The sequence below is a fragment of the Bufo bufo genome, chromosome 5, assembly GCF_905171765.1.
Source record: "Bufo bufo chromosome 5, aBufBuf1.1, whole genome shotgun sequence".
Lineage (NCBI taxonomy): Eukaryota > Metazoa > Chordata > Amphibia > Anura > Bufonidae > Bufo > Bufo bufo.
In genome coordinates, this window is record NC_053393.1 from 227368622 (window position 1) to 227512800 (window position 144179).

General features: G+C 45.7%; 1 protein-coding gene across 1 annotated transcript; it reads right to left on the reverse strand.

The window, feature by feature from the left end:
* Nucleotides 1-17966: 17966 nt before the first annotated feature.
* Nucleotides 17967-96740, reverse strand: CDK13 (cyclin dependent kinase 13). The gene is made up of 14 exons (XM_040431317.1): nucleotides 95428-96740; nucleotides 82979-83554; nucleotides 80647-80811; nucleotides 77604-77743; nucleotides 49207-49377; nucleotides 48052-48241; nucleotides 41195-41251; nucleotides 39943-40044; nucleotides 38895-38972; nucleotides 37857-37973; nucleotides 32799-32930; nucleotides 29127-29329; nucleotides 22089-22538; nucleotides 17967-19523 (listed from the first exon to the last, which is right to left on the reverse strand). The coding sequence occupies exons 1-14, from the start codon at nucleotides 96405-96407 to the stop codon at nucleotides 18706-18708; spliced, it is 4179 nt and encodes a 1392-aa protein (XP_040287251.1). The 5' UTR covers nucleotides 96408-96740; the 3' UTR covers nucleotides 17967-18705.
* Nucleotides 96741-144179: the final 47439 nt, after the last annotated feature.

The window sequence follows — 144179 nt, forward strand, 5'->3', positions numbered from 1 at the left end:
AAGGACTTACCCGCCACTCCCTGAGTACGGAGGAGAGCGATAAGAGGAGCCAGGACCTTTGTGAAGACCCTCGGGCGGACGCTAAACCGGAGGGTAGAGCCACGAACTGGAAATGCAGAGTACCCACCGCGAAGCGACGAAACCTCTGATGGGCCAAAGCAATGGGGATGTGAATATATGCATCCTGTATGTCGATGGACGACAGAAACTCGCCCTCCTCCAGGGAGGCAATTACTGACCAGAGCGATTCCATGCGGAAGTGTCGGGTCTGGACAAGGCGGTTGAGCGCCTTCAGATACAGGATAGGGCGGAGGGAACCGTTCTTGGGAACAGTGAAGAGATTGGAGTAAAATCCCTGGAAGCGTTCCGAGTCGGGGACTGGAACGATTACTCTGAGTAATTGAAGGGAATTAATGGCCTGAAAAAAATCTGTAATGTTAGGAGTGCGGGTTACAGATGGTGTCAGTGTGAGGGATTTCACAGTAGACAGTCACCCACCGCTAAGTGAAGACTGGAGGGGAAGGGGAGAGTGAGTGCCACTCCAATAAAGAGTACGACTAACTTAAATTGACAGTGGTCCAGTTAGGCAGGTCCATATAGATGAGATAAAAATTGAAATTTAACTGAAATCCAATATACAAGGATGTGGTATAACGTGGAAAAACAATTACTAATTTAAGTCACTCGGTGCCAAGGAGTAGAAATGGTAGAAGGGGTCGTGTTGATATTGGCATATATATATAGATTAAATTAAAAAGACATATACAATCATAAAGTATTAAAATGTTAAATTAATAAAATGTTAGATAATTAAAATATTCATGCACTCACTTCACTAGGGGGGTGGTCATCAGGATAAGCACATGACACCTGCGACCTAAAAACCCCCGGCCAGGATCGCATGTAGAGTAGCGGTGACAGGTGGCAGCACTTTAGGGAATAACATCCCTAAAGTCCCCAACTTGATCTTTAGGAGGGCTAAAACACTAAAAGAGACCCTAGCACCATCTTGCCCAAAATTAGAGGGAATACGGGACAAACTGCAATCTTCAAAAGGCCTCAAAACCAATTGCAAAATGGGATCCTATAGGTGCAGAAAATCAAGATGCAAGTGTTGCACCATGATTTCCCACACTAAAGAAGTGACTGTGACCACCCTTAAAGACCCTATCCACTCACGACATGACATGAATTGTAACACCTCATATGTGGTATACCTTTTACACTGCTCTTGCAATATATACTGTGGGACGCACTATCCAAACGTTGCGTGAACGCATGAATGAGCATAGGTCCAACATAAACAGAAAAGTCACTACCCATAGTGTCTCCCACCATTTCTTTACGCAACATGACGTGGATCCCAGCTCTCTGAGTAACCCCTTGGAATGGGTGCCTCATTCATACCAGACACTGTGCCGTAAAGAAATGTTTTGGATCTACAAACTCAATACTCTGGTTCCCTTTGTTTAATGAGTCGCTAGAGTATGTAAACTATTAAAATAAGACCTTGAGAGGAACACACAAAATTTATTTCAGATGAGGCCTCAGAGATGTATCACTTTTAATGCATTCTAAGGCCCTCTTTTCTCCCTCCATCGAATTTTATTAGGATGACGTTTTCACCCTAATTGAGCTCAGACCCACAAGCATCTCTATACATCAGTTCAGGTGGAGTTACCCAACATACCCACCACACATGAATATACAGTGAACATATAGTGCCTCTAATTTGGTGGGATGGTCGTATGTATCCCACACCGACCACTTTATAAATTAAGCTGCATGACTATTAATATACAGTACAGACCAAAAGTTTGGACACACCTTCTCATTCAAAGAGTTTTCTTTATTCTCATGACTATGAAAATTGTAGATTCACACTGAAGGCATCAAAACTATGAATTAACACATGTGGAATTATATACATAACAAACAAGTGTGAAACAACTGAAAATATGTCATATTCTAGGTTCTTCAAAGTAGCCACCTTTTGCTTTGATTACTGCTTTGCACACTCTTGGCGTTCTCTTGATGAGCTTCAAGAGGTAGTCCCCTGAAATGGTTTTCACTTCACAGGTGTGCCCTGTCAGGTTTAATAAGTGGGATTTCTTGCCTTATAAATGGGGTTGGGACCATCAGTTGTGTTGAGGAGAAGTCAGGTGGATACACAGCTGATAGTCCTACTGAATAGACTGTTAGAATTTGTATTATGGCAAGAAAAAAGCAGCTAAGTAAAGAAAAACGAGTGGCCATCATTACTGTAAGAAATGAAGGTCAGTCAGTCAGCCGAAAAATTGGGAAAACTTTGAAAGTAAGGGCTATTTGACCATAAGGGAGAGTGATGGGGTGCTGCGCCAGATGACCTGGCCTCCACAGTCACCGGACCTGAACCCAATCAAGATGGTTTGGGGTGAGCTGGACCGCAGAGTGAAGGCAAAAGGGCCAACAATTGCTAAGCATCTCTGGGAACTCCTTCAAGACTGTTGGAAGACCATTTCAGGGGACTGCCTCTTGAAGCTCATCAAGAGAATGCCAAGAGTGTGCAAAGCAGTAATCAAAGCAAAAGGTGGCTACTTTGAAGAACCTAGAATATGACATATTTTCAGTTGTTTCACACTTGTTTGTTATGTATATAATTCCACATGTGTTAATTCATAGTTTTGATGCCTTCATAGTCATGAAAATAAAGAAAACTCTTTGAATGAGAAGGTGTGTCCAAACTTTTGGTCTGTACTGTATATATTATGCTATTATGACTCCTATCTAGATATGGCCCCTCTTTTACTATGGTCATGACCCTATATCTTTTTTTATCATGCTTGTTATATAGACGCTATTGGTCTGTCGATAGTTTGGTGTGTTTCTTTATCCACATTAGTTAGGGTAAGACCCCGTACCAAATCCAAATATGTGCATTGATACATGTGTATATATGTAAATTCCCTTATCACATGGATATGGATACAATTGTAGGCATGGAGATATCCTGCCTCCAATCCTGTGCTCTGACCCTTTCTTACTTCATTTTATTTTATCGAATGTGATAGTATGACAACTAGACCTTGATATATACCAGGGGTAGGCAACCTCCGGCACTCCAGATGTTGTAAAACTACAACTCCCAGCATGTATACTTCCTCTGCTCTTCTCAGAACTCTCACAGAAATGAATGGAGCATGCTGGGAATTGTAGTTTCGCAACAGCTGGAGTGCCGGAGGTTGCTGACCCCTGATATATACGAATAGATTCCACTATTGATGTTATAATAACATAATTGATATTATTGATAGTATGGAAATATTGTGGATATTATATCACGACTCTGTACCACAAGCTCAGTTTTATCCTTTTCTCCCCCTAATGGTATATCTTATATTGTACATTCTGACCCGTGTCAAATATGCCCTGGTATTTTTACAAATAGATTCCATCATTGCCTCATTTTTCCCTTTTCTATTGAAGGGAGCTATCCTCATTTGCGTTCCAGCCTAATTCCGCTACGCCAATCCCGGCTGGTGAAGCTCATCCTTGCGTTCCACCCAGGGCCGGAACCACCTGTAAGGCGACCTGTAAGGATCGCCGGCCCCATGCGGTTTAAAAAAAAAAGCGTTGTTAAGTGGCGGCCGGGCCGGTCCTGCCGCAAGTTTTTTACTTAGTGTGCACTTCCTTTCAGTCCGGCCGGGTACAGGAAACAAATGCTCCTGTACCGCGGACCGAACAGAGCTCGGCCACGCTACACTAAAGGTGGGAGGGGGGGGGGGGGAGAGGAATGAGAGTAACAAGGGAGGGGGGGGGGAGAGGAAATGAGAGTGACAAGGGGGGGAGAGGAAATGAGAGTGACAAGGGAGGGGGGGAGGAAATGAGAGTGACAAGGGAGGGGGGGGAGGAAATGAGAGTGACAAGGGGGGAATGAGAGTGACAAGGGGGGGAGGGGGGGGGGAGTGACAAGGGGGGGAGAGTGACAAGGGGGGGAGGGGGGGGGGGGGAGAGTGACAAGGGGGGGAGGGGGGGGAGAGTGACAAGGGAGTCGCCAGAGACCAGATCATCTTATTGTCCTGGTGGTAAGTAGACAATGCAATATGTTTATTATTTAATTGTTTAGTTATTAATACTACATTGGAAACTAATTTACCTCACATTTAGGGTCCATTCACACATCCGTGTGTGTTTTGCGGATCCGCAAAACACGGACAGCGGCATTGTGCGTTCCGCATTTTCAGACCGCACATTGCCGGCACGAAGAGAATATGTCTATTCTTGTCCGCTATTGCGGACAAGAATAGAATATGTTCTATTTTTTTCAGGATCGGAATTGCAGACCCGGAAGTGCGGGTCCGCAATTCCGGATCGGAGCCGCACGTCGTGCGGCCCCATAGAAATGTATAGGTCTGCAATTCCGTTCCGCAAAAAGAGACAGCTACAAGAAGCTTGATTAACCCTAAGGGAAACATAGCAGTTCTTTTAATTTAAATGCTGAGAAAGGGGTGGAACATATGTGATGTCATGATATGGGCAGATCATCTGATAAGGGGGGGGGGGGGGCAATTTTTATCTTGCCTAGGGCGGCAAAAATCCTTGCACCGGCCCTGGTTCAACCGTCTGGCTGGGTTGGCACGCATACTCCAACCCTCCACTTCCGGTCCAGATGAGCGCTCATGCGTTCCACCCGGAACGGAAGTGACATATCGTGTTAACGGGGAGACGGCCTCCCGGCCGTTCCGCTTTCATCTGCTAAGTAACAGCATCGCCCATAACGGGTTATGGATGGTGTCCCTTTGAAATATGTAATTCGTTTTTGACGCCTTTCGATCCAAACCTTGGTGGGGAAGCTTTTGTGTTCCACCATGGACGTCACTTCCGGTTCCGGGTTGAGAGGCGTGAAAAACGCCATCTTTTTACTGATTGGTATATGTATAAAAATGTATGTATCTGGAAGGGGAATCTCTGTCCCAGAAACGCATTGAGCCACATATCTTTGCCGAATAAAGTGATTGATCTTAAGCCTCCACGTTGTGCTGCCATCTGTCACCGTTACTCTACATGCGATCCTGGCCAGGGGAAGTTATAGGTCACAGGTGTCATGTGCTTATCCTGATGACCACCTTCCCTAGTGAAGTGAGTGCATGAATATTTTAATAATCTAACATTTTAATACTTTATGATTGTATGTCTTTCTCATTTAATCTATATATATATATATATATATATATTCCAATATTAACACGACCCCTGATGTCCAGTACCATTTCTACTCCTTGGCACCGAGTGACTTAAATTAGTAATTGTTTTTCCACGTTATACCGCATCCTTGTATATTGGATTTCGGTTTAATTTCAATTTTTATCTCATCTATATGGACCTGCCTACCTGGACCACTGTCAATTTAAGTTTGTCGTACTCTTTATTGGAGTGGCACTCACTCTTCCCTTCCCCTCCAGTCTTCACTTAACGGTGGGTGACTGTCTACTGTGAAATCCCTTACACTGACACCATCCGTAACCCGCACTCCTAACATTACTAACTGAGAGTGTTTTTGATCCTTCATAACACTTCCTATTGAGCCGCCTTCCTACACTCTCCCTTTTTCCACCCTCTCACTTCTTAGTCCCCATTCCTGTCGGCTCCCCAGTTTAGTTCATTATTTTGTGATCCCTCTAAGTTTTAAGTAACTTCCTCCCTTTTTTATTTCTATTCCTACTAAAAAAATATGCCGCCTTTGTGGGAGACGCGACATGAAAAACCGACCCGAAGGAAGGGTGGAAAACTATCTTTTATCCGGAGGAAACGACCTCCAGAACCCATGCATCGTCCACACTGGCGCAGCAAAACTCCTGAAAGGCGCCCCCACCCGCGGCAAAGCGCAGTCATGCAGAAGAGATTTTTGCAGACTGGGGTTTTGAAAGCTTAGGGCGAGAATTTTTGGACCGCGAAGCCGCCAAGGGAAGACGAGGGCGGCTTTGGGGGAGGAGAGAGCTTTTTTTCTCCCGTGGCTTCGAAAATAAGTTTTCCAAAAATTTTCGCCCTGAAAAGGGAGAGAAATGAGCGCCTTCTTGGAGGCAGCATCTGCCGCCCATGTACGGAGCCAGACTGTATGGCGGATAGCAACAGAATTCGCAGCCGCCCTGCGAGCCGATTCCAGGGAGGCATCACATAGGTACCGGGATGCCTGGAGAAGCTGAGAGGCAAGAATGACTTGGGACAGTGAGGCGGCCCAATCAGGAGGGACAGACACCGCAGAGGGGGCCAGGGCGTCAGGAGGGGGCATGGGGTCAAGGCACTGCACACAGAGCGAGTTGGGTTGCGGGGAAGGCAAAGCATTATTGCATCGGGAGCACGCATAATGAATGGTTACCCCAATAGGAACCTGGGTTTGGGGGTCCTCAGTGGCCTAGGACATGCTGGCAAAAGAAAAACTTCAGAAAATAAAAGGTTAGCCAGGAAAGGCTATCCTACCAGGACCCAGGTGCTGTGTTCGAAGATGCGCTGCAGGAGCTAAGGAAGACACAGGAACGCTCCAGATGGCGACATCAAGATGGAGAGTCTCTTCTTTAGAAGCAGCAGAAGGCTCCGCCCCTCTACAGAAAAAAAACATGCTTAGCCGGGATAGGAGCTACGGCAGAAGGCCCCTCCCGCTGAGAGGAGGAGTCAGGCTGAAGTATGGGAAGGAAGAGGGGCGGGACTTAAAAGCCGGGGACTAAGTTATATATAAAAAAAAAAAACGGCCGGGCCAAGCCGAGCTCCAGCAGCCGCGATTGGGAACGGAAAGGAGCGCTCGCGCCCCCCAACGGGTAAAATGTTGCCGACCACAGCGGCAGAGACGCGACGCCCCAGGAAACAGAAACGGGGGCCCTAAAAGGCCATGGGTCTGGACGGCAGGCTGGGGAAAATCAGGGCCTATTCCCAGCATAAGCCGGAGACTAAAGTATTTGCGGTCGATATGGGATAGACCCTATAAAGTGCCCCCACTTATAAATAGACGCCCTGGCCAAACCGGGAAGGGGGGAGAGATTAGAGTACTTACCCTCTGACATCTTCAGGCGCCGCAGGGTCACCCCATCAGCAGACTCAACACGGAGCCCATGGGAATAATGGCAAGCCACTGCAGAGGCAGTAATGGGGGCTGAGTAACCGGCGAGGTACCAAAGTAGCACGCCTGCAGGGGGTGAAACTAAAGTGGCAGCCCACGATGGAGCACCCACCTGCAGCAGGTGAAAAACCTGCATAAAAGGAAGAAAAAAGCAAGATGAAAAAAAATAAAATAGTAGCAAGACCTGCATAAAAAAAGGTAGGTCGTGTCTGCCTCCTATGGACACTAGAAAAAAAACGAGATTTTTGTATAACTTACCAGTAAAATCTCTTTCTCGCTCTTCCTTGGGGGACACAGGAAACCTTGGGTATAGCTCAACTCCCTAGGAGGCGTGACACTAATTGAAAACGGTTAGGCCCCTCCTCCAGCAGCTATACCCTCAGCCTGGAGAGAGAGACTACCAGTTGCGTGTCCAAGTAGTGAAAGAAAGGCAATGACCAACCATATAAAACCAAACAAGTCAACTACCTGACAGGGGCAACTAAACCGTAACGTAACCAGAACAATGGGTGGGTGCTGTGTCCCCCAAGGAAGAGCGAGAAAAAGATTTTACTGGTAAGTTATACAAAAATCTCGTTTTCTCGCCCAATTCCTTGGGGGACACAGGAAACCTTGGGACGTTCAAAAGCAGTGCAAGAAGGGGGGGGGACCACAGTTCCAAGGCGAAGCACCCGAAGGCATCAAGGAACCGCCGCCTGCAAAACCCAGGAGGCCCAAGCAGCATCTGTTGAAGCCCGAGCATGCGCCCTGTAGAACATGGTAAGGCGTGCAAGGAAGACCAGTGGCCGCCTCTCACAATTGCGCGGCCGAAGTTCAATATCTCCGCCAGGAGACAGCGACCACTCTGGTGGAATGAACGGCGACACCGAAGGCGGAACCCTGCCCTTGGCGCGGTAACCTCAGCAATAACCATTCCGATGAAGCGGGCGAAAGCCACCGTGGAGGTCGTCAGCCGTTGTGCGGACCTCCTAGAACCACCAGAGTCCGAGCGCCGACAAGAGCCGGTGATCTCCAAGCAAAAAACTGCAAGGCCCGAACAACATCCAATCGGTGAAGTGTCCGTTCCCGGGTGGGAAGGGGAGGACGATGGCCTCGTTGAGATGAAAGGCAGATACCACCTTCAGAAGGAAGGGACGGGATGGAGAACGGCCCTGTCCTGGGGAAGGACAGGAGGCCCGGAACAATAAGGGCCGCCATTCAGACACCAGTCTGAGAGACACAATAGCTACAGAAACAGTATAGGACAGAAGAAGTAGAGAGAACTTCTGTAACGGCTCCAAAGGAAAACCTGGAGTGCCGAGAGCTCAGAATGTAGTTCCCAGGGCGGTACCGGGGACGGTACAGAGGAACCAATGAGCCACTCCGTGGAAGAATGTCTTGACAGGCCCAAGAGGGGCCAGGAACGCTGGATGATGATGGACAGCGCTGACACTTGACCCTTCAAGGAACAGAGTCCCAGTCCCAGGTCCAGGCCGGACTGGAGAAGGACAGAACCATGGGGAAAGAAAAGCAGAGTGGGGAAAAGCTCAGCTTCCCACAGAAACTCAGGTAAGAACTCAAAGTCAGATAACAGATCCTGGATGAAGCATGGCCGGGAGCGAACAGTAGCGTGCCAGCCGGAATCGCCTGGGCAAGCGGGGAGAAACCAAATGTGATCAGGCGCAGACCTGAAACACGGGCAGAAGAGACCAACAAAAACTGGTCCCGCCGTCCCCCGAGCAACGTCGTCCCGTACCCCCCAATGGGGGGAGCAAAGGACAGACGGAAGGAACCGAAAGGGTCCTCCCAGCATCCGACAGATGCCAGGACAAGACAGGCCAAAGTCCACGTCGATGTTGCCATCAGAGGAAGGGATTCTATAGTCCCGGTGTGGGAGATCTAAGAACCATCTGGCCCGAAGGGTAGTTCTCCCAAGTTACCGAGAAGGTAAGTCTACAGCAGAACCATCGCCTAGAATGGAAAACGCAATCTGCACCCAGCGGGAGGACAAAATGCGGTAGACCCGGTAAATGTGCGCACAGCTAGTACAGCCAGTGTGAACGAGAGAGACGGCACGAGGCCACAAGGAACACCGGAACCATCCAAGTGAACAACCATGCTCTCCCCAGAGCAGAGGGCAGTGAAGGAACAGGCTCTGAAGCCTGGCCGGGCAGACGCCATATCGGAGAGATATGCCCCGAGAGAAAGCCAAAACAGAGCCGGCGAGGAGAAAAACAAACAAAAAAACAAAAACAAAAAAAAAAACTGTTGAGACAGAGGCCGGCATAACAGCCTCCAACCAAAGGGAGGAGTGGGCAACAGGGAAGTCCTAGTAGAACAGCTCAAAAGGTAGAACACCCGCTACACTGAGACGCCCAGCTCACCGTCTCGCAGAAGGCGAATACCCTGAAGAACCCAAAGTGGAGGTCCCCCGGACCTGAACAACCGAGCACCCAAGAGAAGTTGGGTGACCTTCCTGAGAAGAGCGGCCCGAACCTGGTAGCAGAGCATAACTGAAGTGCAGAGGGCGCCACTAGAAAGGACTCATACCACACTGCGTCCGAAGAGGAGGTAATGGTAGTAGGCGAGGGAACCCTAGTCCTGCCAGAGCCAATGTAGAATTCGAGGGGCGCTGCAGAGAGCACTCTCGTCCCTGTGACCGCTTGCGCAGGAAAGCAATGACGCGGGAGGACGAATAGGTAGGCATCTAGGAATCACGAACACTCCCCAAGTGGAAGGACCAACAAACATGGCAGATACCGTCGCAACGGAACCGCAATATACAATCCAAGCCCGAAAAAGAGTACCGCCTAGCTCGGTGCAGTAGAGCCCATCCGGGTAAGGTGGAAGCAGAATGATCTCTTCAGAGAAGAATGCAAGGCTTGCGGTCAGCATAGTATCCCAAGAGAAACAAGTATGTCACAGGAGGAAGGGAGGCCTATGTATGAGCAGCCCCGAAGCAGTGAGAAGGCCAACCCACCTACGGGAGGAGAAGGCATACACGGCCCAAACAACGCACAGAGCGCACAAAAAGACTTACATTACTCTTACCGGTAATCGTTTTTTCCCTTTAGCCTCCACAACGGCAGTAAACATGGAGATTATCCCGCCTTCTCAGGGACAGGAAACAGCTTTGTGGATCAGCCCATATAAGGCCCCCTCCCTCTTACCTCTCCAGTTAGTAACCTAGTACTCAGAGATAAATGCAAGGAAGGTTTAATAAAGATCAAAAGTAACAAATATCAGAGCCAGTCTGCTCTAACTTAGAAGAACATATATTTCATCAATAGAATATACACATAAGTATTTATACGTATAAAATAATGTATATCTATATATAGTAGTTTTTTTTTTTTTTTGGGGTGGAATTCCTCCTGCCGTTGTGGAGGCTAAAGGGAAAAAACGATTACCGGTAAGAGTAATGTAAGTCTTTTCCCTACGCCTCCACAACGGCAGTAAACATGGAGGAAGTAACATAGGATAACAGCCTAGGGTGGGACAACTGCAGATAGGACCCTCCGCCCAAAGGCTAAATCCCTATTTGCAGAAACATCTAATCTGTAATGTCTAAAAAAAGTACATGGATTGGACCATGTGGCTGCACGGCAAATGTCCTCTAAGGAAGCTGAAGCACCCTCGGCCCAGGATGTGGCTAGGGCCCTGGTAGAGTGAGCTTTGAGAAACGGTGGAGGAGGAACACCTTCTGTCTGGTAGGCTAGATAGATACAGGACTTGATCCATCTTGATATTGAAGTCTTGCTGGCCGCTTTTCCCTTCAACATGCCCAGGTATTGAATTAGAAGTTGATTAGTCTTCCTAATCTCCTTAGTGGCTTCCAGGTATTGGAGGACACATCTCCTGACGTCCAGGTTATGAAGAAATCTCTCTTTTTCGTTCTTTGCCTGAGAACAAAAGGAGGGAAGGATAATTTCCTGTTGGCAGTGAAATTTTGAGACTACCTTCGGAAGGAATTCTGGAGCATGTTTTAGCGTGATCCTGTCGTCTGAAATGGAAAGGTATGGAGGCAGGATAGAAAAGGCTTGTATTTCGCCTACTCTTCTGGCCGTAGTGATGGCTAGCAGGAATGATGTCTTAAGAGTAAGAATTCTTAAGGGTATATCTGTAATTGGCTCAAATGGAGGGTACATAAGCTTGGACAGTACCAAGTTTAAGTCCCAAGGAGGCACTAGGGATCTTAACCTAGGGCGAATCCTGACGGCCGCCTTAAAAAACCTTTTTATTATTTCCATGTTAGCCAGTTTACAGTCCATAAATACACTCAAGGCTGCTATCTGAACTTTTAGTGTACTTACTGCGAGGCCTTTATCCAACCCTGCTTGGAGAAAGTCCAGTATGAGGGACATCTGAGGTTCTCCTGACGGGTCGTATTTATCCTTCCCGAAGAGCAGAAAGGATTTCCAGGCCCTTAGATATATTTTCGAGGTGACCGGTTTCCTACTAAGAAGTAAGGTGGAGATCACTTTCCCGGAGAAACCCACTATGTCTGCTGACGCGTCTGCCATAAAATTAGCGGCCTGTTTTAGCATAGGTATAGAAGCTAGGATTTCATCTCGTGGAGTGCCTGACTCTAGATGTTCCTCCAACTGTCCCAACCAAAGGCCCAGGGTTCTCGCCGTATAAGTTGCAGAGATCCCTGGTCTTAGAGTGGCCGTAGAGGATTCCCACATCTTTTTAAGGAGGTTTTCACATCTTTTGTCCATCGGATCTTTAAGAAGGCCGAGGTCTTCAAATGGAAGGGCAGTTTTTTTGGAGATTCTTGCTACTGGGGCATCTACTTTAGGGGTCTTATCCCAGGCCACAGAATCTTCTTCCGCGAAAGGGTATTTTCTCTTTAACCACTTAGAGGCGGATTGTTTTTTCTCAGGGTCTCTCCATTCTGAGTGTATTAAAGCTCGGATGTTAGGGTGGACGGGAAAGACTCGTTTTTTCTTGTCCCCTAATCCAGCAAACAATTGGTCCTGAACTAAAAGGGGTTCTCTGGGCTCTTCCAGGCTTATTGTAGCCCTAATGGTTTTCAGTAGGGAATTCGTTTCCTCAACTGAACAGAGAGGTTTACCGCCTGCTTGATCTGAAATATCAGAGTCAGACCCAGAGGAAATTTCACCTTCATCCAGGTCAGAGTCCTGCACATTAGGGACTATGGCTCCTGAGGAAGATGGTCTGGGAGACAATGTAGATAACTTAGCTTCTACAGCTGCACCCACTTCTTCTCTGATTATGGTTTTCAGACTCTCAATTAAAGATGGGGTCTCATCTGACACAACCTTGTCACAACACTTTTGGCACAATGATTTCTTGTATGTACCAGACAGCGATTTCTTGCACATTACGCATTTTTTCTTCAAAGGTGGATCCTTTTTTGAGGATTCTTTACCCTGAGAGACACAAAATTGGAGAGGAAAGTTTTATCCTTAGTCTCTAAAGAGAAGGGTAAAGAACCACCACCAAGGAGACCCCCATACAGGATAAGGCACCCTGTTATTTAGTAATGGGAGGAGGCTTACCGGGCTAGAGGGCCTGGAGGAATCTGTGGGCCGCCTGGGCGAATCGTCAGCTTGCTGGGACATTCTCAGGAGAAGAGCGCAGGAGCTGCATGGAACGCCGGCAGCCGCGCTCTTTTACTTCCTGGTTCCCACCGATGACGACATTATGCTCCGCCCCCCCTCGCGTCACGCGCCGGCCTCCGACGTCACATAGAATTCAACTGCCGGCGCGCGCGCATAGGGGAAATGTGTGGGGAGCGCTCCCAGGCCCAGGAACGCTCCCCCGGCTCGCAGAAACAGGGCCGGTCCGCACTGGACGCGGGTCCAAAAGCCCGGGGTGGCCAGCAACGCTGGGCTTAAACCACAGGGAAGGAGGAACTTCTTGCAGAGTTCCGCGACCCTATCCCCTGCCTCAGCCCTCCGGCCAGAGCCGGGATAACAAACCGAAAAGGCTGGGCGCGTGACTGATCCATCCGGCAAGTCCTGACCTTCTGAGGGACAGGAAAACAACTGGAGAGGTAAGAGGGAGGGGGCCTTATATGGGCTGATCCACAAAGCTGTTTCCTGTCCCTGAGAAGGCGGGATAATCTCCATGTTTACTGCCGTTGTGGAGGCGTAGGGAAAAAACGTACGCTCACTGCAAAATAGTCACTCAGCGAAGGGGGCCAGCCACAGAGTCCCACAGTATCTACGGGAGCGCAAAGACTAGTACGGCATGCGATGGAACGCAGGCAGTGTGGCCTCCTCCCCCAAATGTACCTGGCAAACACCGCAGTCGGTAAGAATGCAAAGGCCCGCCCCAAAGGGCGGTGATGCCCAAGGCCAGTACCAACTTCAGAGAAGTAGAACATACCGTATTTTGCCCAGAAGGGGACCATGCACATGGCCGCACAGTACCCAGCAGGAACGCAGGAGGTCCGCCTAGTGAAAGGGGGACATGGACGGGGTTATCCTAGCATTAAGTGATTGTGCAATAATCCACCTAACACCGAATTCCGTGAGAGTGCAACTACTCCGCAATGAAGGGGGAACATCTACGAGTCCAGTACAGCATATACAAGGACAGCCATGAGTCTCGTGAGCGTGCAAATACCCGCCCATGGAATGAGGAGGGCAATGTTCATGGCCCGCAACGTATCCGGCAAGAGTGCAGTATTCCGTCACGCACCTGGCCAGCATCGCATTCAGTGAAAGTGCAAGCACACCGCCATGGATGAGGGACATGCACATGGCTAGCATCGTACTGGCGAGAGAACAACCACAGTCAGTGGCGTTTCATGCATATGGCCGGCAGTGAATCCAGAGAGAGTGCAGCATTCCACCTATGGAAGGAGGTCATGCATATGGCCGGCTCATGCATACGGCCGGCAGCGAATCCAGCGAGAGCGCAGCGTTCCGCCTTTGGAAGGGGGTCGTGCACATGGCCTGCACCGTAACCGGTGAGAGTGCAGTATTCCGCCTAAGAAGGGGGTCATGCACAAGGCCAGCTGACTGCACCTGGCCAGTGCCGCGGCCGGGGAGCGCGACATGCCACCTATGGAATGGGGGAGCCATACGGCCAGCGCTACTAAAGTCAGGCTGCAGGATCCTGCGCAGCCAACAAAAAAATTCTGTTATTTCTCTCTATTTTATATTTTTTAAATTTATTTAATACACAGCATCACTGAGGCAGGAAAGGGGCCACCATATAGGGGCACAGCCTCTCTGAGAGGCTAGCCATCTCAGGGTCTCCTCCAGATGGGAGCCGGCCGGTACGCAAGAGGTTAATAGGGATCCGGCCTGGGGGCGGCGCAGCGATCCCCTGGGGGTGGGGGAACCTCCAGGCGGGAAGAATTTGCGGCTGGAGAAGTTCCCGCCCCTCCAATCGAGGCCGGAATTTTGCGGCCTAGTAGGCCGCGAACCCAGGGCCTAAATTTTTGCGGTGCCCGGGAGGTACCGGCCGGGAGCTGGAGGGAGCGGAGTCGCGCATGCACGATACCGGCCGCGGGTGCCCACCCCGCAGGCCGGAAGAGTTAGGGGGCCCGGGAAGGAGCGCCGGAATCACGGCTCAGCAGGCCTAAGCCTGGGACAAAATTTTGCGGCGCCCGGCCGACCGGAATGCATCTGCGGTCGGCCGGGGTATGCTGGAACACCGCACAAATCCATGCCGGCTGCGGGTGCCCACCCCGCGAGCCAGAAGCAAGGGCCCTGCGCCTCGGCCGTCAGAAGCGGTCCCCTGGCCCTGAGCAGAGCAGCGCACCGGGAGGGGGGGGGCATAGAGGAAGGATAGAGGCAGCTCCCTAGGCGGCGTGACAGGGATGCCAGGATTAACCCCTCCGTCATGTCCTGCAGCTAAGTGCGGCCCTCTGGGGCCTGTCCTGCACACGGATGATGACCATGATGCGATGGGAATGTCAGTACACTATATGTTACAGAGTGGCCCTCAGAGGGCGTGTATCCCTGTGTAGCGGGCCCCACATCTCATGAGAAGTGGAATGGGGATCATTAAGTACACAGTGGATCGGGCACAAGCAGTGCACCGGACACACGCCATGAGGTCTCTAGAGGGCGCCAGGTCCACCTCTCCTGGAAGCGGCCATCACTCGTTCAGGAGGGGAGGAGAGGGAACTAATAAAAGGTTAATATGATTATAGTGGGCAACGGCTAGGATATGAGAGACAGCCCTGGAGTGTATGATTCCAGAAAAATGGCTGTTCACCTACGGCACCCCAGGGGCCAGCCTAAGTCCAGCAGGGACCAGTATGGGGTCCGGCACGCAGGAGACCCGGGGGGGGGGAACGTAGGGCTGGAGAAGCCACTCTCTCACCATCAGCCGTCTTCACCCTCGGTCCGTTCCAGCAGGGTCGCCCCTTCAGCTTCTGGCACCGTAGTGGCAGGATGCTGGAAGAGGGACTTGGCGTATGGGCGACCCTTGCGCTGGCGGGATGCAGGGGAGCTGGGCTGCCCTGGTCCACCTTGTCTTCTGTGGGGGAGGCAGCAGTGCTGTTGACCGGCACTGGCGCAGCTCAACCCCGGGAGAAACAGAGAGGTCTAGTGCGTCTCTGTTGTCCCTGATGTCTGGAAGAAAAAAGAAAAAAAAGTAAAACAACAAGGAGAAACAGCTCTGCAGAGCAGGGAGTGTCTTGCCTCCTTGGACACTAAGCAAAAAACTGGTAGTCTCTCTCTCCAGGCTGAGGGTATAGCTGCTGGAGGAGGGGCTTAACAGTTTTCACATAGTGTCACGCCTCCTAGGGAGCTGAGCTGTACCCAAGGTTTCCTGTGTCCCCCAAGGAATTGGGCGAGAAAACTGGTTTGCTCCTGAATGTGCAGTGAGTTTAGCCCAGATAGGAGGAGCCAACACTTTTTACTTCGTGTCAGCTGGGCATATACCCATGGTGCTGTGTCCCCCAATGCCATTCACGAGAAAGAGCATCTCATATTCTTGTCCGCAGTAGGCATTTCTATCATAGGGCAGGCCGTGTGCGGCCGGTATCAGTGTTTTGCAGATCTGAAATTTGCAGACCGCAAAACACATATGGTTGTGTGAATGTACCCTAATAGTATGAAAAATATGGCAATTCAGTTTCAAAGACCTATGTTAGGCTTGAAGGAAGCTATGAGGGCTTATTTATTTCCCACTGCTTATATAGCACCAACAGAAGATGCTACAGAGATTGTTATTTCCTTCAGTTCCTGTCCTCAATGGGCTCACAATGACTTGTTTTTGGAGCCTGTGAAGAACATACAAACAAATCCTTTGTGAATTATAAAAACATGCTCCATAACAATATTCAGTCTCGATGTAGTAATGGGTTATTACCATCTCAGCTATTCATGACTGAGATCAGAATATCCTCTCCTACGTTGTGGCCAGAAATGGGTGGGGTTAGGGAAACAGCAAAGCTTGCTGTTGTACTCCCATTGCTCGATTCTTTCCCTAACCCAATGCACCCCTGGCCACAGCCCAAGCTAGGTATGCTGATCTCAGTCAAAACTGACCGAGAAGGACGTACTCCTTAGGGTACTTTCACACTAGCGTTTAAGTATTGAGTTCCGTCATAGGGGCTCAATACCGGAAAAAAACTCTTCAGTTTTGTCCCCATTCATTGTTTCCCTGTATCTCTATGTACCTCTACTATAGGCTACTCCTACTAAAGCTGGCCCAGTATTCCTTTGGGGAAAAAAAACTGTTTTCTGACTCTTCCACAGATGCCAAGATCAGTTGAGCTGCGCACTACATCATGAACCACTTATCTCTCAGGCAGGATCATGCATGTTAACATCCAAAATTCTTGCTCCCCCCAGCAGACTTTGGGAGACAAACAGGTTGGCTTCATATATAATTGATATAAGTGGGATATAATGTGGCCTTATGGCTAGCCTGAGTGTACCTACATTTTCAGGTGGGTTTTCCAGAATAAACGGTTGTGTGCAGCACCATAAAAGGACAAGTATAGAGAAGTACGGAACAGTATTGATGTGCATAAAACCCTTGAGATAGAAAACTTACTAGTAGCTGCAACAGCCTTTATGTGCGTCTCTGCTTCTCTCTCTCACTTGGCTCCACTTCCTCCTCCACACTCCATAGACAGTATGTAATTCGAACCGTCAGTGAGCTAACAATATGTCTGGGGAGGCCAAGACTTCCACTGAACAAAATACGAGCCTGATAAGTGAAGAGGCATTTTTCTCCGCTAAGACAAATTATAATGTCTTATACCATTGATTTATGCAAAGTTTGTTTAAAGTATAGTGACCATTTAAATAGTTTAGGCTACTTTCACATCTGCGCTTTCCCTTTGAGATATTGAGATCCGTCATAGGATCTCAATAGAAGAAGAAAACGCTTCAGTTTTGTCCCAATTCATTGTCAATGGGGACAAAACTGAAATGAAGGCATCGGAGTGCACCAGAATGCATTCCATTCTGTTCCTATGTCACACACAAATGCACTGCAAGCAGTGTTTTTGAGTGCGTCCAGGGATGCGGAGCAAAACGGATTCTCACAATGTAAGACACAAAAGAAAACGGATCCATCCCCTATTGACTTACAATGGTTTTAGAGACGGATCCGTCTTGGCTATTTTAGAGACAATACAACCGTATCTGTTCACAACGGATGCAGACGGTTGCATTATCATGACGGAAGCGTTTTTGCTGCTTCATGACGGATCCAGCAAAAGCGCAGATGTGAAAGTAGCCTTATTCACTTTGAGTAATCTTTTTGTTAGAGGAGCCTCTGACAATAAGCTGCTCATAAATTAGCATACATGTACATGTGAAGCAATCATTCTATTGTTGCAAAGCAATGGTAGCTGATGTTCTGTGTCCCACAGCAATGTACAGAGTATGTAATCCTGCTAAGATGTCCTTGTGAATTTCCAATTCAATGCTTTATTAAAATTGATAAATTATATATACACATATATGCATCTTGTAATGTGCTATAACTGCTACTGTGCTATCATAAAAATGGATCACAGTTAAAAAGTGTGAGTGCAATAAAACACTATGTAAGATCAGACTTCAGAATCAGGGGCGTTTTAATCAACGTTTATTTCCTTACTTGATAGAAGAAAACAGTTGATAAAACGTTTGCATTACAAGAAAAAAATGTGTTTTTTTTGTCTGAAATGAGCACAAGTTTCACAATGACACAGAAAGCTGTGAAAGAACTGACAGTGACCTTTGACTAAAGGACTAAAGATAGTTTTGTACAAAGAAAACAGATAAAGGAATTAAAGCACTGCCCTGGCGTTACCAAACATTGGTCCAAATGTACAAAAAATAAGCACAAGTGTGCTGGATTCTTCAAAATTTCTGCAAGTGCGAGGGGACAAAACTAAAGAAGATGTCCTTAAAATTAATATCTAACTAAAAATGAAAGTACAAAATAAAGATTTCTGCTAATATTTGTCAAGGTGTAAATTACTTGCTTTCAAACGCAGAATCAATTGCAGTTATCCCCTTTCAGTACCTCCCACTGTTGGCTGTTGTATTGCAAGACCATTTTTTTATTTTATTTTTTTACATAAAAATAAAGCTGTTGTCCAATCAGTTATCAAGTCTAGTATACAGCTGCTGTAAAACGCAGCCATGCTGAAAAGTAAAAAGTCATTCCAGATAGAAATATTTTGCCTGAGGGAACAGAAATTAGAATGGTAAACCCCTCCCCCGTCCTCTGATATAGGTACCCATATGTCCTCCATGTCCTTGAGAGAAGGGTGGACCATGGTGAGGAGATGCCCACGCAGGTCGGTGCATTATAGCAGGTAAACCAAGATGCTCTGGTACATTAGTGCTGAAACCAAAGTTAGGCATTTTTGTTGGCAAATTTTGACTGTCCAACCCTGCAGAGAGATTGTTTCCCAGAAGGATTGTAGGGCTTTGACTGTACTCAAATCGGTGGTCTTTGTCACCACTGAACAACATAGAGCCAGCACTGAGGTAGCTGTCCCTGTAAGTGGTGGCAGAGTTACAAAAGGGCTCAGGAAAAGCCGTATGTACTGGGAGCTGGTTACTAATCTGAGATGAAGAAGTACTGTAATTGTCGACAGGTTGATTTTCAAGATGTCCTTCCAAAACAGCAACACCAGGCACATTAGCAGCCAAGTCATTACTGTACGTGGCTGGCAGGAAAGTTTGTCCAAAATTTTCAGTGCAGTCTGGTGCCTTCAGAAAAGATGCTCCCCCAGTGTAATCTGTACCAATTGTGTCCTGTTCCTGAGCGTGGTGCTGAGCAATAATCTGCAATAGTGCTGCTTTCACTTCTGCATGAGGGTCACCAGCAGGATTGCTAGTGTTCTGCACCTGCTGCCTCTCTGTCCGGTAATCAAGGTCTTCTTCTCCTACAGGAGGTGGTTCTGGTGGCTCAGGGGGCCGCTGATCTGGAGGCAAGATGTGAGTAAAGTTTTGTTCATTTGGTAGATCTTCGAGAGTCGGCTGAAGGCTGGCCTCACTGGCATCTTCAACTAAATAAGGAAAAAAAAAAAATGACATTTTGTACACAATATTGTACAACTTAGGGCTCTTTCACACTTGCGTTGTTCTTTTCCGGCATAGAGTTCCGTCGTCGGGGCTCTATGCCGGAAAAATCCTGATCAGGATTATCCCAATGCATTCTGAATGGAGAGAAATCCGTTCAGGATGCATCAGGATGTCTTCAGTTCCGGACCGGAACGTTTTTTGGCCGGAGAAAATACCGCAGCATGCTGCGCTTTTTGCTCCGGCCAAAAATCCTGAACACTTGCCGCAAGGCCGGATCCGGAATTAATGCCCATTGAAAGGCATTAATCCGGATCCGGCCTTAAGCTAAACGTCGTTTCGGCGCATTACCGGATCCGACGTTTAGCTTTTTCTGAATGGTTACCATGGCTGCCAGGACGCTAAAGTCCTGTTTGCCATGGTAAAGTGCAGTGGGGAGCGGGGGAGCAGTATACTTACCGTCCGTGCGGCTCCCGGGCGCTCCAGAGTGACGTCAGGGCGCCCCACGCGCATGGATGACGTGATCACATGGATCACGTCATCCATGCGCATGGGGCGCACTGACGTCATTCTGGAGCGCCCCGGGAGCCGCACGGACGGCAAGTATACTGCTCCCCCGCTCCCCACTACTACTATGGCAACCAGGACTTTAATAGCGTCCTGGCTGCCATAGTAACACTGATCGCATTTTGAAGACGGATCAGTCTTCAAATGCTTTCAGTTCACTTGCGGTGTTACGGATCCGGCGGGCACTTCCGTCAAATGGAGTACACAACGGATCCGGACAACGCACGTGTGAAAGCAGCCTTAGGCTACTTTCACACTAGCGTTGCTATTTTCCAGTTCTGAGGTCCGTTTTAGCGTCTCAATACCGGAAAAAAACGCTTATGTTTTGTCCCCATTCATTGTCAATGGGGAAAAAACGTAACTGAACAGAATGGAATGCATTCCGTTCCGTTTAGTTCTCATACCGGAGAGGAAACCACAGCATGCAGCGGTTTTCTTTCCGTCATGGGATGCAGAGCAAGACGGATCCGTCACAATGCAAGTCAATGGGGGACAGATCCGTTTTCTATTGTGTCAGAGTTAAAAGAGGACATTTCATGTTTTTTTTGTTTAGATAAATACCTTTCCTTGCGGGGTACCGCCGGCTGATGCTGCCACCCTGCCTGTTTTTTCTTTTAAATATCGCTCTTATGCCCCCCTGCAGTTTTCCCCGCTCAGTATGTTAATACTGATCATCAGTACAGGGAGGAGGAGACACCAAGGTTTCTCAATGTGCCGCGATCCAATCACAGCGGAGAATAAAAAGCAATCTAACACAATAGAAAACTGATCTGTCCCCCATTGACTTTCAATAGAATTAATGACGGATCCGTCTTGGCAATGTTAAAGATAATACAAGCGGATCCGCCAATAACGGATGCAGATGGTTGTATTATCAGTAACGGAAGGGTTTTTGCTGAATCCTGCCAGATCCAGCAAAAACGCTAGTGTGAAATGTAGCCCAAGCCACATTCAGACTTGGTGGAATTGCTGCAGATTTTACACACCAAAACCACAGCAATTTACAGTACAATACATGTGGATGTGGGAAAAACTTACTAATCTGCAGAATGCTCATTATTTGGCAGAAAAGCCATGGGTTTTCCCTGGAGATTTCACCTTTTGCAATGAATAAAGTGAACTCTGTGACAACATTTGCATGCAACGTCAATTAGAGCTCATTCAAATGGGACAGATGCTGGCCCATGTGCTTTCCGCATTTTGCGGACTGCACATGGCCGGCACTATGATAGAAAATGCATATTCTTGTCTGGACAAGAATAGGACATGCTCTATATTTTTTGCGGGGCCGCAGAAAGGAACAACGAATGCGGGCAGCACACCGTGTGCTGTCCGCATCTTTTGCTGCCCCATTGAAATTAATGGGTCTGCACCTGTTCCGCAAAATTGTGAAACGGATGCGGACCCATTCATACGTTCATGTGAATGAGCCCTTAGGTGCCAACTGACCCAATCTTCAGAACCTGTGCAAAAAAAAATAAAAAAATCCTCGGTCACACCCCATTCTGGTCCCCGCTGGAACATAAGTTGCTTGGTCCTGTGCACTGCAGTCAATTAATGGACTTAGCAGTCACATGCTAGAATAGTACATTGTTAACATGTCACAAGCAGTGATTCGCCACAGTCGTCATTGGACGCGAAGCGACACACAAGTCGCGGTTGGGGAATGGCGGGACTGCGGATAGCTGTTTTTGTTTAGCACTTTTTTAAAAATTGGGCACAGATTCTGAGAATTGGCTCGGTCAGCTCTTCTAACTGCGCCTCAATTTTATAGTTCATCTTCTAAACTGCTTAACTGTAGAAACTAACTCCAGACAAAAATGTAGTTCAATAACAGCAATATTCTAGTCCATATAATGTGCATTTTTTTTGCAGGACACAATAAAGTAATAGACTATTCTATTCTAACGTACACAGATGGAACCAGCTTGCCTCACTGAAGTGAAACTCATTGGACAGCTGAAATGAGATGCCACAATACATACCAATGGGTGCAGGGCTGGGCGGTCGCCTGGGCTTTAGGGGCTCCTCATTTGCATTATTTTCAGGAGCCACTTGTGCTACCTCATCAGTGCTTTGCTGTTCCTGTTCTTTTAACAGCTGAGACAATAAGACTCCAAAGGGGCTTTGAATAGTAGTTTGAGCCGCCTCTGCCGTTGTCTTAGGTAAAGTCAATGATGGGATAGAAGGCAGCTCAGGAACAGGTACTGCAGCTGGAACACAAGGCTCTTCTTTAGGTTCTGGTGGTTTATTGGTAGACGCTAGAATACCAGCTGGAAGATTCAGATTACTCAGCTGCTGCTGAGTTTCAGGATTCACCTTAATGTTCATACCCTGGGCAAACTGTGCCATGCTGACACTGTTCTGAGACTGCAGTAAATTCAGCAATATAGCCATTTGATTCTGGTTCAGCTGCTGTCCAGTACTGGAGTGACCTTAGGAAATACACAGAAAATTATATAAAATTATTGTGTGTACGGGTATTTGAATGTTTGGTGGGAACAAAGCTTCTACTCCTTTCATTTAACTGGTAAATCAACTTTGTAAAAATGGGGTCGTATATAAGAAAAGCAGAGCAGTAAGTGTCCTCTTCAACTGAGGCTTATAAAACTTAGAAATAACATTTACTTTTAGACGTTTTTCGATCTTGTTATATTAATACCATAATAATAATAATAATCATCATCTTTATTTATATAGCGCCAACATATTCCGCAGCACTTTACAATCAGGGGGTTCAAGTACAAACACAGTTATAAATAATTGGATTTTTTGGACTCACCGTAAAATCCTTTTCTCGTAGTAGGCATTGGGGGACACAGCACCATGGGTATATGTCCAACTACCACTAGGAGGCGACACTAGACATAAAAAGTGTTGGCTCCTCCCCGTTGGGCTATACCCTCTCCACAGGCACTAGGCTAACCAGTTTGTACCAAAAGCAGTAGGAGAGAAGAAAGGCAAGGAACCAACAACCCCGTACCGGGAAAGATCAAGAGACCAGCCCGGAGAAGCGGAAGTAAAAAACATAGGGTGGGATCTGTGTCCCCCAATGCCTACTACGAGAAAAGGATTTTACGGTGAGTACAAAAAAATCAAATTTCTCGTGCATGGCATTGGGGGACACAGCACCATGGGACGTCCCAAAGCAGTCCCAGAGGGTGGGAAAAAGGACAGCCATGCCACCGATTGGGCATACAGGTGCGGGAGAACCATGTGACCCAAACAGGAGGAAAGCACAGAATAGGCAAGAAGCCTCATAATAAGGGAGAAACCCCAATGAAGCAACAGCGAAGACTGCCCGCACCACAGGACAAATGCCTGGGAGAAGGACCCAAAAGCAAGAAGGTGGCAAAAGAGAAACACCCAGCTCACCCAAAGGCTGGAGAGAAAGTAGGACAGCACCACGTATTGGAGCTACCCAACATTCTAATTGACTCAGGCAAAAGCACAAACACCCTGAGGTCAACCCCTGACAGGCCAGGGGAACAAGGGAACATGGACTCACTGAAGGCCAAACGAGTGAGGGAAGCCATAGCAAGGCTCACTTGAGAAGGGAGCAGGACTCCCCTCAGCGCAACACAGGTGATGAAGATAAGCGCCCTATTGAAAGGAGAAAACCCCAAAGACGCTAAGGGAAATCGCCAACCCTTGGAAAGGGAAGGGGTTGTAAGTAAATGCCAGGAAAAGAGAAAAGATAAGACCTGCATCCCAAAACCAGGAGACGAGGAACGAGCCTCTGAAAACAAAATATAGCTGAGAAGCGCAAGACCGGAGAAACTCTGCCCAAATGAAGTATCAGGGAGATGCAGGCCCAGGAAATCTCAGCAGGGACACACTGGACTGAGAGACATGGGAGGAGAAGCACAGTACTCCCAACAATCTAAGGAGGAAGATTCTACAAACAGGAGGAAGTCCCTCCTGAAGGAGACCATAAGGTGGAAATGCAAAGCGTAGCACAAAACCACTCAATACCAGGTACTTGACGTGGGAGGATGGGAAGATAGACACGAATACCAAGAGGTCCACAAGGCTATTGGAACCCACAAGGGGAACAATCAACCCAGGTCCCCCCAAACAAACAACGATCATACAGAATCTGCGTGGTCCATGAACGGGGACAGGGACTCCAGAAAGGAGTACCCGGTATGGGCTCACAAGGAACCAGGAACTGAACCACCAGAGGACAACGAAAGCCAGAATATCCAAGAAAAAAATGAAAAGAACCGCCATATGGGAAGGGATTGGTCATGGACAACTAGCCATTCTAAGAATAGTGGCTAGCAATCTGTATACATTGTCCCGGGGAGGGCAAGTACAGCGGCTTGGGTTGTACCACTAAATCGACAGACACCCATACGCATAAGGAATGGCGAAGTCGCTATAAAGAAACTGGGAGCGACTACACGAAATGTAGAAACCAGCTGCGACCGACACACAGAAGACTCCCAGGGGGAGAAAGTACCAGACAGGCGCAGACAATAGCAAGGTCCAAGGGAACTGCCCTCTGTCATATAGTACAACTAAGCAGAGAATATAAGGGAACACCCGGACCGAGAAGGAACTACGGAACCCTGTCCGTTGCCTGAGCAATCAGCAGAAAATTCACCTACCAGGCAGGTGTGTGGCGCTCAGTGTTTCTGTCCCTGACTCATCAGGAAGGACGTCTAACGAGGAAAAAACGCTGACCCCAGAAGGATTCCGTGTGGCGGAGGACATCCAGTGATGGCCGAAAACCGCTGCAGCGGCCGGTGCTCAGCAAGCTACGTACCTCAACAAGGAAAAAGATCCAGTGGAGATCACTGTACTCCACCAGGAGTAGTCCGCCCTGTAACAGAAAACAACGCGGGTAATCCTTTATAATATGGGGTAACGCGGAGTGCCGCAGACAGAAGTACATTACAGGGATGGCAAGAGCAACCCTAGCACAAAAGCCAACAACCACCTGGCCATGGTGTAGGGAGCGTGGTTGTATGTGGACCACCCACCAGATCAGAACAGATCAGCCATATACTGGGTACACCCGAAGTAGCAGTAGACCGACAAGGTGGAGATGGGGGTTGGGCTGGCCCACCCCTGCCAGATATGGTTACCATGTACATGCTGAACCAGGATGGCCTGTTGTAGACAGTGCCTTGAGAAAGTACAAGACGACCATAGAGCACGACAGTAACGGAGTGGCAGATGTATGGAAGAACCAAAAAAGAAGAGCAGTAACCATATCTGGAGCATAGAATAGAGTCCGGGGAAGGAAGCACCCCGTAATACAGAAACTGTATGGGCCACAGATTGCACCATAGGGCCCAGCCTGTGGGCTAAAAATACACGCCCAAAACCGAGCTAAAGTGGCAGCATGTTGCACACTAAGGAGAGTGGAAACAAAGCCACAGCATCCGGGAATGCAACCGCATTTGGAGGGTACAGGTCCACAACCTGTTAAAGTAGCAATACGGCTGTGTAGTGTGGAGATACGACCAGACAGGTGCAATGGGTACAGCATCTGGAGATGGTAGAGGCACTAGATTTAAGATTAGAGCGATGTGGCCGCACGGTGCACCCTAGGACCAGAGAAGTGCAGCAGCTACCGCGTTAGCAATGCTACCTATATTCCGCTCGGGAGGGGGAAAATAGGGCCACACGGTACCACAAAGAACAACAGGTGCACACCACAATTAAGTAAGTGCAATGGCAACTGAAGGAGGCCCTCTATTTCACCAGAGGGAAACAGGGCCACATAGTACTCCATAGAGCCAGACAGGTGTAACGGTTGCAGATCGGAGACGGTGCAGGAATCTACCTAAGAAGAGAGTAAGATGGCTGTTTGGTGCACAGTATGATGAGGTAGGTGCAATGACCACGGCAATTGGAGGAGGCCTCAATATCTCGTCCGTTAAGGGAGAGAAAATGCCACATGGTACACCATAAAGCCAGACAGGAGTAACGGCTACAGCATCCGGAGATGGTGCAGGTACTCTACCTATGAAGGGATCAAGGTGGCAACTTGGTGCCCACTAGAACCAGAGAGGGGCAATTCTATGGCAATTGAAAGTGGCCTCTATATCTCGCCCGTAGGGAGAAATGTTGCCGCATGGAACACAAAAGAGCCCGCCAGGGGTATTGGCTACAGCATCTGGAGATGGTGTAGGAACTCTACCTATGAAGGGAGCAAGGTGGCTGGAAACAGACAGGGGCAATTGCTACGGCAATTGAAGGTGGCCTGTATATCTCACCCGGCAGGGGGAAATAGTGCCACGTGGAACACCATAGAGCCAGCCAGAGGTAATGGCTACAGCATCTGGAGTAAGTGTAGGAACTAATCGCCACGGCAATAAAAGCCGGCCTGTATTCTCTGATACAGGCTACTACAAAAGAACCTTTAGAGGCCGAGAAGGGTTACCAACCCTACAAGAGGCGTTTGCCTGAATTATCAGCTTGCCTGGAACATAGCCCCAGGATAGGGGAACCAGGAAGGTCTGTCGTGTACAGCCTACGAGGGCGTACGTACCAGAGACATCGCGTAGGTGTCCCAGTTGCTAAGCACGGAGACGGCTGCCTTACCAGTGCGGTAATTACCTGTGCAGGCAGGAGAGCGCCATCCGAAAGTCCACTAGAGGGGCACCAAAACCTGGGTAGGGTAGGTTCCTCCGTGCACGCTTGTCTTGACCTCACAGAGGGATTCTATATGGTGGAAGACCGCCTGATGCTCTGTTCCGAGGGAATCGGTGCAGAGGTGTCCCCAGAGGCAACTGACAGAGAAGGCTTCGTCACCAGCCTCAGGCCTGTCCTGGGACGACCCAAGGATGCCGAGGAGGGGTGGAAGCTAGTTAAGACCACAAGAGGTTGGTCCGTGGGCTACTCCTTGCGTGACCCTGGGGGGGGGGGGGGGGGGGTCAGGCAAAGTTCCCATGGTACGACAGGGAGGGAGCCCATTCAGGGGGGGACCTACACAAAAGGGTGGAAAGGGGGGGAAACAAGCCGACCACATGGAAACCTCCTTCCTCCGTAGACAACGGACGCACGTGAAATACGTGGCGATCCGATAAGGAGGCTGGGAGAGGAGGCCCTCATAGAGCAGCAGGGCTGACCTAACTGTCCCCGGAGCCACTGTTCCCAAGAGGTGCTGCAGCAGCAATAGATCAGGTGGCAGGGCTGCAGGAGAATGCGGCAATTGAGAGGAAGGAAGGGGGGGGGGGGGAGCCTGCAGAGCAAATCAGCCAAAGGCTGCCTACCAGACCCCAGGAGCTGTGTCAGCGCGCCCCATGCAGGAGAAGATGGCGACCCGGCGTAGAGAAAGAAGCCGGCAGCCGGAGGAAGAACCGCCCCTCTCAGGGCACCTGGAGCTGGATTGGGCAAGGAGGAAAGGCCCCGGAGGGAGGATGAATGAGAGAGCCCGGGAAGCCAGGAGTGGGCGGAGAGAAGGCTCTGCGGCCTAGTCGGCTGAAAAACTGGGGCCTAGATTAGGAAAATGCAGCCGGAAACAGACGCCCGCGTTCGCGGAGGTGCTCGGAAGCAACCGCGGAGCGGGAGGAACACAGGGCCGAGGGGAATTGAGGAGGCCCTCTCAGGAAAACACCCGAAAATGACCCCCATTAATGCGGGAATGCTGCAACTTCCGTGGAAGTGCCGGACCCAGAGGAGACATGGGCCTCCCTGCAGGTATCCTGGCCCCAAAATAACCCCCTTCATGGGGATAGTGGAGATAAAGTGGGTGGACCACCCAGCAAAGTGCCTCAGACCCTAAGAGGCCATGGGAGGGGTTGGGGAGGGGGAAGGAGGGAGGGAGAAGGGGACTACAGGGCCCCCACAATGGATCCGGATCCCTACTTACCTTCCGATGTCTTCAGGCGCAGCAGTGACCACCCCCTCGGCGGACTCAACACGGGAGCCGTGGGTCTACCGGAATTCCACTGCGGAAGCAGTTTCAAGTGGGGACTGGGTGGCTGCCAGGTACCCGATTAGTTTCCCCCCTGCGGGCGCGTAAAGTGGAACACGATAGAGCCGAGCCACCCCTGCCGCAGGCCGAAATCTGCAGAGAAAGAAAAAATGATTGAAGAAAAAATAAAATAAAAAAGTAGCAGGATGACCTGCACAAAAAAGCAGGTCAGGTCTGCCTCCTATGGACACTAGAACAAGACTGGTTAGCCTAGTGCCTGTGGAGAGGGTATAGCCCAACGGGGAGGAGCCAACACTTATGTCTAGAGTCGCCTCCTAGTGGTAGTTGGACATATACCCATGGTGCTGTGTCCCCCAATGCCATGCACGAGAAAACCTAGCAGCAAATCAACTTTTAAAACAAGAGGAATGAGGGCCTTGCTTGAAAAGCTTAAAATTTTTGAGAAGATAGGGGTGACAAAGTGCATGTTTGGTACAATGGTCTGCCATCTTAAGATAGATATGTTGTGAATTATCCTAATTGCTTGGGGTAGGGCATTCCAGAGAACTGGTGCAGCACCCGAGAAGTCTTGAAGACTGGAGTGAGAGGTTTGCAAATTATTTACAACTATCCTCCATAATCCAGAGCGTAGTGGTGGGTAGTGTGGTAGACAGAGATGAGAGAGGAGATGTGGGGGTGCAGCACTGTGGAGAGCTTTGTGGGTGAGAATAAGGACTTTACATTGAATTCTGTACTGTTTGGGTAACCAGTGCAATGACTGGCACAGGGCTGAGGCATCGGAGTAGTGGTTAGAGAGATTGGAGAGGGGAGAGTTTAATGAGGGGAGGCAAATTAGTAATGAGTTACAGTAATCAAGAGGGGAATGGATCAGGGTAACAATGAGAGTTTTGGTTGTTTCCACAGTAAGAAAGGGGCGGATTCTAGACATGTTTTTTGAGGCAGGCTGCATGAGCGGGCTTGAATACAGGGGGAAAAGGAAAGATCAGTGCCAAACATAACAGCAAGACAGTGGGTGTGCTGCCTAGGCATGATGGTAGTGCCGAAAAACTGAGATGGATATATCAGGCTTAAGTAGGCTAGTAGATGGAGGGGGGGGAACAAACAAAAAACAGTAAAAACACATTCTCACCTAATCCAACACCAGGAAATCCCTGAGTTTTTTGAGAAGATGCCTGTACGCCTTGGGGTGTGCTATTTCTGCTATCATCCAGGCCCACAGACAAGTCTTTCCTTGGTAATTTTGGTGCTGTTACATCATCGACCATACCCATTTGTTTCTGCCTTCTACGTTTCTTACTCCACAATTCATGGCAATCTTGCCAAAGAGGAAGGCTGTAAAAAACAAATTTGCATTACATATGAACTAAAATTCCAAAAGTTTAAAATGCTCAAGAATGGGGACATTTTATCAATCATGATGGCCCGATTGGAAAACAAAGGTATAAAAAGTTAAAGTAACTTGCAGACAGGGTCCTCTCTTCTTCTGTACAAGTTTGTAATTCGTCTTGTTCATGATTAGTGCGATTGTCTGTATTAGGTATGTATACCCCTTCTCATACAATAAATAATTATAAAGTAATATATCATTAAAAAAGCTTGAAAACAAAAGAGGGAGATTATCTCCCTGCACCTGATTTCTGGTGTCAAAAAGTAGCAAACCTTGTGTTTGCAACTCTCCATGCACCATGCACCAGTGCCGTTTTTACACCACTTTTCTGAAAGGGGGCATTGCCAGGAGCCTCGACAAATATATCTTAACCATTTCACATCTGGGCCATTTACCCCCTTCCTGACAGCCTAATTTTGCAAATCTGACATGTGTCACTTTATGTGGTAATAACTTTGGAACGCTTTTACTTATCCAAACCATTCTGAGACTGTTTTCTCGTGACACATTGTACTTCATGACAGTGGTAAATTTGAATCGATATATTTCAACTTTATTCATAAAATAATCAAAAATTTACCAACAATTATGAAACATTCGCAATTTTCAAAATTTTAATTTCTCTGCTTTTAAAACAGAAAGTGATACCTCATAAAATATTTAATACTTAACATTCCCCTTATGTCTACTTTGGCACCATTTTGTAAATGTCATTTTATTTTTTTAAGGAACCAGTCCAAAACCCACTTTTTAAAGGACCAGTTCAGGTCTGAAGTCACTTTGTGGGGCTTAGTGGAAACCCCTCATAAATTAGAGTGTAGTTTCTACAATTGGGTAAACAGATTTTACAAACTTTGTTAACCCTTTAGGTGTTCCACAAGAATTAAAAGGAAAATGACATTCCTAAATTTTACTTTTTGGGCATATTTTCCATTTTAATCCATATTTTTCTTTAACACATCGAGGGTTAACAGCCAAACCAAAACTTTATATTTATTACCCTGATTCTGCGGTTTACAGAAACACCCCACATGTGATCGTAAACTGATGTAAGGGCACACAGAAGTTTTTGGAAGGAAGATTTTGCTGATCTGGTTTTTAGATGCCATGTCCCATTTGAAGCCCTCCTGATGCACCCTTAACAGTAGAAACTCCCAAAAAATTGACCGTTGGAAACTAAGTGATAAGGTGCCAGTTTTATTGGTACTATTTTGGGGTACATATGATTTTTAATTGCTCTATGTTAAGTTTTTTGATTACCATGTTCTGAGGTAACCCAAAAAAATTGCTGTTTTGGCACGGTTTTAATTTTTTATAACATTCATCTGACAGGGTAGATCATATGCTATTTTTATCCAGCAGGTTGTTACGGACGCAATGATATCAAATATGTCTACTTTCTTTGTTTCAGTTTTACATAATAAAGCGTTTTTGAAAAAAAAAAAATGTTTTTGTGTCTCCATTTTCTGAACGTCATACTTTTTAATTTTTTCTGCCGATCGTCTTGTGCAGGGGTTCGTTTTTTGCAGGAAGAGTTGACGTTTTTATTGGTACCATTTTTGGGTACATATTTTTTGATCATTCATTATTACACTTTATGGGGCAAGATGACCAAAAAATTGGTTGTTTTAGCACAGTTTTTTTATTTTTTTTTACAGCGTTCACCTGAGGAGTTAGGTTATGTGACATTTTTATAAAGCAGATCGTTACGGATGTGGCAATACCGAATATGTATACTTATTTTTTTACACAATAATAGTATTTTTGAAACAACAAAAATTGATGTTTTAACGTCTCCATAGTCTGAGAGCCATAGCTTTTTTTATTTTTTGACTGATTGTCTTAGTTAGGGTCGAGGGACTAGAACAAGGGGATACTAGTATAAAAGTTATCCACGTACAGGTGGTAACCCTTATCTAGCAGTGGGTGCATAAGGTCCCACACAAGTTTCCCGCTAACACCCAGAGTGGGGGGACATTCTGGGGGTTCAATACGGGAATCTCGCCCCTCGTACACACAAAACTTGTAAGTGTACCCTGAGGTACTAATTTTTTGCAGGATGAGGTGACTGAGTCGTACTTTTTTGGGGAGCATACGCCTTTTTGATCGCTTGGTGTTGCACTTTGTGATGTTAGGTGACAAAATATGGCTTTTTTGGCACAGTTTTTATTTTCTTCTCTTTACGGTGTTCACCTGAGGGGTTAGGTCACGTGATATTTTTATACAGCAGGTTGTTACGGACACGGCGATACTTAATATGTATACTTATTATACTATATTGTCGGACATACGCCTTTTTGATCACTTGGAGTTGCACTTTTTGTGATGTAAGGTGACAAAAATGACTTTTTGACAAAGTTTTTTTTTTAATGGTGTTTATTGGACGGGGTGGATCATGTGATATTATAGAGCTGGTCGTTACGGACGCGGCAATACCAAATATGTCTTTATTTTTTTCTATTTTTAACATTTTTTTATCACTTTATCAGGGCATTTTTTTTTTTTTTTACATGTGAAACTTTTTTTTTTCTAAGTTTCACATAGCCCCAGTTACAGTGGAAATACAGCCCCCAAAGAGGCTGTACAGCATAATACAGTGCTGTAAGCCTCAATGCAGTGCTGATCGAGGTCTGTGGAAGACCCGACAGCTCCTGCACTCTACCGGCCCCGGCGGAAGCGCATAGCGATATAGAAGGCAGGGACAGTTCCCACAGTTCTTTGACAGCGGGCCCCCCGCTCGGCAGCTGCACGATTAGCGTGCAGCTTCCATCTCTGAATGGATGTTCCAAAAAGTCCATTCAGAGTTAAACATCCACCCATAGGACGTTTATATCCTATGGGCGGATGTGAAGTGATTAAAGTTCACCATTTGTCTGTAACAAAAGGAGACAGAAATCTACGTTAATTCTGAGCTGCTGTAGATATCTGCTTAGGCACACAGACTGCCGGAGGATGTGCCCAATATATGAGGAGGAGAGCACCATGTCATAAATTAGGCACATCTTTAGGCAGAGCAGTGGACCGGCACAGAAAGCACTGCTCGTGATAAATCTTCCCCTAAGTGGGAAAACATGGCAGTTATGTTCCTGTTCTAAAATGTGTCATAACTCTGGCACAACTTGCATCTAAAACTGGTGTACGTTTGTCTGACAAGGGGGTGTGTGGCAAAGCTATGGTGCACAATTCTGCCATAAAAATAAAAAAAATAAAAAAAGTCAACTGATAGTTGTTATAAACTTAGACTTGACTGTCTAAAAATGTGGCAGATTTATCATCCCGCATCAGTCACTGCGATAGATCTGGTGCATTTTCAGACACTAATCGTAAATCTGCCCCAATGTTATTGCTCTCAAAAGTTACAAGATTTAAACTGGAGATAATCAAAACAATTGGAGAGCGGTAAATATTACTTACTCAGGTGGCGCCATTTTTGTCGGATCAACTTCCCGAAGGAACTCACACTGCAGAGCCTGTTCCGCTGTACAACGTTTGCTGGGATCCAATGCTAGCATATGATCAAACAAATCTAACGCTGGAATGGGTATGCTGTAAAATAAATCAATAGGATTTACTCTTTATATTATTATGGTCTGTATTTTCACTGTATAATAAATCAGTCTCAGGGCGCTATTACACATGCAAGGTGAAGCCACAGATACTGCTCCATTGTTACCACTAATTGCCATGTGTTAAGGGAAATATGGCTTTCAGCCAGAACCTCATCCTGATGACCACACAAATATGCCTAATAATTGGACCGAGTGGTATTAATGGCTAGGGGGGTGGGGGAGGTATTTGGGTGGTCACAGGGTGGAGTCTATGGCGGGGGGCTGGTACACAGGAACATATAGGTGAAAGTTGGGAGTCAGGCTGGCCCTGCTCTTCCTGGACACCCTTGGATGAACAGCATTTCAGGAGCAAGCTAAGTTATGTTTGTGCTTATGTGGGTATGTATATAGGTATAATATCCCAGTAGACTTTATATGTGTACATATAGATATTTGTAGTCTGCAATTGTATTACCAATAGACTATATATGCTGTTTATGCACGAGTCTCTATATGTACATGTACTAATGGTCAGGTACTGGATGTGAGTTGGTTAGAAGTGTATATCCAGTAGACTAAATTGGTGGACTCTGGATATACTGTATATACATACACATTATTAACAACATTTGCTTAGCATCCAAGGAGGGCAGGAACGGAGGCGGCTGTGTGTGGTGGTGTCCTCTATGTATTGTGTTATCTGTATCTTTATGTATAATGTCCATTGCTTTGTTATCTCCATGTTATCAGTAAACTATTTTTATATATAAGTATCTGCGAGGGTTGTGTGTTGCTCCTGAGGTATATGAAGGACTGTAAGAGGTGTAATAATACACAGAATAAATTGGGTTATATGGGAAACAAGGGCAACATGCTAGTAATAGAATAGAAGGGATGGAAAACAGATCTACATAAATCTCCAATAAGCTAAATTCCCCTCATCACCATGGTTCCAAGATTCTAGCAGAGGTGCAGTAACTGTGGTGCAATACCGCTGGCTAAGCCACATGTGTAATGGTAATGCAATAAAAAAGAAGAAAAATGAGTCGCTGGGTTTCAATGGTACTTGCGCTGCTGGTCTCCTTGGATGAAGTTGGTTCTTCACAGTTATAAAATGTCAATATGGTGGGACCGCGCCGCTCCTCATTCACACAGAGCTTTTTCCCCCGAATGCAGGTATTCACCTAATCCGGCTCAAGACAGACGCCTCTAGATTAAATCGCAGTATACTTCCACGCAGATTGGAAAGCTCAGCATGTCATCTCTGTATGGTTCAGAACCGTCCACACCTCTATGCTGAGCCGTCGTGGGCTACTGTAAGATGTCATAAATCGCACAATAGTGAGTGCCACCAGCACAGTTAAAATCCCCTGCTTTATTATACTCACAGAAAGAAAGAAATTTTTCAGCATGTCATTACAAAAATGGTCTTTGGCACAGCCCGACCCGGGTTTCACATGTAGTTTCGTCAGGGGCGAGAATCTAACACACCTACCTTATTTAACCTCCTCCCCTCATGTTATACAGCTGTTGATTACAAATTGCATTATCCATCCCATTGCAGGTAAAAAAAAAAAGTTTCTCCAAAAATAATTACATTACAAATAAAATCGCATTACACTCTTATACCAAAATCCACATAAAATATTTATCACTTTTAAAACCTTCTCATACTAGCTTCCCACATTGGGACTTATATTCCAGGCACGTACTGGTCTACCAATAACATCCTTACAACTCCTCTTCATTCATAAAAAACCGCACATCCGTATTACTCCCCTCCCCATACCAGGCAATCTCTTGCTCCACACTAAAACTGTTCAAGCGCACTACAATGCCAATGATTCGGGATGTTCAAACTAAACAGGGCTCGAGGACGAATTCGATATTCATCCCCCTAGGTTGGAGGGTGTTCAGTTTGTATATCCATTCGATATCTCTTCTATTTATTTGCATGACCGGATCCCCACCCCGCCAGTGGGGCTTAACTATTTCCACTCCCATAAATTTCAAACCCCTCAGATTTTTTTCATGGTGTTCCTTAAAGTGCATTGAAACACTACCGGTATGTGTAGGCAAACCTTTTTTGATATTCCGTATGTGTTCCTGTACCCCAACTTCCAAATTTCTGAGGGTTCTTCCCACGTACTGGGGGCCACAAGGGCACTCCAGTGCGTAAATCACCCCTTCATTTTTACAGGACATACCCCCCTTCACTTTAAACTCCTGTCCATTTGCTGTTGACTTCACTGCTCCCGCATGTTGCATTCTCTCTTTCAGAATCCTATTTTTGCAACCTATGCAGAAGCCGCACCATGTGAATGTCTGCATATTGCTCTTTTTAGAGGCAATTGCAGTTGCACTATGTACTAAACGTGTTTTTAGATTAGGAGCCTTCTTGTATATGATTTCAGGCCTCCTAGGTATCTCTTTCCCTAGGATGGGGACATTCTTCAAAGTTGCCCAATTTCTTTTAATCGCGATTTTTAAAAACCCTACATTGGCACTGTACTGAGTCATTAACAAAGCGATAGTCCCTATCTTTCTTCCTTGCTTTTCCACAGTCACCTTCTATTTCACAAACTTCCAAGTTTTTCTGATTCTTCTCCAAATCTTCCCCCTCATACCCTTTTTCCAGAAACCTTTCCTTAATCACTTGACTCTGTGTTCTTTAATCCTCAACCTTCGTACAGTTACGTGCTATTCTTTTGAACTGCTCTTTCGGAATATTATTTAGCTATACATCATGATGGCAACTGGTCTTCTCAATATACGTATTCACATCTGTTTCTTTAAAGTACATTCTCGTAAACAACCTTCCATTTTCCACAGAAATACATAGATCTAGGAAATTGATCTCAACACTGCTAATACTGCTGGTAAAGAGTAAGTTGCAGTTATTCTCACTTAATTTCTGAATGAGTCTTTCCAACCCCCCTTTCTCTCCCACCCAGATTAGAAGGCAGTCATCAATGAATCTTCTCCATACCCGAAATTCACCGCCATAGATTTTCTTTCCCAATATCGGGCCGATGGGATGGATAATGCAATTTGTAATCAACAGCTGTGTAACATGGGGGGGAGGAGGTTAAATAAGGTAGGTGTGTTAGATTCTCGCCCCTGACGAAGCTACATGTGAAACCCGGGTCGGGCTGTGCGAAAGACCATTTTTGTAATGACATGCTGAAATTTTTTTCGTTCTGTGAGTATAATAAAGCAGGGGATTTTAACTGTGCTGGTGGTACGCACTATTGTGCGGTTTATGACATCTTGCAGATAGCCCACGACGGCTCAGCATAGAGGTGTGGACGGTTTTGAACCGTACAGAGATGACATGCTGAGCTTTCCAATCTGCGTGGAAGTATACTGCGATTTAATCTAGGTGTCTGTCTTGAGCCGGATTAAGTGAATACCTGCATTCGGGGAAAAAGCTCTGTGTGAATGAGGAGCAGCGCGATCCCACCATATTGACATGTGTAATGGTGACTTTAGTGTTGCAAAATCTATAAGCCATCAAATATCAAGTTTTCTTTATATAATTAAAGTATTTAAAGGGGTATTCTCATCTTAATGATCACTGTTAAATCTGTTAATGATTTGACAGTGATCATTTTTCTAAATACATTTTATTACCCAATTCCCACCCTTTTTTAGAAAATAAGTCCCCTCTTACTTGATGTTGTCTTTGGTCTCCCCTGGCCACCTCTCCTGTCGAATCCCGCCGGGCCGCGCTTGCGCAAAAGACTTAAGATTTTCTCCCGGCCAGGCCGCGCAATGTTCTGAATGCGCACGCCGCCGCGCATGCGCCATGATGACTTCTTCCTGGCCAGTATAATACAGAGCCGCAAACGGGCACGTTGGCTCTGTACTATACAGGCCAGAAATAAGTCACCATGGCACATGCGCGGCGGCGTGCGCGTTCAGGACATTGCGCGGCCCGGCCGGGAGAAAATCCTCAGTCTTCTGCGCAAGCGCGGGCCGGCCGGGAGAAGAATCCAGGAAGTGAACGTCGCGCTCAAGGAAGGCAAGTATGAAAAGGGAAGATGAGAATACCCCTTTAAAGGGGTTGTCCAAGTTATATTTATTGATTACTTATCCTCAGGATAGGTCATCAATATCAGATTGGCGGGGTTCCGACACCCTAGTCGATCAGCTGTTTGAGGAGAAGGCGCGTGCCGTGCCAGCGCCGCCTCCTCTGCAGCGGTGAGCAGGTGGAATTACACCCCATTCATTTCAATGGTACGGATCATTCCCATACACTTGTATAGGAGCGATCCATCCCATTGAAATGAATGTTAGGTTAGGTGTAATTCCACCTGCTCACCACTGCAGATACAACGGCGAGAAGGTAAACAGTGAAGAGGAGGCGGCGCAGGCACGGCACGCACCTTCTCTTCAAACAGCTGACCGGCGGGGGTGCCGGGTGTATGACCCCAGCCGATCTGATATTGATTACCTATCCTGAGGATAGGTCATCAATAACTATAACTTGGACAACCCCTTTAAGGGGGATTTCTGAGACTTACTTATCCTCAGTATCTGATTGGTGGGGGCCTGACACCCAGGACCCCTGCCGATCAGCTGTTTGAGAAGGCATCAGCGCTTGCAGTAGCACCACAGGCTTCTCTATAACTCACCAAGCTCACCTCCTTCCATTTGATAGTGCCTGTGCCTAGTATCCCAGCTCAGCCCCATTCACTATAAAATGGAGCGGAGGTGCACCCATGTGACCAATGAACGTGATGCCACATGGCCTAGGCTAAGCTGTGAGAAGGCTGTAGCACTACTCCGAGCGCCAGTGCTAATTAATGGGGGCCTCAGGAGTCGGACCCATACTGATGAGCTATTCAAATGATAGGTCATAAGTAGAAAAGTCTCGGAAAACCCCTATAACAAAGTTTAAAATCTATCAAGCTGTGCTTACAAAGCAAACTCTTCTCTGAGTTTTCGGCGATATTGCTTCTTTGGTTTCATGGTGTTGAAATAGGGTAACTTTATCACATCAGGCCACACAGCAGGACAGGGACTTCCACACATGCGGCTTAATGAAAGAAGCAGAGAAATACAAAAAGGTAAGGGTTCATACAAATTCAATTTTGGATACAGAAAGAAATGTACACTGTAACCCTATTTTTTCCCAACTATAATTAATCTAATTACAGGTTGAATGTGTTAATAATTCTAGTTCATTTTATTTCCACCTAGGACAGTTATGGAATATACCCCGGATAGATGCAGATCCCATACCATCTCCATCCAACGCATCCAGCTGCTGGAGAATGAATAGAGAGGTGGCTGCACATGAGACTGTCTCTTTGTTAACTGCCATGGGAGTTACAGAAACAGCTAAGCAAGGCTGCAAATGACTAGTGAATACTTCAACTAAGGGTACTTTCACACTTGCGTTGTTTGATTCCGGCAGGCAGTTCCATTGCCTGAACTGCCTGCCTGATCAGGATCCTGATCAGTCTGAAAAATGTCTGGTCAGATAAATGCATTGCAATACCGGATCTGTTTTTCCGGTGTCATCATTTAAAAATGATCCGGTATTTTTATTTTTTAACATTTTTAAAGGTCTGCGCATGCGCAGACTGGAATACCAGATCCATCAATGCGGCAATTTGAATGACGGATCCGGCATTCAGGCAAGTGTTCAATTTTTTTTTGTGGTTTTATCTCCGTCCCGAAAAGTCTAAAAGACTGAACTGAAGACATCCTGATGCATCCTGAACGGATTCCTCTCCATTCAGAATGCATGGGGATAAAACTGATCAGTTCTTTTCCCTAGGACGGAACTCTATGCCGGAAAAGAAAAACACTATTGTGAAAGTACACTTATAATGCAATACTGATGTGCGGAGATGCCATTTGGACAGTTTTGCAGAAGGGAATATGTTAATTATGACATAAAAAGGGCCTTTTACTTTATATATAACTATATTCTAGGATATCCCGCCCTCACCTTATCAGTTCAAGTTGTGCTAATTCTTGATTTGCTTGGAAGATCGGCTTCTTTGTAAACAGCTCTCCAAGAATACACCTGAAAAAGTAAAAAGGGGGCATATTCCAGTGTTAACCACGTTACGCATTCAGTAAAATTATCCCGACAATGAGATTTCTACAAGTCAAATGTCTTACAACTGACAAAAAAAAAATAATTGGCCAAACTCTAAAGAAGGACTAAATTCTGATTTATCCTACATTATTTCATATATATTTCAGACAGACTAGCCACATGTAATAAATACACTTTAATGAGCTTAGGTCCTTAGAATAGGCCATCAATATCAGATTAGTGGGGGGTCTGACTCCCGGGACCCCTACAGAACAGCTGTTTGCAGGAGCAATGCTGCTGAAACCAGGTATCGGAACTATGCAGCTCTGTCCGTCCACTTTTGTAGCGCCGTGCCTGGTTCCTGCAGCGCTGCTTTAATTCACTTGAAAACAGATGATCATAAGATTGGAGGGAGTCAGACCCCCAACGATCTGATATTGATCCTAAGGATAGGTCAACAATACTTAAAGAGGACCTGTCACCACTCCTGACCTGCCTGTTTTAATAGCTTCATGCATTTCCCATGTAATAACAATTCTGGAACATCTATTCCTTAATTATTCCTGCTACAAGTCATTTATAAATTGCTAGCAGTCTGCAGTAAGGGTACAGAGGGGTGTGTCCCTGCACAGTCTCACTCAATCCAGTCAGTGCTGCCACTGTCAGACTGTGCAGGTACACCCCCCAACTGATTACCGCCCCTCTGTACCCTTACTGCAGAATGCTAGCAATTTATTAATAGTTTGTAGCAGGAATAATGAAGGAATGGTACAACATAGAGCCATAAGAATAGATGTTCCAGAATTGTTATTATACGGGGAATGCATGAACCCCTTTAAGCCTCTGTGCAGGTCTGCATGAATGCTATGAGGATGCTGAAAGAGTCAAACATCTTATTAACCCTGCACACAATGGTAATATGGGGTCCATATTCATAATGGATGCTTCTACTCACCCACAGCTCCAGACATCAATAGCTGGTGTATAACGTTCTTCTCCAAGCAATAACTCAGGAGGGCGATACCATAACGTAATAACCTTATTTGTGTAAGGTCGACTAAACGTGAAAATGGATGGGGGAAAAAAAAAAAGAAAAAAAGATTTAGAATTCCAGCACTTACAAACCTTTGACTCAGCACTGTGTAAAGTAATGCTTCAGATTAGATACATTATCATTAACAGTAGGTTACCAGCAGCCTAGCATTTAATGGACTACATTTTCACGTTAACATTTTTTAGATTGCACCTGCATCAGTTGGACATGGTTGCTTGTTAGTTTCTGAAAGCAAACTAATATTTCTTTTCTCCGACAGCAAGGAAATGAAACAAAGCATAATGCCACTTTCACCCTTCCATATTTTGGTCACAATTTTTTTTATTAGTATTTGGGAGCAAATTATATGCAGGAAAAAAGAATTGTACCTCTTCCGGAACCAGGCCGAAATATAAATGCATTACATTTTTGAAATCTTAAGGAAATTTTATTTTTTAGCAGACATAATTCTAAACTGGTGCCTGGCCTAAGTGTGTGGAGGTCACTGTCAATGGGGGTGGGGTGCTGTGGAACTCACTGTTAAAGGGGCAGGCTGGTGTGAAGGTCAAAGTTAAGGGGATGGGCTGCTGTGGAGATCCAATTTTAAAGGAGGCGGGGCACTGTGAGGGGGTCACTGTTAAGGGTTGGGGGGCTGTGGAGGCTACATTCACACGTCCGTGGTGTGTTGCGGACCCGCAAATTGCGGGTCCGCAACACACCAGCCCGTCACCCCCATAGAAATGCCTATTCTTGTCCGCAAGCTGCGGACAAGAATAGGACATGCTCTATCTTTTTACGGAGCTGCGGACCCAAAATTGGGGCAGCGCTCCCAATTGCGGCTGCAGACAGCACACTGTGTGCTGTCCGCATCCATTCCGTCCCCATAGAGAATGAATGGGTCCACACCCGTTCCGCAAAATTGCGGAACGGATGGGACACATTTTGCGGACGTGTGAATGGAGCCTTAAGGGGGCGGGTACTGTAGATGTCACTGTTATAGGGGATACTGTCTATATATTTTAACGAGACACACAAACAAGAAATGAAATACATGAAATATACCCGTGCGAAGCCGGGTCCTTCTGCTAGTACATAATTTATGGTAGAACAGAAAATCTGTCACAGGGAATGTAGCCTGGATAAGGCTTCACTATAGTTCTGTTCAAGAGCTCACCTTTCTTCTGAACTGTATAGTCTTGCAAGTCCAAAATCTGCCAGCTTGATCTGCCCCCTTGTGGAAATAAAAAACACTCATGAGAATACAGATTATAGGCAAGTACCAACACAACAAACACATAGCTATTAGACCCCATCCTGTTCAACCATTTCAAGACCCTGGGATTTTCAGTTTTTTTACTCCCAGCATTCCTGAAGCCATATGGTTTTTTTTTTTTACCTGTTCACATAGCCGTATGAGGGCTTGTTTTTTGTGGGCCAAGTTCCACTTTCTAATAGCACCATTTAATATAGCATACGGTGTAGTGGGAAGCTGGAAAAAATTCCAAATGGGGTGAAGCAGTAAAAAAAAAATGTAAAAAAAAATTGCAATTCCAGTATAGCTTTAGAAATTTTATTTTTAGGATGTTCCCTATGCAGCAAAACTGACCTGTTCACTTCATTCTCCAGGTCAGTATGATTACAACGATACCAAATTTGTATAGTTTTTCTTGTTTTAAATACTTATAAAAAAAATAAAAACTCTGGAAAAAATGTTTTTTTATATTTACATCTGTGGAGCTCTGTGCGGGCTCATTTTTTGCAGGGCGATTTTTAGTTATAGCATTTAGGAGTGTGTATGCCTTTGTGATCACTTTTTCTTCAATCTTTGTTGGGGAGGTGAAGCGCCGGGAAAAAAAATAATTTCTGAATCGGCCATTTTTTTTTTTCGTTATGGTGGTCACTGTATTGGATAAAGATTATGATTACTCTTACCAGTAATTGGAATTTCCATATAGCCTCCACAATGGTACCTGCTGGAGGGTTATCCCATCTCCCAGGGCCAGGAAACAACATGGAGACCAATAATTTAACACGCCACCCCCCATGTATCCCACCAGAAAAACAGCAAAAAAAGAAAAAAAGTGGGAAATACCAATGTCGTTGTGGAGGCTATATGGAAAATCCAATTACCAGCAAGAGTAATCTTCATCTTTTCTATACGCCTCCCAAACGGCACCACATTTTTACACTTTAGGGTGGGACAGCAGTGGACAAGACTTTCCATCCATACGATCAGAAAGATCTGAAGAAAGTAGAAGAACTAGGTTACTAACTGAAGCAGAAAAGGGGAGGAAGATTTTAAACTGGTGCCGTTGGGGAGGCGTATTGAAAATACATTTATAGTCTAATAGTTTGGTGGTTTTGAGACGCAGTGGTGCAACTGATCTTAATTTTATTTTATTTTTTATTTTATTCGGGTGCATTCACACGACTGTATTTTGTGGTCTGCAAAATACATATGACATCCGTGTTGCATTGATTTTTTTTTCTTACCGTGGACACTGACTTTAATGGGTCCGTGGTCCACATTTGCGGCCAAGAATAGGACATGCTCTATCTGTTGCTAAATGGACATACGGATGCGGAAAGCAGACCTCCACCGATCTGATACTGACCTAGGCCTCATGCACACTAACGTATGTTCTTTCCACGTCCGTTCAGTTTTTTTTGTAGACCGTATACGGAACCATTTTAACGGGTTAGCAAAAAAAAAAAAAAACGGAAGTTACTCCGGGTGCATTCCGTTTCTTTATGTCCGTCTTTCCGTTCTGCCAAAAATTAGAATATGTCCTATTACTGTCCGCATAACGGACAAGGATAAGGAGATTTTTTGTGAAACTCACCGGTAAGGCCTCTTTCACACTTGCGTTGTCCGGATCCGGCGTGTACTCCACTTGCCGGAATTACACTCCGGATCCGGAAAAATGCAAGTGTACTGAAAGCATTTGAAGACGGAACCGTCTTCCAAATGCGTTCAGTGTTACTATGGCACCCAGGACGCTATTAAAGTCCTGGTTGCCATAGTAGGAGCGGGGAGCGGTATACTTACCGTCCGTGCGGCTCCCGGGGCGCTCCAGAATGACGTCAGGGCGCCCCACGCGCATGGATGACGTGATCCATGCGATCACATGATCCATGCGCTTGGGGCGCCCTGACGTCACTCTGGAGCGCCCGGGGAGCCGCACGGACGGTAAGTATACTGCTCCCCCGCTCCCCACTACACTTTACCATGGCTGCCAGGACTTTAGCGTCCCGGCAGCCATGGTAACCACTCTGAAAAAGCTAAATGTCGGGTGCGGCAATGCGCCGAAACGACGTTTAGCTTAAGGCCGGATCCGGATCAATGCCTTCCAATGGGCATTAATTCCGGATCCGGCCTTGCGGCAAGTGTTCCGGATTTTTGTCCGGAGCAAAAAGCGCAGCATGCTGCGGTATTTTCTCTGGCCAAAAAACGTTCCGTTCCGGAACTGAAGACATCCTGATGCATCCTGAACAGATTTCTCTCCATTCAGAATGCATTAGGATAATCCTGATCAGGATTCTTCCGGCATAGAGCCCCGACGACGGAACTCTATGCCGGAAGACAAGAACGCAAGTGTGAAAGAGCCCTAAAATCTTTTTCTCGACTTTTCCATTGGGGGACACAGACCATGGTATTAGTAGGAGGGACACTATGCAAATACAAAAGAGCTCCTCCTCCTCGGGCTATACCCCCCGACTCCACCAGGAGGAACTCAGGTGTTGCACAAGCAGTAGGAGAAGGAGCAAGAAAAAATTATGGAAACCATCGGACCAAGCCATTAAGTCCAACCACCAACAGAAATTGAACTGAAGACCCCTCCTGCAACAGGCAGAATAGGTGGGAGCTGTGTCCCCAATGGAAAAGTCGAGAAAAAGATTTTACAGGTGAGTTTCACAAAAAAACTCCTTTTCTCAGACTTTTTTCCATTGGAGGACACAGACCATGGGACGTCCTAAAGCAGTCCATGGGGTGGAAAACAATACCAGCACCGCCTGGATGAGCGTCCAACGGTCAAACAGGAACCACAGCCTGCAAAACCCTGCAGCCAAAGACAGCATCAGCCGAAGCCAGTGAATGCCACTGATAAAACTTCTTAAAAGGTATGTAAGGACGACCAAGTGGCCGCCTTACACAGCTGAGACGCAGAGGCACGATTGCGTCTTGCCCAGGAGGCCCCCACCGCCCTAGTGGAGTGAGCGGTAATCCTAGCCGGGGGAACTCTACCACGGGCTCGATAAGCCGCGGAAATAGCCGAGAGGATCCATCGCGCCACAGTGACCTTGGAGGCCGCCAGACCCTTACGAGGTTCCTCGGGAATCACAAAGAGGGAATCTGAACGGCGGACCGAAGCAGTAGCCGCGAGATACACCTTCAGGGCCCGTACGACATCCAGAGAATGCAGAGCGCGTTCCTTGGGGTTTGCCGGAGAAGGACAAAAAGGTAGGAAGGACAAGATCCTCATTAAGGTGGAAGGGAGAGATCACCTTGGGCAAAAAGGAAGGGACCAGACGAAGCAGAACCTTATCCTGGTGAAAAACCAGAAAAGGCTCCTGGCAGCAAAGAGCAGCCAGCTCCGACACCAGTCTGATGGAAGTTATGGCCACAAGGAAGACCACCTTCCAGGTGAGAAAAGTCAGGGAAACCTCTCTCAGAGGCTCGAAGGGGGCCGCCTGCAGAGCGCGCAAGACCAAATTGAGATCCCATGGAGGCAAAGGGGGAACATACGGGGGAACCGAATGTGCTACCCCCTGAAGAAAAGTCTTCACAGGACCCAAAAGAGCAAGGGACTTCTGGAAAAAGATGGCCAGCGCCGAAACCTGACCTTTCAGGGAACTCAGCGACAGTCCCAACTCAAGCCCGGACTGAAGAAAGGACAGCACCATAGGGATGGAAAAACGAAGGGGAGGGAGCCTTCCAGGTACGATAGTAAATCCGGAAGGAAGCCGACTTCCTTGCCCTAATCATGGTTCTAATTACTGAGTCCGAGAACCCCCTCGACCTCAGGATGGCGGTTTCAACAGCCACGCCGTTAAACAAAGAGACCGTAAATTCTGGTGGAAGAGCGGGCCCTGAGACAGTAGGTCCTGTCTGTCGGGAAGAGGCCATGGGGCGTCCGCCAGCATCCGAGCCACGTCTGAAAACCACGCGCAGCGAGGCCACTCTGGGGCAAATGAGAACGGTCGGGATCCCTTCCGCCTCGATCTTGCGTAGAACCTTCGGTAGTAGAGGAAACGGAGGGAAGACAGAGGAGACTGAAGTCCTGCCACTGAGACACCAGCGCGTCCACCCCGTACGCCTTCGGATGCCGGGCGCGAGCCAGGAACACTGGGAGCTTGTTGTTGAGCCTGGACGCCATCAAGTCCCCATCCGGACGGCCCAATCTGTGGCAAATTTCTTCGAACACTTCTGGATGCAGAGACCACTCGCCTGGATCCACCTTGTTGCGGTTTAGAAAGTCCGCTGTCCAGTTGTCCACTCCTGGAATGTAAACTGCTGACAACACCGGAACGTGCGACTCCGCCCATGTCAGAATTCTCGTCACCTCCTGCATCACCATCCGGCTGCGGGTCCCGCCCTGATGGTTGATGTAGGCCACGGCCGTGGCATTGTCCGACTGAATCCTCACCAGGAGGCCCGCGAGGAGTCCAATGGGAGAGAGAGTGGAAAATCGCCCTCAGTTCCAGAATGTTGATCGGAAGGCGAGACTCTGCCGCCGACCAAATCCCTTGAACCATGCGAGACTGGAGAACGCCGCCTCAACCCAGGAGGCTGGCATCGGTGGTGACTATTGTCCAGGAGAAAGGGTCTCCCCGAACCTGCTGAGACAAGCGGATGCGATCCTCTAGACCCCGAGAGGTTTGGTCCCAGAGAGAAAGAATCTCCTGTTGCAACAAGCGAGTATGAAACTGGGCATATGGAATGGCCTCGAAAGAAGCCACCATAAGACCCAGAACCCGCATGCATTCCCGTATGGAGAGGAACTGGGAGCGCAATAGATGCAACACTGCCTCCTGGATCTGGGAGGACTTGGAGAGTGGCAGGAACACTCTGGAGGATGCAGTGTCCAAAACCATCCCCAGGAAGGAGAGCTTCTGGGATGGGAGGAGCGAGGACTTTGGGACATTGATTATCCAGCCGAACTGTTCCAGAGTCTGAACAGTGATCCGGACGCTGTCTTCGGCCTGCGGAAGCGAGGGGGCTTTGATCAGGATATCGTCCAGATAGGGCAGTAAAGGAATGCCCTGGTACGAAGAAGCGCCATGATCGGTGCCAGGACCTTGGTAAAGACCCGAGGGGCGGTTGCCAACCCGAAAGGAAAGGCGACAAACTGATAGTGATGACCCCCAATGGTGAAGCGCAGGAATCGTTGGTGAGATTCTGCGATCAGAACATGCAGATAAGAGTCCTGGATGTCCACGGACGCGAGGAACTCCCCTGGAAGAAGAGAAGCAATAACGGAGCAGAGGGATTCCACTCGAAACCTCCGCACCCGTAGAGATTTGTTGAGCAGTTTTAGGTCCAGGATCGGACGCACCGACCCCTCCTTCTTAGGGACCACGAACAGGTTTGAATAAAAACCCGTGCCCTGTTCCTCTGGGGGAACAGGGGTAATAACCCCCTGGTCCAGAAGGGAAGAAACTGCCAGTAAGAGGTCCAAAGCTCTGGTCGGATGCCCCGGAACACGAGAGGGGAAAAAACGTTCCGGCGGTCTGGACGTGAACTCTATCTTGTAACCAGACGTTACAATCTCTAGAGCCCATGCGTCCTGAACATGAGCCCTCCAAACCCGCTGATAAGAGAGCAGGCAGCCCCCCACCACGAGGGGTGGGGGCGCCCCTTCATGCAAAAGATTGCTTGGGAGCGGCAGGGCGGGTCGACTGTGCCCTCTGGCGCCAGGCAGGCTGGGGTTTGAAGGAGGGTTTCTTGCAGGAGTCCTGTGACCCTCCTGAAGAGGAAGCAGGTGACGACCTGTTCGAAGAGAAGCGGCGAAAGGACTGGACAGAGGTGCAGCTTCATATTTATCTGCTCCTGCAGATCTTCTCCCTCGACTCCAGGACCAGCAGGGATGCACCTCTTCAGACCTCTGACTCCTTGCCCAGGAGTGCAGTGCTCTGGTGGAGGGTGGCAGCAGGTGACCCAGGAGCTGGTGGGATGCCGGAGCTGACAGGTCAAGCCCCGATCCACTTGCCTTCTTGGGGGGATAATGGAGGCAGCCTGGCAACGTCCAACAGACGGCGGCGGGCACTCCATGGGGGACCAGGAAGGCGTCATGCCGACCTGCTTCCCCAGTTAGAAGAAAAAAAATAACAAAAGGGAGACGAATCAAAAGGTGTCAACCTCCTTCACCAGACACTAAGCAAAGACTGAGTTCCTCCTGGTGGAGTCGGGGGGGGGGGGGGGGAAGGGGGGGTGTGGGTATAGCCCGAGGAGGAGCTCTTTTGTATTTGCATAGTGTCCCTCCTACTACTACTATGGTCTGTGTCCCCCAATGGAAAAAAGTCAGAGAAAGTACTTTTCTATCAGGGGCCAGCTGTTCCATTCCGCAAAATACGGAATGCACACGGACGTCATCCGTATTTTTTGCGGATCGCAAAATACATACGGTCGTGTGCATAAGGCTTTATCCTGAGGACAACATCAATATCTGTAGCCCGAACAACCCCTTTAAAACAGCTTGACCATAACCACTTTCACACCCACATGCAGCCAACAGAATGCTGGTATTGATGCCAGCAGACCCATTATAATGAATGGAATTCATCTGCACCAGCGGTGACAGTCATATTCCAGATATGCCAGAACAGAATACTGGAATTAGGAAAGCAGATGTGGACTCAGCCTTAAAGAGGAAGTAAGCACTACAAAATCGGATTATGAACTCCACAAATTTCTTTGGTCATCCATTCAAAACATTCTGTTAGTAAAAAGAAAATCACAATGTGCTCTGTACACAACGTTAATGCCAAGGAATATAGCAAAACACAGCAACAAGGTTCAACATGCAATACCTGTTGTTTAGTAGAATATTTGAGCATTTAATGTCTCTGTGCAAAAAATTCTTCTTGTGACAGTAGTCCAAACCTTCCATAAGTTGCCTCATGAAAGACTTAATGTGAACTTCATTGAAATGCACTAGTCCTGATTCCAGCAGACCCATCAGGTCGTGGTCCATATATTCAAATACCAGGTAGAATGCACCTGCAGCAATCGAAAAGGAGTTTACAGTTATATGGAGACTTATAATACAGCTGGCACTCACAAGCAATGGCACGGAGCATTAAAAGGGGTTGTCCGAGTTATGTAAAAAAAATAAAAAACACTGTAAATCTGATGCTCTGCAATATATACATAAGCTAAGCAAGTTTTAGGCAAAAATAAAAATACTTATGTTATATATGTGGGACTACAAGTCCCAGCTGTACAATGACATTGCTGATACACACAGGATCTTTCCCCATCTGTTCTTGTGCAGTGCTCTGCAGACACGTCCTCACAGCCAGCAGAAGAGTAGAAGAGGAGAGAACTCCCCCAGTCTATGTCTGTTCTGTGTTTTCAGGAGGAGGGGGGAGGATCCTGTGCACAGCATTTGTCTCTTCAGTGCCTGGAGAAGTGGAAAACCTGCGGCTGCTCAGTATCTGAGGCAGAGGCTCCAGTCTTTGCTGCTGATGGTAGAAGGGGTTAAACTGTACCGAAGAATCCAGTGGGAGGAGACACAGGGCAGGCAGTTCAGCCAGCACATGTGCAGTGCAGGGGCTGTGGCTTATGTCTCCAACCAGCACAGCCTTCACAGTGACGTTCCGTGCACAGAGCCAGACCTGCTCCTCCTGCTCCCTCAGGCTTGTGCACGGAACCTCATCAGAGCAGAGAAAGATGACATTACAGGTCATGTGACCCTCAACTAACTAGGAGAACGGGGCCACTGTAGATGAAGGAAGTGAATACAAAATCCCTTACATTTGATTAGTTAGAAACATACAAAAAGAACAAAAAATAAATAACTTGGACAACCCCTTTAACTCTCTGTGTTCCATGACATCAGGGAGGAAAAATTGTATTTTGCAAAAAAATAAGTTTTCTGAACACTCAATTTTATTATTCTACCAAGTCATTATTAACTATAACACTTTTTGGTACTAAAAGCAATAATTTCAGAGAACTCAAACCTTTATCTTTCTTAAAGTCCACAGCGTCCTCTTTGTCTGTGACAATCTCCTTCATGTTAATAATGCTCTGGTGGGTGAGCTGTCGGAGAATCTTAATTTCACGTATAGCTGTGATAGGGAAACCTTCTTTCTCATTGTCCAAACGTACTTTCTTTAAAGCCACCATTTCTCCTGCAAAGAAAAGACACTTCAGGGAGACGGCCGTGGGCAGAAAAAAAAAAAAAATCCTTCATACAAAATAACTGCCCATTGCAAGACAGGCATTACTAAGCAGAGGACACAAATGCACAAGGGCATGAATGATATCACTGGATATTTGCTGAGCTCCCTTTTTTGAAGGTCACCATGGCAAGTCTCTTAGGGCTCTTTCACACGAGTGGGTTTTCCGTCCAGATGCGATGTGTGTAGTGAATGCATAGCACCCAGACTGAATCCTGACATTCATTTCTGCGTTCAGTAAAAATCGCAGCATGTTGTATATTGTGTTTTTCACGCAGCTCCGGCTCCATAGAAGTGAATGGGGCTTGCGTGAAAAATGGAAGTAAGGCATCTGGATACAATGTGTGTTTTACAGATGTATTCTAGGAATAGTTTGCAATTCTTTTTTTTTTTTTCTTTCCCCAAAACGCAAGCAATCTGGATACAACGCAAAAATGCAGAATGCAATCGCATACAAAACCAACCGTTTTTTCCTGAACAGATCCTGACACAATCTGTATCGCTTGTGTGAGAGGCCTTAGGGACAGGCCTTCAATATCAGATAAGCGTGGGTTCCAACTCTCACTTGAATGGGACAAAGCTGCAATACCCAGAATCATCACTACTAAAAGTACAGCATGGGGTCCGAACAGTGCCCTCTAACATCTCAGTTTTAGTTGTAAAATTACAGCTGAGCAGGCACACCGACAACAAGCTTCAGTTTTGACAGAACAGAAGCTACAAATCAGCTGTTCCACGCTGTTATATGTGTTCATGTTCCATGTTCTAAAACAGCCTTGCCCAACCAGTGGCTCAGCAAGCTATTTCATCACAAATAGAGAATCTGCTCTCCTGTCCGTCTTTTTAGATCACAGGCATGGCTCAAGGAAGAGGGAAACATTCCTTATGACTTTCCATTTCGCACCCTGATCCCCCTCAGAATCTAAATTGATGTATAATACAACAGATCCTACATATGAGATGTAAAAGAAGCCAAACTCCCTGGTTAAAAGCTGTAGCTCTGTGAAGCATTGAGACACCTGGGACAGTCTATTGATCTGACCCTGGTGGCACATCACTTGTACCAGGATCACTGACACTTTACCCATCACTACAAATCTAAACTTCCCTCTAACATAAACATAACTCACACATGGTATGTCCACACTGACTTTTGGCTCTATTTATTTATTTCTATTCGTATTTGGTTACACATTATTAACCCTTTCCGGACAGAGCCAGTTTTCACCTTCCTGACAGCCTAATTTTACAAACCCGACATGTATCACTTAAGGCTACTTTCACACTTGCGGCAGGACGGATCCGACAGGCTGTTCACCATGTCGGATCCGTTCAGCAGCTATTTCGCCGTGCCGCCGCTCTGTCCCCATTGACTATAATGGGGACGGGGGCGGAGCTCCGGCGGTGCACGGCGAAAGCCGCCGGACTAAAAAGCCTGACATGCAGTAATTTTAGTCCGGTGGCCTTTTGCCGTGCACCGCCGGAGCTCTGCCCCCATTATAGTCAATGGGGACGGAGCGGTGGTCCGGCGGCACGGCGAAATAGCCACAGGACGGATCCGACAGGGTGAACAGCCTGTCGGATCCGTCCTGCCGCAAGTGTGAAAGTAGCCTTATTTGGTGGTAACTTTGGAATGCATTTACTTATCCAAACGATTCGGAGATTGTTTTTTGTGACACTTTGTACTTCATGTTAGTGGTATTTGGGTTGATATGTATTGTGTGGTTATTTAAAAAAATATATATATTTACAGAAGATTTGGAATAATTAGCAATTTTCAATATTAGAATTTCTCTGCTTTTAAGACAGACAGTGATACCTCACAAATGGTTAACATTCACCAAGTTGGCATCATTTTGTGTCTATTTTTTTAGGACGTTAGAAGACTTAGAATTTTAGAAGCAATCTTTCAAATTTTCAAGAAAATTTCCAAAACCAACTTTAAGGACCAATTTAGGTCTTGATGGGGGACTTACATAAATAGAAACCACACAACCCCCTTTTCAAAACTGCATCTCTTACTTAAATTATTCAAAACAGATTATTTTAGAAATAAAAATGAGGCAAAATAAAGATGAAATTTAATTTTTTTGCAGATTTTCCATTTTAATACATTTTTCATGCAACCCGGCAAGGTTACAGAATTTAGAAAAATTTTGCTGTGAAAATGAAAAATGTCATTTCTTTGACTAAAAAAGTTTCCTTAAGCCCCAAATTTTAGAATTTTTTTTATTTTCACAAGGGGCAAGAGGAGAAAGTGTAAAACCCCATATAAGTACCAAACTATAGGTGCAGTAATTCACATGACCCCTAAGGTGTTTCATTGAATTGTTTTAAAAGAGGACCTTTCATGGTTTTATATTAATTGAGATAAATACCTTTACTTGCGGGGTACCCCCTGCTGATGCTGCCACCCTGCCCGATTTTTTACAATACCGTCACAGCCAGGGAAAATATCGTCACAGCAAAACAGCCAGGGAGAAGCTTATTAAATATAATATAACCTTGAATCTACTGAGGTTGCGAGTATGGAAATAATACATTCTATTGCTGATAAGAGTAGCTTACAATTTACGTTTAAGCCTAGTGAACAGTTAGATCTGCAAAAGATATGGTTTGGTTTATATGCAGAATGTGAACAGGATATTAAGAAGATAGACTGTAAATGTATTTTAGTCAATAAAGAGAAAATAAGGAATATTGTCCATATGGTGAAGGTCTTTCAGAGTAGTGTCAGATAGATCCATAGATAATTGTTCTAGTGAAGTTCCAACCACAGATGCTGCTATCTGTAAAGATGCATCTACTGTAGAGTTGTTAATATACAAAATTTTTGATTCGATTTCGATAGCATAAAAAAGTATTGCGATACTCGATACCATTCAATACCACACAAAAAAAAAAAAAAAAAAGCCACGTGCATTCCGCATTTTAAAAAAAACTGGCGAATCGCGCAGGTTTATTTATTTTTTATGTTCTGGCGTTCACCGCATAGATTTTTTTAAAATATTTTAATAGTTTGGACTTTTTTGACGTGGCAATATGTTTATTTATTTATTGTTTATATATGAAATTGGGAAAGTGGGTGATTTATACTTTAAAAAACACACCAAATTATTAACTTTTTTTTTACACTTTTTATTTAAGAACTATTTCCCCCCTTAGGGGCCAGAACCTGGGATCTTTTCATCCCTTGTTCTATTCACCCTAATAGAGCTCTATCAGGGTGAATAGGACTTTGCACAAAGCACAGGGCAGCAGGGAGCCGACTATGGCAGCCAGGACTTCAGTAGCGTCCTGGCTGCCATGGTAACTGATCGGAGCCCCAGGCTTACACTGCCACCAATGAGAAGGGGAGGGGACCCTGTGGCCACTGCCACCAATGATTTTAATACTGAGGGGGGTTGAGCGCACTGTGCCAAAGATTTTAATGGGGTGGGCGAACTGCGCCACCAATGATTCTAATTACTGACCCCCCCCCCCCCCCCCATGTCCGCGATCGCAGCAAACCGCAGGTCAATTCAGACCTGTGGTTTCGTAAATTTCTGATCCCCGCGGCAGAGAGGGCAGGCATTGCTTGGAGAGGGGGGGGGGGGGGGGGGCGGGCGGGCGATCATCTGCCCGCCCCCTCTTTCAGGATAGCCAAGCGGTTTGCAGTGTGTCAGCACATTGCTGACACTCTGCTTGAAACGCCTGACATCTGTGCTGGCACAGATTCCATGCGTTTAACCCCATCCATGCCGCGGTCCGTAGGGACCGCTGTATGGAAAAGGTTAAGAGGGAGGGAGCTCCCTCGCCTATCGGGGGCTGCTGGGCCCCCCTCCCTCCCCATCACCCACAGCTCTGCTGTGGCAGCGAGTGATGGTTACCATGGCAACTGATCAGAGGCTGTCCATGGTGCTGATTAGACTTCTGCTAAAGGCAGAAGTCTAATCAGACTTTGTAAAGTGAAAATACAGTACAGTATATAGTGTACTGTACTGTATTATACAGACATCAGACCCACTGAATCTTCAAGAACCAAGTGGGTCTGGGTAAAAAAAAAAAAAAAGTAAAAATAAAAAAATACATTTATCACTGATTAAAAATGAAAAAAAAAAAATCCCTACACATGTTTGATATCACCGCGTCCGTAACGACCTGATCTAAAAAAAAAAAAAAAAAGGTCATGTTACTTTACCCGCACGGTGAACGCCATAAAAAATATAAATAAAAAACTATGATCAAATTGAAATTTTACCCACCTTACTTCCCAAAAAAGGTAAAAAAAAAGTGATCAAAAAAGTCGTATGTACGCCAAAATAGTACCAATTAAACAGTCACCTCATCCCGCAAAAAATGAGACCGTACCTAAGATGATCGTCCAAAAACTGAAAAAACTATGGCTCTCAGAATATGGAGACACTAAAACATGATTATACATTTTTTGGTTCAAAAATGAAATAATTGTGTAAAACTTACATAAATAAAAAAAAAGTATACATATTAAGTATCGCCGCATCTGTAATAAACTGCTCTATAAAAATATCACATGACCTAACCCCTCAGGTGAATACCGTAAAAAAAAATTTTTTTTAAATAAGGTGTAAAAAAAAAAAAGCTATTTTTTTGTCACCTTACATCACAAAAAGTGTAATAGCAAGCGATCAAAAAGTCATACGCACCCCAAAATAGTGCCAGTCATCTCACCTCGCAAAAATCATACCCTACCCAAGATATTTGCCCAAAAACTGAAAAAACTATGGCTCTCAGACTATGGAGACATTGAAACATGATTCTTTTTTGTTTAAAAAATGAAATCATTGTGTAAAACTTACATAAATAAAAAAAATTGTAGACATATTTGGTATCGCCACGTTCGTGACAACCTGCTCTATAAAAAGTATCACATAATCTAACCTGTCAGATGAATGTTGTAAATAACAAAAAATAAAAACGGTGCCAAAAACTGCCCTTTCTTGTTACCTTGCCTCACAAAAAGTGTAATATAGAGCAACCAAAAATCATATGTACCCTAAACTAGTACCAACAATACTGCCACCCTATCCCGTAGTTTCTAAAATGGGTCACTTTTTTGGAGTTTCTACTCTAGGGGTGCATCAGGGGGGCTTCAAATGGGACATGGTGTAAATAAACCAGTCCAGCAAAATCTGCCTTCCAAAAACCATACGGCGCACCTTTCCCTCTACGCCCTGCTGTGTGCCCGTACAGTAGTTTACGGCCACATATGGGGTGTTTCTGCAAACTACAGAATCGGGGCAATAAATATAGCATTTTGTTTGGCTGTTAACCCTTGCTTTGTTACTGGAAAAAAATGGATTCAAATGGAAAATTTGGCAAAAAAAAAAAATCTAAATTCTGAAATTTTATCACCATTAACTCTTGTAGAATACCTAAAGGGTTAACGACGTTTGTAAAATCAGTTTTGAATACCTTGAGGGGTGCAGTTTCTAGAATGGGAGGTTTCTATTATGTAAGCCTCACAAAGTGACTTCAGACCTGAACTGGTCCCTAAAAAGTGGGTTTTTTAAAATTTCTGAAGATTTGCTTCTAAACCTTGTAACAACCCCCCAAAATAAAATATCATTCTCAAATTGATCCAGACATGAAGTAGACATATGGGGGAATGTAAAGTAAAAACTATTTTTGTAGGTATTACTATGTATTATGGAGGTAGAGAAATTGAAACTTGGAAATTTGCAATTTTTTTTTACAAATTTTTGGTAAATTTGGTATTTTTTTTTATAATTAAAAATGTTTTTGTTTTTTTTTACTTCATTGTACCAGTGTCATGAAGTACAATATGTGACGAAAAAAAACTATCTCAGAATGGCCTGGATAAGTCAAAGTGTTTTAAAGTGATCACCACTTAAAGTGACACTGGTCAGATTTCCAAAAAATGGCCTGGCCCTTAAGGTGAAATAAGGCTGTGTCCTTAAGAGGTTAATACAGAAGGCGCGTACTGGCTGCAGATCAGCGGCAGTTAACCCCTCAGGTGCCGCACCTGAGGGGTTAACTTCCGCTAATCGCAGCTCCCTGTCAAGAGGCAGGGTGCCGACTATGCGATTCTGCTGCCGGCACCTGCCTCCTGTATTATGTGTTAAAGACTACCTTATATGGGTCCGGACTTAGTTAAGTATTAGGCTACACAGAGAGGCGCCCAGAGATGTCCCTGCACCTATTATTCCTGGGCGCCGCTCCGTTCGCCCGTTGTACCCCCATTACTGTCTCCTGCTCCGTATGCTAATTACTATCGGTGCAATGGGGCGGAGACAGTATTGGCGAGAAATAAGTCTATCGAGGACAGACATATTGGTAATGGTTTTGACCTGGATAAGAATAAGATTTTTTTTTTCCATTAAAGTTAGCTAAATAAAAGTTCTGATTAATTATAAGACAATGTATGGTATAATATAAGAATATAGAGAGACGTGATACTTATTGTAAGATCATTATATTGTAGGATAAACCATGTATTTAGATTAGTTTGAGCATGCCTGGTATAGGAGACAGAAGCTATAATTGTAAAAGTAACAGGATCCTATTCTCATGTGTCTTGAGTCTAGAGACATTTCTCTCTAAACCATAGGAGATCAGAGAATAAAAATACGATTTTTGTATATTCTTTATTCAGACAATATTGCTAGGAAATATTTGTTGTATTTAATATTTTCTATTTTGTCCAGTAGAAATTTTCTTAAGCAGCATTTGACAGAAATGAGCAAAAATCTTCCTTCCATAGCAATTTTCTCCACACTACTAATTAAGTTTCATAATTGCATGGAATGTCAAGTAATCAAACTGTTAATCTATGTAACAATGTTTGACTAACGGAATAATACTAAATATAATAAAATAAAATGTTTGAACTTACTTGAGCATGATTTTCCTTGTGATTAAAGTGTGTGGTCAGTTAATTGACAGGGGCACATGATGACATTTGAGATTTTTTGTGTAAAAATAGGTTAATGGTATGGAAAGACCAAAATTATAGAAATTCCAAGTTCTTGAGTTTATTCAAAATACCAAATTATTGTTTATTTGTGGTTCACAAATGAAGTATTTCAGGTTTATAACTGAAATTTCTTTTATAATGCGCATTACAAAATATACACACGTATGGGTTCTATTACATTATTTTATTAATTGAAGTTAATTGGCTATATGTGATGATGTAAGAGTGATGCGAGCAGCTGCTGTGTTATGAGAGTATGCGCCATGTGAGTAGGTGCATGTGATTATGTATGAATGCTATTCTAAGACTGAGCATAAAATATGAGTTAGAAATGAATATACAATTATTAGTTAAAAGATGGTCATTATTTATAATGACTTGTCAGATCTATTGTAGGATTATACAACATATTTTATTATTTGTGTTTTATATATCTAACATTTATACTGGAAATAGGATAAAGAAAATGGTCTAAATTGTGTTAAGAATAAGGATAATTTTGAGGCCTTATAATAGTAATGCGACACACATATGTCCAAAAAGACACTTGATCTTAGTGTTAAAGGTTCTATAACATTATAGGTTATATTAAAGTTGAATATTTGATGATCCAGTATATAGAATCATAAAGATCCACAGGCAAATGTTTCAATTTAATTTACAAATATTTCATGGTAATATTTTATGGGATTTACTTGCTATAAGATTGTTTTACAAAAGTGGATTTATTTATAGTGATGATTTATTATTACCACACACACACACACACACACACACACACACACACACAGAACTATATCCTCATATATAGGAAGATATATATTTTATACATGATAGTAATATATTGGTCTCAATGTGAATGATTGAAATTTTATATATAATTATATATATATATATATATATATATATAATCACATTAAGACCAATATATTACTCTTGAGAGACATGGGTCTGCCTTGACCATCTGTGAATATCACTCCTGCAGAAACAAAACATGAGTGCTTTACCATAAAGTAGGAAATCTTGAAAACCTTACAAATGTTCAGTTTTAGTATATACATACACACATATACACACACACAAAAACCGAACATTTGTAAGGTTTTCAAGATATCTACTTTATGGTAAAGCACTCATGTTTTGTTCATACAGGAGTGATGTTCACAGATGGTCAAGGCAGACCCATGTCTCAAGAGTTAAAGTCTAAGAATAATAGTCAAATTTAGTTAATTTGAGCCAATAAGTATTGGTATATGGAAGAAAGTATGCAAATACAAGGGTATAACAAAATATTATGTAGTTATCTATTACGTAATTGTATGAATCATATAATCAGGATAAGTGAGTATGACATACATGAACTAAATGGTGATCATGGAGTTACTGTAATTGTTATTTGGGATATTGTATTCCAGAGAGGTTCCAAATATGGAGGGAGTTAATCCTGGTTCAGTGATAGGAATTGAAACTCATTAATGGTCATTTAAATATAAAGGTCAACTATATTGGAAAGCATATCCATCTATAGCAGCGGTTCTCAACCTAGGGGTCGATCGGCCCTTTCTGGGGGGTCGCCGATGCTTGTTTTGCGGCTGAGTAACTCAGAAGATCCGATGGTATATTCTAACCCCCAGGCGTTCCCATGGTGACGGGGACGCTTGCCTGGGGGTTAGAATATACCATCGGATCTGAGTTTTACGAGCTCAGTGAGATCGTAAAAACTCAAATCTGATGGTATATTCTAACCCCCAGGCGTTCCCATGGTCACAGGGACGCTTGCCTGGGGGTTAGAATATACAGGGCCACGCCGCTCACAGCAGTATATTTATAAACTAATCAGTAACTACTTTAACTTTAATCATTGCTCATTGCTGAGCTCTTTACTTGGATTATAATTTATTTGGATATGGGATATCTTACTTTGTCTTAGCTCCGGTAATAGCAGGCAGTGCTGGGGGCGGCGCTCACTCACTGATGTCACGCGCCTGCTCCTCCCACTAGGCGGCGCAGGCGCGTGACGTCAATGAGTGAGCACCGCCCCCCGCACTGCCTGCTATTACCGGAGCTAAGACAAAGTAAGATATCCCATATCCAAATAAATTATAATCCAAGTAAAGAGCTCAGCAATGAGCAATGATTAAAGTTAAAGTAGTTACTGATTAGTTTATAAATATACTGCTGTGAGCGTCGGGGAGGGGGATCTGTGGATGGCACTGTAGGGGGGATCTGTGGATGGCAGTGCCATTCACAGATCAGCCTACAGGGCCATCCACAGATCCCCCCCCCCCCTAAACAGTGCCATCCACAGATCCCCCCCCCCTAAACAGTGCCATCCACAGATCCCCCCCCCCCTAAACAGTGCCATCCACAGATCCCCCCCCCCTAAACAGTGCCATCCACAGATCCCCCCCCCCTAAACAGTGCCATCCACAGATCCCCCCCCCCTAAACAGTGCCATGATGGCACTGTTTAGGGGAGGGGGGATCTGTGGATGGCACTGTTTAGGGGAGGGGGGATCTGTGGATGGCACTGTTTAGGGGAGGGGGGGATCTGTGGATGGCACTGTTTAGGGGAGGGGGGGATCTGTGGATGGCACTGTTTAGGGGGGGGGGATCTGTGGATGGCACTGTTTAGGGGGGGGGGGGGGGGATCTGTGGATGGCACTGTTTAGGGGGGGGGGGGGATCTGTGGATGGCACTGTTTAGGGGGGAGATCTGTGGATGTCTTTGTGATTAATTACTCTGCTTTAATTATGTTCAATTTGTAGCAATAAAAATACATCCTGCATATCAGATATTTACATTACAATTCATAACAGTAGCAAAATTAGTTATAACCTAGCAAGGAAAAAAATTTAATGGTTGGGGGTCACCACAACATGAGGAACTGTATTAAGGGGTCACGGCTTTAGAAAGGTTGAGAACCACTGATCTATAGGGATTATGGTAATACATATTTGTTGCTTTTCTAAACAAAGGTTTAAATTTACAGTTATATTTTAAAGAAGAATACAATGATATTTAAGTAATATATCATATCTCATGCAGAATATTACTTTATTTAAAAAAAAAAAAAAAAGTATAAAAAATAAATATTTTGTGTGGTCAATTAAATTAATCAATATAATTTTTATTTATAAAAATTCCACAAAGATACATGACTAAAGGAATAAAGATAAAAAGGCTACACCTACATAAAAGGATTTTGTATTAGGATAATATTTTCAATAATATATAAACATCTATATTATGTGGAAATATAATATGGTAATAAATGAATGGTATGGTATACTGTGATATTATAGGTTAGCTATAATCACCAATTTTGGTGTAGTAATAGGAAAGAAGAAGATCTTCAATCAAGACTAAAGTCAACAGGAAATGTAATGTTTTCTAGAGACTGCGATATTCATGAAGTCTAAAAACAAAGACTGATGTACACAGAGTCCCAGGAAAAGATTTGAAGGTAAAGAAATCTGTGTTATATTCTGGGAAAGGAGTGAAGATAGAGGGCATTGGAGAGTGACCCAAGACAAGGTTAAGAGCACCTGAAGCACACCTGTCTATAGACAACTCCAGAGGTAAAGTTCATAGAAAAAGTTCTGTCCACACAGAAAGGAGGTCCTGTGACAGAAGGACTGGCATCCAAAATGGAGAATTGAGCTCAAGAAGAGCGAGTGCTGAAGAGCTTCAGTAAGTGATTTAGAGTTAGAATAGTTAGGCCTCTTTCACACGGGCGTTGTGGAAAAATGTCCGGGTGCGTTGCGGGAACACCTGCGATTTTTCCGCGCGAGTGCAAAACCTTGTAATGCGTTTCGCACTCGCGTGAGAAAAATCGCGCGTGTTTGGTACCCAAACCCGAACTTCTTCACAGAAGTTCGGGCTTGGGATCGGTGTTCTGTAAATAGTATTATTTTCCCTTATAACATGGTTATAAGGGAAAATAATAGCATTCTGAATACAGAATGCTAAGTAAAACAGGGCTGGAGGGGGTTAAAAAAAATAAAAAATCATTTAACTCACCTTAATCCACTTTTTTGCAATGCCGGGCATCTCCGTCTGACTCTTTTACTGTCTAGGACCTGTGGAGAGCATTAACTATAGTTTAAGGACCTGGGATGACGTCACTCTGGTCATCACATGGTACGTCACATGATCTTTTACCATGGTGAATCACCATGGTAAAAGATCATGTGACGTACCATGTGATGACCGGAGTGACGTCATCCCAGGTCCTTAAACTATAGTTAATGCTCTCCACAGGTCCTAGACAGTAAAAGAGTCAGACGGAGATGCCGGCTACGCGAGCAAGTGGATAAAGGTGAGTTAAATGACTTTTTATTTTTTTTTAACCCCTCCAGCCCTGTTTTACTATGCATTCTGTATTCAGAATGCTATTATTTTCCCTTATAACCATGTTATAAGGGAAAAAATTAAGGTTCGGGTCTCCATCCCGATCGTCTCCTAGCAACCGTGCGTGAAAATCGCACCGCATCCGCACTTGCTTGCGGATGCTTGCGATTTTCACGCAACCCCATTCATTTCTATGGGGCCTGCGTTACGTGAAAAACGCACAAAGAGGAGCATGCTGCGATTTTCACGCAACGCAAAAGTGATGCGTGAAAATCACCGCTCGTGTGCACAGCCCCATAGAAATGAATGGGTCAGTATTCAGTGCGGGTGCAATGCGTTCACCTCCCGCATCGCATCCGCGCGGAATACTCGCTCGTGTGAAAGGGGCCTTAGGGTTCCAGAAGTGAGATATTTACAGCCTATGTACGACCTTTGTTAAAGGACTACATTCATTTTACTCGATTGTCAACAATCATGCCAAGAGCGTGAAATTCGTCATATAAATGGACAGTTACTTATAATTTGATAGAACTTTATCAGGAATTTTTACTGACGAGAAAGAAGGGAAATGACAAAGAAGAAGTGACAGCTGTTCACAGACTCTTCTGAAGACAAAGGAATTCCTGATATGCAAGTAAAAATCTGTGCACAGGAAAGCGGTGTCACCACAAATAGTAAACGGTGATCTCGTACATGAACATCATTGGAAAATATGATACAATTCAATTGAAGGACTGCACATCATCCACATACAGTTCTATCAATCTTATCAGACTTTATGCGAGTCAAATTTAAGATGAGTAAGTGAAATTACAGTATCAAGATCATGACGAGACCAAAAGGAAGATGGAGAAAAAGATGCCCAATAGATATTCGATTACCGTAGTTCTTAAATTGATTTCATTAGTATTCAATCACAGTTTACCATATGTTCAGCAAATATTGTTATTGGGTTGTCAAATAAATAATTGATGGACAATTAATTAATTTATAAAGAAGAAAAGAAGAATGAAGAGTTCAAGATAATTGTAAAATTTGATGTTGAAGGTTCAAAAAGATTCTCACCCTCAAGAGGGGGAAGGGTTAAATATGTGATATATTAATTGGTATTTAATATAAAGGCTTTATTACACTACACACTGACACCATCTATAGTAATACACAAGGGTGATGGGATGTCTATGAGAACGTCAAGAGTATATGTGAAGTCTCCATATATGACAATGTTTAAGCCATACATTACCAAGACATGCCTGTATCTATGGTATAAATGACTGACAGAGACAGACAAGGGGGTCATCTTCTTACACTCACCAGGGCTCCAGATGGCGACCAAAATGGTTGCCAATGCGACTTAGAATTTACAAATGGCGACAAGACTTTAGTCTTGTCGCCATTTGCGACTAAACCCACAGCCGCAGCTCTGCAGTTTAATACAGCGGCGGGGCACAGGCAATGGTTCTCTGCCCCGCCGCCAATGTTTTTCTCAGCAGCGCAGTAGAGAAGGAGTCTCTCCCTCCCCTCTGTGCTGCTGCCGCCGCCAATAAGAGGAGAGAGAGGAGGAGGGGAGGGGCTGTGGCCACTGCGCCACCAATGAAGATAACTGACCTGTTAATACAAATACAGGAGGCGGGTGCCGGAATCAAATAGCCGGCACCGACCTCTATGACAGGGAGCTGCGATCCGCTGCAGGTACTGATCCTCCTGTATTTGTATTATCAGGTCAGTTATCCTCATTGGTGGCGCAATGCGCCCCCCCCAACACCCCAGTATAATAAAACATTGGTTTCGCAGTGCCAATGAGGTTTAAAAAATAAAAATAAAATTAATTCTCCTCCTCCAATTGATCGCGTAGCTGCCGGTCTCCAATTCTTTCTTCAGGACCTGCGGTGAGGTCACTGAGCTCATCACATGGTCCATTACTATGGTGATGGATCATGTGATGGACCATGTGATGAGCGCAGTGACGTCACCACAGGTCCTTTTCCTCACAGATGAAGACAGAAGAGATGCCGGCTGCACGAACAAGTGGACAAGAGTTAAATTTTTTATTTTTAACCCCTCCAGCCCATGTTATAAGGGAAAATAATTACATCTACACAACCTTGAACCCAAACCTGAACTTCAGTGAAGAAGTTCGGGTCTGGGTACCAGAGTCAGTTTTTTTTTATCACGCACGTGCAAAACACATTGCACCCACGCGATAAAAACTGAACAACGGAACGCAATCGCAGTCAAAACTGACTGCAATTGCGTACCTACCTGCGCGGGTTTGCGGCAATGCACCCGGGACGCATCCGGAGCCAAAACGTGACGCCCGTCTGAAAGAGGCCTAAGGCTACTTTCACACTTGCGGCAGTGTGATCCGGCGGGCAGTTCCATCGTCGGAACTGCCTGCCGGATCCGCCGATCTGAATGCGACAAAGCATTTGTGAGACGCATCCGGATCCAACTCACAAATGTATTGCAAGACCGAATCCATCTCTCCACTTGTCATGCGGACAGACGGATCAGTCTTGTATCTTTTTACACATTTTTACCGAAGGAAGGATCTGGCATTCCGGTATTTTGAATGCTGGATCCGGCACTAATACATTCCTATGGGGAAAAATGCAGGATCCAGCATGTCTTCAGTTTTTGTTCGCCAGAGATAAAACCACAGCATGCTACGGTTTTTTCTTTTGCCTGATCAGTCAAAATGACTGAACTGAAGACATCCTGAACTGATTACTCTCCATTCAGAATGCATGGGGATATGCCTGATCAGTTATTTTCCGGTATACAGCCCCTGTGACGGAACTCAATGCCGGAAAAGAAAAACGCTAGTGTGAAAGTACCCTAAAATATTAAGTTTAAATCCCTCCCCTTTCCTAATTTTACATATAAAATATATAAACAAATAAATAAACATCTTACATAGCGCTGCGTCCGAAAAGTCCAAACTATTAAATTATTAAAAAATATCTCCTATGCGGTGAGCGCCGCAACAGAAATAAATGAATAAAAACCATGCGATTTGCCATTTTTTTGTCATCTTGTTACCCCAAAAAATAGGATAGGACTGTTCTATTATGGGCTGAACGTTTCATAAAATGCTAAATGCATACAGGACTTTAGGGAGTATTATCATTTTAGTTAAAGGGGTATTTCCATCTCAGACAATGGGGGCATATCGCTAGGACACCTTGGGGTGTCTTCTTTCCAAAATGGGGTCACTTGTGGGGTAGTTATACTGCCCTGGCATTCTAGGGGCCCTAATGTGTGGCAAGTAGGTAAATGACCTGTGAAATCCGAAAGGTGCTCTTTGGAATGTGGGCCCCTTTGCCCACCTAGGCTGCAAAAAAGTGTCACACATGTGGTATCGCCGTATTCAGGAGAAGTTGGGCAATGTGTTTTGGGGTGTCTTTTTACATATACTCATGCTGGGTGAGAGAAATATCTCGGCAAAAGACAACTTTTCCCATTTTTTATACAAAGTTGGCATTTGACCAAGATATTTATCTCACCCAGCATGGGTATATGTAAAATGACACCCCAAAACACATTGCCCAACTTCTCCTGAGTACGGCAATACCAGATGTGTGACACTTTTTTGCAGCCTAGATGCGCAAAGGGGCCCACATTCCTTTTATGAGGGCATTTTTAGACATTTGGATCCCAGACTTCTCACACTTTAGGGCCCCTAGAATGCCAGGGCAGTATAAATACCCCACATGTGACCCCATTTTGGAAAGAAGACACCCCAAGGTATTTAATGAGGGGCATGGCGAGTTCATAGAAATTTTATTTATTTTTTTGCACAAGTTAGCGGAAATTGATATATATTTTTTTCTCATAAAGTCTCCCTTTCCGCTAACTTGGGACAAAAATTTCAATCTTTCATGGACTCAATATGCCCCTCACGGAATACCTTGGGGTGTCTTCTTTCCGAAATGGGGTCACATGTGGGGTATTTATACTGCCCTGGCATTCTAGGGGCCCTAAAGCGTGAGAAGAAGTCTGGAATATAAATGTCTAAAAATTTTTACGCATTTGGATTCCGTGAGAGGTATGGTGAGTTCATGTGAGATTTTATGTTTTGACACAAGTTAGTGGACTATGAGACTTTGTAAGAAAAAAAATAATAATTTCCGCTAACTTGGGCCAAAAAAAATGTCTGAATGGAGCCTTACAGGGGGGTGATCAATGACAGGGGGGTGATCAATGACAGGGGGGTCTATATTGGGTGATCACCCCCATCATTGATCACCCCCCTGTAAGGCTGCATTCAGATGTCCGTATGAGTTTTGCGGATCCGATCCATGTATCAGTGGATCCGTAAAAATCATACGGACGTCTGAATGGAGCCTTAAAGGGGGGTGATCAATGACAGGGGGGTGATGACAGGGGGGTGATCAGGAAGTCTATATGGGGTGATCAGGGGTTAATAAGGGACAGGGGGGAGGGGGGGGGGTGTAGTGTAGTGTGGTGCTACTTATTACTGAGCTACCTGTGTCATCTGGTGGTCGATCCAAACAAAAGGGACCACCAGAGGACCAGGTAGCAGGTATATTAGACGCTGTTATCAAAACAGCGTCTAATATACCTGTTAGGGGTTAAAAAAAAATAAAAAATCGCATCTCCAGCCTGCCAGCGAACGATCGCCGCTGGCAGGCTGGAGATCCACTCGCTTACCTTCCGATCCTGTGAACGCGCGCCCCTGTGTGCGCGCGTTCACAGGAAATCTCGCGTCTCGCGAGATGACGCACGGATGCGTCCAGGAGGAATGAATCAACCACCTTCCGGACGCATCCGTGCGTTAGGCGGTCCGGAGGTGGTTAAGTTGATGCGCCCTGCCACTGATATGGGTAGCGTTTTCCAACTTTTAAAATTTGTTCCGTATATGATCAATTAAGGGGCAAATATTGAGCGATATAGCCAGAGTATTGTTTAGTGATCTTGACTCCTAAGTATTTAAATGTGTCCACTACTTTTAATTAGGAAACATGGGATGGTCCTTTCCAATCTGACTTAGGCCTCATGCACACGACAGTTTTTTTTTTTGCGGTTCGCAAAAACGGGTTCCGTTTTTCTGTGACCGTTTTTTCGTCCGTGGGTCTTCCTTGATTTTTAGAGGATCCACGGACATGAAAAAAAAGTCGTTTTGATGTCCGCCTGGCCGTGCGGAGCCAAACGGATCCGTCCTGAATTACAATGCAAGTCAATGGGGACGGATCCGTTTCACGTTGACACAATATGGTGCAATTTCAAACGGATCCGTCCCCCATTGACTTTCAATGTAAAGTCAGGAGTTAATATACCATAGGATCCGAGTTTTCTCCAATCCGATGGTATATTTTAAACTTGAAGCGTCCCCATCACCATGGGAACGCCTCTATGTTAGAATATACCATCGGATTTGAGTTGCATCGTGAAACTCAGATCCGACAGTATATTCTAACACAGAGGCCTTCCCATAGTGATGGGGACGCTTCTAGTTAGACTATACTACGAACTGTGTAGATGACGCACCTGAAGGGGTTAATTGTGTGTATCATAGCCCCCTGTAAGAGATCAGGGGCTGCCAGGCAGCAGGGGGCAGACCCCCCTCCCTCCCCAGTTTGAATATAATTGGTGGCCAGTGTGCGGGCCCCCCCCCTCCCTCTATTGTAATATCATTGGTGGCCAGTGTGCGGCGCCCCCCCCTCCCTCTATTGTAATATCATTGGTGGCCAGTGTGCGGCGCCCCCCCCCCCCCCCCCCCCCCCTCCCTCCATTGTGACATTGACTTGAATGGGTCTGTGAACCGTACGGACAGGAAACACGGATCACGGATGCGGCTGCAAAGCGGTGCATTTTCCGATTTTTCCACGGACCCATTGAAAGTCAATGGGTCCGCGAAAAAAAACGGAAAACGGCCACGGATGCACACAACGGTCGTGTGCATGAGGCCTTATCCAGAGGCATGTAAACAGATTTTTCCCAGTTGATTCTCAGACCTGAATAGTCCCCAAACTCAATCAATCAGGGACAACGCACCTCTGAGAGACGGATCATTTCATCTGCATATAGTCCAATCCGGACTTCCCTCTCTCCCATGGTCACTCCATGTATAGTGTTACTATTTCTCACTCTAAATGGCCAGAGTCTCAACTGCCAGGGCAAATAAGAGTGGTGACAGGGGACATCCCCGTCTTGTCCCTCTATAGAGAGGGAAGCTTTCTGACAATTCTGTTAATTAGTAGTCTGCTTACCGGATTGCTATAAAGAATACTAATCCACCTAAGGAATTGTGGGCCGAATTCAAATCCCCGTAGGCATCCAATCAAATATGGCCAATCTATTGAGTTGAATGCCTTAGCAGCATCAAGTGATGCCAAAGCCCAATCTGCATTCAGGGAGTAACCAATCTGTGTCACCACCTGGACCCTCCTTATATTCTCGGTGGTGGATTTTCACAGCATAAAACCTGTTTGGTTTTGATGAACTAATGACAGGATTTGGTTAAGGCAAGTCGCTAATATTCTGGTCAGGATTTTATAATCCACTTTTAAACAGAGCTATGGGCCTATAAGATGCACACTCAATAATAGAATTATAGTGGCCTCCATAAAAGAGTCTGGGAGTTTTCCCGTCCCCAGGGAAGAATGATATGTGCCCAACAATTGGGGAGCCAATACCTCTGCATATCTGGCATAAGCCTCCTTGGGAAGCCCGTCTGGGCCTGGAGATTTCCTGTTAAGGTCGGTTATGGCTTCTGAGCCAATAGGATGATCTAGTTGGTCGCTTTGTGTTGTAGTATGTTTAGGGAATGGGATGCCATCTAAGTATGAATCCATCTCTGATTCAGATACTGTTATGCTGGATCTGTATAGATTTTGGTAGAAACGTGTGAAGATTCGAACAATTGCCTCCTGGGTATTGGATTTGTGCCCCATATGGTCTCTAATTGCTAGAATCGCTGAGAAGGGCGAGTCATGTCTAATCAGTTGAGCAAGTAGCTTAGCCGATTGGTTGCCTAACTCAAAAGCTGTTTGTTTCAGGAAAAAAAAATTCTGGTCAGCTTTGTCTTGAAGCACCGCAAGATTTGTCTGCCCGCCTTGAGACAAGCTGTCCTATTGGCATCAGTCGGTTGACTAATGTATTGTTGTTCCAACGCGGTGCACTGAGATTCTAGCTCCATTTCATATCACTTAGTGTCTTTTTTAATGTATGTTATGTTAGAGAGTGTAAAGCCCCACGCAGAAACGTGCCTTTAGAGTATCCCACACCAAAGCTAGATTGGATTCAAGAATTCCTGCAGTTGGTATGAGGTCCCATCTGTTAAACCCATAAGGCTCAGCCAGAACAGGTGTATATTCATCCTGTACATTGATGGAGCTCTGCCCATTAACATGCCTAGTATTTGGGAGTGATCTGATATTCCCCGGGGTAGGTAGGTTATGGATCTCATATTTAACAATGCTAGTCCATTGCCTAGCATGTAATCTATCCTGGTTAAGAAGTCGCAACCACCACCATGAATACACCCTAGATTCTGGATGTTTAGTTCTCCATAGATCAAACCATCTGAATTCAGCTAAAAATCTATTGAGATTCGAGATATTTCCTGTATTTTACCACAAATAGTCGGTCCAACGAGAGGTCTAACAGAATGTTTAATTCTCCCATACATATTACTTTGGCTTGGGGGTATGTTGCCGCAAAGGTAGCTGCTAGGTGTAGGACCTGCATAGAACCTGGGGGAGGATTATAAATACCTAGTAAGACGTACTGTTCATTATCACTAAGAGCATGAACAAAGACATATCTGCCTTCTGTATCTGCGACTAGTTCTTTTACCTCCCAGTGTAGTTGTTTATGTATTAGAAGGGACACCCCCCCTTGAAGAGGAGGTATGATACGAGTGTGCGGCCCATTGTACCCATGGCCTCTTTAGGGCCAGAGAGGTGTTAGGTAGTAGATGTGTCTCCTGGAGGCACAGAATTTGCGGGCTGGAATGTCTGATGAAAGCGAACACCATTGATCTTTTTTGTGGGGTACCCAATCCTCTGACATGCCATGATAGGATTTTCAAGTCTGCCTTGGTATCCGGGGTAAGCCTATAATATCATGGGTTGCACTTACTGCAATGGCTGTAGTCGCATATATTGTAGTGTGGTTAACAGTAGGTAACCGAAAAAACTGAACAAATTGAACAAACCATGTTTGCAAACAGTTAAAATCATGTAAACATATACTACATCCGGTATAACCTGCCTCTAACCAGACTATAGGCCAATGAAACTGGGATGCCTCTGTCTTTGATGTTTTGACATTGGCATGCTGGCTGCGGCCACTACTATGATAAACTGAATAAGTATGTATGGTGTCTCAACAATGTTTGCTTATGTGTATATAGGTGCAAACTGTAATTAACTATAGCTGAAACAGTTCAACTTATACTAGCCAGTCGATTGGCGCCAATCGATGTTCTACCCTTAGGCTCTGTCAGGCGTCTTAGCGTCTCGGTGATCTTCGCCTCATAGCTAGCCATTCAGTGACTTCTCCAGGGGAGGTAAAAAATATAGCTCGGTCGCCATCCTCCATTCGTAGTTTTGCAGGATAGCCCATGGAGTATGGTATGCTGGCTTCTCTCAGGCGTCGCTTGACATCCATAAAAAGGTGGCTTGTTGTTTCTGCAGTTCCATAGAAAAAGCCAAGAATATGAATACTCTGGTGTTGTCATATTTGATTTCTTGTTTTCTCCTGGCAAGAGCAAATATCTTATCTCTGTCTTTGCAATTGAGGAATCCTGCGAGCATGGGTCTAGGAGGGGATCCAGGTGGAGGTGGTTTTTCCGGTACTCTATGAGCTCTTTCCACTGGAAAAGCTGACGAGAAATTAGCATCTGGAAAAATTTATTTCATCCAGGTTTGAATAAATTTGTCAGGTTTGCGGCCTTCCACTCTTTCAGGCAAGCCAATGATCCTGATGTTATTTCTGCGGAGCATATTTTCTAGGTCATCTGCTTTCTGTTTCCAGAGCTCCGCTTTAGTGTTAAGGTCAGAAATAGATCTGGCGGTAGCGTCTTCTATGCCCGATATACACTCTTCAGTGTGTTGAACTCTTTCTCGTAAATTGTGCATGTCTTGACACAGGAGGGCCAGGTCGATCTTGACTTCATCCAATTTCCCTGTGAGAGATTTTTTACATGCAGTAATAGCTTCTAGAACCTGAGCTGTTACTTGCTTAAAGAGGACCTTTCACTACTCTACAAACTAAAAACTAACTATATCAGTGGGCAGAGCGGTGCCCAGGGGTCCCCGTGCACATTGCCTGGCTATGAGCTGTGCGCTGCGATTGGCCAGCGCTCCAGCAAGGGTCACGCCTCATACAAGAAATCACTCCAGTACAGCAGAGGGAGCGCAGACACCGGAGCCTATACCGGGCGAACGGAGCGGCGCCCAGACATACTAGTAAGTGCAGGGGGACCCCTGGGCGCCGCTCTGCCCACTGATAGTTTTTAGTTTGTAGAGTAGTGAAAATTGGATTTCTTGTACTCACCGTAAAATCCTTTTCTCGTAGTAGGCATTGGGGGACACAGCACCATGGACACAGCACCATGGGTATATGCCCAGCTGCCACTAGGAGGCTGACACTAGAAACAAAAAAAGTGTTGGCTCCGCCCAGGTGGGCTATACCCCTCTGCAAGAGCCGAGATACACCAGTCGGTATAAAAGCAGTAGGAACGCCACACCTGAATAAACAGAAACTGAACGCCAACAAGTCTTCAACTAGGGAGACCCAACGACCACAAATCGCCGGGACCACAAACGAGAAGAAAACAATAACAATGGGCGGGACCTGTGTCCCCCAATGTCTACTACGAGAAAAGGATTTTACGGTGAGTACAAAAAATCCAATTTTCTCGTGCATGGCATTGGGGGACACAGCACCATGGGACGTCCCAAAGCAGTCCCTGAGGGAGGGAAGAAGAACGCCATGTCGCCAGTCTAAAGCACAGCTGCTTGCAGAACCTTGCGCCCCAGGCTAGCGTCAGCGGAAGCCAGGGAATCAATATGGTAAAACTTAGAAAAAGTGTGAACTGACGACCAGGTGGCGGCCCGGCAGACCTGGGAAGCAGAAGCCTGATGACGCACCGCCCAGGAAGCCCCAACTGCCCTAGTAGAATGAGCGGTCAACCTGGAAGGGGGAGCACGGCCCTTTGCGATATAGGCCTTCTTGACAGCCGACCGAACCCAGCGAGAGATGGTGGCCTTGGAGGCAGGCAAACCCTTACGAGGACCCGCCGGGACCACGAAAAGGGAATCCGAACGACGGAAAGGTTCCGTGAGACGAAGGTACAGGCGAAGAGCCCGAACAACGTCAAGGCGATGGAGGGATCTCTCCCTAGGGTGAGAAGGATTAGGGCAGAAAGAGGGAAGGACGATCTCTTCATTGATATGAAAAGAGGAAACCACCTTTGGAAGGAAAGAGGGAACGGGCCGCAACACCACCTTGTCCTGATGAAAAACCAGGAAAGGTGAACGGCAAGAAAGCGCCGCCAGTTCGGAAACCCGGCGGATGGAGGTGACCGCCACTAAGAAGGCCACCTTGAACGAGAGAAACGACAGAGAAACCTCTGCCAGAGGCTCGAAGGGAGAAGACTGAAGGGCGTCAAGGACGAGATTCAGGTCCCACGGCTCCACCGGAAAACGAAAGGGAGGGGCTCGGCGAGCGATACCCTGGAGAAAAGTCCTAACCTGAGCCCGTGAAGCCACGGAACGCTGGAAAAGGACAGAGCCGAAATATGTCCTCAGAGAGGCCAGGCGAAGGCCCTTCTCAAAACCGGCCTGAAGGAAGGCCAGAACATTAGGTACAGAGAAACGGAGAGGGCGGAAACGCCCAGACTCGCACCAGGCAAAATACGCTCTCCAGGTCCGGTAGTAAATACGGGCTGACTTGGGTTTGCGAGCGTGAAGCATAGTCTGAATGACAGAATCAGAGAGGCCACGGGACTTCAAGACCGCGGTCTCAACGGCCACGCCGTCAAACAAAGTTGAGGTAAATTCGGGTGGGACAGAGGGCCCTGTGAAAGGAGATCGTGGCGCAGGGGAAGCCGCCACGGAACGTCGGCGAGCAGAAACACCAGATCTGCGTACCACGCCCTGCGGGGCCAATCCGGAGCCACCAGGATTGCCGGAACCCGGGCTGCCTTGAGACGCTTGAGCACTCGGGGCAGGAGAGGAATGGGGGGAAACAGGTACGGGAGGCTGAACTGAGACCAAGGCAGAACTAGGGCGTCTACCGCGAAAGCCTGGGGGTCCCTGGACCGCGCGACATAGCGCGGAACCTTGTGGTTGAGACGTGACGCGAAAAGATCCACGTCCGGAGTTCCCCATCGGTGACACAGTTGGAGGAACACCTCTGGGTGTAGAGACCATTCGCCCGGGTCGACTAGCTGACGACTGAGGAAGTCTGCCGCCCAATTGTCGACCCCGGGAATGTGCACTGCGTAGAGGACGGGAACGTGGCACTCCGCCCAGCGCAGAATGTGGGAGGCCTCCTGCAAGGCCATCACGCTCCTGGTGCCTCCCTGGTGGTTCAGATAAGCCACGGCGGTGGAATTGTCCGTTTGAACCCGGACAGGGAGACCGCGAAGACATGGGGTCCAGTGAGACAGTGCCAGGAAAATCGCCCTGAGCTCGAGCACATTTATCTGCAGGGAGGACTCCTGAGCAGACCAAAGACCCTGGACTGAGAGGGAGTCGAGGACCGCTCCCCAACCCGAGAGGCTGGCGTCCGTCGTGACCACCTGCCAACTGGGGGGAAGGAAGGAACGGCCCAGGGACACCGTCCGAGGAAGCAGCCACCAGGCAAGGTCCTGGCGAAGCTGAAGAGGGAGACGAACCAGGCGATCGAGGCCAGCTTGGGACTTGTCCCACCTGGATAGGAGGAACAACTGAAGGTCCCGGGAGTGGAATTGGGAATGGCCTCGAAGGAAGCCACCATCCTCCCCAGGACGCGTATACACGTCCTGATAGTCAGAGAAGACGGGCCGCGGAGAAGTGTCACCCCCGCCTGAAGGGAGGCGATCTTCTCTGGGGGGAGAAACACCCGCCCGAGGAGAGTGTCGAAAATCATGCCCAGGAAGGGCATCCTCTGGCATGGGACGAGGGAGGACTTGGAGTGGTTGACAAGCCACCCGAACTGAGCAAGAGCTGAGAGGGTGATGTGCAGGCTGGACAGGTTGTCCTCCAATGACGGGGCCCGAATCAGAAGGTCGTCCAGGTAAGGTATCAAGGCGACCCCCTGGCACGAAGAAGGGCCATGAGGGGCGCTAACACCTTGGTGAAAACCCTCGGAGCAGAGGCCAGGCCGAAGGGCAGGGCCACGAATTGGAAATGAAGAAAACCTACCGCGAAGCGAAGGAATCTTTGGTGGGAGGGGGCAATGGGGACGTGGAGATAGGCGTCCTGAATGTCGATGGACGACAGGAACTCGTCCGACTCCAAGGAGGCGATCACCGACCGGAGGGATTCCATACGAAAATGACAGACCCGGACAAAGCGGTTAATGCCTTTAGGTCCAGGATAGGACGGAGAGAACCGTCCTTCTTGGGGACCGTAAACAGATTCGAATAGAACCCCCGGAAGCGTTCCGACTCTGGAACCGGAACGATGACCCCTAGAGAGTGAAGGGAACGAATGGCCTGAAAAAAAAATTCTGCCCCGGAGGGGGACCTGGGAGGCGACGTCATGAAGAACCGACCTGGCGGAAGATCGGAGAATTCGATCCTGTAACCGGAGGAAACTACCTCCAGAACCCAAGCGTCTTCCACACTTGCTCGCCAGACGTTCTGAAAGGCGAGCAGACGCCCTCCCACCTTGACAGAGTCATGCAGAAGGGGGCTTAGTGGACTGGGGGCGAGCAGGCTTGGGCTTGGCATGCCAGGAGGGCTTGGCCTTAAAGGAAGGCCCAGAGGCCTTCTTGTCAGATCGGGCAGGGGGGGCCCGAAAGGACTGCGCCCGAGAGGACGACCCAGAGAAACGACGGCGGCGACTGATTCAGTGGCCTCCGAGAGGAGTTCTTCCAGACGCTTACCAAAGAGCTTCCCACCAAGAAAGGGAAGGGAAATCAGAGCCTTCTTGGAGACGGAGTCTGCCGCCCAAGAACGGAGCCAGATGGTGCGGCGGATGGCCACAGAGTTAGCGGCCGCACGGCCCGAGCGCCGGGCCGATTCCATAGAGGCATAGCAAAGAAATTTGGACGCCTGGTAAATTTGAGAGGCAAGCACCGCCAGTTCCCCCTGGTCCGAGTCTGGGGGAAGAGCGCGGACAAGTTGTTTTGCCCAGATAGCGCAGGCCTTAGCCACCCAGGAGGCGGCAAACGCAGGGCGGAGCGCGGCGCCCGCTGCAACGAAAACGGACTTGGCTAAGGAGTCGACCCGTTTGTCAGCGGGGTCCGACAAGGAAGCCGCGTCAGCCAGGGGAAGGGTAGTAGCCTTAGCCAGGCGAGCAACCTGAGGATCTACCTGAGGAGGAACCGTCCAGGTATTTACAGATTCCTCAGAAAAAGGATAGGGGACGTCAGAAGCCTTAGTAAGATGAAGGCGCCGATCAGGATGACGCCACTCCTTAGCCAGAAGCGCGTCCAGATCCTCGTGATTCGGGAAGACCACAGTGGAGCGCCTAGACCGGCGGAAGGACACCGACTCCAGGGAGGAGGAAGAAGGAACGTCCTGCACATGGAGCGCATCACGGACGGCCTTGATGAGGTCCTGAACGGCCGCAGACATCGCCGAACACCGCTCTGATTCTGAATCAGAAGCGGAGGAGTCCCCAGGAACGGCGGAAGCGGCTGAAGAAGAAATTTCGCCCGACTCAGACCTAACCGGGGAGTGATCCGGGGTAGCTGAGGAAGAGTGGGACCCGGCCGAGGCAGCGCGAGGTCGCTTGCTGGACTTCGTACCAGAGCGGGAACGGACATCCCCGGCGGGGGGGTCCCTGCCCGAGGCGGCCACAATCTGAGAGGGCAGACGGTCCAAGGACTGCGCTAGGGATTGGGAGAGGCTGGCAAGGTTACCTATGGCCTGGGATAGGGTGGCAGCCCATTCTGGAAGGACCGACAGAGAGGGGGCCGCAGGGGCGGGCCTGGAGGGAAGGCACTGCACGCAGAGAGAGGAAAACTGACCGCATGGAAACTTCCTATTACACACTGAACAGGCGTAATGAGTGGAAATGGCGGCAGGGGGAGAGGGGGCCCGACCAGAAGAAGACATGAGGGCGATGGAGGAGCCTGCAAAGCAAAGAAGGAGTCAGCCAGAGGCCGCCTACCAGACCCAAGGTGCTGTGTCCCACAGAAACACGTCCAGAGAGCCGAGACGCAGGAGAAGCGGCAGAAGCGATAGCTGCAGGCAGGACAGGAGCCGGTAGTGGAGGAAGACACACCCCCCCAGCAGCCCGCGCTGGCGCTGGATTGGAAGGAAAAAACGCGCCTCCCAGGGCGCCACCCACAGAGGGGAGGGAGAAGCGAAAAACCCGGGAAGGCAGAAGGCGGAGACAGAGCTCCGCCCCACGTGACCTGCGGCCTAGGCTGGGGATAAAAGCCGGGGCCTCGAGTAGAGAAACGCCGCCGGAGACGGACGCCCGCGATCGCGGTAACGCCCGGAGGCAGCAGCAGAAGCGGGGACGCAGTGAAGGCTGGGCAGGAGCAGGATGAAACCCGTAAGTACGGGAAGGAGCCGACGGAAAGAATCGGCCGTCTTAAAGGGCCAGGCCCTAGAAAAAAGGGGAGCCCCAAAAGAAAAATATTTTCACGAAAAAAGTATGCCCAGCAAGCATGCAGTGCCCCCTGCTAACTAAAAGGGGGACCAGAACAAGAGGGAACACAGGGGTCACCTGAACATGGGGGGGGGAGAGTACAGGATACTGCCATACTCACCTTCCGACGTTTTCAGGCGCAGCAATGACCACCCCCTCGGCGGACTCAACACGGAAGCCGTGGGTCCGCCGGAATTCCACTGCGGAAGCAGATAAGTGGGGACTGGGTGGTTGCCGGGTACTTGAGTACGCGCCCGCAGGGGGGCAACTAAAGTGGATCACGATGGAGCCACCCCTGCATCAGGAAGAAACCTGTAGAAAAAAAGAGAAAAAATAAAAAATAAAATTAGCAGGATGACCTGCAAAAACAGGTCATGTCTGCCTCCTACGGACACTAGAACTAGACTGGTGTATCTCGGCTCTTGCAGAGGGGTATAGCCCACCTGGGTGGAGCCAACACTTTTTTTGTTTCTAGTGTCAGCCTCCTAGTGGCAGCTGGGCATATACCCATGGTGCTGTGTCCATGGTGCTGTGTCCCCCAATGCCATGCACGAGAAAGGTCCTCTTTAAGAGTAGGTTCATCTTGGACTTCGTCAGAAGCATTTACAGGAGCTGTTATATCTGATGTAGTGCTGGCTCTGGTATGCATATTCCTCTGCGGTAGAGGTGACCGTGAATTCTCATCAGGTTGTCTGGCAAATTCTTTTAATTTGTCTGCAGCACTTGGTGCTTTTTGTGGCCCCATTGTTACGATCGATGATGGAGTAATAGACAGCGAGTATAGTTGTGTCTGGGGCTGATATATTGCAGTGTGTTTTCTTGTGAGTTCTAAAGCTGCCAGTGGATCTGGCAAGTCCTTCCCATGGAGCAGACTTCTGCTTCTATGGGTATATCTCGTCCAGGAAGTCTGGGGTTAACTTTTATTCTTTGTGTGAGGGAGCTTAGCTGTACTGTGTAGCACAGGATTATCAGTGGCCTTCACTGTGGGTAGGCTCTGCGCTGACCGGGGTTCCTTCTTTCTCCCAGTACCAAGGTGGAGCTCCCAATATGGTCGTTTGGCGGGAAAACTATTGAAGGTATGCAGCTTCAAGCGTGCCCTGTTCTCGACCACAGCGGCGCTCTGAATAGTGTTCGCTTCGCGATCCCCACTCTCTCTCCTCCTTATCTGTGCTCCTTCTGCCTTTTCCCGCTCCTCTCACTTTGTCTCGTGCACCGCAGCGCTCTGTATGGCCGCAACTCAGCTTCCTCCTTCACCCTTGTCTCACTGGTCCCAGCTCTGCACGCTCCAGCGCCCGCTCAGGATGTTTCTCGGGGAGTCTTGCTGGCAGGTCAGTATATTACACCCTCAGAAGTCGCAATAGACTGTTGGAGACTTAAAATTTCTTGAGGTCTGCAGGATTTATCCCGGTAGTGCCGCGCCAGCCTCGGAGCACTGCTCAGATGCGTCTAGCCATCTTGGCTGCTGGCCACTCCCCCCCGAATGCATTTTATAAATATCTTAATTCATACTTTGGGTCTAAAAACCACAAGCAGCTTTCACGTAGTGCTAAAACCATTTACTGTATAAGAAATCTCAGTACTTCGTTATCAAGATAGATACTGAAGACCTATCCTCCAGACAGATCATCAATAATAGATCTGTATGGGGTCGGACAACCGATTCCCCATTAGTAAACTGTTTTGGCAGCCACCAGCACAGAATTAAAGATGAGCCGGGAAGCAGAAGACTCTTTTCACTGTGTGTCAGCTCTGCTGGCATATTGTTGCTCAGCGCCCATTCAAGAGAATAGGAGCTGAGCCGACACATCCACAACAGTGGACAGTCTTCGGCTTCTGGCCCCATCCATTATTGTGTTTCCAACACTAGACACAAACTGCTGACCATGGGGGTTTCAAAGCCCAATCAATCTGATATTGATGACCTACCCAGCTGGATAACCCTTTACACAGGCACAATGGCTTGTCCATATAGGTGGCTGGACCTGGTACTACAGCCCCTTTATTCAGCAGGGATCCTAAGGAAAGATCATCAATAACCAAGTCCTGGAAAACTCCATTTAAAATAAATTTGATAGATTTGTTTCTTACCGGTGTCTTTATCTCTGGCTTTATACACTTGTCCATAGGTACCTTCCCCAATGATTCCAATAATGTCAAATTTGTCCACACAACGCTTGCCCCAGTCTATTTCATTCTCATGGATTTCACCACAGCGAGGACCACAGATCCTTTAAGATAGTTGGAAGCAGAAACAATGAAGACCATGAACCTTCACTTACTAAAATTAAGCACAAATCTAACAAACAGTCTTATTTGAAGGGCAAACTCTGTACTGTAATATAACGATCTGAAAATGCATGCTCTAAGGGCTCACCCAGACGACTGTAGGTTTGTGTCCGCATCCATTCTGCAATTTTGCAGAACAGATACGGACCCGTTCATTTCAACGGGCTGTGAAAGATGCAGACAGCACTCCGTGTGCTATCTGCATCTGTACTTCCGTTCCACAGCCCCGCAAAAAAGATAGAACATGTCCTATTCTTGTCCGCCTTTGCAGGCAAGAATAGGCATTTCTATCATAGGGCTGGCTGTTCTTTTCTATTGGATTTGTGAACCGCAGAAATGGATATGGTCGTCTGAATGAGCCCTAACATTTAGAAACGCATTCCTTTTAATTCTCCGGCTGCCAGTACAATTTTCACAGGTTTGACAAACACAAAATCTGATTTTTTTTTTTTTTTAAAGTACCGTAGTTTTGCATCAATGCAGAATGTTTTGTACAAAATGCATAAAAAGTCAAGTTTGTGGCTAAAGTCTGACAACACCGTCTGCAAATAAGAGTACAAGATGTGCAGAGTTGTCTACATGCTGAACAAACAGAAAAATCTCTATGATTCAGATGCCGGTAGTCAAAGTCGACATATGCCCTTTTTTAAGGGAACCTGTCACAAAGAAAATGCAGTGCACTCTGCTGGCAGCATGTTATAGAGCAGGAGGAGCTGAGCAGATTGATATATAGTTGTCCTGGGAGAAGTTCCAGAGAGATTTATTCAGTTAAATCTCTGCTCATTCTGGTCTTAGGAGTCCAGTGGGCAGTCCTATCAGTGATTGACAGCTCTCTCTGTAAGAAAAGTCATACAGGGCAGACTGCCGAGCACTGATCAACCTGCCTACATGACTACTAGGATCAAACTGAGCAGGGATTTTGGCCTGACCTAACATTACAACAATGTGTAGTGCTACAGATGGATTTGAACTATCAAGCTGCAGTCCAATGGAATAGATTGGGTTGTTTCCAATCTTGTGGACTGCAGCCATTGCGCGAGAAACTTAAAATCAATTGTGCTACAAAAAGTCTCAGCATTAAGGTCCTTTACAAAAATGTTCGTTCCCGATAATTGTTGGCGATCACCTAATGAACGAGCAAGCGCTGGTTAATCAGAGATTGTGTCTTTCAGCCAGCAGATCGGACTGTCTAAACAGATCAGTTGCCCAGGAACAATGATCCCAGCAAGGAGTTTGCTGCACGTAAATGAAGTGCTCATCTCCGCCAACAACGAGGCAATTATTGGGAATGTTTGGTTTTGTCCTGATAACTGCCCAATTTTCAGTCTGTGTACATGGACCTCTAGCCCAAGCCTAAATTCTGCAAAAAAATTAAAACTTATAACTTATACATTAGCATATATTTTTATTTTTACAATGGAACTCTATGGTGATGGATACCACAGTATGGCATCTGTCTGAGGCGTCCGTTAACATACAGGCTTTTTTTTATATATGTTGAACATATGACAAAAATCCAACACTTCCATTATTTTCATTGTTCTGCTTATCTAACGGAGCAGAACAACAGTATATAATAAATAGTGGTGGTGTGAAAGTGGCCTAAGAGGTGGGTTTGCAGGGAACCATTACTGGTCTAAATAACATGAAGCAATTATAGCGAAGTGATAAAGTCCAGTCCAATATGGCAGATCTTCCCTGTACTTTATCACTTGGCTATAATAGCCTGCTGTGCACTTGCTACACAATCACACACCCTGCCCTACATACATCAGTGTGAGATGTGTGTGATGTATGTGGTTCAGTGTGTAGATCACACACACTGCACTACATACATTACACATATGGATACATTGCTGCACTTTCACCTTGTGGTGCAGGTCAGACTGGAAGTCCGGGCTCCCCTGCAGTGGTTCAGCACTCCATTCCTCTTCAGCTCCATGTTTGCCGGCACAGCGCTGCCCCTGCTGTCATCATACATTGGGACTCCGGAGCTGGCCCCTCCTCCTTTCAGCTCCCGCCGGCTTCCCCTGCTGTAGGGCGCTATATCGCTCCGGTGCCCGCCCAAACTAACCAACAGCAAAGCTCCTTACTGTATGGACCTTTGCTATTGGTTATTACAGGCAGGGGCAGCATCGTTGCGCTGTCTGTGCCGTTCCCTGTGCTGCTGAATGTAGAGGTGAAACAGCCTGAACATCCGCCTATGACGCTTGTACAAGCGTTATTGCGATCTCTGATGCCCTCTATTATTCTCGGCCTGTACCAGGGCGAGCTGCTCCTCTGGTATGTGTGTATTGTACAGGATCCTGAAGAAGCCCCTGTCATCATAGAAAGTGATATACAGCATCCATATGTAAAGACTTGCTTTTATTTTTTTTATATCTTCATTTTCTCTTATCTTGGGATGGCATTTTGGAGCTTTGGAACCAATTACCAGTTAATTATTATTGTAACTTGAGGGACCGCTTGTATTGACTTTTTCAGACATGCCATGCAAACCTGGGAGTGCCAGCCATCTCACTGGTACATAAGCATAGCTTCAGATTGAGTGGTGAAAACTCCAGGGAACTGAAGCTCCCTGACATCCTTGAATAAAATGTATGAGTCTAGGGTCCGAGCCAAAAATTAAAGCACTATTTAAACTAAGAAGAGCTGGTCAAACAAGTCACTTGAATCTAGCATGGGAACAGTTCGCTATAAAATTGCAAAGCTTATCCATGGAAATCATGAACTGACAGAGTGGTATAGCTAAGTAACTAAACAGAGAACAAGAAAACTTTTAAAAACCTGCTTTTACATAAAACAGTTATCACTAGGATGATTCAATCTGATAACTTTCTCATACTTAGGCCTCCTTCGGTTCTTCGATTGTGTCTTCTTCCCCTCTGGGCTACAAGACAAGTCCCCGATTCCAGTATGGACAGGTGGGAGGGGTAAGTCAGACAGCAAGTGCCGAAGTTTTCTCTCCATTTCCTTCTTGATAGATTTTCCTGGGATACAGCCTCGGAAACTAGGAGACAATGGTAAAAAGGGGGAGAATTAAATGGGTTTCAACTCAAAAATATATGTATATGATGTATATGACTATTTGCCACAGAATGCTGCTCATGTGACGCAGCAACACAACCTGCAAGCCATGCGTAGCGCCAATGGCCCCATTAAAGGGAGTCTATCACCTAATCTGAGCGTTTAGACCGCTCAGATCAGGTTATAGACTCTTTGACCCTCATTACAATGGTGCCTTTCTTTTCTGTGTCCCTCGTCGAGATCATGAAAAATACACTTTTTAAACGTATGAAAATGAGCTTCTGCAAGTGCCCAGGGGCGGCGTAACTGCCGCAAGTACCCAGGTCCCTTGGTGATGTGCCCAGAAAAACACACCTCTTTCAGCCCTCTAGCCCGCCCTTGTTTCCTATTATTGCCTCCTCCTCAGCCTTCAAGCGGGTGGAAGTCTTGAGCGGCACCAGAGGACGGCAAGTCTCAGCGCAGCTGTCTTTAGTTGGCCAGCACATGTGCAATATGAAAAGCTGTTCCTCTGCCCATAATGGGCAGAGCAGTGCACAGGTGCGGGCTAACTGCGCTGAGACTTGCTGGCCCGCCGGCCTTTGGTGCCGCTCGAGACTTCCGCCGGCTAGAGGCAGGACGTCTATTCTATATAGGAGATCGGGAATGGAGCTTTTTAACAGAAAACAAAGCTATGATCACAATAAAGATATTACACAGAGTAGAGGAATCGCGGGTATGGGATAAATTCTATTCACACCTTCAGGGTTTCATAAGGAATTGTAGCGATGTTTTGTCCTTCTTCAGACTAGTTGCAGAGGCTCGGTGGCCAAATTGCCCCCATCCCAATAATCTGTCGGGATGTTATGAGATGCAGCAATGTGACTGCATCCTGACAAGTAGCTCAGTACGGATAACAGAACGGATCAGTCTGGGTGCTTCTAGAGGAGAATCCAGCCGCTGGGACAGAGGTAGGGGACGCTTGTGACTAGACTGGATTACATTTTATTTGTTGCTTATAATTACATATGTCAAATAAGTAAAGATTATCTTTAATAATTGAATAAACACAAAATGCAGGGAACGATATGGTTCACCTAGTGGCTAAGATGAACTGATGTGTCTGCGTCTAGAATACGTACATAAGGTGGAGCCAATTGGCGCAACTAGACTTTCTACAACTTATTTCAACTTGCTCGAAAAGGGGCAGGGCACCTAAAATTCTGTATCAAAGTAAGGCTACTTTCACACTGGCGTTTCTGAGTCCGCTTGTGAGATCCGTTTCAGGGCTCTCACAAGCGGTCCAAAACGGATCCGTTCAGCCCCAATGGATTCTGAATGGATAAGGATCCGTTCAGAATGCATCAGTTTGGCTCCGTTGCGCATGTAGTCCGCTCTGGAGGCAGACACCAAAACGCTGCTTGCAGCGTTTTGGTGTCCGCCTGGCGATGCAGAGCCAAATGGATCCGTCCTGACTTACAATGTAAGTCAATGGGGTCGGATCCATTTTTCACTGACAATATGGTGCAATTGAAAACTGATCCATCCCCATTGACTTTCAATGTAAGTCAGGACGGATCCATTTTGACTTAGACTTTTTTTTTTTATGAATAATGCAAACGGATCCGTTATGAACGGATACAAGCGTTTGCATTATCCGTGCGAATCCGTCTGTGCAGATCCAAGACGGATCCGCACCAAACGCGAGTGTGAAAGTAGCCTAAGCCAACCAATAGTCTATCAACACATTTACCATCCAACTTGTGAATCCATTAGACCATCTATAGGATTGTAAATGGGCCCCAGCGTTTCCGTGGTGAAAGCTGCCTCATTGGTTCTATTACAGAACAGAGGATAACACTTATCTCCACGCGTTTCCACATGACTTTTTCATCCACATCTAACATATAGCCATAGCACTTGCTATGGGGCCCACAAGTTGAGGGACCCTGTCAGGTGCAAGAACATTATTGTGGCTTTTTGCTCAGTGTGGGTTTTTGGATATATAGCGCTATTATACATATCTTTAATTATTGCCACTTATGCTGCTGTTCTAATTTTCTTACAGTAGGTGTTGGGGGCCCGTTCTTATTTTGCTCTGGGGCCCTAAGAATTATAATTACAACTCTGCAGAATGCACTGCCCATCCTCTAATTATCCACAATGTCACATACCTGTGAGCATCATTGGAGAGGACAATGGGAAGAGGTAGTGCTGAAAAAGTTGCTGGTGACGAGCCCGAACTTTTAGCCTTCTCAGCATTTGCAGATGCCGCCTTCTGGACCTTGCTTTTCTCTTTCTGACTAGACGCCTCCTCTTTGACAGTGTCCGTCTTACTTGGCTTTCCACTGGTCTTGGCTGCTTTGTCTACATTTGAGCTATCCGCAGCGGACATCTGGACCGACGCCTTGACTCTAACTTTGTCGCTTTTTGCAGTTGGAGATGGTGCAGCGTCCGCTTTTGTTTTCTTTTGCTCCTTGGCTTGATTTGCTTGTTGGGCATTACTGGCAGCATCTGAATGCCCTTTGGTGGGAGTGGAAGTGCTGGAAGCCTTTGCTAGGGCTCTGGCAGCCTCAGCTTCTCTAGCTTTTTTGTTCTTGTTCAGTTCTGCAGCTAGACTACTCTTCAGGGTGAGAGTACTTGGTGAAATGCTGGACTGTCTGCTTCTAGACCTGGAAACTCTATGACGGCTTCGAGAACGAGAGCGCCGTGACTTGTAAGGACTTCTGCTCCGTGATCTTGCATTTCGCCTGAGGAAGAGTAAAGAAATAATAAATTACTAATCCAAAATACATAACCGCAATGCTCTAACAAGATGTACGTTTCATTCTGTTATTTTCTGAGTCAAGTAACATGAATCTCAGCTTGTACATCAGGTAACTATTCCAGCACTTCTCTTACAGGGTATTTACAGCTCTGTGCACATCTCTTTTTACTCTTGTGACGAGTCATTGATGCATCACTGGGCGCCGGGAATTATTAGAATGAAGGCACATGCACCTTACATGGAGAACATGTCGCAGCACAGAAGAACCCATCGTTTCCAATATCTAATAGGACATTGTGACTCAGGTGACTCCCTAGCCCAAGGTTTCTTTTTATTCACTACCTAATGTGAGATGGTTTAGCACCTCAACAATGGAGAAATTTAGTAGGCCCAGCGTTTAGTACATGTTGCTACTGTGCTGGTGGGAGATGACAAGTAAGAGATGCATGCCTATTAATAATTGTGAAATATCTCAGGCCGCCCCTGCGCCAGAACTGAAATCACAGCAGCTGGGAATGTAATGGCAGTTTTCTGTCTTGTTGCGATGGTCCCGTCTACAGCAACCCCCCCCCCCCGCAAGAGTATTTAAAGTGGGAAAGAAGTCACACGTTAGGGAGAAAACCAGAACTTGAAGACAATTAATCCTGCAAATGGCATGTGATGTAAAGGCAATATTCATTAACAGGCACTCCTAACAACCAGTATAACCAGCTACATTTTTTACCTGGCATCTCTCTGACCCAGATCATTCCAGAATAATGCTCACCGAGTGGCCATTATGCAAGGACGCTACATCCTATAGCTAATTGCCGAGTACCTGGCTTGTCCTATACATCACACATTCCATTGGTACAATGACATTTGCTGCTATATCTATTTCTCTCTTGGCTCCAAATGAACACGTGTACAACTAGATCACTGAGGGCACCTCATTTTCCACTCTATTGACTGGTGATATCCGGTCACATACTGAAGCAGCTGTCACAAGGTCATTGGTCTTTGACCGCTGAATTTAGCAGCTGGCTTAGAAGTTGTTCACTAATTTAAAATACAGCAACTACACTCCACATATACAAGTGGACAGAGACCTAGCAGGAACCTGCACTGTAATCTGAAAAAATAAGTGTAACGTCTACTAGAACGTGAATCATCCAAGAGCATGCCACCCCAGGATCCTACAAAAAGCAGGGCTCCCTAGAAAAAGATAGGAACGTTTTTCACCTTCTTTGCCTTCCCCATGGATCTATACAGTGCTCAATGAGTGACCTGTGCGAGCTGCTGGGTCTTATCACACCCAGATTATCTCTGCAGTGATCTTGTACAGTCCTGTACAACCTCTCTTGGGGCTTTATTCCCCATATAACTGAGGATACTACGTAATTTCTTGTTGAAATCAGCAAAAAAAAGTTGTAAAGTTAAATGTCCCCCAAAGGTCCTGTATGACCTTATGAAGGCACAAAGTGTAAAATAAAAATAAAATAAAAGGGGGAATGCCCACCACACGCTGCATCACAGCTTCTAGCTCCACCCCCAGTCACCCTAAGGCTGGGTTCAGACTTGGTCGTTTTACAGCGCGTTCCTACGCGCTGTAAAACGTTCAACAGGCAAAAAACAATGTTTCCCTATGGACATGGTTCTCACCTGAGCGTTTTACAGTGCGTATGAACGCGCTGTAAAACGCCCTACGCCTCAAGAAGTACAGGAGCTTCTTTGGGGCGCGTTCCCGCCCTTAGACTTCAGCGGGAACGCGCCTAAATAGGTGTATGCTTGTTTCCGCCCATTAAAAACGCCCGATAAAAACGCATATCGAATACGCCCAGGTCTGAACGCAGCCTAACCCATACAAGTAAAAAAAAACAAAAACAAAAAAAAAACACAACCGTTATGGAACGGGGACATGATTAAAAAAAAAATTATAATTCAGTTGCAATGTGAAAAACTGACCATTTCCCCCTTTCTTGTTACAATTTGACAGTTATTAAAAAAAAATACTAAAATAAAATCACAAAAACAAAGTCCCATTTTTCACCATAAAAAGGTGCATGTACAGAAAAAAACCGAAAATGTGCCTGGTCAGGAAAGGGAAGTACGGTAAATATGCCCGATCTTGAACTGGTTAAAATACAGAATGTGACTTGTTCCATCTACGCCTACCTCTGTACTGCATTTGTCAATTTTTATGCTCCATGAGCTCAGATTTTTCAGACACCTCACATACCCAGCTACAAAATAAAAGAAATAAGGCTGTAAATGTTTTCAGCCTCCATGTAAAAATGTCACGGATGTAAAACGGACGCTAAAACGCTGTCCGGTTACGGGCACGTGCGCCCACACATAGAAAATACTCTGTGGATCTGCATCAAAATCCACATGCGTTCCTTGCAGATTTTGCTTTGAATTCCAGCCTCTGCATTGCCATGGGTGAAATCTGCTATGGAATTTCGCAGTGTAAATTGACAAACCATTTTAAACCCAAACTGCAGGTCAATTTCCGCTGCAGGTTTTTTTCCAGCTTACACAGATGTGATTTCTTAAACTCTCACCCACTTTGCTGGTTCTGTAGAATCCACAGTGTTTAGGCTAAGTGTGAACATACCCTTAGGGCTCATGTACATGACCGTTGTTGTTTTGCGGTCCGCAGCGGCGTGTGCCTTCCATATTTTGTGGAATGAAAAGTCCGGGCCCTAACAGGACAGTACTATCCTTGTCTGGGAGGCGGACAATAATAGGACATGTTCTATTTTTTTTGTGGAACGGTCATGCAAACATACAGAAATGGAATGCACATGAAGTCTTCACAAAAAAAAAAAGAAATGGAACGTGAAAAATATATGTTGGTGTGCATGAGCACTAACTGTATGTATGTGACAGGGAAAGGGGGCTGGGGTGGGTGGGTAAACTGCGCATGGAATATGTGTTGGTGCTATAAAAGCCACATGAAACAGTAAACTGTCCAAAAACTACAACATGCGAGGAAAATAAACATAACTTTAACAGTTATAAAAAAGTTATGTTTGAAAGAAATGTTACAATTATCGAGCTCCGTATCCCCCCCCACAGGGCTGCCAGAAAGGTTTCTTAAACAGTTCAGCAAACCCTACTGCGTATGGGGGCTCGGAGGCAGACGGACGGTCACTGCACCTCTGCTAAAGAAATTGCATCGGAAGAAAAGGCTTCAATTTTTATAGTAGTGACAGAACTGGACCTCCGCTGATTGGAGAAGGCAACCCTTTGCCAATTAGTTACATGTTCTGCTTTATCGAATGGATGGACATTGGCGTGTCAGGTGAGAAACATCCTGCAACCACCGCTGGAAGAACACAAGCTGGTGATGGCAGCTTTATGATCCCGGGAATATCTTTTCTGGCATTCTCTGAGCCCAATCATCCCTGAGGGAGGCATTCTCAACTGATCTGGGTATGAAACCAGATCATGTACACCCATACTTGCTGATTGTCTTCCCTGGGGAGGGGATGGGATCTTCCAGCAAGACAATGAGACATGTTGGACATTTCCAACCATGTGACACTGGTTGGAAGAGCATGACAAAGACTTCCAAGTACTGGAATTACCCTGGCCCCCTAATTCCCAGACTGGAACCCAATTGAGCATTTCTAGCACCACCTTGATAGTCATGTTCGCTGTATGGATCTTCGCACATGCACCCTCCAGCAGCTGTGGGATGTACTGCAGTCAGTATAGCCCCCGATATCTGGGACAACCTACCGGCTCCAGACTACACACGGCGGTTACTCTGGATATCAGCGTCTGTGCATTTCCAAGGCAAGCTTAGCTGGAATATTGTAAGGCTGTCACCCAGGAAATCGGGTCAATATGCTGGAGGTGGTGGCAGCAATGTTCTATTCTGGCTTCTTAAAGGGAACCCGTCATCAGGTCGATCTACATGACATCCCGATAGGCTGCCTCACCACAGAGCTCGGTGCTGGTTCAGCAATGGTGAGGTTTTACCATGAAACTGTTCAGCATTCTCAGGGGGAATTTACCAAGACTGGCGGACTCGTATTCCCAACTCATTTTTAAACTACCTTTCGGGGGAAGCATAGCTCTGTGTTATCAGGGACCATTCGGGGATTTCGGAAACCACAGGCAGCATGAACCTGATGACAGACTCAGTCTGGTTCTTGAAGAAGCAGTTGTGGTGAAACCAAACTCCTTAGGCCCCTTTCACACGGGTGAGTTTTCCACGCGGTGCAATGCGTGAGGTGAACGCATTGCACCCGCACTGAATCCGGACCCATTCACTTCAATAGAGGTGTGCAGATAAGCAGTGATTTTCACACATGACTTGTGCGCTGCGTAAAAAAATCGCAGCAGGTTGGTTCTATATTCTGCGTTTTTCACGCAATGCAGGCCCCATAGAAATGAATGGGGATGCGTGAAAATCGCAAAAATCTGCAAGCAAGTGTGGATGCGGTGTGATTTTCACGCATGGTTGCTGGGAGATGATGTTAGTAACTAGGGATGAGCAACCCCGGACCCCATTAAAGTCAATTTACTGTATTATTTTCCCTTATAACATGGTTATAAGGGAAAATAATACATTCTTTATACAGAAAGCTTAGTAAAAATGTGGCTGCCAAAGGACCTTTGATGACGTCACCACGCTCACGTGGAGACATCAGCGCAGGTCCTGCAGAATGAAGATAGAAGATTTCTATCTTCATTCTGCAGGACCTGCGCTGACATCACCACGTGGTGAGCGCTATTACGTCAAAGGTCCTTTTGCAGGTCTTGAAAGAAGAAAAAAAGAGATGCCGCCTGCACGATCAAGTGGATGAGGTGAGTTATGTTTTCATAATTTTTTAACCCTCAATTCAGGGCTCCAGATGGCGACCAAAATGGTCGCCAATGCGACTTAGAATTTACAAATGGCGACAAGACTTTTTAGTCTTGTCGCCATTTGCGACTAGACCCGCCGCCGCAGCTCTGCCGTTGAATACAGCGGCGGGCACAGGAGATGATAGTTCTCTGCCCCGCCGCCGATGTTCTTCTCAGCAGCGCAGTGGAGAAGGAGTCTTTCCCTCCCCTCTGTGCTGCTGCCGCCGCCAATAAGAAGAGAGAGGGGAGGAGGAGGGGAGGGGCTGTGGCCACTGCGCCACCAATGAAGATAACTGACCTGTTAATACAAATACAGGAGGCGGGTGCCAGAATCAAATAGCCGGCACCCGACCTCCATGACAGGGGGCTGCGATCAGCGGCAGTTAACCCTTCAGGTTTACCCTTCATTGGTGGCGCAGTGCGCCCCCCCAACACCCCGGTATAATAAACATTGAGTGCGGCCCCCCCCCCCAGTATAATAAACATTGAGTGCGGCCCCCCCCCCCCCCCTTCCAGTATAATAAACATTGAGTGCGGGCCCCCCCCCCCCCTCCCAGTATAATAAACATTGAGTGCGGGCCCCCCCCCCCTCCCAGTATAATAAACATTGAGTGCGGGCCCCCCCCCCCCCCCCCTCCCAGTATAATAAACATTGAGTGCGGCCCCCCCCCCCCCCCAGTATAATAAACATTGAGTGCGGGCCCCCCCCCCCCCCAGTATAATAAACATTGAGTGCGGGCCCCCCCCCCCCCCAGTATAATAAACATTGAGTGCGGGCCCCCCCCCCCAGTATAATAAACATTGAGTGCGGCCCCGCCCCAGTATAATAAACATTGAGTGCGGCCCCGCCCCAGTATAATAAACATTGGTGGCGCAGTGGGAAGTGCCAATGAGGGTTAAAAAAATAATAATTTAACTCACCTCCCTCCAATTGATCGCGTAGCTGCCGGTCTCCTGTTCTTTCTTCAGGACCTGTGGTGACGTCACTGAGCTAAATCACATGGTCCATTACCATGGTGATGGATCATATGATGTACCATGTGATGAGCACAGTGAGGTCACCACAGGTCCTGAAGAAAGAACAGGAGACCGGCATCTACGCGATCAATTGGATGAGGTGAGTTAATTTATTATTATTTTTTTAACCCTCATTGGCACTGCCCACTGCGCCACCAATGTTTATTATACTGGGGGGGCGCACTCAATGTTTATTATACTGGGGGGGCGCACTCAATGTTTATTATACTGGGGGGGCCCACTGCGCCACCAATGTTTATTATACTGGGGGGGCCCACTGCGCTACCAATGGTTATTATACTGGGGGGGCCCACTGCGCTACCAATGTTTATTATACTGGGGGGGCGCACTGCGCCACCAATGTTTATTATACTGGGGGGGCCCACTGCGCCACCAATGTTTATTATACTGGGGGGGGCGCACTCAATGTTTATTATACTGGGGGGGCGCCCTGCGCTACCAATGTTTATTATACTGGGGGGCACACTACGCTACCAATGGTTATTATACTGGGGGGGCGCACTGCGCTACCAATGGTTATTATACTGGGGGGGGCGCACTGCGCCACCAATGTTTATTATACTGGGGTGTTGTGGGGCGCACTGCGCCACCAATGTTTATTATATTGACCTTCTACTAAGCATTCTGTATTAAAGAATGCTATTATTTTCCTTATAACCATGTTATAAGGGAAAAATAACACAGTGAATAGACTTTCATCTTAGCAACCATGTATCGGAACTGCCTGCCGGATCCGCCGATCTGGATGTGACTGAAAGCATTTGTGAGACGCATCCGGATGCGGATCCATCTCACAAATGCATTTGAAGGACAGACCCGTCTCTCCGCTTGTCATGCGGACAGACGGATCCGTCTTGTATCTTTTTACACATTTTTACCGGTCTGCGAAGGACGGATCCTGCATTCCGGTATTTTGAATGCCGGATCTGGCACTAATACATTCCTATGGGGAAAAATGCCGGATCCGGCATTCAGGCAAGTCTTCAGTTTTTTTCGCCGGAGATAAAACCGTAGCATGCTGCGGTTTTATCTTTTGATTGATCAGTCAAAAGACTGAACTGAAGACATCCTGATGCATCCTGAACGGATTACTCTCCATTCAGAATGCATGGGGATATACCTGATCAGTTCTTTTCCGGTATAGAGCCCCTGTGACTGAACTCTATGCTGGAAAAGAAAAACGCTAGTGTGAAAGTACCCTAAAATATTAAGTTTAAATCCCCCCTTTCCCAATTTTACATATAAAATATATAAACAATAAATAAATAAATAAAACATCTTACATAGCGCTGCGTCCGAAAAGTCCAAACTATTAAATTATTAAAAAATATCTCCTATGCGGTGAGCATTCGCCATTTTTTAGTCACTTTGTCACCCCAAAAAATAGGATAGGACTGTTCTATTATGGGCCAAACGTTTCATAAAATGCGAAATGCACGTGGCTTTTTTGAGTGTTTTTTTTTTGCGCGGTATTGAGTATCGCAATACTTTTTTATGGCAACGAAAGCGAATCAAAATTTTGGTATTGAAAAAAATCATTGTCACGATACCAAAATTTTGATTCGCTACAGAACGCCAGTGGTCCTGAAAAAAATGGGATATAGGGACAATGACCTCTGCCCAAGGTGTGACATGTCCAGTGCAGACTTAATTATCTCATGTGGAACTGTCCAAGACTGAGGCGGTATTGGACAGAGGTCATAGAACTAATAAACACTGTTTTTGAGGTAAGCCTTGACGCTGCACCTTTAACATGCGTATTAGGGTATTTTGAGATATTGCCGGGCATGGCAAAAAAGAAGCTGGCTATTGGACGGGTCTTATATCAAGCTAGGAAAAATATTGCATTCCACTGGATAGATATATTGCCGCCGACGGTACGGGAGCTGGAGGCTATGGTACACATTCTGGTTCAAATGGAGAAATATGTCTATCATAAGAGAGGGTCCATAAAAATTTTTTGAGACAGTGTGGAGCATTACAGTGGTATATTTAGCCCATAGACCAACCATAATATGTTGTCTTGATATTTCTAGATATTGAGAGCAGGGAGGGTATGAATGTGGAGTGATTGGATGTCAAGTGCTGTCGGGATGAATGCGAGTATGAGATAGGCATGTGATATATGACTTGGGATATAGGACACGATGTATGCATGGGGAGTTACTGCCGGACTCACTACTAGATCCGTGGACTTTGGACTCTATTGGTCACATGGGAGGGAGGGAGTTTGGGGGGGGGGGGGGGGGGGTCACCTCTGTTCTTAATATGCTTTTGAAAATCAAATAAAAATATCTGATTTAAAAATTATATATATATATATTTTGATTCGCTTTCGATTTGGCGACTAAAAATTTAATTTGGCTCCTAAATTTTTCAGTTCAGGAGCCAATGGCTACAAGGTATTTTTTTTAGTCTGGAGCACTGCAATTGACATTTTAGTTACCATTCTGTATTCAGAATGCTATTATTTTCCTTTATAACCATGTTATAAGAGAAAATAATAAAATCTGCAGAACACCGAACCCAAACCAGAACTTCAGTGAAGAAGTCCGGGTTCGGGGACCACATTCATTTTTTTTCCCACGCGTGTGCAAAACACATTGCACTGGCGCAAGAAAAAAAACTGAACATTGGAACACAATCGCAGACGAAACTGATTGCAATTGTGTGCCTACTCGCGCGGGTTTCGCGCAATGCACCCTGAACACATCCGGCCCTCACCCGCGATGCCCGTGTGAAGGGGGGCTTAGGGTTTGTTCACATCACCGTTCAGCCTTTCCGTTCTCTTGCCCCATTTAGGGGCAGGAAAACGGACAGGACGGATTCGGCACATAACAGAGCCCAACGGAGCCCACGGACCCCATAGACCAGTCATCCTCAAACTGCGGCCCTCCAGCTGTTGTAAAATTACAATTCCCCCGCTGTAGGCCGATACCTGTAGGCTGTTCAGGCATGCTGGGAGTTGTAGTTTTGCTGGAGGGCCGCAGTTTGAGGATGCCTGCCATAGACTGTAATGGGGTCTGTTAGGTTTCCGCTCGGAGGAACATTTTTGAAGCGGAGACAAAAAGTCCTGCATGCACAACTTCTGTCTCCGCTCAAAAATCTTCTTCTGCGAGGAAACCTAACAGACCCCATTATAGTCTATGGGCCCCGTGGGCTCTGTTCGGCTCAGTTATGTACCAAATCAGTCCTTTCCGTTTTCCTGCCCAGTTTGCGGAAAGGCTGAACGGTAATGTGAACGAAGGTACATTCTCCTTTAGGGGCTCCTAAGTACAGCAGATCCAATGCCATCTCTGCTATACACTAGAGGTCCGTGTACAAGGCTGTAGGGATCAGTAATTCAGCGCGCAGACAGCAAAGGAGGGGGCAGGGGGTTTTACAATGGGAAGACCCCCGCTGATGGCTGTCACGTTCATTCTATTCAGCCATCTCTTTCTGGGAAAGCTAGGTGGTAAGTATTGGGACGCTTTCACACGAGCGAGTATTCCGCGCGGGTGCAATGCGTGACGTGAACGCATTGCACCCGCACTGAATCCGGACCCATTCATTTCTATGGGGCTGTGCACATGAGCGGTGATTTTCACGCATCACTTGTGCCTTGCGAGAAAATCGCAGCATGTTCTATATTCTGCATTTTTCACGCAACGCAGGCCCCATAGAAGTGAATGGGGCTGCGTGAAAATCGCAAGCATCCGCAAGCAAGTGCGGATGCGGTGCAATTTTCACGCACGGTTACAAGGAGACGATCGGGATGGGGACCCGATCATTATTATTTTCCCTTATAACATGGTTATAAGGGAAAATAATAGCATTCTGAATACAGAATGCATAGTACAATAGGGCTGGAGGGGCTAAAAAAAAATAATAATATTGAACTCGCCTTAATCCACTTGTTCGCGCAGCCGCCATATCTTCTGTCTTCTTCTTTGAGGAATAGGACCTTTGATGACATCACTACGCTCATCACATGGTCCGTCACATGATCTTTTACCATGGTGATGGATCATGTGATGAGCGCCGTGACGTCATCAAAGGTTCTATTCCTCACAAAAGAAGACAGAAGAGATGCCGGCTGCGCGAACAAGTGGATTAAGGGGAGTTAAATTATAATTTTTTTTAACCCCTCCAGCCCTATTGTACTATGCATTCTGTATTCAGAATGCTATTACTTTCCCTTATAACCATGTTATAAGGGGAAATAATACAATCTACACAACCTTGAACCCAAACCTGAACTTCTGTAAAGAAGTTCGAGTCTGGGTACCACATTCAGTTTTTTATCACGCGCGTGCAAAACGCATTGCACCCGCGCGATAAAAACTGAACAACGGAACACAATCGCAGTCAAAACTGACTGCAATTGCGTACCTACTCACGCGGGTTTGCCACAACGCATCCGGACCTTTTCCAGACCCGCTCGTGTGAAAGAGGCCTTAGGGTACAGTATGTCCACAGCAGCAAACTGTGTACCACATGATTGGGGAAAACACAACGGAAAGGCTACATTGCACACGACCGCGCCATGTTTTGTAGGTCACAAATTGCGGAAAGGAACAGGCCGCCCATAATGGAAATGCCTCTTCTTGTCCACAAAATGGACAAAAATAGGACATGTTCTATCTTTTTTGCTGGACCACGGAACAGAGTAACAAAGTGATGTCCGCATGTTTAGCGGCCCTATTGAAGTGAATGGGTCCGCATCCTAGCCGCAAAAATGTGGCTCGGATGCGAACCCAAACAACGTTTCTGTGCATGAGGCCAAATGTGGATTTGCCAGAGTCGCCCTTGCCAAGGGCGAGACCTGCAGCATAAAGTGACAGTGTGGATTTAAAGGGGTATTCCGGTTGTAAGAAGTTATCCCTCATTCACAGGACAGGAGACAGTGGGGTCCTACCACTGGGACAACCACCGGTCCCTCCTGGGGCCCCCCAAAATGAATGGAGTGGGAGGTCAGGCATGTGTACTGCCAGAGAGTTCTAAAAGAGCTGAGCACTGTAGTCCACCTACCTCTTCATTCATTTTGGGAGGCCCCAAGGGGTATGGGTCCCCCCCAAACTGAAGGTGCATTCAGTGTTGCGGATACGCAAAACACGGATACCGGCTGTGGTGCGTTCCGCAATTTGCGAACCACACATGGCCAGCGCTATATAGAGAATGCCTAAGCTTGTCTAAGGACAAAAATAGGACATGCTCTGACTATCTTTTATTTACGGGGCCACGAAACTGAACTACGGATGCGGACATCACACGGTGTGCTATCCGCAACTTTTGCGGCCCCATTGAAATGAAAGGGTCCGCACATGTTCTGCAAAATTGCGGAACGGACGCGGATCCATTTATATGGTCGTGTGAATGAACCCTAATAGTTATCCCCTATTCTGTGACTAGGGGATAACTTGTCACAACCGGAATACGCCTATAAAAAAAAACCTGCACCACAGGTCGAGTCAGGGGGTGGTTTAATCGGGGGAAATTCTGTCTGCGACAAAACCTGCTGCGTATCCCTCGTCCGCACTGAATGAAGCTAAACCGCGAGAAGGCTTCCGCAGCGGATTCGCAAGGGGTCCATGCGGTAACCACACTAATAATGGACCTGTAACTCCTTGGCGTATTAAACCTCAAACCGCGAGGCAAAAGTCCTCTATCGGCGCAGCCGCCCACTGGAAACATTGGGTTTCGGCCTGGTTTTCGGGACAGACTCAGTCCTGAAACCCGCGCCCCAAATCCTCCGTCCGAACACAACTAGTGTTGAGCGAACTTGTGTTTTAATTCGGTGTCTAAAGTTCGGGCTATCGAAGAATCGCGTTATGGATTCCGCTACCAAGGACCGTAACGGAATTTGGAATCCAGAACGCGATTCTTCGATAACCGAACTTTAGACACAAGTTGGCTGGACTCTAAACACGACCTACGTATTCTCACTTTGCGGTAAACAATGTGTAGTGTGGTGCCATCACTCAGCTTTCCCACACTCACCTGGTGACCGGGCTGTAAGGGCTGCGGGACCGGCGCCGGGCGGGGGGCGACGAGTTGTCCGTCCTGTCAAAGCCGCCATAGTTGGGGGAGCGGCGGCTCGCTCGGTGCCCGCTGTAGCCCGGGCTGGGGGAGCTCCGGGCTGGGCTGAGGGACTTCTTGCGGTGGTTGCCGGGGGAGGACGCCCTGTGAGCCCGGTCCCCTCTGTAGGCCTTGGGCGCCTGCTTGCTGTGCACCGAGGCCTCCTCTCGCTTAGGCCTGTACGAGGCCCCGGCCCTGAGTTCCGTTCTCTTCGCCGGCTCCTCCTGAGGCCTCCAGGTCGGGGCGAGCAGCAGAGGCTCCGGCAGCAACAGGTTCCCTACCCCGAGTCTACTCCTTCTGTTGTCGGCGCGGCCCCGAGCGCTTCGTGCTTCGTCCCTCCGCCGGTGGCCCGACTCCTGCCTGCGGGCGCCCCTCTTCCTCCTACTGTTCCTGTCAGCGTCCACGGCCTGGCGTAGAAGCGATAACGGGGCCGGGTGCACTCCGGGAGGGGAAGGACATCTATCCGAGGCTGGGGACGGGATGAGGCCTAGTCCGGGCACCGGAGGAAACGGATTGCCCGGGCCCTGCTCGCCCTCTGACAGCGCTCCTTCCGACAGGGAGCTGACGTCGTCGTACTCCACGGTGCTGGCCGCCAGAGCCCCGACCCTCCGCAGCATGTCCCTCCGGCGCTGTTTCTGCCGCTTCTTCCTGGCCCGGTGGTGTCTCCCCGCCCGGGGAACAGCCGGGACCTCGCCTTCCTCCACTAGGCCCATGCCGGGGGGCAGCGTGTCCTGCTCCTGCAGCCTGCGCCTCTTTCGCTTGTGCCGCTCCTTCCTCCGACTTGCCCCTGAAGAGTCCCTGGGCCCCTGCTGGTGGCCGGACACTGACGAGGCGGCTGAGGAGGAGGTGGAGAGGGCTGGGCCAGGCTGCTGAGTGATCGGGGGGCACAGGGGAGAGAACATCCCGCTCTCTGACGTCGTGCGCTCAGTAAGTTCCTCAGTGAATCCCGGCTATAAAGTCATCTAATCGCCTCTCCATAGGCAGGAAATCAGCGGGTGCCCTTTAAGAGCGGAGTGGCAGTGCCCTTGTCAGCCCATGATCAGCCCACAGACAACACACGACAATCCAGCGCCACACTTCCCCAACTTCCTATGTGAGGTGAACCAGGAGGCAAAGTCTCTTCATGGTGCAGGACTGGAGATTGGCAGCTGCCCAGGAAGCGAAGTCACCCAGGCCTGAAACAAGGAAGTAACACCGGCTCCATGGTCCTCATCCCATCCACACCTCCCACCTCAGCACATGGCAGGGAGGGGACTGCTCCCGGAGGTGGCACTACACAGTGCCACACTCTGGGGGCCCTCTATGTGGCCCCTCATGTATAACCTTCTTCACTGGGGTTCTGTCTACTTAGGACAATCTCTTTTTGTTTGAAGGACCTCCAGTGGTCAACTGTAATCTGGGGGGGCAACTGTTTAATATCCCCAGAGCGCCTCCACAGGGGAAAATAAGTATTACACACCACTTCTTATTGAAATCAATGGGCTCTCTGACATCTGGAGTCATCCACCAAGGATGCCTTCACACATGGCGGGAAAATCTGCCAGAAAATATGCAGGTGTTACAGATGTTTACATCCCTCCTTGATGAATGGGGGCAATCTGCTCCAGAAAAGCCGCAGCACAAGGCCAGGATTGTCACTTTTCAACTTGTATGATAATGGGTGAAATCTTTCTGCATGGAATGTTCTGGCAGATATTTCCGCCACTGTGAGAGACATACCCTGAATGGAGTAATCCGCTATTATCTTATATAGTTTTTACCGACTTTGCACCATCCATGTGATAATATGTATTACGTGTCCATGTCCAGATACTGAATATGTTGGCTATTTACACATTTGTATCCATATGTATGTGACACTGTATATATTTATATTTACAGTGCTGCTCATAATTATTCATACCCCTGGCAAATTTTGACTTAAAGTTACTTTTATTCAACCATCAAGTAATTTTTTGACGGTAAATGACATAGGTGTCTCCCAAAAGATAATTATCCGCTTTTATTTACATTTGATCAAAAAAGTGTCCAGTCCCAAATTATTCATACCCTTCACAAACTGTCACAGTCTGTGGGGAAAATCAAAAGTTCTATACCAGGGATCAGCAACCTCCGGCACTCCAGATGTTCTGAAACTACAACTCCCACAATGCTCTATTCACTTCTATGTGAGTTTTGAGAACAGCCGAGCATGTTTGCATGCTGGGAGTTGTAGTTTCACAGGAGCTGGAGTGCCGAAGGTTGCTGATCCCTGTTCTATACCATTCCAAATAGTCCAAGCTGTTCTAAAGCATCCTAATTACCCAGATTAATTGGGAACAGCTGTTTTAATCAACTCAACAGGGGAAAAACAGCAGCTCTCAGCAGTTGGTTTGTGGACAGTCAAGGCTAAGACAAAGGAGCTCAGTGAGGACCTGCGGCTGCGCATTGTGACTGCTCACAAGTCAGGAAAGGGCTACAAGGCCATTTCTAAATGTTTTCAAGTTCCAGTGGCTACAGTGCAAAGTATTATAAAAAAAATACAAGATGTTCCGCACTATGGAAAATCTCAGAGGACGTGGTCGGAAGCCAAAAATAAAAGTGACACCTGTGCTGGCCAGGAGGATAGTTAGAGTTAGAATCTGGGCTCTGTTGGTGGCAATGTCTCAAGGCAGACAATCTAACAGACACTGCACACTGCTGGGTTCCACGGATGCAGACCAAGGAAGACGCCACTTCTCCAGATAAGGCACACAAAAGCTTGCTTGGCCTTTGCAAAAGCTCATCTGGACAAAGAAGAAGACTTCTGGTCTTCTGTGTTATGGTCAGATGAAACAAAAATTGAATTGTTTGGTCACAATGATGTTTCCTTCATTTGGCGTAAAAAAGGAGAAGCCTTCAACCCAAAGAACACCATCCCCACTGTCAAACATGGTGGTGGGAACCTAATGCTTTGGGGGTGTTTTTCAGCCAATGGACCAGGGAACCTAATCACAGTAAACGGCACCATGAAAAAAGTTCAATACATGAGGATTCTCAACGACAACATCAGGCAGTCTGCAGAGAAACTTGGCCTTGGGCACCAGTGGACATTTCAGCATGACAATGACTGAAAACACACAGCAAAAGTGGTGAAGAAATAGTTAGCGAACAACATTAACGTTTTGGAGTGGCCCAGCCAGAGCCCAAACTTGAATCCAATTGAGAATCTGTGGAGAGAGCTAAAGATCAGGGTGATTGCAAGAAGACCGTCCAACCTGAAAGATTTGTAGCCCATTGCTAAAGATGAATGGGCAAAAATACTTGTGGAGACATGCAAAAAGCTGGTCTGCAATTATAGGAAGTGACAAAAAATGGAAAACAACGACTCCACCTATCGGCCGAATGGATCAGGGTGCTCACCTCCCGCTCCACCCAGACCGTCTGGAAGAAAATAATAAATCGCAATAGATAATGAGGGGCACTCCAACTTTAAGAATATGGCAGCCAGTACTATATGAATTTTATATTTCATATGATAAGCCAGTTGCTATATCAGCAGCAATAAAAACATACATCCAATAAAACAATATTTCCAATAAATCTGGACCTTAGAAGAATGTAGTCCCAGTAAATCTGGACCCTAGAAGAATATAGTCCCAGTACACTTCTGCTTCCAAATAATCGCAGGAAATATCGGCAATCTGTGAAAAGCAGTCCTTGTCTATAGCCCAGCAATGGGCTTTGATGGCGCCAGATGGACGGACAAACTCTTCACAAAAATATAAGCACTACACAATGTCCAGTATAGATCCTGCTAACCCAGTCGATAACCAGATAGTAGTAATAATGGAGGGTATCCCTTACCACCTTCCGTACCCTGCTGGATCCTCCGCTCGTTTCTACTGCCGTTCTTACCCAACGCGGCGTCCCACGTGGTATGGAGTCTCGAACGTGACGTCTCACCTGACTCCTCGGCTTAGCAGCGGTGTGATGTCAGATCCTCCCTGCGAACTTGCCTCCTCTCAGAGGATCGGACCCAATTCCAGGCAATATAGATAGTCCATCAGGGAGTGATCCTCACAAACATAAATGTATCCTGTCGATGGATCCTTTTAAAATGGGGAAAGGCTCACTGTCCCAACAGAACCAAACGCGTTTCAGTGGTGGTGACAGTGAGAATTTGGCAGCCTTTTATACCTCTCCAGAGGCAAACTGTGGGTGGGACTGGACTAACTGAAACCTTGGAAAGTCTGATCTGGAATCCTGTTCCCATTCTCATTCACATAGGAAAATTTAACCAGTGTCCCATAATTTAAAACTCATCCTCCAATCCTTGGGTCAAACAATCCTCCCATGGAGAACTCTATCAATAAATGACTGTCCATCATGTTATAAATTAAAACACATGGGAAAACAAATATAAAATATCTGGCTCTACATAAAAAAGCATAAGAACATCTAAAACATATAAAACACACAGAAAACGCACATGCGGTTGGATGCGTTTTTCATTGTAATTCTCCAGACAGCACCTGGGAAGTATAAGCATCAAGTACAGAGTTTCGCCATGTCACAACTTCACTCAGAATTTCACTCAGAATGTTAGGGGAGGAGAGCCGGGCAGGGAGGAAGGAACAGAATGGGAGTTATCTGAATGCCGAATGGGAGTTATTTGGATTTCTTTGAGGGGTGGGAGGCGAGCCGGGTGGTGATGCAGGACCAGAGTCCAGCTGTTTATCAGCACTCTGTTCCTTCCTCCCTGCCCGGCTCTCCTCCCCTAGGCTATCCAAGGTTTTAATTAGTCCAGTCCCACCCACAGTTTGGCTCTGGAGAGGTATAAAAGGCTGCCAAATGCTCACTGTCACCACCACTGAGGAAGGGGTGTATACCCTGAAATGCGTCTGGTTCTGTTGGGACAGTGAGCCTTTCCCCATTTTAAAAGGATCCATCGACAGGATACATTTATTTTTGTGAGGATCACTCCCTGATGAACTATCTACACTCACCTAAAGAATTATTAGGAACACCATACTAATACGGTGTTTGGACCCCCTTTTGCCTTCAGAACTGCCTTAATTCTATGTGGCATTGATTCAACAAGGTGCTGATAGCATTCTTTAGAAATGTTGGCCCATATTGATAGGATAGCATCTTGCAGTTGATGGAGATTTGAGGGATGCACATCCAGGGCACGAAGCTCCCGTTCCACCACATCCCAAAGATGCTCTATTGGGTTGAGATCTGGTGACTGTGTGGGCCATTTTAGTACAGTGAACCCATTGTCATGTTCAAGAAACCAATTTGAAATGATTCGAGCTTTGTTAAATGGGCATTATCCTGCTGGAAGTAGCCATCAGAGGATGGATACATGTTATCATTCTGTTTACGCCAAATTCGGACTCTACCATTTGAATGTCTCAACAGAAATCGAGACTCATCAGACCAGGCAACATTTTTCCAGTCTTCAATAGTCCAATTTTGGTGAGCCCGTGCAAATTGTAGCCTATTTTTCCTATTTGTAGTGGAGATGTGTGGTACCCGGTGGGGTCTTCTGCTGTTGTAGCCCATCCGCCTCAAGGTTGTGCGTGTTGTGGCTTCACAAATGCTTTGCATACCTCGGTTGTAACGAGTGGTTATTTCAGTCAACGTTGCTCTTCTATCAGCTTGAATCAGTCGGCCCATTCTCCTCTGACCTCTAGCATTCACAAGGCATTTTTGCCCACAGGACTGCCGCATACTGGATGTTTTTCCCTTTTCACACCATTCTTTGTAAACCCTAGAAATGCTTGTGCGTGAAAATCCCAGTAACTGAGCAGATTGTGAAATACTCAGACCGTTCCATCTGGCACCAACAACCATGCCACGCTCAAAATTGCTTAAATCACCTTTCTTTCCTATTCTGACATTCAGTTTGGAGTTCAGGAGATTGTCTTGACCAGAACCACACCCCTAAATGCATTGATGCAACTGCCATGTGATTGGTTGACTAGATAATTGCATTATTGAGAAATAGAACAGGTGTTCCTAATAATTCTTTAGGTGAGTGTATATTGCCTGGAATTGTGTCCGATCCTCTGAGAGGAGGCAAGTTCGCAGGGAGGATCTGACATCACACCGCTGCTAAGCCGAGGAGTCACGTTCGAGACTCCATACCACGTGGGACGCCGCGTTGGGTAAGAACGGCAGTAGAACCGAGCGGAGGATCCAGCAGGGAACGGAAGGTGGTAAGGGATATCCTCCATTATTACTACTATCTGGTTATCCAGCGGGGTTAGCGGGACCTATCCTGGAGATTGGTAGTGCTTATATTTCTGTGAAGAGTTTGTCCGTCCATCTGGCGCCATCAAAGCCCATTGCTGGGCTATAGACAAGGACTGCTTTTTACAAATTGCAGATATTTCCTGCGATTATTTGGAAGCAGAAGTGTACTGGGACTACATTCTTCCCTGGTCCAGATTTACTGGGACTACATTCTTCTAAGGTCCAGAAATTTTTGGAAATATTGTTTTATTGGATGTATGTTTTTATTGCTGCTAATATATCAACTGGCTTATCATATGAAATATTAAATATTTAATTCATATAGTACTGGCTGCCATATTCCTAAAGTTGGAGTGCCCCTCATTATCTATTGCGAATTATAGGAAGCGTTTAATTGCTGTAATAGCCAATAAAGGCTTTTCTATTGATTATTGAGAAGGGTATGAATCATTTTGGACTGGACACTTTTTGCTCAAATGTAAATAAAAGCTGACAAATAAAAAACAGAAAATAGATACTCGCACTGCCGTCTGTATTGGGGAGAAAGGAAATTGAGCTGACAAATGTTTTTTTTGTTCCACAATAATGCCTCTTGTACATCGTCTTATTAACTTTTGGGAGACACCTATGTCATTTCCCGTCAAAAAATTACTTGCTGGTTGAATAAAAGTTAAGTCAAAATTTGCCAGGGGTTTGAATAATTATGGGCAGCACTATAGGTCTGGGAGGGACCGAAACGTCGGCCATTTTCACTGTGTGGACCTTTTCTTTATGTTCCTTTCCTGGATCATCGATAAAAAGCATCTCTATAAATGCATTAGTTTCGGAGTGCCATGGTTTTTCAATATCAGGACTTAAGGCAGTGCTACCCTACCACAGTGCACCTATTACATTCCAGAGTGCCAGGCAAACCGACTGGTATCGCTTTTTTACAGAAGACACAACAAAACGGCATGTGTGAATACAGCCATATAGCACCAACATACAGTATTCCACAGTGATGTACACAGAATGTAATGACATCAATTCTGTCCCCAATGGACAACCTTTCAGAGTTGTGACCTGGGCCTGTATCACATAGGTCATGCCTCTTTCCCTGACGCTTCACGACCCCTCAATGCATGTTTGCTTGCTGGGGCTGAATCTGATGATGCAGGATCCTTGCGCCACATACAGTGGGGAAAATAAGCATTTGATACAATGGCGATTTTGCAAGTTTTCCCACCTACAAAGAATGGAGAGGTCTGTGATTTTTGTCAAAGGTACACTTCAACTGTGAGAGACAGAATCTAAATAAAAACCAGAAAATCACATTGTATGATTTTTAAATAATGACTTTGCATTTTATTGCATTAAATAAGTATTTGATACAATAGAAAAACAGAACTTAAAGGGCTTCTGTCACCCCCAAAACACATATATTTTTTTTGGGCTTGTTAAAATCCTTATTTAACGACTATTCCCTACATAGGGCTCTTACCTTTGGCTGTGGCTTCTTTTCCTTAAAAATCGATCTTTTAAAATATGCAAATCACTTCACTACCAGCAAGTAGGGCGTCTACTTGCTGGTAGCCGCCGCAAAAAACCATCCCCTCCTCCTGTTGATTGACAGGGCCAGCGAGCGCTCTCCTCCTCCTGCTGGCCCTGTCAGCATTTCAAATCGCGCGCCTGTCCTCATTCGGCACAGGCGCTCTGAGAGAAGGAGGCTCGCCTCCTCAGCACTACCTCAGTGCGCCTGCGCCGATGACTTCTCTTTCGGTGACGTCATCGGTGCAGGCGCACTGAGGGAGTCCTGAGGAGGCGAGCCTCCTTCTCTCAGAGCGCCTGCGCCGAATGAAGACATGCGCAGGATTTGAAATGCTGACATGGCCAGCCGGAGGAGGAGAGCGCTCGCTGGCCCTGTCAACCAACAGGAGGAGGGGGAGGTTTTTTGCGGCGGCTACCAGCAAGTAGACACCCTACTTGCTGGTAGTGAAGGGATTTGCATATTTTAAAAGATCGATTTTTAAGGAAAAGAAGCCACAGCCAAAGGTAAGAGCCCTATATAGGGAATAGTCGTTAAATAAGGATTTTAACAAGCCCAAAAAAAAAAATATGTGTTTTGAGGGTGACAGAAGCCCTTTAATATTTAGTACAGAAACCTTAGTTTGCAATTACAGAGGTCAGGTGTTTCCTGTAGTTCTTGACCAAGTTTGCACACACTGCAGCAGGGATTTTGGCCCACTCCTCCATACAGATCTTCTCCAGATCTTTCAGGTTTCGGGGATGTTGCTGGGATACATTGAGTTTCAGCTTCCTCCAAAGATTTTCGATTGAGTTCAGGTCTGGAGACTGGCTAGGCCACTCCAGGACCTTGAAATGCTTCTTATAGAGCCACTCCTCCTTAGTTGCCCTGGCTGTGTGTTTCGGGTCATTGTCATGCTGGAAGACCCAGCCACGACCCATCTTCAATGCTCTTACTGAGGGAAGGAGGTTGTTGGCCAGAATCCCACGATACATGGCCCCATCCATCCTCTATTCAATACGGTGCAGTCGTCCTGTCTCCTTTGCAGAAAAGCACCCCCAAAGTGTGATGTTTCCACCCCCATGCTTCACGTTTGGGACGGTGTTCTTGGGGTTGTAGTGATTCTTCTTCTTCCTCCAAACAGAGCGAGTGGAGTTGATACCAAAAAGTTCTATTTTGGTCTCATCTGACCACATGGCCTTCTCTGGATCATCCAGATGGTCATTGGTGAACTTCAAACGGGCCTGGACATGTGCTGGGGTGAGCAGGAGGACCTTATATGCCCTGCAGGATTTTAATCCATGATGGTGTACTGTGTTACTAACGGTAATCTTTGAGACTTCGGTCCCAGCTCTATTCAGATCATTGCCCAGGTCCTTCTTTTTAGTTCTGGGCTGATTCCTGACCTTTCTCAGAATCATCCTTACCCCACAAGGCAAAATCTTACATGGAGCCCCAGACCGCGGAAGATTGACAGTCATCTTTTGTTTCTTCCATTTTCTAATAATTGCGCCAACAGTTGTTGCCTTCTCACAAAGCTGCTTGCCCAATGTACTGTAACCCATTCCAGCCGTGTGCAGGTCTACAATTGTGTTTCTCTTGGCCATGGTGGAGAGGTTGGAGTGTGATTGATTGAGTGTGTGGACAGGTGTCTTTTATACAGATAACGAGTTCAAGCAGGTGCAGTTAATACAGGTAATGAGTGCAGAGTAGAAGGGCTACTTGAAGAAAAACTAACAGGTCTGTGAGAGCCAGAATTCTTGCTTGTTGGTAGGTGATCAAATACTTATTTCATGCAATAAAATGTAAATTATATATTTAAAAATCATGCAATGTGATTTTCTGGATTTTTTTTTTTTTTAGATTCTTACGATAAAAAATTACAGACCTCCCTATTCTTTGTAGGTGGGAAAACTTGCAAAATCGCCATTGTATGAGATACTTATTTTCCCCACTGTACAGTTAAAGGGTTTCTCTCATCAGAAATGTTGTTATGTAGCTGACTGACATTAGCGATATGCAGTACATAACAGTGTTCTTTATACTTTTGTCCCTGCCGCCGTTCTCCTAAAAAACACACTTTTACAATATGCTAATGAGCCTCTAGGTGCTATAAGGGTGTTTATTCAGCACCTAGAGGCTCAGTCTACTGACTACGTCACATTGAGGAAGCCAGCACCAGGAGCGCGTCCTTCATTCACTGCGCCTGCGCCGAATACATAAGTGGATGGCGCAGGCGCAGGATTTCTTCAGCGATCCAGCTAATTCGGACGTCACTCAAGAGGAGCGGGGCGAGCTAAACGTAGGACCTGGGCGGGATAAATGGTTAGTAGACCGAGCCTCTAGGTGCTGAATCAACGCCCACATAGCACCTAGAGACTCATTAGCATATTATAAAAGTGTGTTTTTTAGGAGAACGGTGGCAGGGACAAAAGTATAAAGAACACTGTTATGTACTGCATATCGCTAATGTCAATCAGCTACATAACAAAATTTCTGATGACAGAAACTCTTTAAAGTTCATAGAGGGCTGTTTTCTTGGAGAAAGCAGCCCTCCATGCAGCGCCAGGGGGATTTGCCAGCTCCTTCTTAAAGGGAACCTGTCACTGGGATTTTGGGCATAGAGCTGAGGACATGGGTTGCTAGATAGCCGCTAGCACATCCGCAATATCCAGTCCTCATAGCTCTGTGTGCTTTTATTGTGTTAAAAAAAACTATTTGATACATATGCAAATTAACATAAAAGAGTCATATCTTACTTGTGTGACCAGAGAAGAGTCATATTTTCAAGCTCTGACTCATCTCAGGTTAATTTGCATATTTATCAAATTGTTTTTTTTACACAATAAAAGCACACAGAGCTATAGGGACTGGGTATTGCGGATGTGCTAGCGGCCATCTAGCAACCCATGTCCTCAGCTCTATACACAAAATCCCGGTGACAGGTTCCCTTTAAGGTCTCCCCTTTTCCAGGATTCTCCTGGACATTCCAGTAGAGTTGGCAAGTATGCTAATGGGTCTTACACTTTAACCACCTCAGCTCCCCTAGCTTAAACACCCTGAAAGACCAGGCCACTTTTTACAATTCTGCACTACACTACTTTCACCGTTTATTGCTCGGTCCTACAACTTACCACCCAAATGAATTTTACCTCCTTTTCTTCTCACTAATAGAGCTTTCATTTGGTGGTATTTCATTGCTGCTGAAATTTTTACTTTTTTTGTTATTCGAAATTGACCGAAATTTTTGCAAAAAAATGTCATTTTTCACTTTCTGTTGTAAAATTTTTCAAACAAAACTACATTTCTATATACATTTTTCTCTAAATTTAAATTGATAAAAAAAAAAATGCAATAAGTGTATATTTATTGGTTTGCACAATAGTTATAGCGTTTACAAACTATGGTACAAAAATGTGAATTTCCGCATTTTGAAGCAGCTCTGACTTTCTGAGCACCTGTCATGTTTCCTGAGGTTCTACAATGCCCAGACAGTAGAAACACCCCACAAATGACCCCATTTCGGAAAGTAGACACCCTAAGGTATTCGCTGATGGGCATAGTGAGTTCATGGAAGTTTTTATTTTTTGTCACAAGTTAGCGGAAAATGATTATTTTTTATTTTTTTTCTTACAAAGTCTCATATTCCACTAACTTGTGACAAAAAATAAAATTTTACATGAACTCACCATACCCCTCACGGAATACCTTGGGGTGTCTTCTTTCCAAAATGGGGTCACTTGTGGGGTATTTATACTGCCCTGGCATTTTAGGGGACCTAAAGCGTGAGAAGTAGTTTGGAATCCAAATGCGTAAAAAATGCCCTGTGAAATCGTAAAGATACTCTTTGGAATTTGGGCCCCTTTGCGCACTTAGGCTGCAAAAAAGTGTCACACATGTGGTATCGCCGTACTCAGGAGAAGTAGGGCAATGTGTTTTGGGGTGTCTTTTTACATATACCCATGCTGGGTGAGATAAATATCTCTGTAAAAGACAACTTTTCCCATTTTTTATACAAAGTTGTCATTTTACAGAGATATTTCTCTCACCCAGCATGGGTATATGTAAAAAGACACCCCAAAACACATTGCCCTACTTCTCCTGAGTACGGCGATACCACATGTGTGACACTTTATTGCAGCCTAGGTGCGCAAAGCGGCCCAAATTCCAATGAGTACCTTTTAGGAGGGCATTTTTAGGCATTTGGATTCCAGACTTCTTCTCACGCTTTAGGGCCCCTAAAATGCCAGGGCAGTATAAATACCCCAGAAGTGACCCCATTTTGGAAAGAAGACACCCCAAGGTATTCCGTGAGGGGCATGGCGAGTTCATAGAAGTTAGTTTTTTTTGGCACAAGTTAGCGGAAATTATTTTTTTTCTCTCACAAAGTCTCCCTTTCCGCTAACTTGTGACAAAAAGTTCAATCTTTCATGGACTCAATATGCCCCTCAGCGAATACCTTGGGGTGTCTACTTTCCGAAATGGGGTCATTTGTGGGGTGTGTTTACTGTTCTGGCATTTTGGGCGGGGCTAAATTGTGAGCAACCCTGTAAAGCCTAAAGGTACTCGTTGGACTTTCGGCCCCTTTACGCACCTAGGCTGTAAAAAAAGTGTCACATGTGGTATCGCCGTACTGAGGAGAAGTAGGGCAATGTGTTTTGGGGTGTATTTTTACATATACCCATGCTGGGTGAGAGAAATATCTCTGTAAATTGACAACTTTGTATAAAAAAATTAAAAAGTTGTCATTTACAGAGATATTTCTCACATACAGTATGGGTATATGTAAAAATACACCCCAAAACACATTTTCCTACTTCTCCTGAGTACGGAGATACCACATGTGTGACACTTTTTTGCAGCCTAGGTGCGCAAAGGGGCCCAAATTCCAATGAGAATCTTTACGATTTCACAGGGCATTTTTTACGCATTTAGATTCCAAACTACTTCTCACGCTTTAGGTCCCCTAAAATGCCAGGGCAGTATAAATACCCCACAAGTGTCCCCATTTTGGAAAGAAGACACCCCAAGGTATTCCGTGAGGGGCATGGCGAGTTCCTAGAATATATATTTTTTTTGGCACAAGTTAGCGGAAAATGATTTTTTATTTATTTATTTTTTCTTACAAAGTCTCATATTCCACTAACTTGTGACAAAAAATAAAATTTTACATGAACTCGCCATGCCCCTCACGAAATACCTTGGGGTGTCTTCTTTCCAAAATGGGGTCACATGGGGGGTATTTATACTGCCCTGGCATTTTAGGGGCCCTAAAGTGTGAGAAGAAGTCTGGAATATAAATGTCTAAAAAATTTTACGCATTTGGATTCCGTGAGGGTATGGTGAGTTCATGTGAGATTTTATTTTTTGTCACAAGTTAGTGGAATATGAGACTTTGTAAGAAAAAATAAATAAATCAATTTCCGCTAACTTGTGCCAAAAAAAAATAATATCTTCTATGAACTCGCCATGCCCCTCAAAAGTGATCTTTATAGCGCCGCAGCGATTTTACGGTGTTTTTGCAGTGATCAGAAAAAAATAAATATTCTGTCACTGCGGTGGGGCAGACTGAACGCAAGTGAGCGCACGAGATCAGGCCTGATCGGGCGAACACTGCATTTTTTCTAGAGCCTATAGAACATGTCCTATTCTTGTCCGCAATTGCGGACAAGAAAAGGCATTTTCTATATAGTTCTGGCAATGTGCGGATCCGCAAAATGCGGAAAGCACATTGCCGGTGTCCGTGTTTTGCGGATCCGCGGTGTCCGTGTTTTGCGGATCCGTAAAACACATACGGACGTCTGAATGGAGCCTTACAGGGGGGTGATCAATGACAGGGGGGTGATCAGGGAGTCTATATGGGGTGATCACCCCCCTGTAAGGCTCCATTCAGACGTCCGTATGTGTTTTGTGGATCCGCAAAACACATACGGACGTCTGAATGGAGCCTTACAGGGGGGTGATAAGGGAGTCTAATATGGGGTGATCAGGGGTTAATAAGTGACGGGATGGTGTAGTGTAGTGGTGTTTGGTGCTACTTACAGAGCTGCCTGTGTCCTCTGGTGGTCTATCCAAGCAAAAGGTACCACCAGAGGACCAGGTAGCAGGTATATTAGACGCTGTTAACAAAACAGCGTCTAATATACCTTTTTGGGGTTAAAAAAATCGCATCTACAGCCTGCCAGCGAATGATCGCCGCTGGCAGGCTGTAGATCCACTCGTTTACCTCCCGATCCTGTGAACGCGCGCTCTTGTGTGCACGCGTTCACAGGAAATCTCGTGTCTCGCGAGATGACGCGCCGATGCGTGAAGGAGGAACAAATCGACCGCCGCCAGAACGCATCCCTGCGTTAGGCGGTCCGGAGGCGGTTAAACAGGTTATGTTTGGAAAACACTTTATATACTCAGTTATCTAATTCTCACTTAAAGGGCATCTGTCAGCAGATTTGTACCTATGAAACTGGCTGACCTGTTACATGTGCACTTGGCAGCTGAAGGCATCTGTGTTGGTCCCATGTTCATATGTGTCCGCATTGTTGAGAAACATAATGTTTTAATTTATGCAAATAAGCCTCTAGGAGCAACGGGGGCGTTGCCGTTACAGCTATAGGCTCTGCTCTCTCTGCAATACCCACTCCCTTTGCACATTGATTGCCAGGGCCAGGCAATGAAAACATCCCTGTCAATCAAAGTGAAGAGGGCACGGCCATTGGAGGGATTTCCAAATTTCAAACAGTTGATTTCAATGGGAACTATGTAATACTCAGTTTCCACTGATGTGGCGCAACAAGGAAATTAAACATTAAGGACTCATGCACACAACCATGTTCGTATTGAGGTCCACAAATCTGCAAAATAGACACCTTCTGTGTGCAATACACATTTTTCTCTCATCGCTAGATATGACTCTTCTTGTCTTCAATACATACAAGATTAGAACATGTTCAGAACGGACATACAGCTGCAGACAGCACCCATATAAATGAATAAGTCCAAGTGCAATCCATAAAAATAAGTGGATCGGACATGGATGCAAAATTCGGACGTGTGCATAATTCCTAATGGACAGATTTCCTCCCAGATGACATTGCTGTATGGAAAGCGTGATATTGTGTGATCTGCTCATTGCCAAGGAACCCCACACAAGGCAGAAAGCAGCAGGTTCGCTGCCATGGACTTGCATGTGGCATATCTGCAGCAGCTTTGTACAGTACCAGCCAAGTGGATGTGGATTTAAGGAAGACTCATCCACATGCTGTGGACAGAATATCTGCAGCGCCTTACATCTCTGTCAAGCAGATCTGGCAGAGAGCAGCCTGCTGGATTTTCTAGTTGATCATCGGATCCCCATTGACTGTAATGAGGTCCAGTGGTGATCCGGTCACTTTCCGGCATAATTGCTGGGTTTCAGCCGGCAACGTTTTTTTGTACGGCTAACAGATAGCATTTGTGCCGCATCTGGAAATGTGAATGAGGCCTAAATTGACCTGTGAGGCAGATTTTAAATCAGCAGAATGTTAATTTATGCTGTGGATTTCCATCCCACATTTCACCTTTTGTGACGTGCTTCGTTTGCCTGCAGTGATGATGTGTCATACAAGCCTGTGACTGATATAGCCAGTCACTGGCATTAGGCTCCTTTCAGACGAGCAAGTTCCACGCTCCGGACTCACAGCGTGAGTATGCGGCAGCTCCAGTCCTGACCTCCCAGCACTGATGAGGTTGCATAGCATTATATTGACTTATGATGCTATGTAACCTTTAGGCCCCTTTCACATGGGCGAGTATTCCGTGCGGGTGCAATGCGTGACGTGAACGCATTGCACCCGTACTAAATCCTAACCCATTCATTTCAATGGGGCTGTGCACATGAGCGTTGTTTTTCATGCAGCACTTGTGCGTTGCGTGAAAATCGCAGCAGGTTCTATATTCTGCGTTTTTCACGCAACGCAGGCCCCATAGAAATAAATAGGGCTGCGTGAAAATCGCATAGCATCCGCAAGCAAGTGCAGATGCGGTGCGATTTTCACGCATGGTTGCTAGGAGATGATAGGGATGATCAACCCCGGACCCAATTAAAGTCTATTCACTGTATTATTTTCCCTTCTAACATGGTTATAAGGGAAAATAATAGCATTCTTAATACAGAATGCTTACTAAAATGTCGATTGAGGGGTTAAAAATAAATAAATAAACTCACCTCATACACTTGATCGCGCAGCCGGCATCTTCTTTCAGGACCTGCAAAAGGACCTTCGATGACGTCATCGCGCTCACCACATTGTGAGAGCGGTGACGTCAGCGCAGGTCCTGCTGAATGAAGCTTAAAGGTCATTCTATCCTTCTAAGGCCTCATGCACACGACCGTTGTTTTATTCCGTGTCCGTTGCGCCGTTCTTCGTGATTTTCTGCGGACCCAATGATTTTCAATGGGTCCATTGAAAACTCGGCTAATGCACCGTTTGCCATCCGCGTCCGTGATCCGTGGCTCCAGTCCGTCCAAAAATATAACCTGTCCTATTATTTTCGCGGAAAACGGTTCGCGGACCCATTCAAGTCAATGGGACCGCTAAAAAACGCGGAGGCACACAAGATTGTCGTCCGCGTCCGTTTTTTTCCTATCATTTGCATGGCAAACCTGTCTTGGACTTTTTTGTACATTCCTTTATATCTGGTGGTCCTCCAAAAATAAAGGAAGACACACGGAAACAAAAACAGATCACGGAACAACGGAACCCCATTTTGCGGAATAGAACACAACATCGTGTGCATGAGGCCTAACACTGACAGCATTATGTCAGTGTTATCCAATAAATTCCCCCCAAACATCACCATAAAATATGTGAATACATCTACCCCATCGTGACGTGTTAATATGCAATATCAAAAGGAGAAACGAGGATCCAGCTTCCAAAAAATGTGGCAGCCTTTATTAAAAAAAAGTGCCATAAAATCCGACATATAGTCCATTTCTATGTGTCCTGGATCACCCAATACTGATCCTTACTCATGACACAGGATGAACGTACACACCTGAATTAAATAATGACAAGGTCAGGTGGTTGCAATCAATCATAGCCACACCTCCACATTTACATTTAAGATCAATACCAAAAGATACATCTTAAAAACGAAAAAAAGAGAGAAATATTAGTAAGGATCAGTAATGTAAAATTAGATCATGCTTGCGATTTAAACCATTAGGCCTCTTTCACACGGGCACCATGGATTTGGGCCGGATAAGATGCGGGTGCGTCGCAGGATTTTTCCGCCCGAGTGCAAAACATTTTAATGCTTTTTGCACACGCGTGAGAAAAATCAGCATGTTTGGTACCCAAACCCGAACTTCTTCACAGAAGTTCGGGTTTGGGTTAGGTGTAGATTTTATTATTTTCCCTTATAACATGGTTAAAAGGTAAAATAATAGCATTCTTAATACAGAATGCTTAGTAAAATGGGGCTGAAGGGGTTAAAAAATAATAATAAATAATTTAACTCACCTTAATCCACTTGTTCGCGCAGCCCGGCTTCTCTTCTTTCTTCTTCTTTGGGGAAAAGGACCTGTGGTGACGTCACTGCGCTCATCACATGGTCCGTCACGTGATCCATCACTGTGGTGATGGATCATGTGACGAGCGCAGTGACGTCACCACAGGTTCTTTTCCTCCTAGACAGAAGAGAAGCCGGGCTGCGTGAACAAGTGGATTAAGGTGAGTTAAATTATTTTTAAAAAAAATTTAACCCCTCCAACCCTATTTTACTAAGCATTCTGTATTAAGAATAGGGTTGTTGCGGGTATTGAAATTTCGATACCCAATCGATACTTTTGTCCCGGTATCGATACTATACTGGGAATTCCATTTTTTCGATACTGGCCTGTGCTGCTGCGCAGTCTAGTATCACAGAACTCTCGGCAGCACAGGGGAGAAGGAAGCAGTCTCTCCCTCCCCCTGTGCTGCTTCTGCCACCAATGAACGGAGAGATGGGCGGAGGAGCGGGCGCACTGCGCCACTAATGATAGGACTTTTCCTGGGTCCGGACTTAGTTAAGTATTAGGCTACACAGAACCGCTCCGTTTTCACGCTGTGCTCCATTACTGTCTCCTGCTCCATATGCTAATTAGTACTATCGGAGCAATGGGGAGGAGACATCAGCTTCTCTAGTGGGCATTCCTTCTCCCTGGCTGTAGCGCTGTCCAATTGCAGCGCAGGGAGAAGGAACGGCCACTAGAGAAGCTGATGTCTCGTCCCCATTGCTCCAATAGTAATTAGCATATGGAGCAGGAGACAGTAATGGGGCACAGCGGGCGAACGGAGCAGCGCCCAGGAATAATAGTAAGTGCTGGGACATCTCTGGGTGCCGCTCTGTGCAGCCTAATACTTAACTAAGTCCGGACCCATATAAGGTAGTCTTTAACACATAATACAGGAGGCGGGTGCCGGCAGCAGAATCGCATAGCCAACACCCTGCCTCTGACAGGGAGCTGCGATCAGCGGCAGTTAACACCTTAGGTGCGGCACCTGAGGGGTTAACTGCCGCTGATCTGCTGCCAGTATCCGCCTCCTGTATTAAAGGTTAATTATTGGTGGCGCAGTGTTCCCTAACCCCCACCCCATTAAAATCATTGGTGGCACAAGTGTGCCCACCCCCCTCAACCCCCCCAGTATTAAAATCATTGGTGGCAGTGGCCACAGGGTCCCCTCCCCTTCTCATTAGTGGCAGTGGCCACAGGATCCCCTCCCCTTCTCATTGGTAGCAGTGGCCACAGGGTCCCCTCCTCTTCATTGGTGGCAGTGGCCACAGAGTCCCCTCACCTCCTCTCATTGGTGGCAGTGGCAGTTTCTGATCGGAGCCCCGGCTGTGTAATCCTGGGGCTCCGATCAGTTACCATCGCAGCCAGGACGCTACTGAAGTCCTGGCTGCCATGGTAAGCTCCCTGCTGCCGTGTGCATAAAGCCCAGGGCAGCAGGGACAGTGTGAGGTCCTATTCACCCTGATAGAGCTCTATTAGGGTGAATAGAACAAGGGATGAAAAGATCCCAGGTTCTGGCCCCTAAGGGGGGAAATAGTTATTAAATAAAAAGTGTAAAAAAAAACACCAAAATATTAAGTATAAATCACCCCCTTTCCTAATTTCACATGTAAAATATATAAACAATAAATAAATAAACATATCGCCACATCAAAAAAGTCCAAACTATTAAAATATAAAAAAAACTCTATGCGGTGAACGCCGGAAGAGAAAAAAAAAAAAACTGCGCGATTCGCCATTTTTTTCAAATGCGGAATGCACGAGGCTTTTTTTGTTTATTTTTTCGCGTGGTATCGAATGGTATCGAGTATCGCAATACTTTTTTATGGTATCGAAATCGAACCAAAAATTTGGTATCGCAACAACTCTAATTAAGAATGCTATTATTTTCCCTTATAACCATGTTATAAGGGAAAATAATATTGATCGGGTCCCCATCCCGATCATCTCCTAGCAACCCTGCGTGAAAATCGCACCGCATCCGCACTTGCTTGTGGATGCTTGCGATTTTCACGCAGCCCCATTCACTTCTGTGGGGCCTGCTTTGCGTGAAAAACGCACAAAATAGAGCATGCTGCGATTTTCACGCAACGCACAAGTGATGCGTGAAAATCACCGCTCATGTGCACAGCCCCATAGAAATTAATGGGTCCGGATTTAGTTCGGGTGCAATGCGTTCACCTCATGCATTGCACCCACGCGGAAATCTCGCCCGTGTGAAAGGGGCCTTAGGGATACATGTACCCATACAAAAAATCCAAAAGGATTCCCTGTTTAATAGTAGTTTTCTATGATCTCCACCCCAAATGGGGTTAACTCTCTCCAAGCCCTGAACTTGTAAACCAGTGACATCTCCCTGATGAATAACCGCATAATGTAAACTGTTTAAATTCTTTCTTTATTCAAGTTTTGCAAGTTCAAAAAGCAATTCTTTTTTACAAGGAAATAATAATGCAAATCAATCTCGCATAATGTAAACTGACCGCAGACACATTTCTGACTTTAGCATATGGAACATCAGAAATGTGTTTGCGGATCCTGACTTTAAGACTACTGGTAGTACAACCAACATATTGAAGATGGCACAGGGAGCAGGTGATGCAATATACTACAAAACTAGTTTTGGAATTGATATATTGTTTTAGCTCGTAAGACTGTTGATTCACTATAGAAAGAATATGGCAACCTATTTGGACATATTTGCAACATGTGCAAACTGAATGTCCACATTTATAGCCTTTACCTTTACATTTTAGCCAAGTCGGTTGTTTACGTTTAATGTCAAAAAACATACTGGGACTTACTTTTTGGGCTAAAGTTAGTGCATGGCGAGCAACACATTTGATTCCACTATCCGACCATTGTTCATCATAATTCAGAACAGACTGGTGTTTTTTTGACAATTTTACATATCTGTGAATATTCTGAACTGTAATTGGTGACAAAAACTGAAATCAACTCCCTATTTTTGCAAGTGTCTTTCTTTTGTTTTATGGCCTTGGGAAAAACCAAATCACGTTGGGATTTTTTAAGGACACTTATCTTGGCTTGTTGTATTGTTCGAGTAGGGTATTTCCGCATAGAGAGACGGCTGGCAACTGTATCCGCCTCCTTTAAAAAAGCTGCATCATCAGAACAATTGCGTCTAGCTCGGATAAATTCACCTTAGGGTATATTCCGAACGACATGAAGGGGATGTCAGGATCTAGCAAGGAGAGTGATTTTGCCAGCAGTCTCTTTGCGGAAAGTGTGTGTGTAACGGATCTCCTAGCACCCCGACCGGGTACCTCCATTGATAGATGCTCCTAGTGCTTCCCGAGGTCCCCAAGCACTCCACTTGACACCGTAAGAGCTGTAGACCCCACGAACCGCCGAAGCTTGGTTGAGGTCTCACCGTCTCCTACCCACCCTGGACCTACGACAAGGCTCCAGGCTCCAGTGGAGGAACCTCTCCCAAATCCTGAAAGCAGGAACAGCTCTTACAAGAGCTAGTAGTTATGCCAGGGGAGTATAGCAAATCTTCAGCGTATAGCAATCCCCCAGTGTCGATCAGTTACCCAAACACCAGCCTCAACATGGTAAAGGGTAAAACAGGAACACTTTATTTGAACACACAAGCATTGATTTATACACATTTTCCAACAAGGTTACCACCCACAGGGTTTTTGTAAAAACAGCCAATAACCACATACAATACACTCAGACACTCCCACACAAAATCCTCCCCTCTGCCCGTGATCCAATTACCTCACTCTGGGTTGATGCAATCATCACAGGCAGGAGAATACACAATGTCTTCTGTCCTGGAGACAACCGAGACGTAATTCAATTATCTCTCAGGACAAAGGACATCGCCAATACACACAGAGAGACAATGGAACAGACCTCACTACTCAGCGTATACAATGTCCCACCCTTTTCAATACACATAGTCATTTAACATCCCAAAATGGCACGAATTAGACCAGGGGTTCAATTTAGTACAAGTACAAGTCCTTTGTGAACAAAGGAAGCCTGGCTGATGAGAGGGCCCATAATCCTGGGGCAAGAGGCTGGTAGCCAGGCCCCTCCAAAACCCAGTGGCGAGGTTGGTTTCACCACACATCTCCCCCTCCCAGGGAAGACTAACCAGATACCTGACCTCACGCTGGTCGGTATCTGAGTTAGTCTGGCAGTCCACCCACAACCCAATGCTGGACCTGTTGAATTTTGGGGCCTGGCTCTGTTCTGTATGTCCCCAGCTGTTGAGGGGGCATCTGCTACTCCTTGCTTCCTTGTTGTTCTCTTGTTTGGAGCTGTAGGTACTTGGTGGGCAGAGGCAGACTGCGCTCTGCCCAGATGCCAGCTCTTCCGATGGGGAAGCCTGTGTGGAGTCAGCCTCTGGAGAAGAGGATAGAGGAGGGCAGAGGCCAACTGTGTTCTGCCCCGATTCCAGCTCTTCCGCTGGGGAAGCCCGTGTGGAGTCAGCCTCTGGAGATGAGGATAGAGGAGGGCAGAGGCCAACTGTGTTCTGCCCAGATGCCAGCTCTTCCGCTGGGGAAGCCGGTGTGGAGTCAGCCTCTGGAGAAGAGGATAGAGGAGGGCAGAGGCCAACTGTGTTCTGCCCAGATGCCAGCTCTTCCGCTGGGGAAGCCGGTGTGGAGTCAGCCTCTGGAGAAGAGGATAGAAGAGGGCAGAGGCCAACTGCTCTCTGCCCAGATGCCAGCTCTTTCGCTGGGATGGGGTCAGAGAATCCTACCCCCAGGACCTTGTTGCGGAGCAGCTGGGGAGAGGAGGAATCGCTTACCTCCTCCTCCTGGCATTCCTGCGGGGTTGGTGGGGACTCTGTACCGGCCGTCCAGCATCCCAGTAGGCCTGGTGCAGAGACTGCGGTCCCATCTGCATCATTGGAGTTAGGGGTGCTGTCCCCCTGTGGTTGGGGAGAGGGACCGGTTGTCTCCTCTCCCTTCAAAGTACACTGCCGCTGGGGATCAGGACCAACTGTCCCTACTCCCTGAAACTCCGGCTGCCGTTGGGGATCTGGGCCGACTGCCCAGCATCCCTGTAGGGCCGGTGGAGAGATCTCGGTCCCATCTCCACCTGCCATATGGGTTTCCCTCCTAGGACCAGTCTATGAGGTCCCCTACCTCTATAGCTGGTACTGAAGCAGGGGATACTTCAGTCGGGTCTTCCCAGCTGTAGGGTTGTAGGTCTGGGACTGCCACCCAGCTCTCTGGCAGTGTATATTGGGACCGAATTAAGCTGAAGAGGTATTGGTAATCCTGCTCCAGCTCCCACTCCTTTGACACTAGAGGTGCCAGATCTTGTCTCACCTCTCTCGCTGTACCTTAGTCATGCATAGCCTCCCTGTAGTCATAGATATCCCAGAACCGGGACTCTCCAGCATCTCCAAACTTCGGTTCTGTGAAGGCCTCAAACAACAGGCCAGGCCATCATAATCCCCACCCTCGGGTCTGTCGTGCTCAGCCATCCAGGGGGAGTGCCGAATCACATACCACCAGAGTGCCTGGTAGGCGTTGTCTAGCCAAAGCTCCTTCCATACCAGGCTCTCCAGTTCTGTCACCCACTCACCCAGGGGCTTCTCTCCCAGAAGGGGCATTCGCAGGGCCACTCGCATCCGCAACTGCTGCTCCTCACTGGGGAGACACTCGCCCCACCGACGCTGTACATCTTCCAGGGCCTCGTGCCAGACGCCTTTCCGGACTGCATCCCTCCAGTCCAGGTCATCCTCCTCCTCGTAGTGGAACGCTGTTTGAAGACTAGCCGATTCCATCCTGCTGTAGCCAGGGGCGCTGTACGGATACTAGCGTTGCCCTCAATTTTGTAAATCCACGAACGGTGTCTCCGAGCTGCTTCTCCTCTCACTAGGACGCCATCCCACTGCTTGACACCAATGTAACGGATCTCCTAGCACCCCGACCGGGTACCTCCGTTGATAGATGCTCCTAGTGCTTCCCGAGGTCCCCAAGCACTCCACTTGACACCGTAAGTGCTGCAGAACCCACGAACCGCCGAAGCTTGGTTGAGGTCTCACCATCTCCTACCCACCCTGGACCTACAACAAGGCTCCAGTGGGGGAACCTCTCCCAAAACCCAAGAGCAAGAACAGCTCTTACAAGAGCTAGTAGTTATGCCAGGGGAGTATAGCAAATCTTCAGCGTATAGCAATCCCCCAGTGTCGATCAGTTACCCAAACACCAGCCTCAACATGGTAAAGGGTAAAACAGGAACACTTTATTTGAACACACAAGCATTGATTTATACACATTTTCCAACAAGGTTACCACCCACAGGGTTTTGTAAAAACAGCCAATAACCACGTACAATACACTCAGACACTCCCACACAAAATCCTCCCCTCTGCCCGTGATCCAATTACCTCACTCTGGGTTGATGCAATCATCACAGGCAGGAGAATACACAATGTCTTCTGTCCTGGAGACAACCGAGACGTAATTCAATTATCTCTCAGGACAAAGAACATCACCAATACACACAGAGAGACAATGGAACATACCTCACTACTCAGCGTATACAATGTCCCACCCTTTTCAATACACATAGTCATTTAACATCCCAAAATGGCACGAATTAGACCAGGGGTTCAAGTTAGTACAAGTCCTTTGTGAACAAAAGAAGCCTGGCTGATGAGAGGGCCCATAATCCTGGGGCAATAGGCTGGTAGCCAGGTCCCTCCAAAACCCAGTGGCGAGGTTGGTTTCGCCACAGTGTGCAATTACTGCGGATTTATTTGTGTCACCTACAAAGTAAAGCTCTAAAAATGAAATGGTGGAGACATGACTATGAACAGTAAATTTTAAGTTGACCTTATTGTGGTTGAGGAAATTCTTAAAGAGGGGCACGGCCGCCCGATCGCCCGACTATACAAACAGCAGGTCGTCGATGTAGCGGCTGTACCCCTCCAACGAGGCTCCCCAAGGATTGGCAAAAGAAAATAAATGATGATGCTCCCACCATGCCATGTATATGTTAGCCACTGAGGGCGAGAATTTCGCCCCATGGAAACACCCGTAAGTTGTAAATAGAAACGATGGTTAAACATAAATACATTGTGTTTTAGCAAAAACAAAACCACCTGACAAATGAAATCCTGAAACATGATAGAAAAATCTGCATAAATGCTCAAAAACCACTTGAGAGAGACAATAGCCAAATCATGCGGGATGACAGTACAGGGTGGGCCATTTATATGGATACACCTTAATAAAATGGGAATGGTTGGTGATATTAACTTCCTGTTTGTGGCACATTAGTATATGTGAGGGGGGGAAACTTTTCAAGATGGGTGGTGACCATGGTGGCCATTTTGAAGTCGGCCATTTTGAATCCAACTTTTGTTTTTTCAATAGGAAGAGGGTCATGTGACACATCAAACTTATTGGGAATTTCACAAAAAAAACAATGGTGTGCTTGGTTGTAACGTGACTTTATTCTTTCATAAGTTATTTACAAGTTTCTGACCACTTATAAAATGTGTTCAATGTGCTGCCCATTGTGTTGGATTGTCAATGCAACCCTCTTCTCCCACTCTTCAGACACTGATAGCAACACCGCAGGAGAAATGCTAGCACAGGCTTCCAGTATCCGTAGTTTCAGGTGCTGCACATCTCGTATCTTCACAGCATAGACAATTGCCTTCAGATGACCCCAAAGATAAAAGTCTAAGGGGGTCATATTGGGAGACCTTGGGGGCCATTCAACTGGCCCACGACGACCAATCCACTTTCCAGGAAACTGTTCATCTAGGAATGCTCGGACCTGACACCCATAATGTGGTGGTGCACCATCTTGCTGGAAAAACTCAGGGAACGTGCCAGCTTCAGTGCATAAAGAGGGAAACACATCATCATGTAGCAATTTCGCATATCCAGTGACCCCCTTAGACTTTTATCTTTGGGGTCATCTGAAGGCAATTGTCTATGCTGTGAAGATACGAGATGTGCAGCACCTGAAACTACGGATACTGGAAGCCTGTGCTAGCATTTCTCCTGTGGTGTTGCTATCAGTGTGTGAAAAGTGGGAGAAGAGGGTTGCATTGACAATCCAACACAATGGGCAGCACATTGAACACATTTTATAAGTGGTCAGAAACTTGTAAATAACTCATGAAAGAATAAAGTTACGTTAAAACCAATCACACCATTGTTTTTCTTGTGAAATTCGCAATAAGTTTGATGTGTCACATGACCCTCTTCCTATTGAAAAAACAAAAGTTGGATTCAAAATGGCCGACTTCAAAATGGCCACCATGGTCACCACCCTTCTTGAAAAATTTCCCCCCTCACATATACTAATGTGCCACAAACAGGAAGTTAATATCACCAACCATTCCCATTTTATTAAGGTGTATCCATATAAATGGCCCACCCTGTATATAACGACGTGACATCAGCTGTGATCCAAGTATAATTCGGCTTCTAAGTAAAATCATGGAACGTTTGTAAAACAGACCTAGTATCTAACAGGAAGCCGGGAATAGATTGGACTAATGGTTGCAATTTAGTGTCAGACCCAGCAGAGAGTCTTTCAGTGAAGGAGCCAATGCCCACCACAATAGGATGCATGGAGGGGGAAAGCCACCCTTATGAATCTTAGGCAGGGAATGGAAGACAGGAGTGACAGGGTACAAGGTATAAATGAAATCTGCCTGCTTTTTACTCAGTTGACAATTCCTGTTGATAGAGGAGGGTAGGGTCATGCATCAGCTCACGATATGTATAGGTATCCTCCAACATCAAAAGATTTAGTGATTTGTATATGTGCTGATCGATGACCTCCATGCCCTGCAACTCCCTTAAGGCAAAACGTTCTCCATGTGTCAAATTGTGGATGGAACCATTCGCACCAGCCGATTGAAGTGCTGCATTGAGAGCAAAAAAGTCTTGTTCCACCAATTCCTGAAATCGATCCAATACGTGCGAACGTGACTGGCTAGAATAAAAGTCATGAGTATGTGTAACAAAATTATATGCAAAATCATTGTTGCAAGCCGCTTCACAGATGGGACGAGAATGTTGCATATGAGAAGAGTGGACAAGTTCCTGGAAAGAAAAGGAGAGAGTACATGGAGATGAAGGTAATGAGGATGACTTGGACTTAGACACCGGTCTTAATCTCCATGCGTTGTCAGTAGATGCGCTGGCCTCTACATGACTTTTGTGCTTGCTGCTAGCAGCCATGCAACCTTCCTTAAACTTAGGCTACTTTCACACTTGTGGTAGCAGGGTCTGGTAGGCTGTTCCGGTGGGGAAACAACCTGCCAGATCCGTGCTAACACTAGCCCATCGTGCCGCCGGAAGTTCACTCCGGCCCCATTCACTATAGTGGGAGCGGGCCAGAGGTCCAGCAGCAGCAGAACAAACAAGCCGAGAAGCGGCCGGACAAAAACCGCAGAATTCTGTAGTCCGGAGCGGACTTCCGGCGGCACAGTGGGCTAGTGTTAGCATCGATCCGGCAGGCTGTTCCCCCGTCGGAACAGCCTATCGCAAGTGTAAAAGTAGCCTTAGATTAAGATCGTTTTCCACGCCAAAAACTGGAGTGGAAAATTAATGAGACGGCCCTTTTCACCACTTTGCAAAAGTGGCGTGAGCTGGGAAAAGTCACAGTCAAAAACACATTTAACTATCACACAGTCTGAAGATTGTTCTTTTGCAAACTATATTGGTATTTTTTGTTTGATTCTCGCAACTTGTAATACAGATCTAATACAGTTCTAAGGACTTCTCCTCTGCTGAACAAAACTACTTCATCAGAGAATGTGAGCTACTGACTATTAAGTTGGCCTTAGAGGAGTGGCATCATCTGTTGGAGGCAGCCCATAAGAATTTGAACCATTGTTATAGGCAATGAGTGTGGTCCCACTGTACCATTCAACCGGTTTGGCATAAAGCTTACTTTAAGGGCATTATCTTATTCACCTTTTGACCCCTTTATTGGGATCTGAACTTCGCTGTGGGGGGCTAACAGGCCGCTACTTCTTCATATAGTCTCGGAGTGGTTGGTGGCTGACCCACAGAGGTCAGAAACCCCCAGTGTGAAGCACCAAGGGGTTCAGGCAATATGCGTAGCCTGGAGATGGGCTAATGTCAGGGCAGGCAGTGTACATACATTTCTGTGAGACAAGTCCAAGGTTAGGGCAGGTAGCAGTGAAAAATAGGTCAGGTCACTACCCTAAGGTCAGGGTAGACAGAGAGAGTGAACGCACGCCCTAAGGACAGGCATGGAGGCCTTCATAAAAGCATACAGGCTGCAGCCTGCAGAGGACACTGTCAGTGCTAGTGTCCAGGAGCGCCATCGGCTAGAAGAGGAGCAGCGGGACTGCATCAATAGGCCTGGACTGGCTGGAAAAGTAGCAGGGCGGCTGTGCCCGCAAGAAGGGCACAGAAAGGAATGACACAGGACACCTATTTTCAACTGACTCAACCCTCGCCAAGCACGGTGGTCTGTTTTTGTTGCCCATTTTACTTTTTTGTTGCATTTTCATATGGAAGATAACAATGTAAAGCTGGATACCCTGTCTGTCCCGTTTTTTGATTCTGCTGATCGGGAGGTGGAGCCTCAACATATAGTGGATCAAACCTGTATTGTACAAGTAACTCTGTTCCAATTGAAGGATATTCCACAAGGCAATACCCTTTTCCCTTCAGTTAAAGGGATTGTCTGGGTTCAGAGCTCTCCTTTGCCCTATGCGGAATCATGAAGGGCAATGGCTTTTTCTAGAGATCTGGTGATGTACCAGGCTATATCGTGCAGGGCAAAGGCTGTTTGTCTATATTTTTTACACTGCTAGGTGGAGGCTTCCGCCTAGCAGTGTCCCGGTGACATCACCAACACTAACTGGCGGGCTTTAATGCTGCCCTAGCCTGTAAAAAGGCTAGCTCAGTGCTAAAGCCTGCCCATCAGAGCCGGTGATGTCACCGGGAACCCTGCTAGGTGGAAGCTTCTGCCTAGCAGTGTAAAAAATATAGACAAAACAGCCTTTGCCCTGCACAAATGCTCAGATGCTCATGTCAGAGGGCCTGCCTGGGTGAAAATGGGGATTTTTTTAAAGAGAAAACAAGTGCTGGCATGGAGTCATTGCTCTAGAGTTGTGGGCCCTCCTGGCCTCCATAAAACAATAATGATAGCCTTCTATGTCCCAAGACATCCAGGATTTTGTTTCACTTTTTACCACCTGTGCCCAAAACAAGACCTGCAGGTTTGCTCCTTCCTCTATCAGTGCCTGAGGTCTCTTGGAATCCTATCACCATGGACTTTATTACAGACTTGCCTTCTTCCACAGGCTTCGTGGACATCTGGGTGGTAGTAGAGCTAGCTAAATTGTTTATTTTGCACATCTCCCATCTCCATAGGTTCCCTTTACACATCGTGTCTGACTGCGGTGTGCAATTTATGTCCAAATTTTAGAGAGCTGTTTGCAACCTTCTGGATATCTTAGACTTCTCATCTGCATACCATCTGCAAACCAGTGGTCAAGGGGAGCGCATTAACAGTGTTTCGACCAACTACTTGCACCACTTCACCAATAGACATCAAGATGATTAGGCTGCTTTGCTACTGTGGGCAGAATTTTTATATAATATTCTCGTGAGACTATTGGCAAGCCTTCTTTTCCTCATTGTGTATGGTTGCCAACTACAGGTGCCTCTTCCTGTCACTGTTTCATCTGGTGTGCTTGCAGCCGAGAATATTCCAAGAGGTGATGGCCTGGTGGCCAGATCCCTGTATAGGGGTTAAAGGGTGAAAATACATGGACCCCCAGGATAACGCCCTTAGGATTAGTCCAAAGTCAAACTAGTAATTTGGTACAGTGGGTCCATTCCCACTGCCAGTGACAGTGAAAGAGGCCTAATTTACACAGATTAGTGACATAAATTATGGTTGCCCATAGCAAAATACAATATTACACATCCCTACAACACTGATCCATATTACAGCTGTGTCTTTGAAACCTAAATGGGTTGTCTGATGGATAAAAAAAAACTGAGGAAAAAAGGACAGAATTAAATATTAAAAAAGGAATACTCACCTCAATTTCGCAGTCACTCTCTTTTTGATGTTCACCTGGTCCTCTGCTGGTCTCTGCTTTCCGGTATTACGCAGAAAGTAAATGCTTAGCAAATCATTGGCCTCAAAAGCTACACCGTCGAGTCTAGTGAATGGCTGCAGCAGTCATGTTGTAGAAGTGAGCACTAGAGTCCTGTAAACCAAAATTCATCAGGTTGCTCCACTTTTTACTAATCTTGGACAACTCCTTTAACCCTTTCTCTGCCAGAGGAATGTGGACATATTGCACTTCTGATAATTGCATTAAAATTTTAATTTGCAACTACAAATACAAAAACTCAGCTCTCTCTGTGTAAGGATGTGAGGCAAGAGACCTTAAATGTATTTCTCTGCATGTGTAAATTGTATAATTTCTGCAATGTCTCACTTTGGTTAGTAGATGTCAGCAAAGGTCTACAAAGGTCTACAATTAGCTGCCTATCAGAGTAACCTGTTTTGTTTACAAAGTTGGTAATTAGCTAATTTATGGGCTGTGTTTGACCCATATAGGTGTGATAGTAGGCTGTATATGTAGGTTTGAAACTGCACTGAGCAAATCACCTATTGCATCACACTTCCCTGTGTAAGGGGAGGGGCCCAGAGGAGCAGGAAGTAAACAGATGGAGGTTGTGCTTGGTGCCCCTAGAGACCAGGAGAGAACTTCTCTGCAGATTCTGGAAGGGACTGGACCGGCTCACATCGAAGACTGGTGACTGCACGAAGGGGAGGTTTGCAGCGACGACCCCAGGAGTGTCGTGTATGGAGATCCAGTTCAGGAGTGGACCAGGAAATAAGTTAAAGAACCTGATCAAATAACTGTAAGTGCGGCTCTGTCACGTCACATTGCACCACACTGGTAAAGTGACATTCAAACAGGCAAATACGCTCCAAACACAGTCGCATTGCGGTGTACGGGCTGCAAGTATCGCCCTAAGGGACTCATAAGCTGATACCTTCCTATCTCACTGGCTGTTCATAGTGTGTTATATACTTGGAGCTGGAGTAAGGATTAAAGCTGCAATCAAAGGGACAGACAGACATTTATATGTGGATTACAAATACAGGGAGTACAGAATTATGAGGCAAATGAGTATTTTGACCACATCATCCTCTTTATGCATGTTGTCTTACTCCAAGCTGTATAGGCTCGAAAGCCTACTACCAATTAAGCATATTAGGTGATGTGCATCTCTGTAATGAGAAGGGGTGTGGTCTAATGACATCAACACCCTATATTAGGTGTGCATAATTATTAGGCAACTTCCTTTCCTTTGGCAAAATGGGTCAAAAGAAGGACTTGACAGGCTCAGAAAAGTCAAAAATAGTGAGATATCTTGCAGAGGGATGCAGCACTCTTAAAATTGCAAAGCTTCTGAAGCGTGATCATCGAACAATCAAGCGTTTCATTTAAAATAGTCAACAGGGTCGCAAGAAGCGTGTGGAAAAACCAAGGCGCAAAATAACTGCCCATGAACTGAGAAAAGTCAAGCGTGCAGCTGCCAAGATGCCACTTGCCACCAGTTTGGCCATATTTCAGAGCTGCAACATCACTGGAGTGCCCAAAAGCACAAGGTGTGCAATACCCAGAGACATGGCCAAGGTAAGAAAGGCTGAAAGACGACCACCACTGAACAAGACACACAAGCTGAAACGTCAAGACTGGGCCAAGAAATATCTCAAGACTGATTTTTCGAAGGTTTTATGGACTGATGAAATGAGAGTGAGTCTTGATGGGCCAGATGGATGGGCCCGTGGCTGGATTGGTAAAGGGCAGAGAGCTCCAGTCCGACTCAGACGCCAGCAAGGTGGAGGTGGAGTACTGGTTTGGGCTGGTATCATCAAAGATGAGCTTGTGGGGCCTTTTCGGGTTGAGGATGGAGTCAAGCTCAACTCCCAGTCCTACTGCCAGTTTCTGGAAGACACCTTCTTCAAGCAGTGGTACAGGAAGAAGTCTGCATCCTTCAAGAAAAACATGATTTTCATGCAGGACAATGCTCCATCACACGCGTCCAAGTACTCCACAGCGTGGCTGGCAAGAAAGGGTATAAAAGAAGAAAATCTAATGACATGGCCTCCTTGTTCACCTGATCTGAACCCCATTGAGAACCTGTGGCCCATCATCAAATGTGAGATTTACAAGGAGGGAAAACAGTACACCTCTCTGAACAGTGTCTGGGAGGCTGTGGTTGCTGCTGCACACAATGTTGATGGTGAACAGATCAAAACACTGACAGAATCCATGGATGGCAGGCTTTTGAGTGTCCTTGCAAAGAAAGGTGGCTATATTGGTCACTGATTTGTTTTTGTTTTTGAATGTCAGAAATGTATATTTGTGAATGTTGAGATGTTATATTGGTTTCACTGGTAAAAATAAATAATTGAAATGGGTATATATTTGTTTTTTGTTAAGTTGCCTAATAATTATGCACAGTAATAGTCACCTGCACACACAGATATCCCCCTAAAATAGCTAAAATTAAAAACAAACTAAAGACTACTTCCAAAAATATTCAGCTTTGATATTAATGAGTTTTTTGGGTTCATTGAGAACATGGTTGTTGTTCAATAATAAAATTAATCCTCAAAAATACAACTTGCCTAATAATTCTGCACTCCCTGTAGAGAAGTCTGATTTAAAGAGACAGACACTTACCTGTGGATTACAAATAGTATTGCGCAATACTTAGGGTGCACCCCAATGAGGAACTCTTCCAGGGACATACAAGTGCAGCTAGGCTGCTTAATGGACTTTGGAGAAAACCACATTTACTGGTTTATTGTTAGGCTGTGTTAACCCCTTCCCGACACATGACGTACTACTATGTCATGAAAGTCGGTGACTTACCGCATCTTGACGTAATAGTACGCCATGGATAACTCCGGTCACCGCGCCGAATTGCACGGTGACCGGAGTAAGCTGACTGCACTAATAGGCAGTCAGCCATCTTAGATGAAGGTGAGGAGGAGTTTTTCCGCCCCCCTGTAGCGATTGGCTGGCTAGTGAAGACCGCAGCGCTGGCAATGTATGGAGCTGCAGGGGGGCTCGGCTAGAGGTGGGAGGGGGATGATGACATCAGCCCATGTCTCCTCCTAGGTCAGGGAGGGGACACCAGACACAGGTGTCCCTTCCCAGCGCTGCGATTGGCTGAAGCAACGCTCCAGCCTATGGCAGCGCTATACTTCTATTGCCCTATCTGTGGTGCTGTTGGTAGCTGGGAGGGAGGTGATTGGGGCTGATTACATCAGCCCATGTCACCTCCGAGGTCAGGGAGGGGACATCACACACTGATGTTCACTCTCAGCGCTGCAATTGGCTGGAACAACGCTCCAGCCAATGGCAGCGCTATGCAGCAGAAAGAACCGTTGGTGCCTCTCTGCAGGCAGCCATTATAGCTTGGTGACTGCTTGCAGAGAGGACCTGTGTGCTGCTCGTTGTACTTGTGGTACTACCACATAAATCTGTGCTTTTCATTCAGAGCTTTTCAGAAGAAGAAAAAGAACAACATCTGGAACAGCTGTAGTGATCTTTGGCTCATCTGCAGCTGTTTCAGATTCCCATTCCCATATCGTAGATTCGCTAACAGGGATGTTAGCATATGCCAGAGACTTTTGTAAGTCTTTAGCTGACTCTCTAGGATTCTTCTTCACCTCATTGAGAAGTCTGCGCTGTGCTCTTGCAGTCATCTTTACAGAACGGCCACTCCTAGGGAGAGTAGCAGCAGTGCTGGCCTTTCTCCATTACACAATTTGTCTTACCGTGGACTAATGAACAGCAAGGCTTTTGGAGATACTTTTATAACCCTTTCCAGCTTTATGCAAGTCAACAATTCTTAATCGTAGGTCTTCTGAGAGCTCTTTTGTGCGAGGCATCATTTACATCAGGCAATGCTTCTTGTAAAAAGCAAACACAGTACTGGTGTGTGTTTTGTATAGGGCAGGGCAGCTGTAACCAACACCTCCAATCTCATCTCATTGATTGGACTCCAGTTGGCTGACACCTCACTCCAATTAGCTCTTGGAGATGTCATTAGTCTAGAGGTTCACATACTTTTTCCACCTGCACTGTGAATGTTTACATTGTGTGTTCAATAAAAACATGGTAACATTTAATTCTTTGTGTGTTATTAGTTTAAGCAGACTGTGATTGTCTATTGTTGTGACTTAGATGAAGATCAGATCACATTTTATGACCAATTTGTGCAGAAATCCATATCATTCCAAAGGGTTCACATACCTTTTCTTGCAACTGTACATATACACTCACCTAAAGAATTATTAGGAACACCATAATAATACGGTGTTGGACCCCCTTTTGCCTTCAGAACTGCCTTAATTCTACGTGGCATTGATTCAACAAGGTACTGATGGCATTCTTTAGAAATGTTGGCCCATATTGATAGGATAGCATCTTGCAGTTGATGGAGATTTGAGGGATGCACATCCAGGGCACGAAGCTTCCGTTCCACCACATCCCAAAGATGCTCTATTGGGTTGAGATCTGGTGACTGTGGGGGCCATTTTAGTACAGTGAACTCATTGTCATGTTCAAGAAACCAATTTGAAATGATTCGAGCTTTGTGACATGGTGCATTATCCTGCTGGAAGTAGCCATCAGAGGATGCGTACATGGTGGTCATGAAGTGATGGACATGGTCAGAAACAATGCTCAGGTAGCCCGTGGTATTTAAACGATGCCCAATTGGCACTAAGGGGCCTAAAGTGTGCCCAGAAAACATCCCCCACACCATTACACCACCACCAGCCTGCACAGTGGTAACAAGGCATGGTGGATACATGTTCTCATTCTGTTTACGCCAAATTCGAACTCTACCATTTGAATGTCTCAACAGAAATCGAGACTCATCAGACCAGGCAACATTTTTCCAGTCTTCAGCAGTCCAATTTTGGTGAGCTCGTGCAAATTGTAGCCTCTTTTTCCTATTTGTAGTGGAGATGAGTGGTACCCGGTGGGGTCTTCTGCTGTTGTAGCCCATCCGCCTCAAGGTTGTGCGTGTTGTGGCTTCACAAATGCTTTGCTGCATACCTCGGTTGTAACGAGTGGTTATTTCAGTCAACGTTGCTCTTCTATCATCTTGAATCAGTCGCCCCATTCTCCTCTGACCTCTAAAATCCACAAGGCATTTTTGCCCACAGGACTGCCGCATACTGGATGTTTTTCCCTTTTCACACCATTCTTTGTAAACCCTAGAAATGGTTGTGCGTGAAAATCCCAGTAACTGAGCAGATTGTGAAATACTCAGACCGGCCCGTCTGGCACCAACAACCATGCCACGCTCAAAATTGCTTAAATCACCTTTCTTTCCCATTCTGACATTCAGTTTGGAGTTCAGGAGATTGTCTTGACCAGGACCACCCCCCTAAATGCATTGAAGCAACTGCCATGTGATTGGTTGACTAGATAATTGCATTAATGAGAAATAGAACAGGTGTTCCTAATAATTCTTTAGGTGAGTGTATATAAGTCAATTTTAGTTAGCACTAGTTTAGATTTTTGAACCCACACACATGCCGTCTGCGTGCGTGGGCCCTGCACCTGTTGAGCACCGGTCAGTACTGTCAATTACTGACTGCTTCTGCTCAGGTTTAGTGCCTTTTTTTTTATTTATTATTATTTTTTTGGATCCTTTTTTTTCAAATTTTTTATCTTATTCTTTCACTTATCTTTTTCTCTTTTCTTTCTTTCTCTTTTTTTTCTTTATCATACATTTTATTTTAATTAATTCATTACAAGCCCCCTCACGTGTTAAATCACTACATACACCCCCCCTGACACTTTTCACTTTACATACACCAATAAAAATAAAAATGTCCAATTCAACCCAGAGAATGTACTCCACTGAAGAGGCATACGCCATCCTTGCCTCTGAAACGGAGTCTGCAAGTGAGGGAGAAGAGGATGCCACATTCCTCTACTCCTTCATCATCATCGTCATCCGGTGATGAGGGACCCTCAAGGAGATGTCCCAGGAGAGATGAAGTAGCCCACCCCCCAGTGATTCCCTATGGACCACACCGCCTGAGGATTATGAGCCCCAAATTCCAGAGTTTGTGGGAAACTCTGGAATTCAGATCGACTGCACGGGCTTCACAGAAATAGATTTTTTCAAAATCTATTTCTCTAACGATCTCATAAATTTGATGGTGACCCAAACAAATTTGTACGCCCAGCAGTTTATTGATCAAAACCCGACATCCTCATATGCTAGACCCCTAGGTTGGACCCCTGTAAATGCAGCAGACATTATGAAGTTTTGGGGGCTGTTGCTGCATATGGGCCTGGTAAAAAAAAAAAAGGAAATGAGACTATATTGGAGTTCAGATGTCTTGTACCACACTTCAATTTACAATATGCCCCGCTCAAGATTTGAATCCATTTTGAAATTCCTACTTTATAATGATAACGCACAGTGCCCCCCCAAAATGACCCAAATTTTGACCGTCTATTCAAAATAAGACCCCTCCGGAATAAAAATGTACAAGCCGTGCGAAAGTACCTCCGGGTACACCTACAGGTTCCGGGTTTATGAGGGGAAAGATTCCCAGATACAACCCCCTGAATGCGCCCCAGTCCTAGGAGTTACTGGCAAGATTGTGTGGGACTTACTGCACCCACTGCTCGATAATGGTTATCACCTCTATGTAGATAACTATTACACCAGCATACCCCTATTTATGTCCCTAAAAGCCAGAGGTACTGTGGCTTGCGGCACAGTGCGAAAAAATCAGAGAGGGCTCCCTAGATCCCTGTTAGGGAAATTACTCCGAAAAGGTGACAGTAAGGCTCTCCGCCATGAGAACATGCTGGCGGTTAAGTACAAGAACAAGAGGGATGTCCTTGTACTAACCACCATTCACACCAACACCAGTTCTCCTGCCCAAGTGCGAGGTACCACTACCCCTGTCAACAAGCCAGACTCCATCCTTGATTACAACAGGCACATGGGAGGGGTTGATCTGTCCGATCAAGTTCTGAAGCCCTACAGTACCATGCGTAAAACTAAGGTGTGGTACAAAAAGCTGGCCGTATACATTGTACAGATGGTAATGTACAATGCGTACATTTTACATCGAACTGCAGGCCACACAGGAACTTTCCTTTAGTTCCAAGAGGTGGTAATCAAGGCCCTAATTTTCCAAAGTCAGGAAGGGGAGGGCCCTAGTACTTCAGGAGGTCATGGTGCCCGTGTTGTACCAGGACAACATTTCCCTGGTGAAGTCCTACAAACTGCGAAGAGGGGAAAGACCCAAAAAAGATGTCGGGTTTGTTACAAAAGGGGAATACAAAAGGACACCATTTATCAGTGCGACACCTGTCCTGATAAACCAGGCCTCTGCATGAAAGAATGCTTCCGAACCTACCACTGATCCATGGATTTTTAATTTCATCATTTATGCACCCTGTAATATTTCCATATCTCTGATTTAGTCCACCTCACTTGCATGCCGACTTTCCAACAACCACTACATAATCTTTTCTGTGAGACACCTGTTTGGTAAAAAGTACCCTTTCCACCACTTAAAATGTTCGTACGGGGGTGCTTTTTCCGAAATGGGGTCACTTCTCTGGGTTTTTCATTTCTGGGGACCTTAGGAATTTTTTTAAATGTGACATGGCAGCTAAAATCCATGTTCGCCAATTCAGGCCTGCAAAAAACATATTTTGCACTTTGCCTGTAGAGGCCTGCTGTGCGCCAATACAGCAGGCTACGAGCACATATGGGGTGTTCGCAAAATGGGGAGAAAATGGGGAACATATACTGGGGTGCATTTTCTCCTTTAACCCCTTGTGAAAGTGAAAAATTGGGGTCTGCTAAAATCCATGTCTGCCAATTCAGGTCAGCAAAATCCATATTTAGCTGTTTGTATCTAGAGCCCTGCCATGCGCCCATACATAATTTTTTTTGGTGTATTCGGGGGGAAATGGGGAACAAAATGTGGGGTGCATTTTGTCCTGTTACCCCTTGTGAAAGTGAAAAATGTGTGTGTAAAGCAACTTTTTTGGGAAAAAAATTTAATTTTTCATTTTCACAGCCAAGCGTTTCCTAATTTTGTGAAGCGCCCGATGGGTCAAAGTTCTCACTACACATCTTGAAATATTCCTTGAGAGGTGTAGTTTCCAGAATAGGGTCACTTTTTGGGGGTTTCCACTCTTGGGCCACCTCAGGGTGTCTTCATATGCGACATAGCTCCCAATTACCATTCCAGCTAAATCCTCTTTCCTAACCTCCATATGGTGCTCCTTCCACTCTGAAGCCTGCCGTGCGGCCATACATCATTTTTTGAGCACATATGGGGTGTTGGCGTATTCAGGGGGAAATGGGGAACAAAATGTGAGGTGCATTTTGTCCTGTTACCCTTTGCGAAAGTTAAAAATGTGGGTGTAAAGCAACTTTTTTGGGGAAAATTTTTAATTTTTCATTTTCACAGCCAAGCATTTCCTAATTCTGTGAAACGCCCGATGGGTCAAAGTGCTCACTACACGCATTGAAATATTCCTTGAGGGGTGTAGTTTCCAGAATGGGGTGACTTTTTGGGGGTTTCCACTGTAGGGCCACCTCAAGGTGTCTTCACATGTGACATAGCTCCCAATTACCATTCCAGCTAAATCCGCTCTCCAAAAGCCATATGGTGCTCCTTCCACTCTGAAGCATACTTCAGTTTTTGAGCACACATGGGGTGTTTCTGTAAACCCCAGATTCAGGGTAATAGATTTTAAGTTTTGTTTAGCTGTTAACCTTTAATGTGTTGAAGAAAAAATAGATAAAAATTTAGAATCTGCTAAAAGAAAAGGTGAAATTTAAAATTTAATTCCCATTTTCCTTCAATTCTCGTGGGGCACCTAAAGGGTTAGCAAAATTAGTAAATTCAGTTTTGAATACCTTGAGTTTCTAAAATGGGGTGATTTATGGGTGGTTTCTAATATGTAAGCCCCAGACAGTGACTTTATAACTGAACTGGTCCTGAAAAATTTGGGTTTTGGAAATAGTTAAAAATTTTAAGATTTGCTTCTAAACTTCTAAGCTTTCTAACGTCCCAAAAAAATAAAATGTCATTTTCAAAATGATCCAAACATGAAGGATACATATGGGGAATGGAAATTAATCACTATTTTTGGAGGCATTACTAATCTATTATAAAAGTAGAGAAATAGAAATTTGGAAATTTGCTAATTTTTCCACATTATTGGTAAATTTGTTAATTTTTTATAAATAAAAAAGATTATTTTTTTTACTCATTTTTACCACTGTCATGAAGTGTGATATGTGACGAGAAAAAAATCTCAGAATGGCCTGGATAAGTAAAAGCGTTTTAAAGTTATTACCACATAAAGTGACACATGTCAGATTTGTAAAAAATGGCCTGGGCAGGAAGGTGAAAACAGGCCCGGGATTGAAGGGGTTAAATTCACTGTTGATTTATTTTCTGTGTACCCCTTCCACTGAGGAAGGGATTATTCAAAAAACCACGAAACGCGTATGGTTTATACCTTGTACCGGAATGCTGGGAAAGTAGTTTCCCTGGACTTTAAAGCTCAACGGCCGTGTTAGCGACCGGCGATCACTGAAGGAACCTTCGCCCAAAAGCTCTGGTCATATGAGCTTTAACAAGTCACGTGAGCGGACATTCAGTTGGCGTCTGGTTCATTGCGAACATTTCAAGTTCCCGTAAGGATAAGAAGACACCGGCTGGACTTAGGTAAAATTGATACAGTTGCGTTAATAGGTGGGACGCCACCTTGATACACTATCGCACTGTGTCTGTTTGATACCCCAAGTTCTTGTGATTATTTGCTTACGCTCTGTTTGCCTGAAACCTCTGGTAGGAGCAATATACGGGACTGACCACCTTATTGAAGCTGAACGCAGTCGCAACCATTTGAAAGAGTGATATCAGCAAGTAATATACCAATATATGAATTGCGGTTCTACATTTTAGCATATTTGGACCTTCTGGTGTACATCAATTTATTGTGGTCTTATATGCTTTATCCATTGCTGCTATTGTGTAATTAATGCAATTTTATTTATTTATTGCTGTTATTGTGTGCATTTAATGATATTTGCTGTTTTATTCATTTATTTATACTGCCATTTTAGGGAGCACAACCTCCATTAAACAGATATCTCATCTGATTCCATATTTGAGTGCCTGGTCCTATTTTCAATACTGTGTACCAATGTGTTTATATATTCTCAGCTTCTTGTTCACTATATTGTTCAGTAAACTCAACTGGCATCGTGTACCCTCTGTACCTGTGGGCCCAGCCCTCGGTCCTCTTTCATCTGCAACTGCTGCGTCCTCTGCACTTGGATTGGCAGGGCCTGGCAGCGTAAATGTCATCACACCTGGCTCTGGCTTCTAAAGTCAAAGTGAAGAGAGCGCGGCAGCTGCAGAGAGAGAGAGAGAGAGAGAGAGAGAGAGAGACTCTAGGTGTAATGGCAACGCCCCTGTTGCTCCTAGAAGCTCATTTTCATATACTGTATTAAAACATCATTTTTCTTAGCAATACCGTCACATATGAACATGGGAGCAACACAGATGTCTTCAGCTGTCAAGTGCACATGCAACAAGCCTATAGCTGGGGTGGACTTCAGTTTCTGGCGCACGGCAGGGCACAGATGCGCCTGATTTGTTAAGAGGCTTCTGCCTCCTAATAAATTAGGCTAATCTCATGCAAGTGCAGGGAGATCAAGACTGGCGTATGGATGCACCAGTCATGATAGATCTCCCCCACTGTGTGTTCGAAGGATGCTGGACTTTCTGAATCTGGAAAACCCTTTAACAACTTTACTTCTATGGCCAGCTAGGCTGCTTATACTTAGGGCCCTTTTACATGTGTCAGTGATCATAAGAACGTTTGTTCTCAATTATTGTGTGTAAACATGCCCAGCGATCAAACATGTAATATGTACCTACTCATTTGACTTTGGCATCAACATGTTTAAGCCCTTTCCGACATGGTGATTTTCTGTTTTTGTGTTTCCGTTTTTACCCCCTAACTTCCCAGAGCCATAACTTTTATTTTTCCGTTCACATAGCCATACGAAGGCTTGTCTTTTGCAGGACAAGTTGAAATTCTAATGCCACCATTTAATATTTCATATGATGTGGTGGGAAGCTGAAAAAAATATTCCAAATGTAGTGGAATTGAAAAAAATATTCATTTCTGCCACAGTTTTTGTTTTTACGGCATTCACTATGCGGTAAAACTGACCTGTTCCCTTCATTCTGTAAGGCCTCCTGCACACAAACGTGCGCCCTGTTGCCGTATTGCGGACCGCATTTGCAGATTCGCAATACACGGGTGCCATTCCGTGGGCATTCCGCATCACGGATGCAGACCCATTCACTTCAATGGGTCCGCAAATCCGGAGATGATAATGGTGCGGGACGGAAGCACGGAACGGAACCCTACGGAAGCACTATGAAGTGCCCTACAGAAGCACTATGAAGTGCTTCCGTGGGGTTTCGTTCCGTACTTCCGTTCCGCAAAAAGATAGAACATGTCCTATCCTTTTGCCGAACGGCCAGATCTTCTGCGGCTGCCCCACGGACGGTGTTCATGCATTGCGGCCCGCAGCACGACCACGGGGCGCACACATTCGTGTGCAGGAGGCCAGTAGCGTACCTACCATATAGGCAGACCACGCAGCTGCTATGGGGCCCGTGAGGAAGAGGGGCCCGCAGTGGAGGAGAGGCCCCGCCCCCTAATTGCTCCGGTCTATCTTTCTAAAGCTAAAGGACCTTTGATGATGTCATCACAGGTCCTGTAAGGGAACTGCACAGTGTAAAGTGTAGTTCCCAGGTTAGAACAGTACATCTGCCAGGACCTGTGATGACATCATCTTCAGCATCACAGGTCCTGCAGGATCTAGCAAAGGAACTGCACCAAAAATGGTGTAGTTCCTAGGTTTGAAAGGTACATCTGCCAGGACCTGTGATGACATCATCACAGGTCCTTCATCCCCTAACAGTAAGTATTAGAAGTTCACAATCAGCTCTACATTGATCCATACAGACTGGAATGGAGTGGTAAGAGGAGGTCCTCCACTTCTTGTCATTTACCCCCCCCCCCCCCATGCCCTGTTTTTACTGATTGCACACTCATGTATAATACTTCAGACAGGTACAGTGACCACTACCTCATGTACCTCCCACACAGTGACCATAATGCATAACTGACCACATATTTCTATAAACAATGCATCTACAGTATTATACCTTGTATGCCTCACATCTATATATATATATATATATATATATATATATATACACACACACACACTGCATATATTAAACAGTATTATAGATGCAATATATACAGATATATAATATATATTGCAGTGTACTGATATGTGAGGTACGAGGTATAATATATGCAGTGTGTATAGATATATTGTATATACAGCAGTGTACTGATATGTTAGGTATGAGGTATAATAGATGAAGTGTGTACAGGTATATTGTATATACAGTATTGGATTGATATGTGAGGTACGAGCTGTAATTTATACCTCACATATCAGTACACTGCTATATTTACTATATACCTGTACACACTGCATCTATTATACCTCGTACCTCACATTACACTACTGTATATACTATATATCTGTACAGACTGCATATAATATACCCTGTACTGCACATATCAATACACTGCTGTATATACTATATACCTGTACACACTGCATATATTATACCATGTTCCTCACATATCAGTACACTGCTGTATACACTATACATCTGTACACACTGCATCTATTATACCTCTTTTGTCTGCCAGGCCTGTTTTGTAATCCCAATCCGGCCCTGATGCATAAATTATAAAACGCAGCAGCAAACATAGTTCATGGAACAAAGAGAGAGGCCTGGAATGGGTAGTGGGAGGGGCTATAAAAGGGGAATGGGGGCCCAATTTATATTCTTGCTATGGGGCCCAGTGATTTCTATGTACGCCCCTGCAGGAGGCCTAAGTCAGTTCAATTACAGAGATACCATATTTGTATAGTTTAATACTTTACTTTAAATTTAACCCCTTCAGTACCGAGCCACTTTTCACTTTAAATCCAGGGCCGATTTTTTCAAATCTGACATGTCACTTTATGTGGTAATAACTTTGGAACGGTTTTTCTAATCAAAGCCATTCTGAGACTGTTTTCTTGTGACACATTGTACTTCATATGTTAGTGATAAATTTGAGTCACTATGTCTTACCTTTTAAAAAAAATAAAAATCCCCAAATTTGAGAAAATTTTGAAAAATTCACTTTTTTCTAAATATGAATTTCTCTGCTTTTATGGCAGATAGTGATACCTAACAAAATAGTTATTACTTTACATATATCTACTTTATGTCAACAAAATTTCTAAAAACTTTTTTTAAGCACCAATTCAGTTATAAAGTGATTTTGAGGGGCTTACGTAATGGAAACTACACCCCTCAAATTATTTAAAACTGATGTTACAAACTTTGTTAACCCTATGGTGTTCCACAAGAATTAAAGGAAAATAGAGGTGAAATTTCAAAATTAAATTTTTTTTGTGTAGAGTTTTTATGTTAATCATTTTTTGTTGCAACACAGCAAGGGTTAACAGCAAAATAAACCTCAATATACATTACTCTGATTCTGCAGTGTACAGAAATACCCCATATGTGGTGGTAAACTGCTGTCGGGGCACATGGCAGTGGTCAGAAGGAAAGGAGCACCATATGGTTTTTGGAGGCAGATTTTGCTAGAATGGTTTTTAGGCACCATTTTGTATTTGAAGAGACCCTGACGTATCGGAAACCCTCAAAAAGTGAGCCCATTTTAGAAACTACACCCCTCAAAAAATATTATATATATTAAGGGGTGTACTGAGCACTTTGAACCTATAAATATTTTACAGAATTTGGAAACACTTGGCTGTGAAAATGAAAAGTTTCATTTCTTCCAATAAAATGCTGCTTTAGTCCCAAATTTTTCTTTTTCACGAGGGGTAACGGGAGAAAAAGCACCCCATAATTTATCACCCACTTTCTCCTGAATATGGCAACACCCCATACGTAGTGGTAAACTGCTGTGGGGACCATACCTAATATGTCTACTTTTCCTTTTTTTCCTATTTTTTATAACTTAATTTTGGGACGCTTTTTTCTTTTTTTTTTTACTTGAAACTTTTTTTTTTATTATGTAAAAAAAAAAATTTTACTTTTTTTTTTGTCCCACAATGGAACTTCAACTTTTGGGGGTCTGATCCTCTCTACAATGCATTACAATACATCTGTATTGTAATGCATTGGCTGTAAGTGAATTACACAGTGTAATACACTTACAGTCTGCTTGCCTGTGAGACCCAGGGGGCTGGGTCTCATAGGCTTACATGGAAGGCATCGGGCTGCCTTCCCAACCAGTGCGGGGAGCCGATGGCCATAGGCTGGGGTACACCTGGCCTTTCTGCTGCCTGAGGTGAAAATTGAAAAAGCGCCCCCCGCTTCCATACCACATTCTAAACCTAACCCCTTCCCTCCTAACATTACGTATATCACTACAGAACATACAGGATAATACAGTGTCACATACCTCTTCCCTTTATATAAATCTTTATTAATTTTAACAGATACAAGTATATCAAGAATAATAAACTTTCCCACTTATTCTTATTCATTAACAATATAGTAATAAACAGCAACTATAAGTGGTAATCATCCGTATATAATCACATAACCCCTTGTACCTTTCTGTTGCTTTGTCTTGTGCTGGTGGGGGCAGGAAAAAATAAAAAAATAAAAAAAGGAGGGGGAAGATGTTTTTTCTCCCTTTTTTCTTTCTCCTCCTCTCGCGCATCCCCACATCACCCGCCCCCCTACACCCGCCACCCCCCCAACCCCGCCTCCCACCAACCTACTTTCTCAACTATTTCTGCCATTTTTGGGTAAATATATGTTTTTTCTTGATTGATACCAAAGTATATGGACATAGTCTACTCCCTCTTCTCCACATTTTTTACAATAAAATTGTTTAGTTTTGTAGCATTTCATTAATATCTTAGGGGAGTAGTATAAACTATATAGTATGTTAAATTGCATGATTCTGTAAGAGAAGTTACTTGATATGCTATTTCGGACCATATAGCCTTTTCCCCAAATTCTTCCTGTTGCAGGTTAAGTACCTCTTGCCATCTATGCTTTAGGGTAATAACGGCTCTTTTTTTGTCTTCTGGTGAAGTAAGCATCCATATATCCTAGAAATCAATTTCTTCCCTGGAACTAACTTAGTGATATTTGCTAAGGGTATTGGGAGGGGGACGATTTGCATTCCTTTTCCTATCTCTGCTCGTACCGCTTGTTTTAATTGATAATAGAAGAAGCTCAAGTCTTTATTTCCAAATAAATATTCCTTTTTAAGATCTTGATAGGTAATTATATCTACCTCTTTCCATATCTGGCCCAGTTTAAAGATTCCATTTTTCCACCAGACTTTTTGTTCTATTGACTTAAATTCCCTTAGATGAATATTATACCATAGCAGCGTATCTGAATGTGGGCCCTTCTGGGACCACAATTCCTTTGCCCTATTCCAAGATCTACTCCACAACTCAAGCAGGGGTAGTTTATTGACTTGCTGCTGTGAAAAGCAACCTGCCTCGAGTAGTTGAAAAATACTATAATTTTCCAAGTTTTTATTAACCCCCGCTATCATGCTCTTATAGCTATGTGACTTACTCCACATTATCATATTTTTAATCTGACCAGCCAAAAAATAGGTCCAAATCGGGAACCGATAATCCACCTTCTTTCTCATTGATATTCAATATCTGTGTTCTTATTCTTGTTTTTAAGTAAAGAAAAACGAGTGGCCATCATTACTTTAAGAAATGAAGGTCAGTCAGTCAGCCGAAAAATTGGGAAAACTTTGAAAGTAAGGGCTATTTGACCATGAAGGAGAGTGATGGGGTGCTGCGCCAGATGACCTGGCCTCCACAGTCACCGGACCTGAACCCAATCGAGATGGTTTGGGGTGAGCTGGACCGCAGAGTGAAGGCAAAAGGGCCAACAAGTGCTAAGCATCTCTGGGAACTCCTTCAAGACTGTTGGAAGACCATTTCAGGGGACTACCTCTTGAAGCTCATCAAGAGAATGCCAAGAGTGTGCAAAGCAGTAATCAAAGCAAAAGGTGGCTACTTTGAAGAACCTAGGATATGACATATTTTCAGTTGTTTCACACTTGTTTGTTATGTATATAATTCCACATGTGTTAATTCATAGTTTTGATGCCTTCATAGTCATGAAAATAAAGAAAACTCTTTGAATGAGAAGGTGTGTCCAAACTTTTGGTCTGTACTGTAGATGTTCTCTTTCCTCATCTTCTCCTTTCAGACCAGACCACCATTTTTCAGCCATTTCTCGTCTCTGCAGTTTGCCAAAATGAATCTCTGTTTACTACTTTTCCATGCTCCTCCTATTTTCTGGAAAAATCATCCTACCACCCCCAATACTGTGCTCCCCAATATTATACTGCAGAAACAGATAAACCCCCTGATAATACTAGTACCATGCAGATAGTGCTTTTCAATAATTATTGGCACGCAGTGTCCTAAAATAACTGCGGCCAGAAAATAGTGTCCCTGACACTAATAGTGTAAACATAATGTCCCCCAAAAATAATTGTGGTAAGCTGATACTGTGCCAAGGTGCCCCCACAGTAATTGTGCTCCCCAAAGTCCCACCAGTAGTAATAGTTCTCTGCTAGAGCACACATGGTAGTAATAGTGCTCCTACAGTGCCCCCAACATGTCCCCACTGTGCTCCAGAATAAATAATTCTCCCATAGTGCCTATACTAGTAATCATGTTCCCCATAGACCCCCAGTAGTAATAAAGCCCACCATAATGCGTAATAATTCTCCTCATAATGTGACAGTACAAAAAATGCCCCCTTATAATGTGTGCCAATGCAAAAAATACCCCCTTTTAATGCCCCTAGTTGAGCTAATGTCCCTATAGTGCCCCCATAATGTGCCAGTATAAAATACCCCTATAAAGTGCCCCCAGTAAATGCCCCTATAGTGCTCCTCTCCCCTTCCTCCTAGTGCCCCCCATAATGTACCAGCATAAAATGCCCCTATATAGTGCCCCAGTAGATGTCCTCAGTGTCCCCCATAATTTAGAAGTATAAAATACCCCTTCTTAGTGCCCCCCGTAGATGACCCCATAGTACTCCTCTCCCCCCTTCCCCATAGTACCCACCATAATGTGTCCCAGTATAAAATGCCCCTATACAGAGCCCCTCATATAAAATACTCCTTCTTTGTGGCCTCAGTAGATGCCCTCCATAGTGTTCTTCTCCCCCTTTCCCCCATAGTGGCCCCCATATAAAATACCCCTTCTTTGTGGCCTCAGTAGATGCCCCCATAGTGCCCCCCAAAAATGTGCCAGTAAGAAATACCCACAAAGATGCCCCCCAATAAAGTGCCATTAAGAAGTGCCCCCCAAAATATTTTTTTTTCTTTTCATTGTTATATTCTAAACTGCATAACTTTTTTATAGTTATATGTTGACAGAGCTGTAGAGCTGTGTCAGGGGCTCATTTTTGTGGGACAATCTGTAGTTTTTATTGATTCCATTGGGGTGTGCATGACTTTATGATCACTTGTTATTAAATTTTTTGTGGGAGGTGAAATGATGAAAAAACTACACATTGGCCACACTACACATTTTTTCCGTTATGCCATTCACCTTATAGAATACATTTTTTAGGACAGGTGTTTTTGGACGCAAAGCTGCCAACAATGTTTTTTTTTATTGTTTATTTAGGTGGTTGATTTGAATTTTTTAAATGTTTTTTAAAACTTTTCTTTAACTTTTTTTTAGGCCCCCAATATGCAATCATTAAATTGCAATATTGTATAAAGTAAAGGAAGTTTATTCATTACAATATACTGTGCAAAGTTTGGTATATTCCAATTCAGACCTGCAAGTGGCAGGACTGTATTGGAATATACCAAACTTTGCACAGTATATTGTAATGAATAAACTTCCTTTACTTTATACAATATTGCAATTTAATGATTGCATATTGGGGGCCTAAAAAAAGTTAAAGAAAAGTTTTAAAAAACATTTAAAAAATTCAAATTAACCACCTAAATAAACAATAAAAAAAAACATTGTTGGCAGCTTTGCGTCCAAAAACACCTGTCCTAAAAAATGTATTCTATAAGGTGAATGGCATAACGGAAAAAATGTGTAGTGTGGCCAATGTGTAGTTTTTTCATCATTTCACCTCCCACAAAAAATTTAATAACAAGTGATCATAAAGTCATGCACACCCCAATGGAATCAATAAAAACTACAGATTGTCCCACAAAAATGAGCCCCTGACACAGCTCTAAAGTAAAGGCCTCATGCACATGACCGTAGTTATGGTCCGAATCTGAGCCGCAGTTTTTGCGGCTCGGATGCGGACCCATTCAGTTCAATGGGGCCGCAAAAGATGCGGACAGCACTCCGTGTGCTGTCCGCATCCGTCGCTCTGTTCAGAGGCCCCGCAAAAAAAATATAATATGTCCTATTCTTGTCCGATTTGCGGACAAGAATAGGCATGTCTACAATGGGCCGCCCCTTCCGTTCCGCAAATTGCGGAAGGCACACAGGCAGCTTCAGTTTTTTTGCGGACCAAAAAAAACTGCACGGTCGTGTGCATGAGGCCTAATAGGTCTAGAAGCCTAGTATAGGCTCTGGCTTAATATTTCAAAGGTATGCTTTCCCCATCTCAGCCAGGAAGAGGCGTTCTGGCCCAGGTCCCAGGACACACACGCGGCCAGGTTTTTGGCCTTTCAGATGCCGTGGTCAGATGAGTGGTTAAATGTCTGCGACTGGCATTACTGCCAATCATAGACATTAACCCCCGAGTGTCTGCTGTGTGAAAGAGCAGGCACCCAGTAGCTATGGCGCTCCCTCCACTCCTGAGTACATGTATAGCGTATAAAATATAAGAAAAAGAACTGGATCACACATCCTCAATACTATGCTTTTATCTAACTGCTTCTCAGCATAATTAACATCTCTTTCTTATATTTTGCATGTATTGTAGAATCTATGCTCTTTTCCCCTCTGGTATCAGCACTCCTCCCCATTTGACCCAGGTGCTTTTAATTGGCCGGAGTCTGCATAAGGGTATAAATTCCTACCTCTCAGTTGGAGTTCCTGAGAGTATGTGATAAGGCGAGTTCCACACCTGTTCACATGGTGCAGTTCTGCACGGCGGCTTCGGTGCTGTGCTGGTGGGTTGGTGGGGCCCAGTGCCAGGGTGGCTTTGCCGGACAGCGGGGGCGCTGTTTGGCTGCTG

What these genes read in the sequence shown, in the direction of transcription:
- CDK13 (XM_040431317.1), bottom strand. Translation starts at nt 96,407, where the DNA reads ATGTTCTCTCCCCTGTGCCCCCCGATCACTCAGCAGCCTGGCCCAGCC. An exon ending in GGACTTTAAGAAAGATAAAG is followed by an intron (nt 48,242 to 49,206) that starts GTTTGAGTTCTC and finishes CGATTGCTGCAG; the next exon opens with GTGCATTCTACCTGGTATTT. An exon ending in CTCAGAGAAGAGTTTGCTTT is followed by an intron (nt 32,931 to 37,856) that starts GTAAGCACAGCT and finishes TTTATTTTACAG; the next exon opens with CATACCCATTCCAGCGTTAG.